Source organism: Alligator mississippiensis, chromosome 10 (genome assembly GCF_030867095.1).
Source record: "Alligator mississippiensis isolate rAllMis1 chromosome 10, rAllMis1, whole genome shotgun sequence".
In the NCBI taxonomy this organism is placed as follows: domain Eukaryota; kingdom Metazoa; phylum Chordata; order Crocodylia; family Alligatoridae; genus Alligator; species Alligator mississippiensis.
Window position 1 is genome coordinate 5,255,337 of NC_081833.1, and position 141,137 is coordinate 5,396,473.

At 53.9% G+C, this 141,137-nt stretch overlaps 1 protein-coding gene across 2 annotated transcripts; it reads left to right on the plus strand.

Moving 5' to 3' along the window:
• Window positions 1-33,346: 33,346 nt before the first annotated feature.
• FAM222A (family with sequence similarity 222 member A) lies at window positions 33,347-120,017 on the plus strand. Of its 2 annotated transcripts, none has more exons than XM_019486751.2 (3): window positions 33,347-33,438; window positions 75,489-75,686; window positions 116,806-120,017. In XM_019486751.2, exons 2-3 carry the CDS (start codon window positions 75,539-75,541, stop codon window positions 118,047-118,049), a joined length of 1,392 nt encoding a protein of 463 aa, XP_019342296.1. In that variant the 5' UTR covers window positions 33,347-33,438; window positions 75,489-75,538; the 3' UTR covers window positions 118,050-120,017. The 2 variants fall into 2 exon arrangements, with proteins under 2 accessions (XP_019342296.1, XP_019342298.1); XM_019486753.2 differs by having other exon boundaries at window positions 75,489-75,620.
• Window positions 120,018-141,137: the final 21,120 nt, after the last annotated feature.

Here is a 141,137-nt window from a genome sequence, read left to right on the forward strand (position 1 = left end):
GGCGGGGCCCGCCTCCTGAGGACAGCCGGGCCAGGGGTGCGTCTCTCGACTCGCCGTAATTGCAGCCTGTGTGCTTGCCCTGGCGGGTGATGGGGAGGAGAATTATTTATCAGGAATACACATGAGCATCTGCGGGAGCAGAGAGCAAGGGAAAGCAATCTCCATTTCAGCTGGCTACAGGGGCACGGGGAGCCTCGCCAGCGCGGGACTTTGCATGGCAGTCTTGGGAGTGAAGCTGGAATTGGCAAAATCCCATGGATTTCACCCCAGGAAAAGAGACAGTACAGAAGTTCTTGTGAAGAGCCTCATGTAGCATGTGCCGTTCCGGCTCCGCTCCCTGGGAGCTGGCTGGCCTAGTAGGAGCACTGTCCCACTTGTGTCCCCCATCTGTGGGGCTCGCAGCACATGAAGGGGTGCGGGGCTGTGAAGCAGCTAAGCGTCATGGCACATGTGGACCAAAGCTTAGAGATGTTAGAATGACTTAGACAGAGGCATCGGAGGGCAAACCTGGGCACAGAACCGGGGAGCCCGGTGTCTCAGGCTCCGTGAGACTCCATCCACAATCAAACAGAGCAGTGCTCAGTGGCATTTCCTCCTCCTGGATGTCAGGAGACAGGTACCTTCCAGGTTTGCTCTGGGTGAGGTTCTCCGAATTGGCTTTTCCTTCCGCTCCCCAAATCTGGTCTCTGAAAGTGCACGGCTGCTTTCTCCCTTGCAACACCCCAGCTGTGTTGAATCACTGGAGACCTGGCTTCCTCTACTCACCCCACCAACACCAGTGCAGCTCACCTTGGCACACAGGCCTCAGGGCCATTTTTTGTCACTTGAGACCCCCAGGTGGGCGTAGACATTGGCACAGGGGTTGTTCTAAAAGGTCTGGATAGGCAGGTCGCATGGTTGAGCTGCAGTTCATCTTCCAAAGGCGAGTTCAGGCTCCAAGTCTCTCTCCCACCCTGCGATGCACCCGCCGTGCTCTGAACAGAGGGTTTCACCCCTTTTCAGTGGCCCCAGCCCTCCCACCCTGTCCCCTAGTGATGTCCCCTAGCCTTCCTGCCCCCTATCATCGCACACAGAAGTGGCACAGACAGGAGCCGTGAACAGAAGACAAGAGATATGCTCTTTTAAAGACCCAGTTGTGGTGGAGAACAAGAGACCGTCTCATTCCCCTCATGGTGGGAAGGCCAGTGACTTGCTCACAGTGCCAGCTGGCCTAGCCGAGCAGACCAGGGAGCAGACAGGAGATGTGGCCTACCCGCTGTCTGCCGAATCCTGCATGTTGGGGCACATATAAGTCACATGCCGGGCATACACTACACAGAAGTGTCATGCAAGGCACATGCGCCATCCCTGCAGGGAGGAGAGGGAAGGAAGAGATAGGAAGTGGTCAGAGTCAGTGGCATTGCCAGTGACTCTGTGTCTGACACCTGGTCCCAAATCCAGGTCAAACCCCCTGGGATGCAGTGAGCAGGGGCCAAATCAGCCAGGCTCCACACACACCCTGGCTGGCTAGCACCGTGTCTGTCCGCTGTCCCCCAGATCCACCTCTTCCAGCTCCCCGACCCATGCTATCTCATGCTTTCTTGACATTACCCTGATGCTTTGCAAGCCACATCCTGTGTTTTCCCATCATATCTCGCCCTGGCTCTTTGAGTCTGAAGTGCGGGGAAATTGTTTGCTTGATTTCAGATGCCATGACAATTTGCTCAATTGAGCTTGCAGTCAGGCAGCGATCGCCCTCGCCCAGCAACCGTTTACATGATGTCGGGAGAGACCTATGCACACCGAGCCAAAGCCACCCATCGCAGTGGAGGCTACGCGGTGCGCAATGGGCCTCTCGCCTCCGACTGCTCCGCTGCTTGTCCCACAGCCCTCCCCTGTGCCCCTCAATTGCAGCGGGGGAAGGAGGGGTCTTTTATTCAGGCATGGGGAGTTTCACACCAAGGTTTACTCATCTTCTGTGAAAACTGGGACACGGGTAGTGTCCACGCTTGGCTTGCCTAGCTCATCTCCGCTCCCCTTCTGCTCTGTTCCTCGCACTGCTTGGTTTTCCCAGAAGGATTTAGAGCTGGGGAAAAGAGTGGAAGGATTAAGGGCATAATTCAGCATTCAGCAGATTCTTCTCCCAGCCCCAGTGAGAGCCATCCGGGGGACCAACCCAGCGAGAGGGAGCTGAATTTGGCCCCAAACATTCCCAGGCTGTTGGTGATAGTCCATGGCCTGGAGCTGTCAGCCCTTGGGGCACCATTTACCTAAGGCACCACGGAGGCAACATGGGATCAACACGTGTCCTAGGGGAGGAACAGCAAGGCTAACCAGGGGGATGGAGGCAGCGGCCTCCGGGTGGGAAATCCCTTGAACACAAGCCAAGTGCCACTTGAGCGGGCCATTGGCAGGGCACTCCGCGTCCAAGGCCCAGCTGGACTTCAGCAAGGCAAGGACCTGGGGCCAGATCTATATAGGAGCTTGAGGACTGAGGCACTGCATGGGCATTTCAAAAGCCTCTCCGTCTTTCTGAGCATCTGCAATGCGTTTAGAAACCCCGGCCGCTGCGGAGAGCCTTCTGGAGGGGGGGATTTCAGCCGGAGCGGCTGAAGCAGCACACACCGCAGGGCAAGGGCAAGCCAGGACCGGAGTGATACGAGAACCGACAACCCCAGAAGCCGCACTGAGTCACAAGGTCCGTGTCGCACGAGGCTGTGCTTTCAGGTCCCATCGAGGACTTGTTGAAGCTGATCTTTTCATGCATAATCTTGGCTGGAACCCTGGTGCCTCTCCTCTCTTCAATTCTTTATGGCACTGCATCTTTTAATAGCTTTACAGAGCCCATTTAATATGCTCAGAGACATAAAGTGCTGCCTAATCAACACATTTAGGAGAATTGCCCACATCCTGGTCTCCCTGCCATAAAACAGTGCCCACAGAAGCATCTGTAATTAATGCTTTTTTTTTTTCCTTCTAGTGAATCAATTTATAAAACACGAACTTCCTCTGTGCTGGAGCTTTTAGGCTGTTTTACTCCAGCATCCGAGGTGACTAGGCAGCACTCGTCAATTAAGCAGCTGTGTATAATGGATGCTTCAGAGTGAAAAAAAAAACACAGGCTGATTCCCAGAAATGATCAATGCATATTTTTTCTTGCAAACACACACACACACACACACACACACTTAGGGCTTTTTTTCCCTTCCTCCTTAGAGATTTAAAAGGGGCCACTAAAAAGAAAAGAAAAAGAACAGAAAAAAAAAGCTTATTACTTCTGTTGCTTTTGAAAGGTAAAAGATAAAAGTGGGTGAAAATTAGGGACGGAGCTAATTACTATAATCTGTCTAATCACCAGCTGGAAGGAGGGAGGGTGAAGAACCTGCTTTCCTTTTCACCTGTAGCAAACAGCAAAGCCTTTTCACTAAATATTTTGCCCTTCTCCTCGCACTCCCTTTCCTGGAAGTGTCACTCTGGTGGGGAAGTAGGACAAGTGCCAAAGAAACAGACCCTGAGGAAGAAATGGGGGGTTCCTGCAGTAGAAGGGGGGGCGTATGAGGCTTTCTCCTGAATCTCTGTAAATGTTTAATCCAAATGCTAAACTGATGGTGGCACTCGCTCTTGGGCTCTCTCCAAGCATGTATTCATTTTGGTACCTGCTTTTTTCTAGCACCTGTATTTCAGGGCTTCGTTTCTGTTGTAGATCCAGCCGTGTATCGGAAATAAAGGATCCGGGAGGCATTGCTCCTTTGGATAATCCTTCTGCCTCGCCCTGCTTCTGGTTAGCTTTGTCCGACGCTGTTCCTGGCTGTGCACCAGGCTGTCCCTGCCGTGAATCCCTGTGGGATATGGATGGGGTTCATGCCAGGTGATGGTGAGTGCTCATAGTGAACCTTTGGCCTGCAAGTCACTGGGCTGAGGGTATTAAACCAAGTGAGGCTTGTTTCCAACACACTCCATCATGCACCCTGTCCTAGAAAGGACCCTATACTCCCAGTTTTCATGCAGACATCTGCTTTCTATGGGCAGATAACCACTTCCTCCCTCCCCACACCCAACCCTACAGGTGCAGAACATGTCTGCACCGCCAACGCACAGGGCACCCACCTCGTGCTACATCCCAAAGCCGATATACCATGGTCAGCCTTGGCGGGGCAGTTGCAGAAGCCAATGCACACACCCAAAAGGCAGAGACAGTCATTGGCATATGCCCAGCACCACACTAAAGGCATCCAGGTGGGGGTGTAGCTGGTATTCCTGCAGGGGTGTATCTTGGAGGACAGGCATTCTTTGCATCATTGTGGGGCTTCTAACATGGTCTGGTGGTGGTCAGAAATGCCCATCAGTCCTTTGGATGCATAGTGAGTTTGTTTTCTATACTGCTCGCCACTCAGCAGTCATCATTTTTGTCCTGGCAGCTGCTTGCGACTCCCGCAATGCGGTGCGCACACACATTGGGCCCTCTCCTCAATACATGCATCTCCCTAAAGAGAAATATAAGCCCTATAGAAAAAGTTTGTGCCTCTTCCTTTTGTCTTGCAAAACTGAACTCCTTCTCCTGGGCCTGTACCACTCCCCTCATTCCTTACATGCAGGCACCTTGCCTGTGCATTGGCAAATAAAGCTCTACCTCCACACACATTGATTTCTCCATCCCCATCAGAGGCACGGAGACCTTGGAGGAGCGTGGCCAAGCCCCGCATCACAAGATGCAATCCTGAGAGCCTGACAGAACTGGCCAGATGTTTCCATCCCTCTGGATGCTTCCCCCACGCTTGCCTCCGTCAGTGAATTCCTCATCAGCGATTCCAGCCCCATCCAGTCCCCCTTGCACCTCCTCGTATGAAGCTCAATCCATCAGCCATGCAGCTGTATTAGTGTTTAAATATAAATGGCACTCTGCTGCCTATCAATATTAAATACACTTCTTCTACCTCTCCTCTCCAGAACAACGATATGTGCTGCACAGCCATTGGTTTAAGAGTCGAACTGGACTTTCGGGAAACTGAGGCTTTGCAGAAGCGCTGCCCTGCTTTGGACGACTGGAAACAGATATTTGGCTTGGGGGAAAAATAAGCTTCCCTCCCTTGTGTCTCTTTCTTCTTCCCTTTCCTTGCAAAGAACATGCCCAGGAAGACAGGCTCTTTGTTTCCTCCAACTTCTTCTGCTCCCTGCTGCTCAATCTCCACCTGGAGCTGTTCTCCTCCATTTGTAATGTCACCGTCGCTTGCTGTGAAAATGATGCTGATGTCATAAGCAGAGGCAACGTTACACGCCGCAGATGGTTTGGGGCTGTGTTTCAGGGAGAGGGGGGTGAACAGCTTGACAACAACATCTACCAAGGTGGTGGAACGGTCTCTCCCGGGAGGAGCGGTGGCTTCCTCCTTAGCTGGACCTTTTAAAATGAGCCTCAACAGATGCATGCGGGAACATCCCAAACAGCATCATCCCACTTGAGCAGGGAGCTGATCTTTTCCCACTGGCTCCCTACGATCCAGAGGGGTCGGTAACGCTACATCCGAGTCCTGTATGAGACCCATAACATCCTTCCGGCACTGTGCTCACAAATACTGTCTATGAGTGAGTCTAGATACATATGATATATGCATGCACACAAGGACTAGGGCTGGGATATCAGTGATATCATGTCAGATACGTTTCGGTACCACCAATCAAGGTGGGACACCTGCTTTGATTCCCAGCCCTGCTGGTTTGCTTCTCCCCAAGGAGGGAAGGGGGAAGTGTAAGAGGGGAGGGAGAGTTACTTTTCCCCAAGTGGGGTTGCAATACAGCAGGGAGTTGGCTACCAATGCTTGCCCGCGCAACAGCCGCAGGATGTAGGAGCAGCGTGTATTTATTCCTGTTTGTCTGACTGTCACCATAGTCTGTACCCAGCAAAGCCATGAAAGTTCCCTGAAATTTCATCAGTGATGGGACGTAGTGGTCTAACAGGTCCCTTTGCTCAGCTCGATGGCCCCTCTCTGCAGGGTTGCCTCTATGGAAGAGGACCTGGCTTTGCTCAGCTGGCTGCCGGATACCCGCAGCTGACCTAGGATGGTCAAACATGCTGCTGCTTGGAGTGATTTAAATGCTGAGGAAGGCTGCAGAGTGGGGACCTCCAGACATGCCTAAAGTCGGTCTAACAAATGCAAAATCCCAGCAGTTCACCCTCTTCCCCCTGTGCTGCCACGTGCCCCATCCTGCTCCCCGGGGCCCATTTCCTCCAAGACATCTCCTCACCGATGAACCGAGTCAGGGAGAGGAGTGTCATTTGCAAGACAGGCAGCTGCCCGGGTTCAAGCTGTGCTGCCGGGGGCAATCCTGTGGGCCATCTGGATAAATATTTAGATACACACGCAAAAAAAATTGCAGGGGACGGTTTCCCCTTGCGGAGAATATTCAGAGACGTGCCATGAGCCGCCGTGCCTGGAAACCTGCCGACTCATCAGTCTGCGCCCCCTGAGAATAGTCTAATGTCATTGAACTTGGAGGACATTAACCAGTCTTGACTGACTGATTCCTTAAAGTTCAGAGTTTGAATATTTAAAAATTAGAGGGGGGATTCTCTCATGGGTTCATGGGCTGTAAGGAAGGGCTCAGGATGCTGCCTGGGCCCCTGCTAGGGCTCCGTCCTGGGTTCCTGCCATGTCCTCTTCACGGCGTGAATACTACAGCCACTTCAGATAGGCTGAGCCTAATGTTTTCATCACCTGCAAAGGTCAAACAGAAGCAAGACGAACGGCTCTGAATCCCTCAGTTTGAACCAACCAACTCAGTGATGGTTGTAGGTCAAATCCGAACCCAAAGAGTCCTGTATTCCAGTGCCATTTGGGGAAAGTCTGCTGGATATGGATGGGCAGACTTTGATGCAACCAAAAGACATGGTGATTTTGCACCAGCTGCCTAAAATTGGGCCCAGATGCTCTTGAAAGGTTCACAAGCTTGTTGACAGACTGGATCAGAGACCCTAGGCAGCTTCCAGGTGTCTGAGGGATGTATTTTGTGGGGCTGGCGCACTTTGCCTGGACAGGCAGGTTGGCCTGGGGATAAAACTGGATTCACCAAACCCACAAAACAAATCATCTCTACCATTGTGATTCCCCCCTTCCTTGTCTGCTTCCTCCCTGCACTCCCCTTGCTGCCTCCATGTTTCTACTGCGTTCTCTCAGTTCTGCCCACACAAGATCCACTAGGGTAATTTTGAGTTGAAAAGCAAAGCGTTTCCAACCCTTAGTCTGACATTTTCCTTCAGACAAGCGAGTTCTGTTTAAAATCCCCTGGGGGCTTGTTGCAAGAGTGGAGTATTTAAAACCTAAGTAAAAATACCCTTTTCTGTGTCCTTTTCCCTTAATTATTTCTTCTGTTTCCTGTTCCTCCACCTCCGATGCCGCATCTCTGTTGGAACAAAGTGAGACAGATGTTCTGAACATGTGGCTACCGGTGTGAGTGGTTTCCCAAGCAACAGACAACCAGTAGCCAAAAGTTTCCCCCAACTTCATGGGTGGCTTTGAAGTTGGCTCGCGGAGGTGGCGGGAGGACACAGTGGGACACCCAGCAGAAGAGGTGTGGACCAGCTTCGTCTGCCAGGTCTTTAGGAGCCTGGTTGTTCCCTAGTCCTGCACTTTAGCAGATCTCTGCTGAAAAGTTCATGAGTCTCTTCTCAGGAAGATCCATTAAGGTGGACCCCACTGGGGGGCTCCATTCAGCAGTTCAACCCCACTGGAAGGGAAGGTTGACGGGACCATCTATAGGAAATCCAAGCCTCTTGGATCCCAAATCTACCCAACTTCAATGTCATTGCCAACGCCCTTGAACGGTTGCTGCTGGAGTGCTGATACCAGAGCGGAGTGACTACCGTGATAGACCAATGTACAGATTCATGAACTTACTCTGACTGCATCCCTTCCTGGCCCGTCACCCTTGAGCCATTGATGTTTACCTGGAAAAATGTTTTCTGAAAGCAAAGGTGACAGTCCTGTGGCCTGAGTTTCACAAGAGCCGAGTTATACATCTGCCCGGGCAGGTATTTAGTGAAGAGCTTGCCTGCCCACCTCTCTCAAGCAGCCCCCGGCAGCCAAGCGGCATGGCTCGAGTTTGGGCTATCTACAGTCAGCTCACAGAGCAAAGCCTCTGACGAGTGCTTCACGGGATGAATTCTAATAACTGATACATTTGGAGTCATCGTCATCCGCTCATAGCTATTCCATGGGGAGGAAGAGGGGGGGCTGATTTGTCAGCTACATTATTCATTGTAAATTATTCGTCTAGTTCTTCACACTTCCAGAGAGGCAGAGAACATGGGAGTCCAAGGGAAAAGTCGCTGGGTGCCGCCTCTCTCCTGAGAACCTATACCCTGAGAGTGACTGTATCTGGCTGCTGCTTAGCACTTGTCTCTACGGGCCCCAGCGCGCTGCAAGTCAGCGCTGTTATTCCTACTGTACAGATGGTGGGGGTGGATATGCAGGGAGTCTCTGTCTTGTTCCAGGTCATGGAGCAGATCAGTAGAAGAGCCTGGGATACAGCTCTGGGGTCCTAACTCCCAGCTCCAGGCATGCTCCTTTGGGATTTTAGTTTGGTGGGTGCAGGATGGCATAGACAAATGCAAGAAAGAAAATGGGGGCTCTTCCCTGCCTTTGTAAAGAGGAGGGCACAACTGCCCTGGGGGGAGATCTGAGCACCTCTTCTACATGGGGTTGAGCCATCTGGGGTCTGTGAGTCCTTGGCAGATCACGCCTACCACTTAGCCTCCTTTGTGCCCAGGCCCATCATCTGCTCACAGATCCCCTGGCATTCTCCTGCCTTGCCCACCCTGCGGGGCACCGAGGACCTGAAGGCTCAGGCATCCAGCTGCTCAGGCTGGCACTGAACAGGACGGAGGAAGACTGTTCCCATGTTTCTAGCCAGGGAGTGAGCAGCAAGGCCTACCTGCAGTCACCACCCCCCAGTCCAATGCCGTGTGGGGGGCTAAGGAGGCCCAGTCCCTGCTTGGAGGATCAAAGACAGGAGAGGAAATAGCAGGGACAAAGGGCAGAGGAGGTGGCGATCTGTGAGCTGGCTGTGGATTCGACACCCAGCCATTTGATAGAGAGGAGCCTCCTTTGGTCTCACAAGCCCACACCCTCCACTGCTTTGTCAGATTCCCCCACCTCGGCCCCATAAAGCAATCCAGCTCCGGCTTCCTGAGTTAGCCACAAGGCCCCACCTGGCCGGGGAAAAGCTTGCGGATGTTGGTACCCCAGGGTGAGCCCAGGTCCTGAGGGGAGAAAGCAAATAAAAAAGTGAGAAAAAGCAAATGTCCTTGGAGCTTGAATGGGAAAGGAACAAACACACCCTCCCCTTGTGCCTCCTCCTGGAGTGGGAGAGACTTCAAAGCCCATCCTCCCCACCGGACATGTAAAGGCATCATGGTGTTTGCTGGTTTATGAGAGGGATCAAAGCCTCATCATCAGAAGAACACCCATAAAATCTCAGGGCCTTGTAAAGTTAAACAGCATGTCACACAAAGCGGTATTTCCCCCATTCCCTGCTGAGATAAGGGAATCTCTCTGGACATCTGAGAGCAGCCAGATGTAAACTATCCCCTTCCTTACAGGGTCGTGCTATAAAGTGTCATTAATCATGCAGTTCACGTAATAGCTAGATCCACGTAAATATTAGCTATATGGATCTAGATACATATGCACACACACACCCCTTGAATGCCACGTGTGGTAGCAAGAGTTGTTCACAGGGAGGCCGGGCTGGGAGTAAGGTGGTCCCAGACAGATGCCCTTTGAATGCTTCTCTATGGAAGCAGCTGCAGCCCATGAATGTACGTAGGTCAATGCTTGCAGCAGGCTGCCAGTGGGTTACAGTCCATGGCCTGTGGGACCCTGGGCACTGCTGTGACTTTCGCCCCCCTTGCCACAGGGCTTGAAGCAATGGTTCTTCAGTCCAGCTCTGACTTTGTCCCTTTACCATAACCCACCATGGGTGCAGCGTAGAAAGCCATTCCCACCTCACCCATTGTGCTAGGCCCCCAGATCTTGGGGAACTAGCTTCTGCATTGCAGCCTACGGCAGAGCATTCTCCCTGGGTTAAGACAATGCAAGATGGAGCCAAGAAGGCATGCTGCACAGGACCAAGCTTGCTGGCTAGGCAGTGGGGCAGAACGGCTTCTAAAGAGACCCACACTTCTGATCTGGCTCAAGATGTGAAAACATGTTGGGCAGCGTTGAATGCCGGGACATGCTCGTGATGTCTCCCTTGATGGCATTCTGTGTCTTACCATGTCTTGCCCACAGCAAGGGAAAGTGCAGTTTAGTTCTCACCCAACTGCGCCCAGTGCATTTCAGTAACCCCACAGTATGAATCCACCGGCATTCAAGAATCACCGTATTGACTCTGCACTCAGACAGACCCATGCAGATGCCCCTTAGTCAGATGGATGCTGCACAGTCCCACCAGTGTGAGAATCATTGCCTGCCTCTGATGGATCAAGGGCAGAAAGCAGTTGTTAGGCTGGCAATTCTCAACCCAAGTGCCATGGCACCCTGGGGTGCCTTGAGATCCTTTCCAGGGTGCTGTGGGGTGCCATACAGTGTTTGCACACTGCTAGGCGCATAACCATGATTCATGAGACCAATACAGAGATTTCAAACAGGACTCCCTAGTGTAAAAGGCATTGTGCCCTGCTGAGGTCTCTCTTTGCAACAGAAAAGTCGCTCTAGTTTTTTTCCGTAGTCAAAAAATGAGTCAAAACAAAGAGCTGGCATTTTTCGTGTGGGGTTTGAGTCTAATGCCTTGGCTCTGAAAAGGTTGAGAACCGCTGCATTAGGCGATAAATGCTGAGGATAATTTAATCCTAAACAGGAAGATTCTAATGGTGTCTTGGAGGCAACGGCTAAGTGGGCCCATACTGCAGGGCACGGTGCTGGCTTCTACGTGTTAATGGATCGGCCTTGTAAAATTCAGGAAATCTTGTGTCCCAAGTGCATTCCCTCAGCCTCCGTGGTGCATTCTTCACTCGGCTTTCCCAGAAACCCTGCATGTCAAAAAGCTGGGTGAAAGGAAGCTTCGCTGTCCCTGCTGGACGTGGTGCTAATTCTGCCAATATCCGAACCTTGGCAGGCTCCTCTTCCTGGAAACCCTGCTATGCTCTTGTCTCTTGAAATCCTTCCATCAAGTGCAACATCACAGCTCAGGGGGCCGGGAAGTGAAATGAACTATCAACAAGCAAGGACGCTGATTTGCATCCTCTGAAGCTCCCCCAAAGCCAAGAAGCATACATCATGATAAATACACTGGACAATAAAAGAAATGGCACTTTATCGAGGTTCCTGGCTACTCTGTCCTAGCACAAGAAATGTGTTTGTTCCATCCCCAAGAACAAACCCCCACCCTCCCCTTGCCCCATTCAGTGCCTTGAGTGTCTTCTGCAGTGGAAACGACTCAGCTGTGCAGGGGACAAAGACAAGAAGACAGGCTGCCCTTGATATCTGGCAAGCCCCTCGTGCGGAGATGAGCCCCTGGGCATGACTGAAGCCCACACAACTGGCAACAACCCTGAGGCTGCTCTGATTTAGCATCCCAGCGCTTGGCAGGGCAGGAGAGGGAGCTGCCTACGTGACCCGGTGCATCCCGTGTTTGAGGGGCACCAATCTCTTGGAGCTGATTTCAGGCTGTCTATCACCAGGTCACACGCAGTTTAACATGGAGGTCTTAAAACCAAAGGATATGGGGGATCCTGGGGCACTTTGCCCACGGGCCTTTTGATCTCCTTCTTCTCCACCACTATGGGCAGCAACCTGGGCTCCACAGAGCTGCATTTCATCAATTTGATGCTGTGCTCATTCCCTGCGGGTGAGCTCAGCCCCCGCCGCAGCCTTTCCCCTTTGGGACTTCCCGCTGGTGCACTCACACTCCAGCGATTCCACAGGTCAGTCTCTCTCTCTCTCTCCCTCCTTTATTGTTTGCTCTAAATGAATAAACAGCTGCCAAAGAGAAAATGGCTTAAAAAATAGAAAAATCCCAGTTTAAATCAATTATCTTCCTTGCAGACAAGAGGCCTGGAAAGGCGATATTGAGAATGATGGCTCGTTTCTGTGCTCGGTAATAGGCAGAGCAAATGAAATACAGATCCAGGCTCAACCCGGAAAGGCAGGGTGGGAAAGGAGTGGGACATTTTTCAGGGGGATTGTCAGGTGAAACACTCCCTTGGATTTCTTCTTTTTTTTCCTGCCACTCTGCCAGCAGACGCTCGTGATGAGGCTTTTTATTTTCCTCCTGCAAGTCTATCGATTGCAATCTATATTCCAGGGTTCTCCGAGTTTCTCTGAGTCTTTCTGCTCAGTTCTGGATGTCAGTTATCAGTTGGCCCAAGGGGACTTTCAGTAACACTGCCAAGAGAGGTGGATTGGGGGAAGGGGAGAGCTGGGAAAGTTTCTTGGAGGGCAAGAACAAGATTTCAGTTTGTCAGGAGCTCAGTGTGCAGCGTGCCTACCGAGGGACTTTGCATTGTGTCTACCAGTAAGTCATTGCCTCCCTGGTCCAGATGCCCTCTTGTAGAGCTCAGTGTGAATCTGGGAAACCAGCAGCATGGCACAGGCACTTCATGCCAGCACTCAGGCTCGCTCAAGGTTTAGGACAGCCATGACTGCCCAAGTGGGGTGGGAATGAGCTTCTGCTCCCCGAGGAAGACTCAGCTGCAGAGGCCTTTGGGGGATTTTCAGTGATGCCTCCTGTTTCAGCCCCAGTGGAGGTTGGGAAGGCAGGATCAGGAGAGAGGAGTTCGGGATATTGCCTCACAGGGCTGGGCCTTCTGTGAGGAGGAAAGTACTTGTCCACGGGCACCCATACCCGAGAATGGAGACCATTTAGCAAAGGAGGACTCTGGGGTGGGGCAGCGGGCAGAGCTGAGTAGAAGCAAAGGAAATGCTGGTGAGATACCCTCAAACACAGGAGCAATCAACACGCACAGCAAGGAGCTTGGGACCTTGCTGGAGGATGCTGAAGGAAGGGCCACCCACCCTCATGTCCACCAGGACAGCCCTTAGTGACGACAAGAGAGAGGAGCAGAAGGCTGCTGAAGTCCCAGGTGATCCCAGGCCCATTTGGCACCGTGCTATCGCCTTCCTGCTTCTGCCCCTATTTAAGGAACGCAGCAGGGCAGCACAGAGCCTCGCAGCCCAGCAGACGCCCAGGGCTAGCTTCTGATCTCAGCTGCATTGGCAGGGAAGTTACTCTGGATCTGGTCCTCAGCCAGGCAGGGTTTGACCCACCTGCCTCAGCTACAGGGGAAGGACCCACTCCCTGCAGGGACGCGGCTTCAGCACAGGAACTGGACTGAGCAAAAGGGAGATGGAGGTGATGGATGCGGGGCACCTGGAGCTGGATGTGTTCACAGAGCCAGACACCAACCCACAGCACTGCCAGGCAGCCTAGTCCAAACAGGTTGCAAGAGTCTGTGTGTGCTTGAAACAGCCACAGGCCTGCGGTGGGGACTCGATCAGCCTCCTGTAAGGGGGGAAACTGGCAGCTATGTTGGGTTTGAGAGAAACCACCTCCCCTTCCTTGCTAGCTGCTGCTCCTGTTTCCTTGAAACAACACAGCCTCTGATCCAAGACCTGAGCCATGCCCCTGCCTGGGCAGCAGAGCTGAGCGATGCCTCCAGTCTGAGACTTGCCAAGGTGATCCAGACCCACCCCACAACCAGCAGCAAGCCTTTCTCCAGTACCTGCCTGCCTATGTTGGTTGGAAAGAGGGTGGGTAGCACAGGCAGAGGGGGCAGTAGGAAGAACAATGGAAAAGGGGATCAAATGTATTGAAATACCAGAGCTGTTTATTCTCATGATGGAGTTCCTCTTCCCTGCTACCATGCATTTTCCATGCTCTCAGGCCAATTATGCTTTCTACTCACTGCTGGTCCCAATGTGAAGCCCCACAGGTAAAGGCACTGGCTCAGAGGCACGTGCCACTTCATTGGGAAGACGGCCTGTGTTCTGTGGGCATCAGGCATCAGTGGGCATAGGCTGAGACAGAGAGGATCTGAGATCTGCCAGCACCGGGCTGGTGAATATTCACAAGAGTGGGGCTCCTGCTCCTTGACAGGCAGCCAGCTGGTCCCCGTGACCCCCAAGGTCAGTCCCCATCACTGTCAGTGGTAGGGCTCTGAAGGAATAACTATGGGGCAGGGCAGGTGGAAGGGTGTTGTTCTTCTGAGAACATCATTGTGGCTATATCCAGACCAGTGAGCAAGGCTGGACAAGGCTCCAAACCTGCCTCAGATCCTCAGACTCCTGTGGGAGCCAAAGTACTCAGGCTTGGAGCACAAGGATGAATGTCCCGTGGGAGACCCACAGCTGAGAGTCGAGCAATGTGATGCTGGTGGGGTGGGAAGGGAAACCCCAGCACTGCCCCGAGGTACCACAGGACTCCCCAGCCAGCATCACTCAGCGCGAGCCTGCAGGAGCATGGCTGGGCCTGGCAGAAGCTCAGTCACCTCGAGGATTTCCCGAGCCTGCATTATTGCATTATTATTCTGTCCCCAGGTATTTATAACTTCAAATGGGTTTTACAGGGGGGCGGGCAGGGGGATACACTGGTAATTGCAGGCCTTTCATCTCCACCGAGCTTTTAATGACTGAATTGAGACAGCGCATACTTAAAGCTGTCAAACACGGGCTGAACTCTCGCCTTGCTGCCAGCCACGGGGGCCTCCGCACACAGCGCGCCTCAGCCCTGCAAATGTCAACATCGCTCCCTGGGTGTATGGGAACAGACTGGCAGGTGAGATGATTTCCACGGCAGTATGTTAATGGAGTTCTATTGTCAGTGAGAGATCAAGACGGCGGGAGCCGCGCTCCGGAAAACACAGGGGTATTCATTCCTCTGTCTGCTCAGGGCCTCGTTCTGGTGGCTCTTCTCGCCCGCTCAAAGTGCCCCAGATTGGTCTGGGGCAGGGGAGAGTGTGCTTCTGACTATCGGATGGGTGCAGCTGGCTGGGTTTGGATAGTGCCAGCTAAATAACACCCCAGGTTTATGGGGCAGCAATGGGGTTTATGGGACAGCAGTATCTTTCAGCCCCAGGTATCTCATTGCTAGATCATGAGGAAGAGCAGGGAGGCAAGGCACAAAGCCATTCAGGATGGCAGGGGGAGTCTGTCCAGGGCATCCATTACACTGCACATGGCTGCACAAGGTCACCTGCTTAGAGAAGCAGCCAGAGGCTAGACAGAGACTAGACAGTCACCTCACTGGGGTCACCTAACCCCAGTTGTCTTCCTGCCTAGAGCAGGGGGGGCTGGACCTGATGATCTGCAAGGTCCCTTCCAGCCCCTAACAGCTATGAATCTATGAATCTAACACACTCTAAGGAGAAAGCACTAGAGGCCACAGGCACATGGTCTGCGGGCCACAAATGGGGGCCCTGCACGTATCCTTCATGCGTGTCGTCTCTCCCGTGGGAATAGGGGCACCATGCAAAAGCCTGGCTCTTATACGTAGCCATGAACCAGCAGGTTAGGGAACTTGCCATGGACTTAAGCATCACCTGGAGGGGTAACAATGCCATGGGTGCCATCAGAGCAACCCTCTCCTCTCCCTCTCTTTGCTACATGTTGCTCCGTGGACTCCTGATGGGGCCGGAGCCCTGGCAGAGAGAGGCAGCAGTTGCTGCGGGCCAGATTCTGCAGCCCTCACTTGGTCAGCGACTCCGCTGAGATCAGGACGACTGTGCGTGCTTAGCAGCATCAAGGGGGTGCAGAGCTGGGTTTGGGGATTGGCAGTAGATGTAGGGGATGCAAGGAACCACCCTGGTGGGAAAGGGGAGAGGAGAAACACCCCTCTACCCACTCATGGAAGCGGAGAATAGAGCACGAAGGAATTCAGTGTCAGTGCGTGTGCCCCATGTCAGCCTGGCAGGCTCCTCCTGCAAGACTGGCTGAAGCCACCTCAGCTGCTTCATGCACTGTCCTGGAGTCTGCTGCCAAGGGAGATCCCAGCATCCCATGGAGAACGGACTCCCTGCAAGGCTGGTCCCTGTTGTATGTCGTCAAGCTGTGCTCAGGCTGCTGCAGACCCGAATGGCTCAGCCAGGTCACGTATCGCTCCACAGCAAGGGATAATGGCAGGTAGCTCACGGCAGAGCTGGCAGGAGCCCCGTGATGGGACTATGCACCAGTGCAGGGTCACTGAAAGAACATCTGAGATTCCCTCCAGCACCTCATCTATTACAGGCTCCATCTAAAATATTGCAAACGGCAGAGGTTTTTCATCCCTTTCACTTTGTTTCCCAATTTTCCGTAATAAATTCTCCTTGATCCTGACGCCTGTAATAAACATTATTCGAAAAATTCACAGAGACCGATCAGCCATGAATCAAATCAAATCCATCTTCATCGCTGCTGCCGCCTCCTTACCCTGCTGACCTTTACTGCATTAGGGAAGCTGGCGTCTCTGCCTCTGTCTGTCCTCTGCTATACATCTGAACTTCCATAAGTGGATTTATGGCCGAAGGCCGGTATATATCATGCAGGGACACAGCCGTTCATACACTGTATACATCTTCATTAATCTTCCCACTGTGTTCTGGGTCAGCAGGAACAAATCCTTGGAAACGGACCCCAGCACTTCTAATAAGAGAACGGAGCTGTAGCTATTCGTTTCTATTATAATGAGAACATTTGCTCCATGGGTCTGGCTTGAGCCACAAAGGCCTTCCCATGTCAGTGTGAGTGTCTCCACAAGTATTTACCTTTTTGCTGCCTGAGAAAAAGCCTGAATTCCCCCTGGCTAGACATCCCCATCTTTCAGATGGTTTCTAGGGGAGAATGAAAGAGTCAAACCCAGGAAAACCAACTGACTGGGGCTAGTTTCTCATTTTCCATGAAAAAAATAGGGCTGTGAACACGTGCTGCCCTAGAACAGGGACTAAACCCCATCAGACTCCTTGGTGAGGAGACATCCAAGAAACTAGTCAGTAACTTGCAGGGTGGGCACAAAGTGCCAGTCTGCGGGTCATTTATAAGAATTTCCACTCACTCCCAAGCGATGCCCAAATAGCATCCCAGGATGTGTGGATTCTCTATGCCACGTGCCTGATCTCCTGAGTTGTCCGGTCACTTATAGGCAAGCACAGGCTGAGAACGGCACCATCGAGCAGGACTTGTCCCTGAAGCTTAGAAAGAGAAATGCCGTGCCCGTTTGGTGTCCTTATGCAAAGAACAGACAGAAAGAGCCACGCTTCTAGGAAAGGCAGCGCAGCACTCCCAGTCAGGGCCCACATCTCATGGCTGCTGTACTCCGGCATCCCAGAGCACTGTGCTGAAACCCGCCGCCCTCGGCCATCTAGTCGTAGACTCCATTCAGCAATGTGGCACTTTAATTAAAAGCGGCCGTTGCGGCGTGTGGCTGCAGAAGGAGAGCGGAGAATGGCTTGTGTGCGTACACAGGGCAAATTGACTGTGGCAGGGCTCCTGCAAGGCAAGGACGGGGCCGTGTAGAAGGGCGTTGGTACAGCTGCCTGAGTACCTCCCAGTCAAACTGCAGTTGAGTAAGTTGTCATGCCCGGAGTTGAAAGGCTTGGCATCCGTGCCAGGGAGGAAAAAATGATGACCTGCAGAGGCAGCCCATCCACCTCCAGGCTCCTCAACCTTTTCCCTGCTGCCCTAGCCTTGATGAAGTCTTCACTGTGCCCAGTTAATCAGCTCTGTCAGCTGCTTCCTGGCCCTGAAGTGGTGCTGAGCAGAGCCGCTGGCGAGAGCGCAGCCTGGCAAGGAGCAAAGACAGGCTGGTGATGGAACCAACGCCGGCCTGGTCCCGGGAGGGGTCACTGCAAAGGAGCACAAAAGAGGAGCATGAAAGGGTTTCTGCTTGTGCCCGCTGGGTTATTTCCAAATGCAACCTTGTGCTGGCTGCTGTCTGAGGTGGGACTCGAACATCGCCTTCCCAGAGGTCGTAGATCAACGGTAATGATTCTTGAAGTCTGGATGTGTTTGCCTCCGGCATTATGCCGAAAATTAATATGCACGGTGGTGGGATTCTCTTATCCGAGGCGGATGTCATTTCAGAAGCAGTTTGAGTGAGGGGAACATAAACCGAAGCTGAGCGTATCTGACACGGGAGAGGCACAGGAGACAATGCTCTTATCAGAGCAGAGACACCAACAACCGGGCCTTATACATTTTTAATACATCATTTTAAATTCTTGGCTGTCAGGAGAATTAAATGAGGTGCTTTCCCTGCTGAAAGACGAGCATCTGTGTACGAATCCCCTGGGGTCCTGGCCTACGGAGAATGGAGCATTCCCCTATGGCTTCTTGGGGCCAGTGCTCAGAGCGAGTTATAGACTGGTTTGGACTGGAGGGTCTGGTCCAGATGGGGCGAGAGCCTTGGAGCTGGACCTGCAACACCAAGTGTGGGTGGCCAGGGCTGGCTGGAGACCTCACGGGACTTTGTAGAGCCATTTTATCTTCTGTGGTGTGGACAGTTTGTGTCCTGATGGCTAGTTGGCCAACGGGCGGCTGTTTAGGAATTGCGCTGCTTGGCTGAAGCCACAGGGCCTGGTGTACTGTTCCTGCCCCAGCCCGGACAGCTGCCATGATATAAAGAGGAGCTTCATATCTCCCTGCACCTCCGGACCTGCTGTTTATAGCAATGTCCTCACACAAAGCTGCTCCCAGCCAGTCCCACCAGTGCTACGACTCCTGTATCCTCCAGCCAAGTTCTGATTCAGCAACGCACATGTTCTGGTGAGAGGGGAAGCATGGTCTGTGGGTTATAATAAGACTCAGGAGACCTGGGTTTCCTGCCCCACTCTGTCACATGCTCCTTATATGACTCTGGGTAAGGCATGTCTCTGTGTGCCTTCTGTAGAAGTGCTGGCTTGTTGCGCTGAAGTTTTGTGGGGTTATACACATTAAGAGTCATGTGGCGCTTGCATGCAATGGTAAGGGAGCCCATGCACATACCCTAGATGGACAAAGTAAGTCAGACTTAACCATTAGCTGAAGGGGCCTTGTAGACTGGGGGCCTAAGGAGATGCCCCAAGCTCACCGAGAGGATTGGAAAGAATCCGGTTGACTTCAGTGGGTCTTAGATGGGGCACAAAGTGCCTGAGAGGTGGCTGATTCCAGATGCACGGACCTTTTAGGGTCTATACCCCCAAATATTCACAGGTCACTCTATTTTGGCCTTTTGGCCTCTGTCCAGAGCTTTCGCTGCATAATATGAAGAGCAGAGGAAGAGGAGGAGAGAGGAAGAGAGAGAGAAAAGAGAGCAGGGCTAACAGAACTCTTCAGGAAAACAATTACCATCCCAATTACTTTCTCTATATGCATAGCGTGCAGTGCCTGAGCACCTCAGCACCTGGATCAGGGCTGGCTTTATGAGATTAAGATGATGGGAAAAATAAAAGCTCTTCAATACTTTAGGCATTAGCGATGCACTTGCACCAAAAACATCATAAAACCTGGAAATAGAAGTCGTATTTCCCCAGTTTATTTTCCAGAGGAGAATAGGTGGCATTTAGGATCCGTAACGACCTGTTGACTCGGGAAATAGATCATGCTGCTTTGATGCAGCTGCTTTGCTTTTTATTTTTTTATTTTTTTTATGGAGAACAATTACCAATGTCAAATGTGTTCTAGATGCTTTGAGGACAATCCCAGGGTATGGGCGCCATGTGCCATCTGCCTGAGACATAGTGAATGTCTCCTCTCCCATCAGTCCTTTTGAGCCTTTGTCCTTCTTTTGTTCCTTCCATCCAAGCTTTATAGACCGAGGTGAGTTCAGCTCCGCAACACCCATACAGCTAGGTCTGTGTGCTTGGTCCTCCCTGGACTACAGAGGAGGGAAATGGAGTGCAAAGAGAAGCAGTGATTTGCCAAAGGTCATGTAGAAAGGCTGTGGCATAGCAGTGAAGAGAGCCCAGGTGCCCTGACCAAAGCCTAACCATGACAGACGCATCTGGCTCCATATCTTTATTTATTTTATTTCTCTAATTAGAAAGACCCAACAGGAAAGGAATAAACAGCCAACAGGAGAGAATGGCACTGCAGGTGTCTGGCCTCACCTCTCCTCACAGCCCCAAACTTTCCATGATCACAAGTGGCATCACCCCAAGAGAAGAAGCGAAGCTAGGCCTATGGAAATATGGACAGCAAATGGAGAGGAATAATGTGGAGTCAGGGAGACTGGCAGGGAGAGAAGGAATGATGTGCATGGCTAGGGCTCAAGGAAACATTCAATATTCTCCTCTGCCATAGGCTCTAAGTGACCTTGGGCCGCTCACACAGTCTCTCCATGCTCTGCTTCCTGACTGTCACCTGGAGATAGTAACCCTGTCCACATATATATCTTGCCTCTTTGGGCAGTAAGCTCTTTGAGAAAGGAGCTGTCTCTGACAATCTCTGTAGTATCAGGCCCAACAGGGCCCCAGTCTCAGCTGGGGTATCAGGAGCTGCTGTCCTCCAAATAAGCAGTCCCTGCTGCAGAGACAAATGGATGGGAACGTGCTACAGCCTAAATGCAGCACATTGACTGCAGTCTGTATGACAGCGTTCATAGCATCATCCTCTGCCTTCTCTGTCGTGAAGCCAGGGTGCAATTGTTCCCAGGGGCCAGTCTCCAGGGCCTTGCCTGGTTCAAATGTCAAAACCCTCCTGGCCACCAACCTTGACAGGCGAGTCTACAGACTGTGGCATAGCAAGAAAGCCTGTAGATATGCACCCACCATCCCCCAGTGCCCTCTATGTTACTGCCCCTCAGAGCCAGCTAAAGCTTTCAGAATGAAGAGGGACAAGAAGAAACCTACTGAGAGTGTCTATGGTGCTCACCTGGCCAACTCCACGCTCCAGCCTACACACCTCGGCTGCCTTTGAACCCCCCGGGGAGGCAGGGAAGTTCTAGCACGCTAGTCGCCAGGCATGGTACTGAGACACAGCAAGACTCGGTGAATTGACCAAGGGCACACAGGAAGTCAGTGGCAGAGGAAGGAAAGGAATTGATCCCTGCTGACTGCCTGCCCTTTGGGCAGGGGGCTGGACCCGATGATCTTGAGAGGTCCCTTCCAGCCCTCGTGTCTATAAAATCTATGAATTAGGGCCCTCGGAAGTGCTCTGAGGTAACAGTTGCATCCAGACACCTTCCACTTCCCCTTTGGCAGCCCAGTGTCTCTGAGTTCAGCCAGTAGTTTGAAGTCCGCCAGTAGCCCCACACCGGGCTGAAAGAGTAAATGTGGGACCTGCGCCGTCCTGTCTACGGGGTCTTGTGGATTGTGCATCTCACACAGACCTTTTATTTTCAGCTCTCCAAAATCGGTGCCCTCTACCATCTCGGAAACTGCTACATCCTGGGAGCATGTAATTAATGCAAGGGGCCAGGCGCAGCCTTTAAGGAGGCAGCACATGCAGAAAAAGTGGACCTGGAACTTGCTGAAACAAGCAAATTACAACTATTTCCCTTTTCCAAATGTCAGCAGATTTGGAGGGGAAAAAAGCAAATAAGTTAAAGGTAAAAATCCCCCGGGAATCACTAACTCAGTCACACACCACTTCAGGGGCCTGGACTTCCGTATCAGCCCCTCCTGACGGAGCCTTCCCCATCAGGTACCTCTCTGCATGGAGAGGCTGCACTCTAATCTATGCTGACAGCATATAGTAGTGTTGCTCTATAAATACAATTAAGCAGTGTAATCAAGTCATTTTGAGGTGAAAGAAATTAATTTCAGATCAACTGGAGGGAAATAAAAAAATATCTGTGCAGTTGGGGTCAATGTAATATGGCATGAATGTGATGGGAGCGGGTTCAAAACCTGCCCGAGCCAAAGGTTAGACACTGACTGCCAGGAGACTGCAAATCCACAGTGTTAAAATGCAGAGAAAGGGCCATGTTGGAACTACCTGTTTTTTAATTTTTTAACCCATTTTTTGCTCCCTTGTAGTCCTAGCTTTCCCAGAGAACCTGTGAGGTTGGGTTTAGCCAGCACAGATGCTAGCAGTCACGTGCCCCCGTATCTGCAACATGTGAATGTTAACTTGCCTCACATGAGAGTTTTCACCAGTAACCCTGATTCTTATCAGAGTTGCCCTCATCCAGTCAGGGAATGGTGCTGATCCCAGGAAAGGGATATGGCCAGTTACAGCCACATCCCTCAACCCAGAGTAAGGGAAACCTCAGAAATCCTTCACGGATCTCAGTCTGATTGCAATGAATAAGGAGGACGTGAGGACAGCTTATCTACCCATTTTGATCTTCATGCACCTGACTGTTGTGTCTTGGCAGTTCAAATCTCCCTGTGTGATTGTGAGCAACCAAAAGCAATTGCCACCTCTATTGATTTGGGGTCTCTGGAGCTTTTGGCAAAAGAGCCTTGATTTCAGTTGTGTGATTTGAAGTTAGTTCTGGCTTATTAGTGACCTGCAGAAATACAACAGGAGAAACCACAGCAAAGATCAAACAGTAAGCCATGGACTGTATGTTTGGTCTCCCCGGCCAGCATCTATGTCCCTTCACTTAACTCCTTTAGGTCTTTTTGCTAGACTGAGCTCCTTCTAGAAACGCTGGGCTTTATAGGATGGAATGGGATCCCAGCATGCTCTGCTCTTAAAGGGCACTCCTTCCCTTGTCTTTGGGGCATCCTATTGAGAACAGCATAATAATAATTCACAAAGAGATGTGTGTGACCACTCTTTTGAAACCAAACCAAGAAAGGAGCATCTAAAACCAGAAGGGCCAAGGGTGGGTAATGAGATGAGATCCCAATAGTTTCACTGAAGAATCCCCCCACCCTGTATAGGGAAGAAGAAATGTCTGCTTCTTGGTTGACATATCACTGTTCCCCAGCTGGCTGTTTGGTGACCAACATGAAATGAGCCTGACTTGTCTTAACCCATTTTCCCCCATCACAAAAATGCACCTCACAAAAAATGCCATCAGCATCAGACTCCGTTTTCAACCTCATTAACAGGAGTTCACAAATGCTGACCTGAGGCTGCAGCTGTGCTCTGCCCCGCAAACCCTTCTGAGCTTTGTACCTCGTATTCTGCTCCCTACCGCTCACATGAGCAGCATGAGGTGTTGGAAAACACATCCTAGCACCCTCAGTTCCTTCCATCCATTGTGTTTCCTTTCAGCAGGATATAATATTGCTTAGAGAAACCATCTAATGGGCCTGTACAGGATATGAAATGGAGCCAAGTGAGATAAGACCAAATCACCTGTCATTCATCTTTATATCTCTTGTGGCATCAGGGGCTCATGACGAACAGGGGTAGCAAATCCATGGCAGGCTCATACGTGCTCTACACTCTCCTCTTCAGGATTCTTACTCCAGCTTTTGATCAAGGTTTAATTTTTTTTTTTTACAAAAGAAAGGCTAAGAGATAAAAAGCAATGGAATTCAGCTGCAGAAGAGGCAGTGGATGCTCAGAAAAGCAGAAAGGAAATGAGGACAAAACAATGCCACAATCAGAAGCGTAGAACAACGGGCTAGTCCCGTCCTTGGCAGAACTTCATTGCAGCTAATGGGAGGATTTGGGCTCCATAATACCTGCTCTTATGCAATTGGAACTGCCCCGGGGTGTGACTTAAACTGATGGGAGATGCTTGTGGCTGAAAGGGACCTCACTCCATGCATGGAGCTCTGGAGTTTGAGCATCAGGATCATTGTCCACACAATCTCCTCCAGAGCAGGGTGGAGATGGCTGCTGTAACCACAGGTCCTACTTACAACCTAGAGAGAGGAGGGGACAAGGTTAAAGGGTTCCCTGGGACACGAGGGATCACGCTAGACAAAGCACTGTGGTCTGCTCAGTCAGAAGCTGTCCTAGAAGGACTGGCAAGAGGTTGATGGAAAAGGAAACTAAATGACTGAGCGACAGTGCCTACTGTTATCTCTGGCAGGGGCATGTTACGCAGCTAATACTAAGCTTCAGCCTTCCCTGCACTGCAGCTGTAGCTGGACACGGCAGGGTGGACACATGCAGCAGGTGCAGGAGACTGGTATTTACAGTGCTGTCATCTGCACACACACATCATTGATGGACGAGAAGCCTAAAGCTTGAACAAGCATCCAGCTTCTTCCCAAGTCTCCAAAGATTCTTCTGTGGATCAAATGCCAGCTGCCGAGAATCCCCGTGCTCACTGGATTCCAGCAGGGAGGAGACAGAGCAGGGCAACACTCTCTTTGGGCATTGCGGGAATTCCTCCGTGGCTCCAGGCACGAAGGAAATCAGGAACATCCAGAAGGCTTCGACATTGATGTGTCAATAAAACTGTCATGAAAGCGCCTTTCCAAACCCCTACCGTGTTCCCATTCAGTGTGACTTCTGGGCTGAAGTCTGGGTGAGTTCTTTTGTCAACCAGCTGGGTTCCCCCATTATCTCACCTGAACATGACACATGTGCACACCCATGTATGCCTGCATGCCAACATGCCATCTTTCTCATCTGGTATGGGCACTTGCACTTGCAAGCACACGCGCGTGCGCGCGCGCACACACACACACACACACACACACACACACAAGACATTGACTCTCCTCAATATGCATGTGCATGCGGACATGCACGCCATCTGTGAGCTGCTACGATGTGTAAATAATGGAATGGACTTGTGTGAAAAGCCTGACTCATGCACCTTATTTGGCTGGCATAATATTTACTAGAAAACATAACCGTGCAGCCTTTGCTGCTGATTAAATGGTTGAAATCTGGGCTCTTCAGCTGTGTTTAGCCTGAAACATCTTTGCATTCGCAGTTTGGAAAAACTGCCTTTGCAGCACTGGGCAAGCGAGCGGAGTAGAAGCGAGAAATTCAGAAAGTTCTGAAAGGGAGAATGCCCCACAAGAGGGGTTTTCCCCCTTCTGTTGCCTGGAGTTTTGCAGCCATCTCTACATATCGCATTAACTCCCCAGGGGAGCCCAGTGACCCAGCAAGTCCTGGTAACCTGGCCTGGGATCATTTCAGCAGAGAGGCAACATGGACACCAGTTCCTAGCAAGCACTGTTTTGTGTCAGGCCGAGGAGGAGGTGCAATCTAGCAGCTAAGAGTGGAAAGCTGGGATCTGTTTCCTGCTTTGCTGTTGACTGGCTGTGTGATGGTGGATAAGTCACCAAACCTCCCAGTCCTCCAGTGTGCCCCTTCATTAATCCCCACCACCTCGCGATCACAGCCTGGCAAAGTCAGGGCCAGTTGCACCTTTACCAGTGACAACTAACATCCTGACCAGCTTGCTGCCAACGTGTGACTAACTGCACCATTTGCGTCACACCAGAACACGTTCCCCCCTTCCCCCCACCAAACAAAAGCCTTGCTTATAAAGCCCTGCCCTGCTGTGAAGGCAAACATTGGGGTTATTTGTGCTAAGTCCCAGATGGACCCGTAGATAATGTGTCTGTCTAATGGATGCCTGCCTGGGAGATAATACGGACTGCCGGTCGCCCCAGGACCTGACTGAAACGGAGATTTGTTTCAGCTGAATAACTCTTCTGAATCTATAAATAAACAGGGAAAAAATAACTACAGAGCACATGAGCTTCTGCCCTCCTAATTCGGGGATGACGGAAGGGAACTGACCCCACATTCTATCCCTAACCAAGCCGCGGGTCTAGATAGCTCCCAAAGCCCTCCTGCTCCTTGTCCCTGGACACCCCCACGGCCCAGGGAGATGGCCACGAACAGCGCGTTTGGGAATATTGCTAACAAGAGCAGGGATGGCAAAGCCAGCATGAATAAGATGGACCCTGAACCATCCTCTAGAACTTGAAGTGGACTGGAAACTTCACCTTGGGGAGTCAGCTGGAGGTTGGAAAAGTGTGAGACTTCCTGCCCCACATTTTCCACCTTCTGGTTGTCATAAGACCATGACATACAGGCTGTTTGGTGACAAGGTATGGTTGGTCATGGCAGAAGGGGTAGCCAGAAACTTTGGGAAAGACACAGGGGAAGATAGGGAAGGATGAGCCACGTGGCTCAGTTGTCAGTGTGATATAGCCGGCCCAGGGTTTGAACATCCACAGATAGCTGCAGAGCTGTCAGTGCTAGCACACAAGAGTCACATCCCAACCAAGGGCTGCCGCTGCTGCTGCTATGTAGGTTTGGGATGGCTCACTCCACTCCAAGTTTTATTAAGGCCTTTACAGTGAACTTGGGGATACGGGTGTTCATGGACAGCACTGCTGGTGCCACACCTGCCTTCTTCAGAGGCCAGAGCCCCTTCACACCTGTGGTAGGTCGTAGCGTCCTCCCGAATGGGACGTTGCATATTGCTGTCCTCCTTGTGCACAGCCAATGTCTGGGAGCTTAGGAGTGCTGTCTGGCCTGCATTGGTTGTATCCTAATCAATTTGAATGATAACGGGAAGGACTGCCCAGAAGCCTCAGTGGGACTTGTGCCAGCCTATGCTGGACATTGATTGACTCTTGAGGTGTCCCCTCCCTAGATAATTAGGTTGTGTTGGTGCACTTGAGGCATGCTGTCCCTAGAGAATTAGTTCACATTGAGACAGGGACCAGTGCACTGAACAATACACCATCTGGCCAAGAGTGAGACCTCCTCAAATCCTGAGCTTCACCACATTCAATTAAACATGACTGGTCCTTGCCTGTGCCCGACTGCAGAGACACACTCCACACTACGGTGCATAGACAGATAAGTCATCAGGGTTCTGGTCTTAACCCGACGTAATCATCTAGTGAAGATATGTGAGATACTAGCAATCCCAGTAACTTGCACCCATGGAACTGAATGGGACTGTGGTGCTGTGGCTGGTTACTGCTGAGACCTCCAAATGAAGAGCAGCGTGGGAGCAATATCTCTGCAGTTTTCTCAACCCAGGGGCTTCCATCTTTCTAGAGCATAATGGCTCAGTCCCTGCTCCTTGCTACAGTGACATAGATTGGAGATGACTAGGTGGAGTTACACAGGGCCTGCTCTGGGGTGAGTGAGCGCTGTATCTAGCCTATCCTCCGGCGAGAGCCTAGTCCCAGTAACTCGCCAGCAGTTCACCCTTCCCATGGTGCCACATCAGTTTGCAGAAGAGGCCCCTTTCCTCCTACTCCTCCTCCACACCGCACATGGGGTCATGGATGGCCTTCCCACTCCCTCTCCTCACTCTCCATTTGCTCTCTCCACAGATGCTGGCATCTCTCCTCTAGCAAGCATTTTAATGCTGAGTCCCCCACAGCCCCTCGAAGAGAAAGCAAAAAGCTTGACATATACCATCAGTGTCAAAGTCACACGCCAAAAAAAAAACCCAACCCCTGCACAACAAACCAACCCTTTGCCTTCTGTCAGCCGGCTGCTGCTGCTGGAGATTTGCTCCTTCATGTGTCTGGTAGCATCAGCGTTCAGCGAGGAGACTGGTGCTTGTGGAGTCCTCTTGTCAGGCTGGTTGGCCTGATGTGAAGCCATTTGACTTTTGGGCGCCCAGCTGCCAGCTGCATGCAGTGTCCTTTGGAAAATGCCTTGCTTCACCTCATGCCCTTTCCCCAGGCAGCTCTGAAGACTGAGAAGAGCTGAGCTTTGGACACTCACTTTCATTCTGCAGCTAGCAGGTTGCTCCAACCAATGCAGATGAAGGACTTGTAGTTGTACCTCACCTAGAGCTACCTCCAAAGACCTGCCATCCTTATCAGGTGCCTGGAAGCCCTTCCTGGCACAAGCCTCTTTTGAAAATGGTTGGAACACCTTTCCATGGTGAGTGGATGGGTTTCGGACAGCGTTTCCATTCAAGGCACAACAGGCCAATGCAGAGCCCGTCCGTCTTACTGGTGAGCACCAGTGAAGGACAAGAACCCCAAGAAGGAGGGAGAGAATACAAAGCTCTCCATTTACTCGATCTCAGGGCTGTGCTTGGGTGCGAGTCTCAGAGTCTCAGCTCCAGTTCCTAGGGCGCTGGAAGCCACCATGCTTGACCCTGATAAGTCCCATTGTGGGCAGAGAAGCAATAAACTAGTTGGGCCTAGAAAGTGGTCTCCCCCCATCCCATCTCTGCTCAGATAGGTCACTATGAGGGGTCAGGGACTGCTGGAAGATCCTATAGGAAAGCTCACCCTGCTGCCCCCACTGCCAGGTGCAACAAGAAGCCTTCAGTCACTGGGGTGGTTAAACTGGCCCCTCCGGACTAGCACTGAAGCAGGAGGGTGACAGATTCGCATCCCCGAAGTAAAAATTCTAGTAAATGCGGAGTTCCCACAACTCACAGAGACCTCGCATCCTATGGCATAAAGTTTTTCCCCACTGGCCTGTTTTCCCTCGTGGTGGGAGATTACCGTGTGTACAGTCTTTCTCAGGGGAGGTCACTAAATCCAGTTCTGATGCTGCTCAAAGCAAAAAGTGAAGGCAGGCCGGAGTTTCAGTTTTAAAACACTTTTGCTGGGTGTTTCTGGCCCTCTGGGTTGAGATGGGTTGGGATGGAGCTGCGGTTGGATCACATGGACAAAACTTCTCTGCTTTCCAGGAAACCTCAAAGGAAATGAGCTAGATTCTGGGACACGTCCCCTCAGGCAGCCTGTATCCACAGGAAACCCTACAGCAAACCATGGACGGCTGGGCTCCCGGTTGATTTATTTCTGCTATTCCAGAAGCATCAAAGGAGATTAGGACCCCTTCTGTGCTGGGCTCTGTGCAGGTGCAGAATAAGAGCAGCTCCCTGCAAAGAGCTGTGTCCCATACAAGAACTTAGCACCTGCAGAGACATGGCACATAAAGTGAAGGAAAAAGGACTGTTGCCTTTGGGGGAACCAAGACACCAGGTCTGAGGCCTAGAACGGTGGGCCAAGTCCAAGGCCAGCTGTTTCCCTGCTAAGTGGACCATCCTTCCAGCTGCAAAGCAGGGAAGCAGTGAGCTGCCATAGTTGACAGCTTCCCGGAGCGGGCCATGGCTTTGACTGAGCTCCCTCAAAGCCTCCAAAGTGCATGGCTGTAGAAGCACAAAACCCTTAATAATAACTGGTCGTCCTAGAAAGTCTTCTGTTTTATTCTTCCAAAGAAGCCCCCTTTTTCACCGGACCCGGGACAAACAGGACACTGCGGCACGCCAAACCGAGCAGTCGCTCTTTCCCTCTAAGTGGCAAAGAGGATATTAATTAAAGGGAAGGAGCCGGCAGGCTGTGATGTGAAGGCACGTTCTCTCCCAGCATGTCCTTCAGCCTTTGTTTTGTGTCTATATTGCCAATATGTGAGGATTTTGTACAGAGCAAAAAGCAGTGATCCTAAATATTGACGCTGGGACAAATCAATGCTATCTCCGTTTTCCATGCCTATGCGTTCATTGATTTTTTTTTTGTTGTTGTTACCTCTCTGTTTATGTAATGTCTGAACTTTGCACAACTGAACCGTTTAATGTGCAGAAAAGAGCCCTGTTGCCATGAAAACGGACCTCCAAATGACAGCATGAATGCTGAGATATCCCTGTTTTATTGGACCATACTGAATGTATTTTAACCTTGATAAGTCAATAACTTTTCGTACAAAAGGAGCCAAAGCTGATAGGCTTTCAGAGGCTTGAATGCATTTAAACTGGAGAGTAATGGCCTGGTTTTAATCCCCTAGAAATCTCTCTCATTCCAAGGGCCAGTCATTTTCAGAGCAGAGTGACATTTTGGTCAAAGAATTACAGCACATAGTTGTCACCATGAGAGATGAAAATGCTCAGTACTTTGGATTTCCTGCACCAGTCAAAAATAATTACGTTAAATTAAGGGAATGTTGTCATCCTAAAGATCATGGGCCAGATGCTACTCTCTGCTGAAATCCAGGGTAATTCTGATTTAGCTGCAGAATCCGGCTGCATGTATTTAAAAATTGGGGGGCCGGATTTGTAGCTTTTGCAATTGAATTGCTTCTGCTTATACCAGGTAAGGGCTGGGGCACTTTGCTATGGCTGTAGAGAGAGGGGTCATTGGGTCCAACTCGGCCACCCTGGGGTCAATCGTGCCACCTCGTCCACCGCAGGGTCCTGCTCTGGACTCGTCTCGAATGCTGCCCACAGTCAGCCCAGCTGTAGTTTAATATCTTCCCTTCAGTCCGAGGAGTCAAAGATGACCAGAGATATCACGCCTTTGGCTATAAAACCTAGAGTGCCTTTAATCATGCTAGCCTGGTCACTTTGCATTGACCTCTTGACTACCCAAAATCCATACCTTATTTATTTGACTAAAGCTAAAATCTTTGGCTTTCCTCACCAATGGCTTCCTGCCTTGTTTTGTTTTGTTTTTTATCTTTTTTGCAATTCACTCTGTTTGGATGCTGAAGCTAAATTATTCAGTTTCTCCTTGTGGTTCTCATTCATTTACAGCGTAATGTTCTGTTGGGTTGTTTCCAGCACTGTTGGGCAATAATTCGGTCCAGAAAAAAGTGTTAATTGGTTCTTTAAATCATGAAACATTTCTCTTCTGTAAAAACATTTTTATTATAAACCTAAATTTCTATGTCAAAACTGCTGGAGGGTGTCTCGGTCAAGAATAATACAGAGTTTAAAATGTTCACCTTTTTGTAGCTAGGTAATTCAAGATAGATTTCTTCTCAGCAAAAATGCTATAGCCCTTTCCAGCTCCAATGCATGACTCCAGGTAGTTAAGGCATTTTCTGAGAAGAATGAGGTTTTCTTTTTTGCACTGGATATAAAGAGCTCGTTCTTTCTTACTTTATTAATAACCTTGATTAAATTATCTTTGAACAATCTAAGCGCTGTTCGCAAATATATAATGGTTTTATTTTAATCTCTAGCCTAGATTGCAACATAAAAGGAAGATAAATAAGCAATAGAGGATTTATAAAGCTATAATGCTGTACAAAAACCTACCCCCTGTGCTTTAAAAAAAAAAAGGAATAAAAGAAAAGGGGGAAAAAAATGAAACAAATGAATATCATGAATAGCCCAGCTCAAAGAGATAATTTATTCAATATAATGTATTTTCATGGGGAGGATAATAAAGATAATATGTGTAATAATTACAGACAGGAATCACTTTCCTGAAAGCATATCTTATCTATTGTTTTAACATAATTTTTCAAACTTCAGTGTTAACTGGATAGGAACAAGTGACAGGAGACTTGCCAGAGGCGTGGAGATTTGACTCCTGACAAAAAGCACCCACAATCCCAGCTTCTTCCCACCTGTTGTTAATCCCTTGAAATATGCAGTACTGAAGTGGGCTTCTCTGGGGGGGAAAGAAAAGAGGCAGAATGACGGTGAGAACAAGCCTGCATAGTTGGAAATCTCTGACAATGCAAGAAAACGATATTCCCGGTGAAACTGAAAAATCACAGAAAATCAGAGAACACCACCTAATCTATTTAGTCCACCACCCCAAGGTACTGGTTGAGTTTGGGTGGTGGCTTAGACTGGGGAACCTTGAATGGGTCTGACTATGTTTGCATGCATCCACGTAGGAGAATAGGGAGCATGACGGCAGAAGGAATTCCCCAGTGACAAACACATGGCCATGCCCATCGGGAGCCATAATTTAAATTGTACGTCCATACTGCTAGGTTTGAAACGAACTATAAATAATGGGTGAGGAAGAAGCCTTGGACAACAACGTGAGCCACTGAATATGCACGGGTGGTCAGCAAGGAAAGCATACGGTGAGTTATAAAAATAGGAGAAACACAGGAGGTATTATAATGCTGTAAACCATGACACGTTGGCCCTTGCAATACTGCATTCAGATCCAGCCACCCTGGCTCCAAAAGGATATATGAAAAGTGCCAGAGACAGGTGACAAAGCTTAATAGAAGCCCCGAGAGATTGCTGGGCGAGGAGAGATTGGAAAGATGGGAGCGTTTAGTCCGGAGAGGAGAGAAGTGAAAGGTAACACGGCAGAGGGGCGTGTAATGATGAGGGATGGAGAGGAAATCTGATTCTCCTTCTTGCCCTGGGATAGCGCGCGGGCAGGGGCAGATTCGGGGAGGGCAGAGGGGTGCATTAGCGCACGTGCAGCCTGTTTGATGCTCGCTCCGCTCAAAATTTAAACCCAACTATCTGGCAGTGGCGGCGGCATTTCTAGTCCGGCAGCGCTGAGGGAATCAGTGGCTCGTTCTCAATTGCCTTGTAACCTCTTCATTGCACAGGTGTGAAAGACCCTCTCGTCTTCTTTTTAACGATCTCGATTCGCGCTAATCAAGCGTGCCTTTGTTCTGCAATGCTGCTGTCCGTTCGCTCCGCTTTCCGAGCCCCGCAGACCCTTTTTAACGCCTGCGGGGGAAGCTCTGTTGGCTTTTCTGCCATCTTACTGAATAATCCAGCCCGTGGCATATTAGCAACGCTTCTCATTTCTTTTTCACCGGAGAGAAAGAGGTGTTGTTTGATCGGTGATGATGCACCTCACTCTCTGCACCCCTTTTTCAAATTCCTCGATCCTCCCCTGCACGCGGGGTCCGGATCAGGCGCACGGCGAGACGTTTCCAGGCGTTCCCGTGCGAGCCCTGTGGACGAGCAGCCCCGAGGCTTGGGCGGCCATTTTGACACATGGCCGTCATAGAGGACGGTCCGGTTGTCCCCGTCCTCTCTTCACACGAGACCCGACGCCTTTACGTCCTCTATTTTTCTCTTGAAAAGACGAGACAATTTTTCTCTTCTCTTGGAGAAAAACTATAGAGGACGTAAAGGCGTCGGGTTTCGTATCAACAGAAAACCGGCCTGTCCTCTATGGTGGCCGCCCTAGCTGAGGGCCTAAATTATATCCAGCTAAAGAAGCCCCCGATGCTAAAACCGATGGATTCGCTTGAAATTTGAAGATGAATTATTTCTGCGCACATTTATGACCTCCAGATGAATAATAATTGTGGAGCCCTAAATATGTCTATTTTGGGAATGCAAACATGCAGTTTTGGCTTTTTTTTTCCCCTTTCTTCAGAGGCCCCTCATACTGTAGCTCAAGCCTCCCTCAAGAGGGGCCTAAACGTCTCCACACCCACTCCCCCTAAAAGAGTGCGGACTACAACTCCCAGCATGCCTCGCGGCGCGGGCGCCGGGCAGGCTGCGGGGGCGCCGGGCGCGGTGCACGCCGGGAGTTGTAGGCGGGGCGGGGCGGGGCGGCGGTTAACGGCCCGCCCTTTTGAATTTTGCCGCGAAAAGCGCGCGTGGCCGCCGGGCCCCGCCCCCCGCGGGACGCTCCGTGGCGTCACCGTGGTAACGCGCGGGGAGGGGGCGGGGCCGTGCCGCGTGCGGCGCCCGGCGGGGCCGGGCCGCTCAGTGTCGCGGCGGCCGCCGAGCGGAGCGGAGCGGAGCGGGAGAAGGAGGAGGAGGAGGAGGGAGGCAGCAGCAGGCGCCGCCCGGTGCATGCAGCGCGGAGGTGCATGCAGCAGCCGCAGCCCGGGCCGGCCCCGCGCGCAGCACCGCCCCCGGGGCTGGGGCTGCGGCTGCGGCGTGAGGGAGGCACCGAGCCGCCGCCGCCATGGGCAGCTGAAGCCGGCGCCGCTGCCCATGGGCTGCGCTGGATGCATCGCCTGGAGCGGAGCCGGGCCCGGGCGCACGGTAAATGGGGCTGCGGGGGCAGGGTCGGGGGGGAGCCGGCGCCTCGCCCCCCCCCAGCGCCGGGGAGCGGGGTGGGGGGCGCATCGTGAAGCCCTTTTGTGCGGGGGTCCCTTGCTCCGAAACGAGGACGGTCCCTTGGGTGGGGTTCGCTCTCCAGGGCTCGGGCTGACCTGTTGGCTTCGCCGCGCCGCCTGGGAGGAAGGCTCCGGCGCGGCGACGCATCCGTCCATCTCCTCTCCACCGCATCCAGCGCGGCGACCACCGAAGAAGGGAAACCACGGGCGGAGAAGAAGAGAGTTTGCCGCGTCTCCCCTCGCTCTCGCTTCATTTTCCTCGTTTAAGTTCATCCCTGCGTGCGGGGATCGGATCGGGGGTGTTTTTCTCCCCCTGTCCGAATCTAGGCGGAGAAATGGCAGCCGGAGCCGGGCTTTCGGTGGCGGAGAAGAGCGGGTGAAATACCGAGCGCCAGCCCCTGCGTTCGTGTGGATGTTGCCGGCAACAAAGGAGGAAGATTAAAAATATATCTGTATCCAGGGTGGTGCTTTCTCTTGAAAAGCCGCTCTCGCGCTTCTGGCGTCCCTGCGGGGCTCGGGCGCGCTTTCGAACGAGACCCCCGAATGCGATGAGGACACGTTTCCCGAAAGGCAGCCGAACGGGGAGAAAATCTTTCTTGTAACTTCGGCGCGGGGAAAGCTGCCAGCTGCTGGAGGCAGAGAGTAACGGAGTCGGCAAGAGTTAAACGCATAAAACTGCTGGGCGTTTTGCTAGTTCCCACTGTTTGAGCCGCGAGCGGACCGGGGATGAACAGAATACCTTTCTTTCCCAGCTGGTTGGGCAGGGAAGGAAAAACGAGGCATTCCTGTTGCCGGCGACGGAGAACCTGTGAAAGAGCCCCTCGATCTGGCTTTGAGGAGAGCTACCAAATTGCAACCATCGAGCTGCTAGAGGCAGGGTTTTGAAGCTGAGAATCCAGCCTGAAGGCTGCTCTCGGAGGATGTGGGCTGCTCAGCGTCCAGAGTAAAACGCGGTGGCTTGCCACTGCGTGCTGAATTCCCCGTTAACGCCAGTGAGGTTTAATCTTGTGCGCGGTGCCGAATATGCGCGGTGTCGATGGGGACTTGAGTGGGTCTCTGGCAGCTCTCAGGCCTGATGGCCTTTGGTCTCTGAGGCGGATGCCTCCTCCCTCCCTTGGTACCTTCTGTCCTGTCTTTCCCCCACGTGGAAGTGCCCTCTTGTTCGATACCGAGAGGGTTGAGCGCACATCCGTGCCCACGGTGGCCGTCTAAAACCCGCTTCTGAGGGCCGGGTGTTGCCTTCCACGGCTGGATAGCAACTGCCCCGTGCAGTGTTGGCGTTGTGCTTGGGGGGGGCGTGTGGAAATGAAATGCATATGGCTTTTCTGACATCTAGTGTGGGCTTTTTGAGTGAAAGGCTTGCTTGTCGCTGCGTGTGCAGGCTGTCTCGTTCTGACGGGAATTTGTGTTAGACCTCTCCTTCGCAAGCTGAGGGGAGTGCTTTTCCCCACACGCACATGGCTAGGAGCAGCCTGGTGCGGAAGTGCAAATGTGACATGAAGTGGCAAGCCACAGGGCAAGCGAGCAGCTCTGCAGGGCAGCGTCTCTGCCGGGGCAGGATGAATCATAATAGCACTCTGACATTTTAGAAGGACGGATTAAAAGCGCCTTTTCTCCCAGGAAGCTGTAACCCGCCAGGCGTTTCCGCGTTAAAGGTGCGACTGCCAGCCAGGCAAGATGGACCCAGCAGGTTCCTAGCAGATGTACCCGACGACTTACCAGGGAATTGAGAAATATGGAAAGGCTGTGTCTCCCGGAGGGTAGGAGGCTTTGTGTCATCCATACTCATTAAGACGAAAGGATGGCTGGGGCATTTCAGCTTGATAAGCAGCCCCCTGATGGGTGGGTCTCGAATGTTACTTTCTCGTTCAGAAGCTGTAAACCTGTAAAATGGGATTTTAAAGTGCTGGGAGTGCTCAGGTCTCTAGGAAATCCTGCGTTGCCTTTCTCTTTCCGAGGAGGCTTCTTGTCTGTGCTCCGTGTCTGTCTGAATCAAGCCAGGCTGCTTTGCTCCCATTAGTCAGAAAAGAGGAGAAGAGCTATTAAACACTTTCTTGTCTTTCTGTGACCCTGCTAGTGGAAGGGGGAGGGGGAGGAAGAAAGCTAATCCTGGGCTTTAGGAACTTGGTATTTCTTCCTGTCTGGCAGTAGAGCTTTCTTGCCGGTTTAACAGGTCAATAAATACCAGCGCAAGTTCCTTTCTCAGTTCAAGCTGTAAGAGATGTTCAATTGAAATAGGGACGATCATTAAAAATTTAAACGTCGGAGTCTCTGAATATTTATTGAGGGCCAGAGTAAAGAAAGCCCTGGAAAGATGTGATTGGTCAGTGACTTGAAATAGGAACTAATAGCCGGGTTTGAACAGCCAGGGTTTAACAGCTCACTTTCTGAGCTAGGCCCTGACCTCCTTTCTCTCTGATCTACCTGGCACAGAACAAAACCTCCCTATTAGGAAGCTGCGGCACCCAGTTTGTAGCCCCTCTGTGCACTCTGCTTTCTATGATCTTAAATACGGCGTGCTTCCTTCGCAGTTTCAAGGAGAATCTCTCTGCGCGGCTCCCAGCTGTGTGTCAGTCGGCAAATCCCCCATCTGCCATCCTTGCCCCAGTGCTTGAGTCTGATCCCGGAGAACCTGCCTTTTGCCTTGGACTGTTCTGATGAGGTAGGAATTTCTAACGGCCTGAAAGGAAAGTCCAGTAAATATAACTCTTGTGCACGGCACTGAAGTGGAAGGCCTGGGATCCAGCGTTCCCTGCTGATCCACAGCGCCGGTAGACTATGCTCCGCAACAGCAGCAGCTTCTTCCTGCCTAGCCAGCGAACTTCAACCTTGACCTGCGGGAGGTCCTTTTGAGGTCAGCAAGAGCGGAGCCTGCTCCCTGCAGATGTGTTCAGTTGTTCTGCTGCCGTGTAAAAGCCCCCTAGGCGCTGGCATTGACCGCCAGGGCTCCCGCTGCCACTCATCCATCAGCCCACGGGCAGAGAGACAGCCTGAAGAGCACTTGTAACAGCCTGTAGTGTGATAGCAGGCACCAGAGATCCAAGACTCGCCGACTTTTCTCAGCAGCTCCCCAAGGATTTCCATTTCGGTGCTCTTTGCAGCGCTGATGTGGAGGAACTTTCCGTTGCAACGCGACTGACTTCAGTAGACTTCTCACCTGGATGCGACCACCTCCTCATTCGGAGCTGGGCAGGGTGCTGGCCTGTCGCCCAGCTTCATCCTGTTTCTGGCCCTTGCCCCCTGCTGCCAGGCTGCCATGGTAGATTGTAGAGACCTGCCACTCTGGATACATGTCTGCTAGGAGCTAGTACTGGATCCAGCTGTTCATTCTGTTTTTGTTCCCCTCCCTCCAAGTTTCGGCCAGGTGTCTTTAGGAGTGTAAAACTCTGGGGCAGGGGAAGAGAGCGTGAAACACTGGAGAATCTCATCCCAGAGGTGTGGGCGTCTTACCTAGCTGCCAGGGCTGGAAAGAGAACAAAGTTTCCTGCATGAAGTGGACTGGTCTCTTCTGTGGTGTACTAAGAGACTCCACTGGAAGAACATCTAAGATAACGCACCCGCCCAGCCTCTCCCAGTGCCTGAGCTATGGCAAAGTTGACCTGCCAGCTAATGGGGGATTATTTATTATGCCCAGTGTTCATCGTTCTCTCATAGGGACAGTGCAAGGCCTCTGTCTGGCAATGACTTGCTTTCAGGCAAGTGTTGCCCCCTGGATCTGAGTGAGAAACAGGTTGCCAGAAGCATCACTAGGTGGGTAGGGCTGTTGACTGGGTAGCAGTGCACCTGGAGCTTTAATCCTGGCAGGATACGCACACGGGGAAATGCCCATCTCTTGGGCTCACGCCTGCAGAGTGTGGTTATAGCCATGCTGGGAGCCCCTTGGCTTGTGCAGAGCCGGGAGGTGGCATCCAGGCTCTCGTGTCTGCAAGCAGGCAGCCGTGACAAACCCTGGGCTTTGCACCTGCAGTAGCACCTTTTCCTTGCGGGGTCCCCTGCTCCTGACCCAGGGCTCGGTGCATGGCAGGCATCTGTGGCCGCAGCCCGGAGTGCACACATACAAAAATAAGACGTTTCTCCTTTTCTCTTCTGCCTGCGCATTTCTCAAAAAGCTAATATTCATGAAAGGTAATTCAATCAAACAGTGATTCCTATCAGCTAATGCAGCAAGGCTGGCTCAGGGTGAGAATGGGAACTGGGAACACAAAAGCCCTGTTTTATTACCTCCTGCTTGCCTGAGAATTGCTTTTCTCCCTCGAGTGAGCTGGGTAAAGCTGGCTTTATTATGTTAACCTATTTGCGTGTCAAGAGCTATTGTGCTTCTCTTTATCTGTGTTTGTATTTGCTCGATGCAGGGAATAAAAGGACGAGGCGAAAATGGATGGCTGGTCAGTGCTTTGCACTCTGGGGGCACTGATTGGTTGCTAAGTGATTTGCATCCCTGGTAATCGCTTTTATCTCGGAAGGATGTCGTGTATAATTATAAGCCTACTGACATCTTTTGAAACCTGCCTAATGGGTGTTTTTAATTTAGGTGGGGAGTAGGGGCTGTTTGGGCTGGTGTGTGGGTCTGTGGTTCTCAAAAATTGTTTTCCACCTGGGACTGAAATGATTCCCCATGAACTTGAGGTTGGAAAAGCCCTGTCCCACAGAGAAGTGGGGCAAGGTGGAATCTCACTGCCCTGCAGGCAAGTGCCTATCTCGGCTGTGTTGAATCTGCACCAGCAGTGAAGCTGCAGGGAGTTCTCTGCCCTGTGCAAGGTTGTACTCTATTCCCGTCCTCAAATGCCCTCTCTGGCGGGGCCCTGCACCGGAGCTGCTTCCTCGGGTCTCTCTCCATAAAAGCAGGCCTCAGGGTGAGAGGGTCTCCTTGAACGTGTCAGGACCCTCTGCCGCACAAGCTTCTGCCCACATCTCGTAGTGGGAGGCCAGCTGCAGAGCTATTTTGAGACCTTGCTGCTTCTCCTTGTGTCCCTGCTGTGCCCATTTTCTCTACTTCTCTCCAGCGTTGCCACCAGTACAGCTACATGGAGGAGAGTGAGCACGGGCAAGGGCAGAGAGGGCCAGGTGAAGGATGAGAGGTGTGAGCTCTTCTGTTTTGCCATTCTTTTCTGGGCCAAGCAGGAACTAAATCAGTCGGTGCAGCAAACACATTGACCCTGGAAGAACTCAGAGACACACATACCAGTGGCTGCTCAATTAGGCAGGCAGCACACTGTAACCTGAAGGAAATGGCCATGTCCCTGTGCGGTCCTCTGTGAGTTCAGTACAGAATCCTGATTTATATCACAGGCTTGTGGTTCTGTGCAGAAAAGGGACCACATCCTGCCAGCCTGGCACCAGGAGGCAAATCGGAGCCAGAGTGGCTTCAGATCCACATTGCGTGAACCACTCGTGTGGTCTCTGCTAGTTGGGTCCAGCTTGCTGTATTGACAACCCCATGCTTCTCAAATTGCCTCCTTCCCTGGGCTGGCAAGGTGGTATTGTTTTGGTCAAACTCAGATGGTTGGAGGTGCTTTTGGGGAGTCGGATCTGAAGATGGGTATTCCACCCAGGGCTCCATCCATAAGGTGGTGGGTCAAGTGATGAGTTTGAATCACCATATCTGGCTTTTCTCTGCCCTTGTGGGACTTTGTGCTGACAATGCCTAATTGCACTGCAGGGGAGTTTAAGAGGTAGATGGAGGTCTTGGATGCTGGTCAGGGGATGTCAGGCTTCTGGTGCCTTGGATGTTACTGGAGATGGCTTGAGATTGTGGCATAAAACCTCTTGCTAAATGTCTCTAAAGGGATCAGTTGTGAAGTAATGAAATGCTGCTTAGCTTCTTGCCATCGAGTTTGAGTCAAAGCTCTTGGAGATGAATCAGGCAGTTCTCAGGCACTCCAAGCCGTGTCTAGAGCCAGGTGCATGCACTTGCATCTGTTTACACAAGGCCTGCACTTAAAGGCATGCTTTACAACCATAAGGGGTTGAGCTTAATTTGAAAGGTGCAGGTGAATTATCTACCGGACTGTGCACAGAACGCAGGGCCCAGACAACGACCATGGGTTGGCTGCGCGTGTTCTGCAAGCCATGGCTGTACCATGGCATTAGGCAGTCCCTTTGCTCTGTGTGGATGGATGCATGGCCCACAGAGCCTCAGTGGACCTACCCCTCTGGCCCGTTTTGTAGAGGAGGCTGATTGATGTGAGGTCATCTCTAACAAGGCATGTGTGGTTCCTGGGCTCTAGGCTAGGTGCTAATGCTGGCTCTCTACAGGCAGAGGCTGGACATGTCCCCTCTGCACCCAGTGAGGGCATGGAGCTGTCCACAGCCTATGTCCAAGTTGAAGAAGGTGGCCTGAGCTTGCGCTGGGTCTCCTTGAGCCAGGGAATCCTTGTCACTGTGACACGGAGGGGCTGGGGGAAAGCAGGGCACCCTGTTCCTGGCAGAGCCTCTTCGTGTGCAGCAAGGTGCACACATTGCTCTTAGAAACCCCACGCATTCCCCTGAGCGGCAGCATATTTGCCCTTTGGACTGCAAGGGGGTGGGGGAATAGAGCCACAATTCCCGGAGCTGCACAAACGCGGCCTGCCGTGGGAAAGCTCCATGAACGTGGGAGTCCAGCCCCGGCCTGACAAAGCACTTCTGCAAACAATCCCCCCGCTGCCTGGAGCTTACCAGATGACCCCTCTGATCTGCAGGGACGCTGCAGCTTCATGACGAGCAGCAGACAAGGGCCGTGTTGTAATGCCATGGGCTTTGCCAGCTCGGGGGTGGTGAACTTTTACAAGGGCATTTGAGGAATGCAGTTGGCACCGAGGCCCAGGAGCTGGCTGGAGGGAGGCTAGCTCCTATCTCGATCTGCAGGGGGATGGACACACAGGCCGCGGTAGGCAGCACGCATGCGTTGGAGCAAGGTGAACGCAGGTAGGGTCTAGGGGAGAAAAGCTGGCAAATCTCGGAGGCAAACGGAGCAGGGGGGGGAGCAGTTGGATACCTCTCTCTGCCAGTACTTTCCAGATTGCTCTAAATTGCTGTGCGAGACAAGTCTCCCAGAGCAGGAGGTATTAATGTGGCTCTCTTTCCATCCCAGTTCCCCCTCCCTTTCCAGGAAGGGGGGGGAGGGTGCATCTCTCCAGCTCTTTTCAGGGTCTTGGTCCTTCTTTTTTTTTTTTTTTTTGCTAGAGAGTAGCACAAACACATCTATTTATGGCTCACTGTAAACAAACTCCCAATGAAAGAAAGTTAATGACCTGAGACTGACAAGAGCCTGCTGGGAATTTTTATAGCCCCTAGGATCCCTGGCTCTAAAGAGAAAAATGTATCGGCATTTTTAACCCCAAATGACAAGCTGCTCCCCCCACCCATTCTCCCCCAAATTCCTTCCCCTTCCAAAACCCTGGACTGCCAAGAAAACAGTTCCAGAGAAATAATTTGTGGGCACATTCAATGGTGCTGAGACACACTGCTCAGCTAAGGAGCAGCAGGGGAAGCAACCAAAAAAAGAGCCTTTTAATTGATAATAGGTGGGTCTGAATCCAACCCTGAATCAAACTGTGGCCCAGGTTTTGTATTGCATGCGGGCATTTCTGCGGGGAGCTGGGAGAGGTTGCAGGGGGCGACATCCTGGAATCAAAGAATCTTCCGAGCTTTTACCATCTGCCTGTCATAGGTCATTTTTTTATGTCATGCTTCAGGCTAGAATTAAGGCTGGTTTATCATCAGTGGTAACCAAACACTAATAAAGCCTTAATATCCTGCAGTGGAGAGATTTAGCTGTCAGAGATAAATATTCATATTGCTTTCTAATACAGCTTTAGTCCCGCAACAAGGAACCAGTGGGAAGGAAAAATTCATGTAGTGCAGGGTGGTTTTTAACATTAATAATGCTGCTAGCCGGTATATGTCACAGCTTCTACAGGGCAAGTGTGCCCGGGCACTTGGGCATCGTTGTTCTAGTGCTACATCGCTAATTGTGTGGCATAAATATCGCCATTAGTGCTCTTGAGTGGCGAGACCATTAGTATGATGCAGAGTGGTCTGGGTGTGTCTGCTCTTCTGGATAGCGCCCTGGTTAGGGCCACTTGCTGAGCTATGCTTTTGCTCTGATCCCTCTCCAGCCCTGGTAGGATTTGCTAGGGAGAGCTGGCGGTTACAGCTGACAAATGGATGGAGGCTTTAAGCCAGGGGTGGGCAAAATGTGGCCCGTGGGCCAGATGTGGCCCTCCAGGCCATTCTGTCCGGCCCACGGGGCCCCTAAAACATTTAGGAAATTAATATTTATCTGCCCCTGGCTGCCTGTCATGTGGCCCTCACTGGCTTCCCAAAACTCAGTAAGCGGCCCTCCACCCGAAATAACTGCCCATCCCTGCTTTAAGCAGTGCGAGTTAATTATTATGTGGGGAATAAGCAGTGCTTAAAGAGATGCTGTTGGCCAGCATGGGGACCAGTGTTTGAGTGTTTCAGTGCCTGTGTTTTCAGTCCCCTTCTCTTGTTTTTTTTTCCCCCCCTCTATGTTTCTATACCTACCTGACCCCACGGTGCCCAGCGTTGCTGTTTGAAAACCCATGAGAAATGGGGGAACTGGCTGTCTGGGGCCAGCGGAGCATTTGGGAAGTGGTGATGAAGGCACAAAGTGAACTTACACAGCTCTTGAGCCCTCTCCTGCTCTCTGCACTACTTGTAGCAATAGGAGGAGAAAGATGCAAGGATTTTTAATGGCCCTAAGTCAAGAACGCAGAGGCAAGAAATCATTTAAAAGTCCGATTGATTCCTCTTTGATACCGCGTTTGAATCAGTTACGTGTATTCTCAACTGGCCTCACGCTCTATCTCTGCGATGATTTACTGCCGCCTGCGGTCCCGCAGCCTTTCTTGGCTGCAGGAGTGGAATGGAGCTTGTACAGAGTGTGTGTAATAGAAATACGCTGGTAATATCTACAGGGTAGCTTTATGGTCTTGGAGAGCTCTCTCTCCTTGCATAATTCCCGTTAATGTCAGCGTGAGTTAAACGCACCAGAATAGACTCATAACGTCAGTATAATCAGAAATGGCTCTCCATTTCTGTGGGAACCGGTCTCCAGGGAGAACACGGGAAACAGGGCAAGTGTCATGGGAAGAACACCCAAATTTCCCGTACCCTTCCTGTACCCTTATAATCCAGACAGAGCTGGTTTCAGCCATGTAGCAGTTGAGCTATCTGTTAATGCAGTCTAATGGGGGAGCGGGACTGTGCCTAATATAAAAATACCAAGAAAGAAGCTGATAAAGATTGTTTTTAATGACAAACCTTATACACTGTAATGGTGTCCTGCGTTCAGTAGTGTTTTCTTCTCGGCCCCTTTCAGGGCATCTGTGCCTTTAGAGTAGCTTTTGGAAGGGGCAAGACCTCTGCGCTGGGTGAATATGGGGCTTTCCCTACTGATCCCAGACCCTGGATGGCTTTTGAGTGGCCCTTTGTGTGGTGATGTGTGAATTCAGGGCTGGGGCCCACCCTGGGCGTTCAAGGGAGCTCAGAGCAGAGCACCTGAAGGAAGAAGGTTCTTCTAGGTCTGATCCTAGAGAAAAGTAGCTTTGCTGCAGAGCACGGAGTTGGGGAGAGCTGGTGCAGAGCTGTCGGGCTTTCCCAGGTGCAAACAGAGCAGGGCTTAGTGCCGCTGACCCTGCGAGGCCTGGACCCCCTACCAAATGCCGTCCATCATGGCAGGTATCACTTTCTAGGCAAAGCAGATAAAGTGGGGTTGGGACAGCCCCCACCCTGACTTGAATAACCATGCCAGCAGGTGGGACATAGTGCCTCTTGGTCAGCAGTGGCTTTGTTGGACCTGGTGTTCATGGAGCTGGGGGCCCTGGGAGCTGCCCTTAGGGCAGCACAAAGACTGGGGGCCGTAGATGTGGGGAGGTGGCAAAGAGCGGGCTCTCAGCACTGGAATTGGGATGCAGCACCCACACCAGCTCACCCTCTTGGGGACGGGAGCTCTCACCAGGGAGTTGTACTGGATCTGGGGGGTGGGGATGCAGTGTTGTTTCCCTTTCCCAGCCTGCCTGAGTGCTGGGCCCTGCCTGGCCGAAGGTCAGAGGGTTGGTCATACACCACGTGATCCCATCGGTAACCTAATGAGCAGGTGCCTGGCACTGAGCTACTATGCCCTTCCTACCAAACAGCCCTCAAGTGCCAGTAGAGCATGCTTCCTTCTCACTTCACATGGGCTCAAGGCTCATGGCTCTTCAGCTGGACCCCTCTGCCCCAGGGTCACACCAGGATCAGGAGCACCCAACCTCCCGGCTAGAGTCCCTCCCAGCAGCACGTCCCCATCCATCTCTGCATAAGCCAGGGAACACAGATGGAAGCAGCAGTTTTTCAGCAGCCCTAATGCTCGGAGCTATGAAAGATTAAGGTTAGTGACCATTTTTTAACTCAGTAAAGGGAAAGACAAGCTGGAGTCTGCAGTCCAGAGATATAATTAGTTCGCAGCAGTGGTGCTTTCTTGATTTAGCTTCAGAGAGCAGAACAAGACAAGGATGTTATACCCAATTAGCAATAACATACAGTCTGAGCCTCAATAGGTGAGATAACAAGCCATTTTTATGGCTTTTCTTTACAGACTTTTTTTTAAAAAGGGAGGGAGGCATCAAGTCTTTATTTCTTTTCATCAGGGAACAATTATTAGTGATCTAAGAATTTCCAAAGCCAAATGATACATTTGTTAACAAAAAAACAATAAAAAGCCTAATGGCTAAAATACGGCCCTCGACCGCTTGAAGCTAGCACCAGCAGTGGCTTCAGCTTAGACCTTCCCGGTCCTACAAGAGGTGTCACTCGGGGCTGATCTCCGATCCGCTCCCCCGCAGGATGCCTGAGCTGTATTAAAGCAGCCTGACCTGCTGTTGAAGGGTTGTGCGCAGTCAGCCATCGCTGGAGGCTCCGTGCGTCGAAGGCCCGCAGGGAAAACCCTCTTCCTGTTGCACTTCTGAGATGAAGGGGTGTTGCTGGAGTGCCTTATGCTTGAGGATGTCAGCAGTGCGCTTGCAAGGCGAGGGGGCATTGAGAAAGGAGGCCCTACAATCGGACACGGCAGGCGCTCTGAGCTAGCGAGGGGCATCCTGGCAGCTGGTGAGCATGGGAGGCAATGGGAAATGTGCCAGAGGATGCGCTGCAGGAACTGTCTCAGAGTCTTAATAGCTTCCACATCTTTTTGCCTAACTGGCTACCAGCTCCTCAGGTCATTCTTTTCAGCAGCACTGGGCTTCCCTATGAACTTCAATGAGCTACTTGGCAGCGTGGAGCTTGGTGCCATGTCAAGGACTTGGCTTGGCCTCTGGTACTCAAATTGCTCACGCCTGTGGAAATGGCCTTTCCTGACACTCGCGATGGGTGGTTTTCATCAGGTGCAGGTCAAAAGCAGAGCATGTGCTTGCTTTAAGTTTTGGTGCATACATTCCCAGGCTTATCTTCTAGCCCTTCCTCTGCCTCTGCTGCCTGGTTGGTAACTGCCCACCACCACCTCTGAACACTGCGGGGAGTCCACATGTGTCTGCTTTTTCCCTTGGCAGCGCCTCTGCTGCTGCCTGTTGCCACTTGGTGCTGGTCTTCATAACTTTGGAGCCTCCAGAGCTGGGGTCCTGCCACTGAGCTGCTTTGGGGGTTTTCTAATCCACTTGAAAGCCTGGCTCTCAACCTGTATCCAGGCTTGTGTGTGCTCAGTTCCTTAGCTCCATATCCGCCAGTTTCCTCCCGTCCCAGGTGCCTCTAGGCTTTTACAACTGGAGAGTCCTCCTTGTCCTACCTGAAATGTCCCCCAAGGTACTGAGCTGCTTCCTCTCCTACATGCCCCTCCTTCAGCCCTCCCCTTGCATATGTACCTGAAACAGCTACGTGGGGCAACTCTGCAGAGATCGGGAAAGCTTGTGGCCCTTACATGCTTACTTGTCCTTGATATGTTCCTTGGTGTTTGATTTCAGCTTTGTCGCTTCCCAAGCTTCAAGTCCCTCTCTCCGCGCGAGCAGTTTTCTACAGCACTTTTGATGTGTGTTGGTAGGTGTGTGGGCACTGGCTGCCTGGGGCTAGAGAGCAGCATTGAAACTGAGCTTCTGCACAGCTGAATGTGTGGAGGGATGTCCCATGAGATCTAATAGCACTGGAGCTAGGCCAGCAGGCCTGGTGCTCCTTGTTGGAGCCAAAGAGCTGAGGTGCCTGCCCATGGGGGGGCAGAGCTGGCAGCAACTGCATGCAGTTGCAGATTTAGGGCATTGTGGGCACTGTTCTGCAGGATAGCAATGCCTGGGCAGCCCAGCCACAGCAGCATGGGCTAATTCCCCACACCCCTTTAATGGGTGCATTAGCCCACGTGGAGCTCGCTACTTGGGTATCTCTGTGCTGCTAGCAGTGACAGACTTACCTTCGTGTCCCTTTGGGTCTGAATGGCGATGAGCAGTTGTTTTCCTTTTGAAAACCCCGTGCCATGGGGGTTTTTGGGGTGGCGTGAGGTTTCTTCTCTCTCCGACTGCATGGGTAAGGGCACTTCCCATGCACCCTACATGCAGCTGGAGTCTGGGCTCTCTCCAGCGCCAGAGCAGCACAGCCTCCGCTCAGCTAACTGACAAATCGTGTCTCGCCACGTAGGAGTTTAATTGCAAACCATTTTTATGGATTGTGCTCGCATCTGTGCCACTATGTGCACAGAAGACTTGTTTCCCCCTCTTCCAGTCTCCCACCATCAAACAAATTTGCTTGGAAAGGAGCTCAGGCCAAGGCTTCCAAGCAGTGGTGTGCAGGGGCTCCCTTCTGCTTGCCTTCTCGCTGGCTTGGCGGAAAGACAGCAATCTCCATGGCAGAACATGGCTCCGCATGGCTCCGGGCCTGCTTCCCACCGTGCGTGTTTCCCCATCTCTGCGCTATTAACGTTACATTAAGCCCCGTTCGTGTTAGTCATGTGGGCAATAAGTTTTACGAGCTGATGGCCTATAAAACAAGAGCCGTGCTTGTGTGCAGTGAGTATTTCTTATCTCCTAATATAAGGATTTATGGCCTGCGAACTGGCAAACCTCCCGGTGGCGCTGGCTGGAAGGTCCCGCGGCACTGCTCCCCTCTGCTTCACGCTGCGGCTGGGAATCCTCCTGCCTGGAGGAAGACACGGTGCCTCCCAAGCTGGTCCTTCCCTGGCCAGCTGCTCTGTGCACCTCGGGACTGCGAGAAGATGGTGGGGGGCAAGGCATAACTGCTTCTTGGATCTCAGTTGCCTATCTTGGCATTGAGGAGTTCACAGTGATGCTCCTCTTTCAGGGCACTTCTCCCCATCGCTCTGCTTTCTGGGATGATGAGCCCAGTGGGGCTGGTTAGTTGGTTTCTCCAAGAGCAGCGATGCATCGCTGGGGCAATGGCAGGATAGCGTCGGTGTGCACAGAGCTCCCTTGATGCTTTTCACTCTCACCTCCTGCTGAGGCAGCTTGGGCCTACCCGGCAGACTATGCCCAGGGCCTGACTGAAGTGTGGCATGTGCCTTCCCAGCCATGGCCCTGCCAGCACCCAAAGCAGAGCCCTCCAGAACTCTTCTGTCTCCGCATGGTGTGGATTCCCATGGCAGAACCACTGGGCCCTTGTCCTAGAGTCACTGCTTTTCTCCTGGAATGCTTCCTCATTAAAAGAGCCATTTTGGAAGCCAGGTGGAGGCTCCAGTCATGGCAGGGTGGCATTGCAGCCCCTCATGCTGGAGGAGAGGTTGGAGCATAGGTCCTCAGAGGCAGGCAGAGCGTGGCTTGGTATTGCGGGGGCCTCATTCATGTGTGCCTGGTGGCTGAATGAGTCTGGGAGTGCTCAGATGACACCCTCCTCTCGCCCTGTTACTGGGACTCCTCTTGCCTCAGTTTCTCTTCAGTATTTTGAGGGCAGTCCTGCCTTTGTCCCGGTCATTGCAGGCCCTGCATCAGCCCCCAGAGATGGGAGCCCTGGGGTATTAGAGTCTACGTGGCTCGCTGATTGTGTGCACCTGGCGCGTGGCTGTTCCTAATCTGCTAATCTACCCAGCCTTTCCCTTTCAAGGGAAAGGCACCCAGGTTTTCTGTAGCTTCCCAGAGACAGTATCACTGGGTGACCTACAGCCTTGTCCCCTGCACAGTATCAGCTAGATAACCAGATGTCTGCCATCTGATAGCACTGCGTTCCCACTTTATAGTACTGATCGATGGCAATTGATTTTCCTCCTGTGTAAACCTGAACCGGTCAGGACTGTTAGATTGTTTTAGTGCTCACAGCTCTCTGCTCTCCGAGTTACAGCCTGAGCATCTTTTCTCCACAAACACGTCGTTTCTGGGGGCTTGGTGCTCTGTAATTTTATTTGTTTCATGGCAGCCGCTGCTTAGATAGAGGCCCCCAGCTCTGACTTGCTCAACAGGGCACCAGTTGCTAGTGAAAAACTGCTGAAATCTTGGCTTGGGTTTAGTTAGCCGGGCTTAATACCAGACTCCCCTCTTCAAGTGGGTACTCTGCTGGTTTTGCTCCCTTGGTTTCTCAGCCTGAGAGGTTGGTCTGGCTGTTTCCTTCCTTCTGTGCCCTTCAAGGCCCAGACAGCTGGCCCTAAGCAGGTGTTTCCCGCTCCAGCTGAAATCCAGGCCTGCTAGTTTCTATACTGGTCTCAGTTTTGTCCCGTGCAGCTGGTGGCTTCTGAAATGTTGCTCCCTGGAAGGTGCAGGTGCTTCCCGGTTTCTAGGTTGCTTGTATCAAACTCTACCATGTCAGTGGGCGCTAATGGGCATCGTGTTGGCAATGACCGATAGAGCCTAGGAGAGAGCAGTCCTGCCCTGAGTGGTGGTGACTGCTGCAGCAGCTGTGTGAGACATGGAAAAGGCCAGTTGTCTAGTGTAAACTCCACAGCTGATGCGAGATGCCTGCCGGCAGTGCATTCTCCATCCCCAGGCTTGTGTGCCAGGGAGGGGAAAGCTGCTCTGCCCAGCCAGTGTCCACCTCTGTGGTGTCTGGCCTTGATGCTAAGCTCCCTGTACCCTCACGTGGACTCAGCCAGAGGAAGGCCTTCGTCGTACTTGCCCCGAGTGTGGAGGAGAGGTAGTGAAAATGGAGTATAACATAGCTCTAAGTGCTTGTGCTAAGCTCTTGTGATCCAGTCTCAGATGGGGAGAGAGTGGGGAGGCTGTTCTGGGACACAGATAGATCCTATTGCCATTATTAGGCATCTCAGTGCCATCCTACTCCACCCACTGTTAATGCTAGATGTGGGTGGTGCTCCTCCTCCTTCCAGCTTTTAAAGGCAGGCTGGGGGCTGGGGTGCAGGTGTGTGACAAAACCAGACGTGGCCAGGGTTTCCAGAGCAGGATCCCACCTAGACACTGAGATACCTAAGAAATGGGCTCGGCTTCAGGCCTGGATTCTCCCTCATGCCACCTTCCCTTCCCTGCGCCTCTTCCAGCCCTGGAGAAGGAAACCCTGTGTCCTGTGCCAGTTGGGGACCTCCTGAGAGTGATCTTTTGGGCTCCAGCCCGGTCATCTGCAAGGACCCAACTCCTATCCCTGAGACTTCCCCCATTGGGGGTACAGCAGCATTGGTGGCGAAGAGGCCCTTACCTGCGATCGTGGGGAGATGGCAGCTCGGCCAGGAACCCGGCCCGTGGACTAGGAACACTCCACAATGATCATCAGCGCGCGTTGTAATCATTAAGACTATTAGAAGGAAATGTTGGCTCGAAGCTAATGTCAGACTCTCTGTTCTGCTTTGCAAACGCTCACAATTAATGCCAATCAGATTCGGGAATAAGCCAACTCGAAATCATGTCTGTTTCATCTCATTTGTCAGCTGTTGCCATTCTGTGTTGTACATTTTCATACAATCGCTATAAACATAAAAGGGAAACTCCGCATTCTTCCAAGGGCTCTTGTATTGTTCTGTGTTCGTTTTAATTACTTTGCATTCAGCGGCTCATCTGGCCCTCGCCAAATAGGCAAGAGAAAGTAGGTCTTTGTAAAACAAATATATAAATCTCGATAGATGCTTTATTTTCCTATTCAGTGGTTATGTTAGATTATCTACAGCAAAGGGAGAAAAGCCTGTTTAATTTTTCCTTTTGCCTGAGCTTGTTTCCCACCCCCACCCCCCACTTTGGTCTGAACTTAGGCTGTTTTTTGTGTGAAGGGGGGAGAGGGGGCAGTCCTCCTCCTCTAAGGAAAGCCAAAAAACAGAAGGGAAAGTATGGGGTGGGGGAAGCTAGAATGATTTGACCGGATGGTGGCATAATCCCTGTTACAAAAGTACACATCAATTATAAGAATTCCTACAGTAATCTTGGAAATCTATCTTTTCTGCTGCTCTAGCTCATTAAAGAACACCATTCATTTCCATCTCTCCGGGTGTGGAGGGTTTAAATCTCTGGAGCTTTGTGTTACAAAATAGACTTAGGGTGATGGGCCCTTTTTAAATATTAAAAGAAAGAGTTGATTTCTTTTTTTTTTCCTGCAGACTTGCTGCACAGACTAAGCGTAACCTAATTAGTTGAGCATGGTGGGTATGGGAGCCTCTGCAGCTATAGGAGATCACCTCTTTGAATAGCTTCCCCATCTGTCGACTGGTAAATGTATCGCTTTCCTCAATACGCGTCTTTGATTACATGCCGGGGCCCTGCCGCCTCCCCTTGCGCGGTGAAAAGAGCCATCTCCCAGAGAGAATGAGGTTTCCTAAGGCCACACTGGCAAGACCAAGAGGCTGCGTTAGTGGAGTGAGCTGATGTGAGATAGGGCTTTTGTGTTTGTGCATCTCTAGCAGGGCAGGGGAGGAGCGCGAGGGAGGGGGGCCGCACAGGGGAAAGGGACATGCGGGGGAGCCGTGCTGACCCTAAACACACAGCGCAGGGTGAAAAATGGGCTTCTCCATTCAACAGCCAGCTCTTTTGTAGATAGCTGTGTGGTTAGGCAAGGGCAAGGGGTGGGAGCCAGCTTGGGGCAACAGAGATAGTGAGAGAGAGTGGAACTGGGAAACGAAGGGGAGGCAAGGGTCAGCTTCCAGGCAGCACTTCCCGCACGGCCAGTTGGCTACCGACACAAACAGTGCAAGCGGCACAGCGAGACCTGTGCCCGAGTGAGTCGCCCAGCCAGGGTGTGGGACTCGGCAAGGTGTGCTGCACAGAACCCCAGGTGTGCTAACAGGTGAAGACAGAGCCTATGGCAGTGGTGGAGGAGGCGGGTGTCCAAAGCTTTTTGTACTCTGGGGCTGCCATCAAACCTCCAAACTTCTCAGGGGTCCTCGGGGCACCCCTGGCATCAGCCTGGCGCTCAGTGAGAATCTGGAAGGCAGGAAGAGCCAAATACAGCCCAGCAGTTAGCTACAGACCACCAGTGGCCCATGGTTGGGGAATAACTGGTGTGTGTGTGTGCACGCATGTGTAAAAGGTGTGCGCATGTGTGTGTGGCTGCAGAGGCTCTGTGCAAACATGCTAATTTGTTTTTTCTTCCCTTGCCTCTCCGGCTAATTGGTTCCATTTGAAGCCTTTGTGAAAGCAGCTGATTATAGTAATTTCAGCGGTGTGATCTATCCTGGATTCCTGTGTTAGATTCTTTCACACTTCAGACACTTGGGGCCTGTAATTACGTGAGCCAGAGCAGCTCAGCACTGCTTTGCCACGGCACTGGTGAGGACTGGGTGAGCTGTCCTCAGGCCTCTGCAGCTCCCAGGTAGTGTGGAACAGGGGAGACTGTCCAGGAGCATCTGGAAAACAAGTGTACCTTGCACTGCCTTCTCTCCATGCCCATGCTGCAGCCGCCGGCCAAGGGCACAGTCTTGCTTTCCTGTAGTCCTCAGGGACAGGACCCCTGCTCCCTACTGTAGTTAGGTTGGATGGGTGGCTGCTGGGGAGGTAAGGCAGTAAGTCCTGGAAGTCTCTTCAGATGATGTGCTCTGTGCAGAGGGGGCATCTGGCCCTTCCCAGGGTTCATGCAGCTCCTCTGAGCAGTTTAGCACACACAGCGAGCAAGTCAGGAGGTGGGGTTGGTGCTGTGTATGCAACCAGGTTGGTATCTTGCTGTAGCAAGAGTTTTCAGCAAGTCCTGCCCAGAGTCTGAGCCCTTCCTAATAGCTCTGACACACTTCTCTTCGGAGCCTCCACAGATCACGGTGCTCTCTGCAAGCTGCTTGGGGAAGGGGCACCAGGATTAGGGGAGGCCTGTCCTTGCAGAAGTGGGCTTGGGATTTCGGCTGGCCTGACTCTCCCCAGTGACGCCAGGCCCCAAGGGTCCTGCCACAGCCCGGAGAGCTCTTCCTATTGATCGCTGCTCCGTGTGCAGCCTGCCAGCGCCGGGGCGGCGCTCGGGATTGAAGCGCTGCATAATTGTGTCAGACAAGCATGATTTCTTTTCAAAGTGATGGCGGCGAGGCATTGTGAAAGGCCACCCCAGAGGCAGCCTCCCTCCCGCGCGCCACAATTGGACGCGGCTCGGCCGGTGTCAGAATTAGAGGGAAGATGCATGTGTTTAAGCATCACCTGCCCCACACGCTGGTGACGGAGCTGCTCGGATCCTGGCGTGAGCATCGCCTCAGCCCAACTCTGCCTGGCCCATCAAAGAGCCCTGCCCCTTGGTTGGCGCTAACATCTTGGCTCCACCAATTTGGATTCTTGCATTTTGCTCCCAGTCGCATGTCATGACCTTCTTTTCTCAGAGGCGTAGGCAGGGGCTGCTGCCCATACTGGTACCCTGGTCAGCCCATTGGAGCTGCTTCACGTATTTCCCACTCTCTTGGAGACATTTCCCTCCCCTGCTTTGAGGGTGACTTGTCAGTCCTAGGGACAGCAACATTTCCCTGGTGTCTGTGTGCGAGGCAGCGAGTGACGAGCCCACCTAGGACCAGTGGGAGTCATTTGACCTCACACTTAACTCCCTTCGCTGCTTGTTAAAGCCAGGAGGTGCTGCAGATCCGACCCCAAACCTGTCCACAAAAGGCCCTTCACTCCGAACAGCCACTGAAGAAGATGCCAGCTGGGAAGGGAAAGTCCTGTTTGGAGTGGTTATGTGACAGCTCCTCTCGACTCCTGGAAGCTGCTTCGAGGCAAGCTGCATGTGCAGGGAGACCTGGAGCCTAGACCCAAGGCGGGATTCCATCCCGGCAAGTGAACCAAGTGCTCTGGGCTTGGACGGGCAGGGGAGAAGCCAAACCCTGAAGTGTAGAGACCTGTGCCAAATGGTCCCTCTGCCTCAGTGTCACTGTCTCTCTCACCTTAGGACTTGTCATGGATGGTAGTTCTAAATGGAGGGTAAGAGTGAGCCAGACCTGGGCTACCTTTCAAGCTAGGGATGTAGTCTGTGACATCATTGAGCTCTAACTAGTGGTCTCATTGTCTAAACCTAAAAAACCCCCCAAATGTCCAGCTTCCCTGGAGCACATTCTCACTTCCTGCTTCACACCCAGTCTATGCTCTCCACACTTGGGTGTTTCGGCTGAGACCTGGCCACATTCAAAGCATGTCTTTTTGACTCACCTTTAACAGCACCTGTGCTCCAGTCCCATTGTGCTAGTGGGAAAAAGTCCTGTCTGCTCCACAGGCCCCTTTTAGCAGTCTTTGGCCCCTTATAGGCAAGTGAAGACTGAGTGTGGTGACACTTCTCCTCTGCCCCAGCACCATGTATCGCTGGGCTATTGCCTTTCTCCCTAGAGGTGGCTGTATTTCAGTAGGAGGGATCCTTTGGTAGGGTTCATCCTATATAAGTGCTAGGGAGGTGGTGATTACAAGAGGCACCTTTTTAAACACCAGCTGCCCATATCTAGTGAATACTCCTAATCAATGAGTTGTTAACAGGGGCTTTATCTGTAATCCTGTTTCTCATGTTCCATCAGATGCTGGTGTACTGTACCTCTTGTGAAATCACAGGGTCTCCAGGTTTTACCAGCATGCTCTGTTTCATCACAACAGCTCCACGGCTCTCTTGCTTAAATATTGAAAGAGAAGTGCCTGCCCCGGCTCCTAGGTGGCATGCCCCGTGTATGTGGTACTGGATCAGCACACAGGTTTTTACCAGCCTTCTCACTGGATATGCAAAGGAGCTGTGGGGTGGGTGGGAATGGGTGTGACGTGACAGGGATCCAATGCAAATGTCAGAGCAAACCTCTTCTACCTGCCTACGTGTTCAGAATATGTCTCATCAGTGTAATTTCCAGGCAGCATCTTTGTGGCTGCCATGGGAGCAGAGCCGGTGCCCTTCCTCCCTCCCCCTTCCCCATATGAGTGACGTGGGACAAGAGGAAATATGGGCACATTATTTTTTCCAGCCATTCTCTTGGAAGTCGGTGGTGCATTTTGCCTGTAATGAAGTAATAATTGTAGCTCATCAGTATAGCAGGGCCTAGAGGCATTGTTATTGGATTCAGCACAGTGCGTTGATTTCTCAAGTCTCAAAAGTAATGTCAACTCTATTTTTCATATTACACTTTTCTCTTAACGAATGCATGGCTGTTCCACCTTGCGGCCAACGACTTCTGACCCAGTGCCTTCCAAAGGGACCTCGCACCAAAGCAAAGGCTGATTGTGCTCTTGCATGCATGCCCCGTGGTCAGATTGGTATGGCCTATAGGGATGTTTGCCTTCCTCTGTAGTGGGGGACATGGCCCTCTTCCTGGGATCACTTGAGCAGATTATTAATAACCTTTTCCAGAAGCAGGATGTTGGCAGCTGTGGTCCCCCTGCTTTCCCTGTAGCAGGTTAGGGTGTTAGGTCTTGTGTTGTTTCAGGGCTGACAGTTTTATTAAGAGGTTAGATTGTGGATTTGTGTAGGATGGTTTGGATAGGGATAATCCTGCCTCAGGCAGGGGGTTGGACTAGATGACCTATGAAGTCCACTTAAGACTTTTCTACACAGGGGGTTATTGGAGGGCAGGTGACAGGAGGGAAGTGCCAAAAAACTCCAGTTACTTCCACAGCAAAAAGAAAGTCAGTAGAGGTCCAGCCTAAGCCTATGGTGACCCAACTATGGGTGACAGGGTGCCTGTCTTAGTGGAAACCATCAGTCACTGTACTTGTGCACCTGCATAGTGGTGGGCCTCAGCCATCTATTACAAAGAGGACAATATTTAGAGAGTACCAGACTTAAAAGGTCTTGAGGTTCCTTTAATCCAGGGCTGTCCAACTTCTGAGCAGGCGGAGCCTGCCACATGGGCTCCTTGGTACCCCCGACCCCTGCTATTGCCACCATGCAGCATGACCCCAATTCCTCCCTTCTGGCTGCTGTTGGGTGGGCAGTGGGCTCACCGGGCCCCCTATTGCCCTGCTTCAGAGACCCCGGCCACTGCAGCATCAGAAGCAATGTGGGGGGCGGCAACTGGGAATAGGGGAGCCCAGGGTCCCACATTAACTCGTTGAATCTCACTTCTACACTGGACGCAGCCCAGGGGCCACAAGTTGGACAACCTTGTTCTAATCCAACACCCAGTTCAGTCACTTGTGCCTGCTGCCAAAAAGGCGGGAAGAGATCAGCTGAATTTGTGGCAATGAGGGTTTAGGGGAAACTTCCTAACCTGCAAGGACAAGTAAACAGGCTGCCTGATGGGGAGGGTGGAGTTGCTCCCTCCAGGAGGTTAAGATGGCGCAAGGGCTCGGAGTAGATGAGCTCCTGCTGCCCTGTGACTCTGAGCCCCTGGGTTGAAGGTGTTGCTGGTAACTCAGCTCAGGAATTTCTCCCGACTTTTTCTTGAGCCTGCGTCTTGGCACCATCTCTCCTCTCTGGTTCCTCTGCCCACGGCAGCAGACATTACTAAGAGGTTGGAGACACTTGAGTTTCTAGAATCATTATTAACCTGTTAGAGAGAGCTGTTACTGCTCACAGCGAAAATAGACCTTTAATCTCTGCCCAAAATAGCTCATTTGATGGGAGGCCTTCTTTTAAAGCTGACGCACAAATTTCACCAGGCTGTCCCAGCCCCTAACCCAGTGCCTGCAAATGCTCAGTAGCACTCAGGTTGGGTTTTGGGGTGGTTGTTTTTTAATTCTATTGTTATGTACACATCTGATACCTTATTTCTTCCATCCGATCATTTGTAACAGTCACCGGGCAATTTACTCCTGTTCTCTGATTCAATTTACTCTTTGTGCTGTCACAGCCATTTTCCCATTCAGGGCTGAATTTTTTTTATTTTATTTTTTTAAGGCATCCCATCTTCTGCAGACTCATTATTTAGAAGCCAAAGATTTTTCTTGTTTTTGCTCAAAATAGACATTTCTCAAAGCAGTCCTGGGAGGGGAAGAGAGAGTGCTGTCAGGGTGCTGTCAGACAAGGCCCGAGTCAGTCGGGAAGTGATTGTTATTTGCTTGCTTGCTTCCTTGCTTCTTTTAAAAAGGAGATTTTTTGGTGTTTTAACAAAAAAAAATATGGATCAAATTCTGAGGACTTTCTCTCCAGATTCCCACAGGTTTCACTGAACCTCAGTGAAGGCCTTAGCACTGCTTGTGATCCATTTCCCTGGAGCTTTCCTGAGGTTTAAAGGGAGGGGGGAAAAAGAGGTCTATCATCTCATCTGTCAACTTTTTGCTGCTGATGCTGATCATTTTACTCTGCATCCCCTTGGGGCTGGACATGGAAATTAGAACGGTTAGCGTCACTTCTTAGCCCACCCTCCCCGCCCGTCCTGCTCCTGTTCCCTTTAATTGCAGCGGAGGCAGAAGCAGGGAATGACTAGCCACCCCGAGTGTCGATGGATTCCCACCACCCAGGCTCCGTCTGTTTGGGGACATGCACCGCTGATTAGCTGAGAGCTGGTAGAACTTTCAAACCAGCGATGGAAGCAGAAGACCCGGGCTGAGAAACGTCTGAGACTGCTCAGTCTGTTAAGCTTTGGTGGTTTTTCTGCCAGACCTCTGGCAGGGCATGGTCTAGACCAGGGTTATGTTAAATGGATGTAGCTTAGAGAGTCTGGAGCAGAAGACTTCTAGTCACCGGTCTTGAGGGTGCTGCTGCCTGGAGGAGCCGTTGCCATGTGTAGATGGTGAGCTGTAGTGCTAATGCTCTTCTGGCTCTTCTTGATTTAGGGAGGCTGTGGGTTGCTGATGTGCACCCCAGCAAGCACTTGAAGCACAGAGGCCAGGCAGAAGGTCAGCGTTTCATGCAGCTCCCTATGGATGGGAGGAGACCTGGACTACAGCAGCAGTGTGGGCTTCTGGTGCACAGGTAGCTGTGTGACCAAGCCAAGGGGCTGCAGCTGGAAGGTTTGGGCATTGGTTAAGATGTGTATGGAAAGCACCATAGACCCTCCCTGTGTTGGCCACTCACTGGTGCTCTTGGGGGTCTCTTCTCTGAGCATTGACCTGGCTTCGTAGGTTTTCCAGAGTCTTGTACTCCCAGAAGACCCCTCATGACACTGCCATGTGATACCAGGGCTTTTTCTCTCACTCAGCTTCCATGGCTGTGTCCCCTTGCATGCACAACAAAAGGGTACAGTGCAATCCCCTGCCTGTGTGGGCACAGGTCTGAGTCCCAAGACCCTGCTAAGAAACCAGCCAGGCATGGCAAGGACGGTGGCTTGAAGTGGCAGAGCGCACAGTGGTTGCTATTGCCTGTGACTTCTGCCTTGGAGAGACGCTGACTTCAGAGAAGTTTTCAAAGTCAGTCCAGCTGAGGAGCGAGGGGGGCAATGGCGAGGCCCAGCTTCGGCTTTATTGCTGTTTTAATTAAAGAACGGTTCCAGAAGGACAGCGGATAAGCCGCCAAGCCCCGCTCGCTCCTTTACTGCTGTTTTAATGGAGGAATCCTTCCAGCAGGGACCTGCTTCGGGTTTTTTTTAGGCAAGTGTTTTGCATAAAATAACATCCCCGAACTCCCTGGGTTTTATAGTTCCGAAACTCTCGGCTTTAACGGCAACCTTGGGCTGTTTGTCTTTTTATTGGCACTGTGTGAATCAGGGACAGTTAAAACATAAAGGAGAGAGGGGGTGGGAAATGGCAGCAAAATGTTACATCAATAAATAAAGGTGAGCACGGAGAAGCTGTAAAAGGGAACAGCTTTGATGTGGAACCAGGGGGCTGCTTGGGAAATATGACCTTCCCCCTGTGAAGAGGAAGGAGCCAGGTACCCCGTGAGAGAGCTGTGCCCCGAGGAGAGACACCAGCCACTCACTGGGTTCCTTCCCCTCCATCCTCCTGCCAGTGAAGTGATGCAGAGGCTGCATGCCCATATCCTTGTGTGCAGTAAGGAGCAGGGAAGAGCCATGGGCCGTGCCCCACCAGGATGGGGTGTACAGTACGTCTCGATCTGTACAAGCAGCCCGGGAGCACACGGGTGAGCAGAGGGCATCGGGGAGCTGTGGGATGGAGGGAACAGGGTCCTGCTTATTCTCCTGCATCCACCTCCATCTCCTAATGAGTTGTCCGGTGTTCAGAGCGGTGACTCGGGCTGTATTTGCCCACCCCTCAGCCCTGCCAGTGACACAGGCCCATGGCACATGGGGCACGGGCCTGACTCGTGTGTGGGAGAGAGAGAAGTTACTTGCAAAGAGGTGAAAAGGAGCTAGAAGTCCTTGCTGGGTGTGGGGGGGGTTACAGGCCACTGATGATAAACCACAGGGGAGGACAAGGAGCAATGGCCAGAAACTGTTAGAGGATGGTTTCAGGTTGGATGCAAAGAAGAACTTGCTTACGGTAAGGGTGACCAGAATCTAGAATAGACTTCCCAAGGAGGTGGTGCAGTTCCCAACCTTGGAAGTCTTCAAGAGGACACTGAACATCTGTTAGGATCATTCGATCATCTGAACATCTGTTGAACCTTGCTGGAATCATTTGATCTCAGCAGTATTCCTGCCCAGAGCAGGGGGGTTGGACTCGATGATCTTTCGAGGTCCCTTCCAGCCTTTCATTTCTGTGATTTCTATGAAGTCTGGTGCTGCCTGTGCAGAAGTGCCAGGAGCTTCACGGGCTCTCACCTGGGCCAGATGTGTGGTGTCAGCCTTGGTTAGTGACAGGGCAGTGCTGGGTTCAAGACTTTCCTCAGGGACTCCTGATGGATGTTTTCCTGTTTGCTGGAGGCCAGGAGGAGGAGGATGTGTGGATGCATGGTGTTCTTCCAGGAGTGGGAGAACAACTCGGGTGTTACCCTTTTATCTGGAAGGAAGCAGGAAGGGGGGGATATAACTGTGTCCTTGCCATACACTTGCTGCCCTTCCCAGGGACCTTCCTCTGAGTCTTATCCAGGCCTCTGATTCTCCAGTCTACCTGCCAAGCCCTTTAATGAGCAGAAAAGAATAAAAGATCCCCCATGAAAGAAGGTTAAAGCCAAAGGGGGAGCGAGAGCTGCTTCCCTTCCTGTCCCTGTCACCGCCGCCCTTTGGGGGGGATGAGGAACAGGATCAGGAAAGAACTTGCCAGCTGGCTCCCCAAAAATATTAAGAATGGGGGGGAAAAATTAAAATACAAGCAGTTAAATCTAGAGGAAGAAAATAATCCCTTTTGGCGTCATTATCCATGACAAACCCCATCCTCCAATTTTAATCAGAGGAACTGGTGTTGCTTTAAGATCCATGGGCTTTAAAGATCACAAGAAGGGTTAGAGAAAATTACCCTCGACTCTTACATGCTAATGTAATCTCTAACCAGATCTTCAGGACTGCAGCTAAAATTGCTTTTTAGATTAACATTTAATTATTAACAGGGCCCCCTGAAAGGCCTGGGGCTTGTGTGTGCGCGCAGGGGGCGGGGGAGCGGGAGCGGGCGTTTCAGAATGCATTAGACAGGCCTGATGGAGACATTTGCGAGCTGAGAGGGGAAGGTCGTTGCATGTCCGACAGTAACGCGCGCTGCTTTATTGCCGCCCTCGGCAAGGTGTCGTCAAACTTTCTTTTTTATTTTATCTTCTCTCTCCCATAATTTACCGAGGGGTGACCTTTCCCGTGTTAACTCATTCCGGGACCAAACTGTCAGCTTTGCTAATTGACTACAGTGGCCTTTTTCCACCCCCACACCTCCCTAGCAGCCCCCGCTTCCTTTCAAGGTTGAGCATAAATTGCCTGGTAACTTCCTGTACGGAGTGTGGCGCGATACAGGATGCCCTGTAAGCTGCCCAGAGCATCCCTCTGCCCCTGCCCACACATCCTGCCAGTGCCCAGTGGGGCAGCATCTGCTGGAGACCTGACAGGTCTTAAGTGCATGCCTGGGAAGTGGACCCTGGGATCTCATCCTGCCCTGATGCTTGCATGGTCAGTACCTTCGCTTCTCTGTCTCCATTTCATCCCCACTCCCGTCTGTCAAGCAGAGGTGGTGGCATCTCCCTTTGTGTCGAGGGCATGCCCACAAGGTCAGATGAGGAACAAGGGGGTCAGGCACTGATTAAGCTATGTAGCCCTCTCCTGCTTGGAGCAGCTGCTGGGTGCGAGCTATCCCCGTCCCAGCCTTTGGTTCCCCTCACCTGATCTGGACAGGCCTCTCTCTAACTGTCCTCACACTTCGCTAGCCCCTGGGACAGGTGCTGGCAAGGTGAGGCATGGATCTGTTGTCTGTCATCCCCTGTTCTGACCCCACATTACGCAGAGCAAACAAATGCAGGCCTCTGGGAAAGTTGCCCAGGTGTCCCTCTGCGGTCCTGTGTAACAGGTCTCGCAATCACCAGCTGGCATCTGCCCACCTTCATGCAAAGACCCTTGAAGGAGATCCAGCCACCAGCTGGTTCCAAAGCTTTGGCCTAATGGGAGGGGAGGCCAGGTAAGGCCCTTTAATGCCCAGCTGGCTGTGAGGTGATGCTGTCCCCCTCTTTGCTGGGGCTGTTGGAGGAAGAGGCAAGGGCGATGGGCAAAAAGTTTGGGTGTCAAGGGGATGGCTGTGGTGCCCACTGTTCTGCACACTGTGAGGTTTCTGTTGCTTGCTGGGAGCTGGGCTCATTACTGCCCTGACAAATGGGGTTTGGATGGCTCAGCCTTTTGCAATGGGAGCAGCCACCATGCCAGCAGCTGCCTCCGCTGTCGCTTTGCCACCCAGCCATACCAGCTGCCAGCTCTGCTCACCACGGGAGGGCCTGGCTCTGCCCTGCACTCGACGCAGCCTCACCTTTGCACCTACCCCAACCTGAGAGCAGAGGAAAGTCTGTGGGTCACCCAGCCTGCCACTTCTATGCCTGCTCGAGGCCCTTTGGTCTCGCTAGCATTGGCCTAGGCAGCCTCCCTAGTCTCCCCCATGGCATAGCAGAGCCTCTTGTTGGGCCCAGCAGGAATGTGCAACTACCCAGCCAATACCCACTACCCAGGGGCTGGGCTCAGCATTGACTTGTCTGCCAGACTCCTGTGAAGGCTACTTCCCTCCCAATAGGCAGGCCTTTGGCTGTCAGCCTGGCATGGGCTGGGCTGGCATGGCTAGGAGGAAGGCCTGGTTGGAACGTGGCTGAACAGCTGTGACGCGCAGTCCTCTGGTTCAAACACCTGAAGACGGCATTAATCACTAAAGACAATTAAGTGGCTTTAGCTAAGGGTTGTGGGGGTGGCATCTTCTATCAGCGTCCACCCATGAGCAATGAGGGATTGCCCGCTTCATGCCCCCTGGAGCTGCTCCCCTGTGAACTGTGATGAAAATAGAGTGGCTGGCATAACCAGCAATGAGCAAGCAGACTGAGGGGCAAGTAAGCTGCCAGCGATCACCCCCATAGCTTCTGCTGATCCAAGCAGTCTTTTAGCATGGGTCCTTTCCTCCCTGCTCCTTCCCCTTTGCGTGAAGCCAGGGCATCACAGCTCTGATTTCTTTTTGTACCCCAGTCATCCTGAAAGCGCCCAGCAGAGAGCAGAACCAGGTGGTCTACAGCCACTTGCTGCTGAGTCTCTGCTCTGTAGGGCTGGCCGTCAATCTGTGCATGGCAAAGGGAATGGGCATGTGGAAGGGGTTGCTGAGATATACCCCGGGTTGTTCAAAGTAAAACTAGCTGTACCAGAGGAGAAACTAATTGTAAAGGAGGTATTGTGCATGGGGAGTGGTACTGAACCTGGGAGAACACACAGAAAGAAAAAACAATTTAAGACTTTACCCAGCAGAGGAAGGCAACCAGGGTTGGGAATGATCCTTGCTGCTCTGCTAATATAAATTGCTATTAATCTAGGGAAGGAATTAGGTATGGCTTAAATAAACCAGAGCGGGACTCCTCTGGTATGGGACTGTTTCAGAGGATGCTGTCAAGGTATAAATAAAGCATGGGAGGGTGTGCTCGTGCATTTGGGTTTGGCTTTCTTAATTCCTTCCTCTCAGCAGAGCACGCTCGTAAAGCGGCAGAGCTCTGACTGTAACTTGCCTTTCCCTCTCCCCCACCCCTTGTTTCCCTTTCCTCCCTGGCACACCTCTCAGCTGGGCTGTGGAGCAGGCCCGCTCAGCCTCCTGTTCGAACTCCTGTGCACAGCCTTCCCATGCGTTCGCTGCCAGCTGTGCCCCACTCGGGGGCCTGAATGAGCACCCAGGTTAAGAGAGCAACTCCCTTTTGGCTTGCGATTTAGGGAACAGGAAGAACTCCTGCAAGTGAGGCTTGGGGTGGGCTGGGTAGAGCTGCCGCTGGGTCCTGCCCGTTCTGAGCTCGGTGGTGGCAGGTAGACAAGCCCCACGGGCAGGTGTGGGTACAGCTGGGTGCAGGCAGCGGCTCCTGTTCCAGCTGACATCTGTCCGAGCACTCCTGCTTCCAAGCACAGCTCCCCCGGGAAGGGGCTCTCTTGTGCTTCATCCTCCACCCTCACGGCTTTATTAGCGCCTCTGAGAGGAGGACACAAGTGGCGGATTGCAGCCGGCCCAGCCGCCCGGCTCCCTCATTCTTTTAATCACAAGAGGCCTGCTTCTCCAGTGCCTTTTATTCATTGTTCTCCCAAGGCGAGCGGCACAAACTCAATTCAGCCTTAGACTTTGAAAGTTCCCTTCCCCCCTCCCCCCATCACATTTTCTTTTATCTAAATCCTTGCCTATGAAAGCCTGTATCGACAGCTGCGCTGGCCTTATCTCGCTGAAGGGACCTTCACAGAGGCTCTTGGAGGAGATAAGACCATCTTATCAGCCTCTGATGTCAGAGAAGGTGCCAAAGCATTCTGTCATTGGGGCTTTAGACATATAGTATTTTTTTTATTAAAGTCACAAAGACCTTGGGCTTATAAATAGTCTGATTTTTTTCAGAGATAGGGCTGCAAAATTAGCAGGCTCCTGGAAAGAGAGAGAGAGGAAAAAAAAGTGCGTCTGTGGGACAGAGTTAATAAAGGAAGGGAGCAGAGCTGTCGAAGTTGGAGGGCAGCAAGCCAGACCTTGAGAGCATAACTATAGGATGCAGGCCGGTTTTCGGATGGGGAGGGATTTGGGGCTGGGCAGCAGGAGAAAGAGCCGAGCTCTCTTGGGATGCTCCAAAGAAGGGCACTTAAAGATGGTAGCCACCTGCCTCCCTTTTCCTACTCTTGTAGCAGTTCCAAAGCTGAGTGCAGTAGATCTGCTTCCAGCTCAGCCGGGTCTGCGTGTTCCCTCCTTGAGCAATGTGGAGGAAAACTGAGATGTCCTTGGTGCCCGGGACTTCTGCCACGCTGGCATCTCTAGGAGAGCCTCACTGCCCAGAAACAGCCCTTGGTGAAATGCGGAGGGGAGGGTGCTGCTGTATGGTTAGGGAAGGTGCAGCCCGTCCAGCCTAGCTCTGCGGTCCAGAGTGGGAGAGTTTGGCCTGCCAAAAGGGCCGAGCTAATTGCTCTGGGAGCTACTGCCCCCTTCCTCGCCCTCTGCTTCCTCATGTCCCCTCCCTCAGGTGCTCCAAGGGGCAGAGGGGAGGTCAGGCCAGTCCTGTGTGCCAGCTGGGGGCTGTCAAGCCTCATGATACAGTCTTGGCTGATGGATGCAGGTGTCAGGAAGGCCCATGTGCCTGCCCATCCACAGCTCTGCCCTGTTCAGCCCCGTGCAGATTGTCCAGGTAAATTTGAGGGAGGCAGATGCCTGCCCTCCTTCATGCCAACAGCAGCTGGTAGGAGCTAGGCCAAGCCCCCTGTGTCTAACCTGCATCCACTCATAGTCACAGGTCTTAAAACAGGCTCCTCCAGGCATGTCTGGCTCCCATCCCACCTACACTGCCTGTACCTAGTGCCTGCCTCCTGCACAGTCTGGGGGGCTCTGGAAAGGTGACACTGGCCCAGATACTCGATGTGCTTAATTCTTATCCTGCAGATAAAATGTGCAGCAGTTAATACCGGACAGGCAGGGCTTGAGGAACTTAGCAGACACCTGCTCCACACAGCATGCAACCTGCCTGGCCCGGTGTGAGACTAATGCCAAAGACCAGGGAAGACCCACCAGCAAGGCCCAGGTGCAGCTGTTCAGCACTTTGGCTCTGAGCTTTCCAGAGCTGCAGGGGGGCCCCAAGGCCATGGCTTTTGCTGTGTTCCCTACCGAGCATGGTGGTGGGGCTGACTGGCATTTCGCGGGGTGGTTGTTGCCTCCTTACTGCAGCTCGGTGCTCTGGAAGCTGGGGGAGCCGGCATAGCACAGAGCTGGCGTAGGAGGCCCTCTGCAGCAAACACGCTTTTCAGGAAAGGATGGACAGCTGTGTGGATGAGTTTGCACCTTCCCCTCACCCGAGCGGCCTCCCCCTCTACTAGGGCCTGGGGGTTGCATTTCAGCCCATCCATTCTGTGTCTCCCACTTACTAATGGCCATGAAGGCCGGGCTTCAGGGAGGGCCTTGGGCTAGGGCAGGTCAAGGTCCAGATGCATTAAACTTGTCGGCAACCCGCTTGCAGCCCAGCTCCTCAGGTAGCAGCATGTGGAGCCTGCAAGCACAGGGCAGGTTAGCAAAACTGCTGAGCCTCATCTTTCTTGCCGTGAAAGAGCCAGAGCAGCTTGAACTAAATCGGATCCTGCTGATTGGAATTAGTTCAAATGCAGATGGAGCTAACTAAGCTAATGTTAAGCATTTGAACAGCCCAGTGTCCAATTCCCATCAGCTGATTCAAGGGCTTTTCTGAAAAGCATTAACAGCATGCCATTGAGTGGACAGATGACTATTGTGCTGGGGGCCCATCTCCGCCCTCTCGCATACAGGGCGCATTATGTGGGCCTGGCTAACGACAAAATTATTATGCAGGGGTCTACAAATCTGCAGGATTAGTGTCCTGATGGGTCAGGATATGGCAGCCTTTCAGCTCCCCAGGCGCAGGAAATGCGGCAAGCGGGGATGGTGGCAGGGAGGCCCAGCCCCTTGCGCCTGTTGACTGCAGAGAGGCAGAAGTGCAGCAGCCATGTCTCCCGCGGTGACCATCTTGCCCATTTTCCTCAGGGTGGGCAGCCCCCACTCCCAACTTTCTAGCAGGGCCCTCAATGCTAAGGTGCACCGAGCATGGAGGTCTTAGCCAGCTTTCTTGGGCAGTCTGCTGAGTTCTTAGGGCACTTGGGAAGAGGCAGGAGGAGCCTGTCAGTGTGTCCTGCGGGTGATGTTCACTGGGGGCTTGGGCAGATCTTTGTTGGTCCATCCACACACAGTGAGTTGTACAGGCCGGTGCTGACCCAGCACCCTTTTGCTTCCTGCTTGAGACCTGGAGCTGCATGGAGACTGGCCCCTGTCCTCGCCTCGTAGGGGTTGGTCCAGCCAACAGCAGGGCTGGCACCTGCTATGTGCATACATAGACCAACCCAGAGCCAGGGGAAGGGGATGACCTGGGTCACTTCTGACCTTACTGCTTATTTGAACTGGTGATCAAGGGATGTGTATGCTTCTGCTCACTAACATCAGGCCCCACTGAATTGCACAGAAGGTGTTTGGGGAGCAGGGCATGGTCACATGTACATGCCAGCTCTCTTAAGCATGCAGGTCCAGCAGGTACCCTGGTGCTTCAGCTCTCCTTGATATGGAGACAGACAGCAGGGACAGGGTGCCACGCTCCATCGGAAACCCCGCAGCCTTCCTGTCCTGTGCTACCTTCTTTTGTGGGGCACACTTTAGAGGACACCCCATTTTCAAGAGAGCTCCTGTGGCATGGGCCTCTGTTGCCCTAGCAGGACATCTGTGAGGCACGCATACAAGGTGAGTGTAGGATAGACCCTGAGCTCTGGTGATCCCCTGTCCTTGTAGCAGAGATCTCCTCCAGCTCCAGAGAGCTTTCACCTCCTGCATCCACAGAGAGTTCTCCAAGGTGGAGCCTGGGGGACACTGCCTGTCTTGGTCCAAAATATATATATATATATTTGGGCCTAACAGCTTGCAATTCTGCTCTAGTCCTGGGCTGAAACTATTGCCACTGGTATTACTTTCTGGCAGTTCCCTTGCCATGCTGCTGACCTGCTGGGATCTGGTATCCGTTGCTGATGTGTGTGTCAGAGACACAGTTCTCCCTCTCCTCGACTCTCTCTGCATTGATGATTGGCAGCAGAGGGTGGCAAGGTCTTCTGCATACTGGTGGTGTGTGTGGTCTGAGTCGAGTCCAGTCGAGCAGTCTGGGTGATTGGCGTGTGCTTCATTCTGGCCTCTGGGCTCTAAGACCTGGAGCCTTCTGATCCTGGGGAATGCAGATAACCTTCATGTGGCATGAAGCCCTTGCAAGGGGGGCGGGATGTGCTTCTCAGAGTGAGGAGGCTCCACTGATCGTCCCAATGGCACGAGTGTGTGTCCTGGGATCAGACCTCTGGAGGATGGAGATCCAGGTGCACTCAATCACCTACAGTGCAAGTCCCAGCACAGAAGCAGCACACACAACCCGAGAGGCAGTGTGTGCCTCTGCTTTTCCCCTCCTAAACCAATCCTGCAGCTAGGCACTGAAACAACTTGCTCAAAACATGCCCCCACTGGGAAGTAGAGATGTCTCATCACCTTTGTTGCCAGAGAGGCTTAGAGACCCTTCTACATCCCCCCCCCCAAGCGCACTTGCATTTGTAGAAGAAACCCCAGGCCTGCTGTGTGCATGGGGATGAGCAGGGAGGTGGCAGGGGCCAGGTCCCCACGCCGCGTTAGTATGCACAGGCAATTGTAGCAGAAAATCTAATTTGATGATTAGCATGTCTGCCAGGGCTGGTTTATGTCAAGAGAAGCAGGCTTCTTGCCTTAAAAGAAGAGGGGGAGAGAGAGAGATAAATCCCTTTCATTTGAGCAGATGCAGTTAACTTGCCCCCTTAAGGCTGACTGCAGCAGCGCTCATCAATATGGAATTAGAGGCCATGTCTCTGATTGATGGCTCCTTGCAAACCCTGGGAGGCTGAATGCCCCAACCAGCAAGCCCACCGGGAGAGGCTTCTGCCCACTGGGTGGTGGGAGCCTTCACCGGCACTGGACCTTATGCTGTAGATGCAAGTGTGGTCAGCCAGGGAGTGCAATCAGGGCTCAGAGGAGGGGCCAGGAGACCCCCACCCCATCTGATTCCTGGCTTTGCCACAGACTCCTTGTATGGCCTTGGGCAAGTTGCTGCATCCTTCAGTGTCTGTTCCTGCCTGAGCCTTGGGGTGAGCGGCCTACCCTTCACTCGTGGCAGCAGCATGAGGACCGTGTCTACTGAGAAATCCTGCAGCTTGAGTGCAGGAGCCACATCCATGCCCACAGAGGGTGCAAAAGCTTCATGGAGAGACCTGAGGGGTATAGAGGGGCAAGAAGAGGAAATGTCGGCAGGACAATGTTAAACTGATGATCCAAAGATTGTTCTTAAGAGTGAGCTCTGCTGGCCTGGCCTTTCAGGGAGGTGATGTTGTCCCATCCCTTGTAACAGTCAGTGTTGGAATAAGTCAGGGACTTGACTGGCTGTGATATTCTAGGCATGTTCCACCTCCAGTGTCCAGGTCACCGTGAGTGGGGGTCGAGTTCAGGCTGGGGGAGAATATGGGTAGTGCTGTATGTAGGTTTGTGCTGCCACTGGACTGGCAAAGGCCGGCCTAGCTCTGAAAAGCCTTGGCTGTTTCCAGTTATCCAGGAGCAAACCAGATTGCTGGTTCCTTCCTTTCCCAAACCGATTGTCTCCTTATTAAAACAGCATTGGGACTTCACCCAGGAGGAAACAGCTCTCACCCAGCAGGTGTAGGGAGATGTCTGGGCTCGCCTGGTGGGAGGGAGCTGCGGCTGTGGGTGACTATCCATGTGAAGGTGGAAGGTGCAGGAGGAGGGAGCACTCCTGGGCTGGGAAGGGTTAAAGGGTAACAAGATGCACAGGCTTTAGGACGGAGGGGCTGGTGGAATCATTAGTGTGCCAGGGCTGAGCCTGCAGAGCCGGGAACCTCACCAGCTATTAAGCATGCCCATTAACACGGGGCACAGCTTAGCTTTGCTGTCTAAAAAATTGTATCTGCTCAGAGCCGAGAGACGCTGGGAGACTGAGGCAAAACTGTGATTGGAATTAATCGCCGCCTTCATTTAGTTTGGCATGTGGCGCTCGCATCTTCCCTGGCAGTACCACGCCAAAGCCTGCCTGGTTCCAGCTGCAGCCTTTCTCTTGCTACCACCATTGCTCCAGCTTTTCCCAGGGCAGGCCAGCGTGGAGGCTTTGGCTGGCTGTGGGGTGCTGGCAACTTCCAGCTGCCGGTGCAATTAGGGGCAGGGGGGCTTGTGGATCGGAGAGAGCTTTATTCTTTGTGATGGAGGGGGAAGCTCACAGGTTCCCAGGGTCAGCCTACTGTTGCGTCGTCCCTTGGTAAGGGCCTTAATCCAGTTGCAATGATGCCTTTGATGAGGACCAAGGGCTGTCCTTGCCAGCATTTGCTCTCAGCCTTTGTATAAGCAATAATCAGGCAACATCAATCAAGCACATGCTTCCGGACCGGTCACCTAGGCTGGAAGCAGGGAGAATGCTGCTGACTGGCAGCTAGTGACCGAGTGGAGCATGATGCCCTGACAGGATCGCTCCTGGAGTTTGGATTGTTCTTCCCTTCCTGTTGTGAACTGTGCAGTGCTGCCTTGCAGCAGGTGCTCAGTTCTACCCCAGAGGTGGCTGCATTTCACTGTGGGGGAGCGTGTTGTCTCTCTGGACAATGCTCTGGGACAGAGTAGCCTGTGTACATGTATGGCAGTATGTTTCTCTTTGTTAAAGACGGCTGTTTGTGCTCAGAGGAGGGCAGCCAGGTGCTGAGCTGCTTGGTGATGCAGGTAGAGTGTGACCACCTCCTTTCAGGGGCTGGTTCTCCTAAAGGGACGAGGTCTAACCTAGAGACTCTTCTGTCCTGGGTCTTCTCCTAACCCTGGCTCCATAGCCCTGGAGTGTGCCTGGTCAGTGCATTCAGCACCACGACCAGTGTGTCCTATAGGCTCCCTTCTTCCCCCCAGGGGAGATCTAAGGGCTCTGTCGTGCACTGCGGTTCTCACCCTGAAGCCTTGGGGCCCCTTGTTGCTGGCGAAGTGCCCTGAAGCTCAGGGTTGAGCCTTTGAACTTGACACTGCGACTAGGGTCATGCTTCCTGCCGAGACTGGGGTTGCAGGTAACGACTCAGACTCAGACGGTTGGCAGGGCACAGCGAGAGGGGCTTTCCCATGTGCAAAGCCAGTTTCACTCTGGCTCTTATGTCACACCAGTGTTTCCTGGCCCAGGGAAGGGGTGGAGGCAGGTGCAGGAGTTGGGGCGGGGGGGAAGCTGCCTTACCTCAGCAGCCTGGGGGTGAGGGAGGAGGAAGGCATCCCTGTCGACTTTGAGGTATGGGGATTAGGGGCCTTTCTGCAGGGGAAGAGGTGACAGGCTTGTGCTACTAAGCAGCCAGATGATGGCTACCTGTGTGGCATCAGCTGGGGAGACTTAGTGGAGCCTGCAGCTAGGTCAAGGTTTGCGGTTAGGTTTAGCTGCCACGCACAGCTCTGGGGGAGCACATGAGGGCAGCGGGAGGGGGGCACGCAGCTCTGAGCCACATCTCACCAGGGTAGGATGGGAGCTGGCACAAAATGCGGTTAGTATTGGTGCTCTCCCTGTGACCTTCCTCTCTGGCCCTCTTCCCCTTCTTGACAGTGCAGTGCCTATAAGGAGCCCCAGGCCCTTACCCCCTTTCCCACATGCTTGTGGTTCAGTGTCATATGTGGCTCTTCCCCAGGGAGTTGCACCCTGGTGGGATCACACTGGGACCCTTCACCTTGGATGCTCCCTCCCCGTGCAGCCTGCTAACGCTGTGCCACTTGTTAATCCTTTGTCTTAGCTTTCCAGCACCTGTAGCCATCTCTTCTTAGCCTGTTGCCTTCACAAGCTGTACCTCTGGTACTTTGAGTCTCCCCCCCTCGCCGAGACGTGCACAGAGGAAGGGCTGAGGATGTGGGTCATGCCGCCCCTGGTCAGTTGTGCTGACACTGCTAGAGCAAAGCAAAGCTCATGCAGGGGGAGTCCCCGTGTGCTGGCAGTGATAGATGCCAGTGTGTCTATGCATGTGTGTTGTGGTTTGCTGGGATGATCTCGGTACAGCGTAGCAGCTAGCTGTCGCGTCGGCGGAGACCAATCCTCTCTCTGCGGCTCTTGCTAAACTTTACGGGATGATGGGAGGGGGGGGTGTGTGCATACAAGAACTGGAACCTTGCTCCCCAGTCCCAGCGGAGAGATGTGAGCTACCTAACAGTCAAGTGCATTCAGCCTTTGAATAAGCAGCACTTCATTCTCTTTTCAAACTGTATAATTTCTGCCTGATTGTAATGGCATATTTTAAAATTACCAGAAATCAAAGCCAGAAAATGGATACCGCTGCTTTTATCGCGAGCTGCATTAACAAAGGATACGTAATGTATGAAATAAAAACACCCCCCTCTCTCTCTTTCTCTCTCCTTCCTCTCTCTCTCTATCTTTTTTTTTTTCCCTTAAGACAGTAATAGGAGAAAATTGGTTTTGAAACTGAATAAAAGTCCTTTTCAGAGAAAATCATTTCTTTCAGGGTACCTTTGCTGAAAGTAAAATAGTGAATAATGAAAGGTGGTTTACATGATTGTCTTTCATTTGGAGGGAGGCGAGGACAGATGGAATCTTGGAGCAATACAAGCCTGGAATAATTGCGTGGTAACAAGGCGCTTGTTGTGAAATTAGTATCTTAAGAAAGTAGTGAAAAAGCCTTCTACTCATGAATACTTCATTATTAGGAGAAAACAGCACAATTTGGATTCTCCAGACACCTGTTCAGTATTAAATAACCAACCCCCCCCCTTCCCTCCCCTCCCCTCCCCTCCCGGGCCCTGGAAAGTGTATCATGTGTATGGAACTTTTCAGGCTGAGCAGCTTTGGGGAAGGATACAGTCGAAGTTGGCTCCAGGCTTTTGGCGGTGGTGGTGTAGGCACTTGGATGCTGTCCTGGCAGCTTGTGCTGAGCGGCCCCGGATCATCCGCCATCGGACGCCTCCAGAGCGCACAGAGGAACAGGAACGCTGCTGTTGCCTCTCTGCTCCTTTCTAGTAGTGGATGGGTGTGCTGAAGGATGCTTCTGCTGTGAGAACGTGCCTTTCCTCCACCGTCCCCAGTAAGCTCCAGGGTCTATTTCCTCTCATCTCTGTTGGGTTCGGCAGTAATTCCCCACTGCCGTGGTTGTCCGGGCATCACTCCAAGCCAGGAGGCCGGGGTGCCTGGGCCTGCCTTTCAGAGGGTGTGATGGGGGAGCCAAGCTGTCACATGCACCCAGTCTGGAAACCAAGGAGCCAGTGCCAGGTTCCTCTTCCCACCTGTAGGACTTCCCATTCTGCATCTCTGCGGTTCCAGAGGAAAGGCAGGATTTGCCTTGGGCCAGGGTGCATTAGAAGCTAAGCACGCCTTGCTTCAGTACACGACTCCTTCCTTTCTCTCCCTGCCTCATTGCTGGGGGGACGGGGCCAGCTCTAGAGGGCAAATATGGCTGGCACGTGTCTCTGAGAACCAGCTCTCCGCTCCCCGCCAGCCCCCTCAGCATCTGCCCTCTGCTTGGATGTCATAGAAGTGACACCAAGGCTGCTTAAGCATTCCTGCCTCCCCAGCACCCAGGCAGAGGCGAGAGCATGGAAAACTCTCCCACGAGGGGAGCGGCAGGGAGCGAGCAATGCGCGCACGTCCAGAGTCATTTGTCAGCACGGGGACTCAAGCAAACGATTTCCAAGAACGTCTGTCCATTGCACTCAGGCAAACCAAGCTATCTCTGTAATCTCTCCGACACCCCCGTCCGCCCTGGGCACGGCCTGACCAGCCGCAATGGGGCGAGTGTCCTTCAGGGAGGGAGGAGGGGGTTTCCTGGAACAAGGATGGAGGTGCCTGAAGGAAAGGGGCCCTAAGCCCCTTCCCAGCCAAGAAGATGTTGTGCCTCGGCCAGTGGCTTTGCCCTTTGCACCCAGCTGGCCAGAGGGCTCCCTCTGTCAGAGACTGACCAGGCCTCGCAGCTGGCATGGGAACCATGACCCAGGGACGTTCTACTGGCATAGACATAGGGGCTGGGGGCTGTTTCCTGCCTTGGTACAATCCATTGCCAGTCAGAGCGCCATGCTGCAGAGTTTGCACTTGTCTGGGGAGGGTCTTGAGCGGACGGCAGGGGGATAAAGCAGGCTGCAGCTTTATTTTCAGCCATCTCTGGCACTCCTGATCTCGGTTGCATTAGGAGCAGTGTCCTGCAGGCTCAAGGCTCATTTCCAACCCCTTGAGTCACCCAAGCCTGCCTGGAAGAAGCCGGTTTGGTAGGCAGGGGGCTCTGCTGTGAGCAGATGTGTCCTGCAGGCCACATGTCTGTGGAGCGAGGTGGATGCAGGAACCTGGCATAATACCAATGGATTGGCTTGAGGTGGTCTTGTCACAGATACGTTGTGATGTGCGTTGTCCTGTCAGTACATGCCCGTGTGTGCATGTTCACAGGCAGGCATAGCAAGGTGTGCACCATGCGTGTTGTGCAGTGTAGGCATGCAACGGTGATGTATTCTGTGAGTCTGCTTTGTTTGCTGCTCAGCTGAATCCCAGAACAGAAGATGAAATAATGGCAACCAGTGCTAGGAGAATGAGAGCAACCCCCCGACCTGCCCTAATTTGCTCCTGCCTGTTCTGTCAGGGAGAAGAGATTTGCCACTTGCTAGACTTGTTTTATCCCCTTGCTCTCAGGCAGCTGAGTGGATCGGGTTGTGCCTGGAATACTTTACCGAGCTTTGCTCTGGCCTGCTTCTGACTTCCTCCCAGACAGCCAAACGCAGCAGTGGATGCAGGCAGCTGAGCTAAATCCTGAAGTGGATAAGTGTCACAAAGCTTTAGTAATACCCCTGCCTCCAAAGGAGCGGTCCCCTTGCTCTATGTCCAGCCAAACACTGTGACAGGGGGCGAAAGACAACTTCACTCTGCCCCCTTGGATGACACAAGGTAAATGTTTCACAGCCAGTAAGAGTCACAGCATTGGTATCACACACTGCATATCCCTGTGTGTGCCCATGCAGGCATATAACTATGGGCCTATATGTGTGCCGCTTACTCAGAAGTGACTTTTCAATTTGGAGAGTCTTCAGATACCAGTCCTGACTTCCCACAGGGGCTGGGGTGCCCACAGCCTCACATACCAGCCCAGTGTCTGCAGCCAGGGCCCCAGATCTCAAATCATGAAGGGCCAGGTAATGACACTGAGCTGCCCCAGTTGGCACCAATGAACTCTGCCCTCCAGAAGTCAAGTTATGCTGTGTCTGGGAGCAGAGCGGGTCGGATTCTGCTTGTGTTCAGTGCTTTCCTAGCCCCGAGTTGCCTTTAAAACACTCGCCAGCCCACCTGCCAGTGCAGTGGTCTGGTTTGTACAGTGCTAGGAAATGCTGGCCTAGAGAGCTGTGGAGAAGAGCAAAGTGCAGGGTGCTAGGTGCTCTATCTGCCCCGCAGGTTGCTGGTCAGCTTTGCAGGGCACTGCCAGCACGGTGGCTGGCATGCTTTGGGGGCTGTAGGAATGACACTGCTAAGCAGTGACCTGGGAGAGTGAGCCAGTGCTGGTCCAGTCTCTGCAGTGCCGTGCAGGGAGACCCAGCTCTGTTCTTTGCTCTGTGTGTGCGTGCGAGCACACACGTCATTTGCAAAATAATCCCATGCCTGTAAAGGTGCCTGGTTCCCCATCCCCATACCTCCACCTGCCTTTGATCTGCAAGTGGCCCTTGTTGTCCCTCAGGAAGTCCTCCCTGGGTGTGGGGCATGCCAGACCAGGTAGGAAGCACCCACTCTCTGTGTGGACAGCAAAGGTAGGGCAGGTTTCCTTTTCCACAACAAAGCACTGGGGGTGCACTGCATTTACAGTGAGGTCTAACAGGCAGTGCGCTTTCAACCAAAGGACATCACGGGTCAGCACTTCTGACTCTGAGGGCAGAGGCTCTAGCCGACTTCCTTCTGCTTCCGGTCAAGCTTCTCTTCTCCTTGTTTGTGAGGGACGTATCATTTCGAGAGCCGCTCGAGGCAGCGAGGCTACATCAGGAGGAACGAGCTATAATTCACATCGCACATTGGGGCTCCCAAAGGATATACAGTTAGCAGCCAATGCACACGTGAATATTTGAGCCAACTTTGGCCTGATCCTTTTGGCTGTTGTCAGCTCCGTTTGGAGACCAGCTTGAGATCTGGTGACAGGCCTCAGGTTGCAGGTGGCTTTTTTGCTCCGTCCTTTGCCAGCCTTCTCTTGAAACAGGGGGTTTGGTCTCTGCTGGGATCTTGCTGGTTGGCTTGTGGGGGAGGGACCATGGTGCCAGTGATGTATGGTGAGGAATCGGTTTCCATCATACCGACAAGCAGTCGAGCTTTCTGTCTCCTGGCGTCCGACATTGGCATCTGCATGCTGTGACAGCAGGACAGGCTGTTTTCCCAGAGGTGGAATATGAGCTGAAACCACCTTTTTGAATAGCCGTAGCTGAGACTCACTCCTGCAAGATATTGGTTGGGCTGGGGGCAGGCCAGTACAGCTACTATTGCTGTGAATGTAACCCCCCTCCCTACCTCATTGCTCAGATCTCAGATTTGCAAGATCTTTGAGGCAGGAACTGTCTTTCTCTGTGGGTGGGCAGTGCATGATGTGGTGCTACCGTGATATAAGTCATGGGTGGCCAACCTGTCGCCCAGGCAGCCTCTGTGTGCGATATGCAGTGGACTGGGGAGGGGACAGGTCAGGAAGCATGGTGGCAGTTCAGGGGGGGAGCAGAAAGCAGAGCAGCAGATCAGGTGGGGTTACAGCACAGGCCATAAGCGGAGCAGCAGATAGGGCGGAAAAAGGGGATCAGAGTGCCCCTCAGGGAGGTCTTGGGGCTAATCTGTGGCATGCCTGACAAAAAAGTTGCCAAATACTGGCAGCATCACTGTCTGACGTGGTGTGGTCTCAGCCAGCTTCTGCTTGGAGGTCGCTGTGCTGAGTGAATGAGATGGGAAGCTGGGGGCTGAGTGGTTGCATGAGGGGTGAGGGCACGAGCTCAAGCACAGAGAGCCTGTGTCGTGGTCAGGGTTTGTCCTGTAGGCATTTCTCACACCAGGCACTTGTTCTGCACTTGTCCTAAGCCCGCATGCTGTCGGAAGGGGCTCTGACCAGGTCTTGGCCAGGTCCCAAGGCTAGGGCTATGCCTTTGCTTTAAAACCTAGGCAGGTGTTTGCCTCCTGACAGCTAATGTAAGAGGAACAGCCTGGACGTAAAGCCTAGTGGAGACAAAGCATGGATAATTCTTACCTAGACACAGCGAGGGCAGGTCAGTTTTAAACCCCGCACCCCGGGGGATTAGCTCCACAGCTGTCATGGTCAGCGCTCCAGAGCCTAATCTCCAACAGGGCTTGACACCCAGAGAATTACCTTGTGTTACCTGGCTCAGTGCAAAAGCCTGTACCTATTGGGCAGTGAAGCTCAGCACTGCTGTAACAAGGAGGTCTCCTAGGGAATGTCACTGTGACCAAACCACTGCAGCTTTCCCAGGCGGGACAGTCAGGAGACAGACCCTCAACTGTCTTGCACTACCCAGCGGAGTGCCTCTGCTGTCAGACTAGCTGCAAAATGGGGGCATTCTCCATGGAAAGCAGCTGGAAGGCCCAAGCAGTTGTGGCTTTCAAATGTTTGGGTGAAAATTTGTTCAGGGTGTATGTCTGTGGCACAGGCTCTTTCTGAGCAAAAGGGTATGGTCTTGCGATGTGTGGCTGCCCTTGCTGCTACCACTTGCTCACTGATGCTTTCCCTCCCTGTGTGTTCTGCAGCGTGAGGCTCGGCCGTGGTGACCCCAGCAGCGCACTCAAACGCTTGGACCATGTTGGCCTGTCTGCAGCGAACCCAGAACCCCCCGGCGCAGCACCTGGCATGCCCCAGCAAGACCCTGGAGCCACGGAAGTGTAAGTGCCCCAGGCCCTGCAGGGTGGCACGCAGCCAATGGGCACGGTATTCTATCCCCCACCACGGTGAGGAGACAGGACGCCTGGACTCTTCTCCCCACTTCCTTCCAGGGCATGGAGGTTGTTGCTAGCCTTTTAACCTCTCTTCTCTCTGTGAGGAGGGTGCGAACTCTGCTCGGGAGCTTTTCCTGGGAGCGACCTTGTCCACACGGCATATTGTATGATGCGTCTTCCAGCCAGGCTTGTTCCTCTGCCTCTGTAGATCTCTCATCATGGGAGATGGACAGCTGTCTGGTCCAGCTCCCCCCTCTCCCTACCTCCCTGATCAGGAGCCTTTTCTGGCTTGCTTCTTTTTTTTGGTGCTTCTTGTCTTATTGAAAAAGACATTTATTTAACTGATAATTAAAAAGAGCAGGAGAAGCAGGAGGCGGGAGTGGAAAGAGGAGGAGACAAGATAAGCAAATTAAATTGGGTTCTTTGGTTGATAAGTCGAACTTCTGAAAATTTGGCACGGATGTCTACAAAGTGCTAGGGCAGACAATACTCCAGTCACCTGCTCTGAAGCCTCCTAAAATATCTCTAACCCATCCTCCCTCCCCCACCGATAATTACTTTTCCGGTTCTGCTGTAGCTCCACTGTTCCTGATGAGCTGGCCTTTCAGATAAGCTGTAAACTAGTTACATTAAAATGGGTTCCAAAAGGTCATTCCAGTAAAGCACCTGTCTCTACCAGCCTTTGTCTCTCAATCCAAACCATGATTAAATGTATATTTAATGAGCCTGCTTTAGGCAGGCAGGTTTGACCTCTCAGGCTGGGAAAGACACATTAAGATTCTCAAGTGATGAATGTGTGTTTTAAAGAGGGGAGTGGATATTTTTCCGCTGGTCTCAGTTGGATTTTTAAACATTCTGAACTGAAGACAAATCAGCGGCCAAGGCACTGCTCGTTGGCATGTGACAGCCCTGCAGCATTTGGTTAATGGTCTGTATTTTCCAGGAGATGTGTGGTTTCTTCCCCCCCCCCCCCCCCCCCCCCCCCCCCGCCAACCTGTGCCACCTGGCGCCTTCAAAAGAAACTGGCTTTCAGCAGTAAATTCTGGATGATGCAGAGTATGGGTGACTGCCACACCATGCTGTGCTGTTCTCCTCTGGCTTGTACCTTTCTAAGGAGGGCAAAGTGGCCTCTGAATAGACAGAAGGCTTCTCCAGAAGATAGAGGGACACCCAGATGATGGTGCCCAGACCCCGGGTGAGATGTGAGCTTGCGATACCACCCATCTTCCATGATGATTTGGTGAGAAGCTAATGCTTGAGCCAACCTGTTTTGGGGGCTGTTGCCCCACAGCTTTTGGGTGAAGACAGGAATGGGTTCAGGAGGCTGCAGGGGCTTGAGAGTGGGGGGGTCACAGTGGTCTTTGGGGGCTGTGACATGTCCAGTTGGGGGTCAGCGTACCACCTGCATGGAGTGTGTTTGTGTGCGTTCTGTGCTTAATCACCGCATCCAGTGTCACTCAGGGCTCCTCCTTATTAGCGCCGACAAAGAAACAGAGGGTCACTGTTGTAAAATGATTCCTAATCAGTCATGCCTGAATCGTGAGCTGCATGTCTGCCAGGCCAGTTGGGGCGTGGGAGCCTGGTGCAGGAGGATGCGCTGTAGAGGGCTTCGGAGGGGGCAGCCGTGGAAGTCTGTATGGTGACGGGCAGCTGCCGGCCGGGTTTGATTGGCAGCAGGACTGGCTGCAAGCAGGCACGCATGCGTGGGGGCAGGGTTTATGGGGGGAGCTCTCTGCCCCTGCCTAGTGCTACAAGAAACATAGTCCAGCAAAGTCCCGAGGCAGAAACCAGGGAATGCTACAGGGCACTGCATATCAGGGAGCCCTTTTGCCCTGGAGTGTCGGGTGCCCCCCAGTGTGTGTGGGGGCAGCCAGGTTGTCTGAAAGTCTGCAGCTCAGATATCTGTGTGGTCTATCCTGAGGGGGCCAGTGGGATAACATGGCCATCTTGGAAACTATTAGGTGCCGACAGGAAGGCCTAGGGGATGGGCAGGCAGCCACAAGGGTGTTATTGTCCTGCTTCTCAGCTGACTGATGCAGCTGTCCTGCCTGATGCCTGCAGGTACTGAACAATTGTGAAATGTCAAGACAGACCCCAGGCTGCCACACCTCCGCCGTGCTGCCACAAAAGACTGATGCGGCCTGGGGCAGGCAGGCCCTCATCGCTCTGTTTTGTTTGCAGACTAGTAGGCTGGGTAAAGATACTGGAGAGAGCCTCACCAGAGAGTCGTCCTCTAGGAAAAGAGCTCCCGCGCACATGTGGGTGTCCTGCTCTGCTCCCTCCGCTTGCTTCGGGCCCTGGTCACTGGTAGTCAGCCTCCAGAGTCCAGGCTCCGTGCCCACCCTAGCATCTCTGCTAAGATGGACAAGCAAGGCCCAGCAGCCCTAGGACCCTACAGGATCCATCCAGTAGGGAATGGCTGCGATGGAGAACTGCTGCAAACGAATGGATTTAGCAGGCTGGATAAGAGCAGGGCCATCCTTGCTCCCCTGGGTAGCTGTGGTTCGGCTTTAATTATTGCTAGCACATCCTAATGGGCTAATGAGCAGCTGGGAGAAGATGGATCAGGAGCAAGGGAACCCTGGCTCCTGATCTGGACACTGCCAAATGGTCAGGAGTGATGGCCAGTGCTGGTGAAGTGCAGATGGGTGGGAATGCTCTGAAGGGCAGCAGGTGAAGTCTCTGCTATTTCCCACTGCAAGTCCCTGGTCTGCTGGGTTCTGCCTCATGGCTCAGAGCGCTCCGTTAGCGAGAGGTCTGGCTTAGATCCTCTGGCTTTCTGCTCCAGCCTGAGCAGCATGCGCTGAGCACTCAACTGGTTTGGGGAGAGCTGTTTTGCACTCTCTGAATGATTGCATGCTCTCTCCCAAACTGATGCCCCACAATGCACTTGGCGCCTGCCTCTGCCAGCCAGCCAGGTCCCCTTAATCAAAGTTCAGCTGACCGTCTGTTTCCGCTCATTACAGGGGAAATGCAGCATGTCTCTCCCTTTCTCTTTGCCTCCTGGTACTTCAGATCAAATTGCAGGTGACATTCAGGGCCACGCATCTGTTTTTGAATATCATTTTCCCTCTATTATTTATTACACCTGCGATAATCGGGGAGGGGAGACGCTGATAAGCTCTTCTAAGGAGGAGGGAAGGTGAACCTGGGCTTCTGCTGCCTTTTCCCCATATAGGGCAGGGGCTGGGGCTGGAGCCTCCTGCCTCTTTCTAAATGCCTGCTTAGGTAATCGAAAAAGATAGCATTCTCTTAAAACTAGACACAATTTAGAAGTGCCTCTGATTACTTAATTTGCTCCTGAGTATCTCAGTAATTATCTTTATGGGTCTGATTTCTGTCCTCTGGCATTGTTTCTGTCGATATTAAATGAGTCTGGCTCTCTGCACGGCGGCCGTCTGGCCCGGCACCACTGTGAAATCCTATTATCCTGCCTGCTCCCCTGATTAATTTTTGTATTAATTTCACGTAAAAGGTGAGCTGACTCCTTTCCCCGCCTGGGCTGGGAGCGGCAGGCTTTGCTGGAGGCTTTGGACCCTGTGCCCTGCCCTCCTGGCTCTGCCCCTGCCCGGGCCACTGGCCTCCCTCTCTTCTGCTAATTAATTACTTGTGCCGCTTTCCCGGCGCCTTCAGAAAGTGATTTTTGCACACGTGCTCCAGGGCGGCTAAGCTGGAGAGGAGCATGGGAGCAAGAGGCCCTTATAGCCAGGCTGTGATGGGGCCACTCTGAACAGCTGTGCTTCAGGGTGCCAGGTTTGGATGATACCCGCAATAACACTCAAGGGTAGCCAGCAAGAGGGGCTTGGGCTGTCTGGTGGCTATGGCATGGTTCCTGGTGTGAGCCCAGCATCCAGGTGAGGTGAAGCTCCCTCCTTGCCTTTCTCTGCAGGAAGCGCTTGCCTGCCACAGCCGCTTTAATGTAGGTTCCCCCCACTCCCTTACTGCTGGGGGTGCTAACCCAAGATTCACCCAGCTCTGGTGGACACACAGGCTTGGGTCTGGTGCTTGTGGCTGTTGGCCACGGTTGGGGGTGGAAGAGGGAGCCACATTCCAGCAAGGCCTCTACCCCTTCCCTCTGCTGGTGCCCCAAGAGCTCCCTTAGCCACGGGGCTGGAGCAGGGCAGCTTCCCCACACTGACTGGCAACAACTGAGCCATTATAGCCCCAGCAGGGTTGTTCTGGTGATGGCATTGCCCACTGGTCAGGAAGGGGGCTCAGGTCAGCCATGTTGCCAGCTGCAGCCTAGCCATGGAGGCTTGGGGTGGCTGAAGCAAAAGGCTTTGTGTCCCACTGCCATGGGGGTTTCTCAGAGGATAGTCCCATCATTGCAAGGGGCTGGAGTTTCTAGTACCTTGTGGATGGTTGGAGAAGAGCAGCAACCCTCCTGTGTGGTGCTCCCTGAGACGAGAACAGGCAAGGAGCCCCTGCTCTGAAGCTGTACCCCCCCTCGGGGCAGCACAGGACTGTGAGTGGCCATGTCTGGCCGCCTGCAGCTCAGCTGGCACCTCTCATTTGTGGCTCCGTGGCCTTTTGCAACTGGTCTCCCACATCTGCTCCTTTACCCTCCACCACATCCAGAGATGTTGAGTTGTGGTGTCACCATGTCTTGTTCCCCCAAGAACCACACGCTGCTTTTCCAGACTCCCCCTCATAGCTGCATCTTCCTCTTTTCCAAAGGGAGAACAATTATTCCACTGACCTCCTGCCTGCTGCTGCTTCATATGCATGCCTCAGCAGACCATAAAGTGGCTTGACGGAGAGGCCCTGCCTGTCTGCCCACTCAAAAACCCTGGCCCCTGAGCCTTGTGCATCGGTAGCATGTCTGTGCTCCCTAGGCATTACGAGGTCCCTGCATTATGGTTAGTTCTTCCCTTATGTCCTGCTCCCTGCTTCCCACGTGCCACCTCAGTGTGGATTTGGAAACATGGCCTAGCCCACGCCTGACTAGCTGTTCACAGCAGACCCACCTCCCCTCTCTGTGCTTCTGGACATAGCGGATTGTCTTCTAAATGGGGTCTCCACCGGGCAGGAGACTAGGTGGCTGTGAGGGGCCTGGCGCAGCAGAGTCCGGCAGGGTGGAGAGGAGGTGGCTCTTTTTGCAGCTCCCCCATTACTCGGATTATGCAGTAATGCTTCCAAGCCAGGCCCAGCACGTTCTGGGGCTTCCTATGGCCCCGTGGGACTCCCATTCACGTTGCAGCTGCAGGCATCGTCCTTCAGCTAGACCTTATACCCATAATAGCTCTCCAAGCTAGCGTGCGAGGCTGCCGCCCACCTCTCCCCACCGGGCCACTTTTTCCAGCGCTAAGTGTGTTGCATGTCACATTTATCACGCAGCTGGACCAGAGCGCCGGCAGCCTGGCTTTCAGCTTCCCTTCCCAGCACACATCAGGAGGGGCAGGGCCGGCACTTTCCGAGGGAAGAAGAGCCTTCCTGGCACCCTGTGGGGTGCGGAGTGGTGTGGGGAAGAGGACGATTCCAGCCCCCGGTGGCAGCACTGCCATGAAGCAACTACACCATCCTTCCTCTGCTCCCAGGCCTGCTGGCTTCCGTCCCTGGCCATCTCTCACCAAGGAGCAGGAAGTGCTGCAAAAGGAGGCATCCTCAGAAAATATCACATCCAATTAACTTCAGCAGGCCGCAGTCCCCTTTGATTTTACTCTCTGTGTATTACAGGAATTCTGAGCTTTATTTAAATTATAAATCAAATAATACCACTCTCAGCTTGGCCAAATCCTTCACTCGCTCTCTCCCCGCCACCCCCCCTCTCCGCAGTAATGTAGCAATGGCTTATATTTAATTAAATGTCACTTTATATGTGCCTTCCTTTAGATTCTGTTGCATCTGCCGCTCGACCAGGGTTGTTAGTGCCCAGGCGGTGGGGCGTGCAGGAAGCACACATCTGTAATTGGTCGGGATCAATACCTAGCTCGCAGTTATGGAGAGCTTCCTGTGCAACGCTTTCTCTCACCTTCCATGAGGGAAAAACCATAATAATTAAAAATAGATTCTCACCGCAGGGAGGAGCGGGGCTTGATAGGGGCCTGTGAAATGGTCCTGGAGCCTACGACGTCTTTGTAGCCAGTTGAATGCCAGCCTGGGTCAATACGGAGGGTGGATTGTTGCCATCGCATCAGGGTTTCGTGACTGGCATGGAAAGAGTTTGCAGCCTGGGTCCATTGCTTCACCAAAGGATTGTCAAAACTGGCCAACAAGTGGAGAGGCTCCCACAGCCTGCTTGAGGCTGCCTGGAGCAGTTCTGGGAGAGGCAGGAGGCCAGTTCCAAACTGGAGTTAGACGGGACGTTGGGCCTGGCCCCTCTGCTTTGTCAAATAGTATCTTGTTTTTTGGGGGTCAGCAGGGATAAGGATTTCAGTCATGCATGTTACCTGACAAGTGATGGTGGTACCCCTGCAGCAGCACCACTAGGACCTCGCTGGGGACCCTCTGCTGGCCCCCACTCTAGTTCCCGCATTTCAGTGTGGTAGGACAGGATAGCGACGAGTGCAAACGGGGAGCCGCATTTTATGAGAAAGAAATCCTCCTCTACAGAGCCCTCCTGCCTCCTACCCGGAGGTGGCTCTTGATTTGTTGCATTGATTTACTTGTGCCTTTTTATGGTTCCTGAGGATTTGCGGCCTGCAGGAATCGCTCGGACACTCGTTTCCATTAGAGGAGTGGTGGCTGTAAAAGTAATTAGTTAAGCAATATGTTTGACAAGGCAGAATTTAAGGCTGTCTCTCTCCAAGCACCCACACAGGAGAGAGATCAGCCTGAGGAAGGGACAGCTTAAGGCATCAAACTACAAGGGGTCTCCTGGCCCATCGAGTCCAATCCTCTGTTTTTTCAGACAAGTATCTTCCCAAAAGGGTCTTCAAAAGTGTCCATTCAGACCCCTCCTGCAGCTCACAGCTGCAAAGCGCCAATAGAAAATGCCCTACAAGGCCCCACAAAAGCTACAGCCATCCCACTGTTATCAGCAAGGGGTCTGAGGACCATGGGGCTGTATTATCAGAGGTATTTGGGTGTGTGAAGATGCAGGAAACCGTAACGTTTTCAAATCCCTTTTGAAAAGTCAGCACCTGCTAACTAGCAGAACGGAGAGAGACTGAAACCTGGGCAGTGCAATTACACAGCCAAGCAAAACTCATGGAAGTGCCACGTCTTTACCAGTTACTGCCCCAGGTCCTGAGATTTTTTGTTCCACTTGGCAACAGGCAAGCGCCTTTCAGTCCGTGGACTTGGTGCTGTGTCCAGAGGGCCTGCTCTGGATGACTCCACTGTCAGAAGAAAATTCAAGCCCTGAGCTTTGGAGAGCAACAGGGGAGCTTGTCCTCAGTAGCGTGAAGAGCTGAGGTCTTTCCACCCCTGTTCAAAGCTGCAGGTGCTGGAGCAGCTTGACCCCTCATGGGATCAGGTCCTCAAGGAGGAACTGATTCCTTTTCTTCCCCACAAGTGCCAAGTGAGCATGCCCTCGTGATCCGCAGTATGCACAGGCTGGATGAGCTGTGCGTGTACACAGCTCTTAATCCAAGGACATATCTCCCTGCCCTGCACCTGCCCTCCTGGAGATGCGAGCTGAGTGCCCCTCTGCCCTGGCACCCCTCTCTTGCAGCCAGTTCCAGCACTTTGGCAGGCCGCTCTTATGGTTCCCCATGTGTCCTGCAGGTCCTTTTTCTACTGCATGCCATAGGCACGTTACATGCTGCTTGCGGCTACCCCTACGGGAGATCTGGCTGAGGTTTCACTCCTGGGCTGTAGGTCTTCTTGATTACAGCATGTTTCCACGCACAACTTATCCTCTGACTGTGTATTTCCAAGTCTTGCCAGTCTGTAGTTTACAACTAATCCATCTGTGGGTGGATCGCAGGGCCCATTTGGGCTGTGCTCGTGTATAATTAATCTCTCTTGATTTATACACTCACGGCAAAGAGGGCGAGCTGTTCTCCCTTGCTCCAGGCGCTCCCCAGCACTTGCTGGAATTCCTGCTTAGAAAAAAAGAAAAGAGCATCCAGTTAATCCTCCTCGACTGGTCATTAACATGGAGAGAAGAACGCAGCTGCCTAAGGTCTAGATCAGATCCTGCCCCTTCCCGCCCAGACCCTTGCAGCTTGGGTAAATTCCTGGGCTCTGCAGACTGAGTCCCACTGCTCTGAGAGGGTCACCCCTGCTGTGACAGGGGAGCAAGGCCTAAAGGGCAGCACCGGGGCTGCCGAGAGGCAGAGCTGACTGGGCTGTAAGGTGATTCAGATGGCTCCCAGCTCTGGAAGGATGCAGCAGGCCACCCAGGACCTTGGGGTCTTCGCAAGGCTTGGGCTCTAGGCTGCTGAGGTCTTCCAAGGTAGAAAGGTGTTGCATTTGTGCAAACTGTGCCCCGAATCCTTGGACCCATATCCGCTGCTGCTGTGAAAAACCCCTGTCTGAGGATTGCATTACCCCCCACGCAGCTTATGTTGTGTTGTTTGCCAGCCATGGTGGTGCCAGGCAGGGGAGCATCGGGACCTCCCTGCTCAAGAGATGTACTGTAGCCCCACTGAGCTACCTGACCAGGCTCAAGAGAACAGGTGAAGGGCCACAGCAGCTGCTTTCTCGAGGTGGTTGGTGTGGGGTGATGATCAGGATGGATGTCCTGTCATGGGACCTGCCAGCCAGGGACATCACGCCTGACGTGCCTGAGCTGGTGTGGTGAAAAGGGCCTGTTGGCAAGGCTGAGCAAGTACAGTAAAAGCTGTGTTAACCGGCACTTTATTAGCCGGAAAACTCTATTAACTGGCATCCGAGTGATGTGGCAAAAGCGAAACTGGAAGTACCGCTTCCGGGGGACTTCCTGTTTCACCGCCATGAGCTGAGTTTTTCTTCACCACTGTTTTGGCCCATGGCCCAGGGCAAAGCAACCTGCGCAGGAAAATGCAGCCTGCACGGGGGCCCCCTCCCTGTTCCCTGGCACACTGATGCCGGGGAGCACACCAGACAGTGCACATTTGATTAACTGGAATATTCGATTAACCGGCATCCCCCTCACACAGAGCTTTTACTGTAGTGTGGTGTATCACGGTGATGACTGTGGGGGGCCTGTGGCAGCCCTGTTGGCTGAGGGGGGCCTGTGGCAGCCCCGTTCCCAAGATAAGCCTTATCCTATGAGCAACTTCTGTCCCAGTCCTCGGTTAGCCCTGGTCTCTCGCTCTCCCCGACACGAGAGCCTGAGTCCGATCAGCTAGTCAATGTGTTTGCAACAGCCCCTGCAATGATCTCCCTGCAGCTGCTCAGGGAAAGTCGGCCGCCACAGTGCATCACGTGGACTGCCCATATCTCTTGCTCCATCTGTCCGTTTTGGCCATGCTTCACCTTTAGCCATGGTGCACTAAGGGCTAATCCCCCTTCCAAGGGGACAGGGACGTTTGCACAGAGATTCCCAGCCAGGAACAGCAGAGAAGAGCTCCAGCCACAAGCATGTCAGGGTAGGGGGCCTCAGTTTCGGCGCGCTGGATGCAGCCACTGCTCACCGCTCTCCCCGGGGCTCCGCCAGGCCCCAGCCCAAGGTGGGTGAATCCGTACCGTTCTGCATACACAGCAGCAGCTGGGACAGGCAGGCGTTGGTCCCACCCTTCCCTGAAGCCACTTTGTTTCACAGCTGATTTTTTTGTTGTTGTTGTTTGCTCTCAGCTGTTGACGTCCTCCTGCCCGCTCTTCTTTCCTCTGATGACTGGCACTGGGGTTGGGTGCTGTGGCACGGGGGGCGAGAGCCAACATGCTGAGTGCTGTAGGCCGAGAGATAGCGCCAGTGTCGATAAGATGGTGAAGGAATCTCAGGGCATGCCTGTTCCTTGACAGCGTTCTTTGTGCTGTTACCAGAGGATTTGGGTTACTTATGAGGTTGAGGTTTTCTGCTGGCCTCCTGAAGCCTTGAGCTCAGAGTTTGAAGCCACTTCTAAAGTCTCTGTTGCTCCTGCCCATGGGATAAAGCAGATATCTCCCAGCACTTGGCCATGGGCACAAAGGTGTCAGCCAGCCTGGACAGAGGCACATCTATGTTCAGAGCTGACATGGGGAACTTCGAGTGGGTTTTTTTTAGCAAGCGTTGGCTTACAAAAGGTGTCGGGAGAAGGAATTAAAGAACCTATTTCTGCCAGGATTTGTTCCACTAGTGCTTTTCTCTATCAGCTTATTTGTGGGGGCTGCGAGAGCGGAAGGCTCATCTGGTAATTCCCAGTTGCACTATTACAGCAGGGAAGTCTGAGATGCGCGTTTCGCTGGTCAGAAAGGTCATTTTTGTCGGCAGCAGCTGGGACTGTGCACTACAAATTAGGTACACGTTACGGGGTGGGGGGGAGCATATTTCCCTATTTCTGTTCTGTCTTCCCCCACCCCCGTGCTGCATAAAATACAGCCTTGACAAGGTCCACATGGAGAAGTGCAGCAAGAATAACTGGCTTGCACTGAAGTTACAGGGCCTTTTCTGGGGGGTCATTATTGTGCCTATTGAAATTCCCCCCCCCCCCCCCCCCCTTTTGCTAGTAAATATTTCTGATTAATACACTGCTGTCTAAAAATAAAGATCGATCGTGGAAAGTATGGATTGGCCGGATGGGCCCTTTGGCTGGGTAGGACATGAGTTGTGTTCAGATCCAGGGATCCCATGCAGGTATGACACTGTCTGCATAGAGAAGGGAATGTAAGTTGCTAATTAATAAAGAATCAACCAATTTGGAGAGCTCCCTATGTACTTATTTCCAGGAAAATGATGTAGGACCCTGTGCACGTTACCAAGGGCAGAATTTGGGTAGGTAGGGAGCAAGAAACATGTCTTGCAGTGAGAGCCATAGCTCTTGTTCACAGCTTTCACGGCATTTATCCTGGCTGTGTTTTACTTTTTTTCTCTTTTCAATTTAAAAGACTGCTGACATTCTCTCCTGGCATCCCAGGAGAACCGCTGCTCACATCGCAGCTCGGTCACCCCGCCTCCCTGTCTGGAGTGGAGACCGGACATCAGCTGCAATTGCAACTTGTATTTTGGTGCAGTGAAATCCCCGGGGGCTCTTATTTCAGCTCCACCAAGTAGGTGGTTAGATGACAGAGCTGAGAGCCAGGGGTTGGGTAGGGGGACACTCTTTGTGGACCTGGCCAATTTATTTACCTCCCCACCCCACCCCTGGGGAGGGGAGGTAAACTGTCCTACCTCAGTTTCCCCATCTATAAAACAAGGATGAGATAAGAAACCTGTGCCCATTCCTGGCACGAGACTTGTGTGAGTTAATTAGCAGGACGTACCGTGCATGTTAAGTGCTCTGGCTGGCAGGTTCGTGGCCAGCAGACTCCAACGTGTGCGCTCCCGGAGGCAGGGGGAGAGGTACCAAATAAGCAAGTCGCTCTAAGGAGCCACCAAGAAGCCTTCAAAGTACGATGCTCTGTGTCCTTGATTTGAGCCGAGCGCATCAAAGGTTTTTTCTGGAAAAAACCCACCTGTTCCCAGCACATCAAGGGCTGTGCTGAGCTCTGGTTTTTCCCCCTTCCCTCCCTGCTCTTTTTTTCCTTTTTCTTAGCAGGTGCTTTTTCGAAAGATGAGATAACAAGTGCCGTGTGTTTACCAAAGCCTGCCAAGGAACAAAGGGGGCTGACGCTCTCACATCAAACACCGCCTGGCACAGTAAACACCATTTTAGCATGATTGGATTTCACGCCCCGGTCCGCTAGCTAGCACCCACTCCCCTTTCTCAGTGCGCAGCCCCCTTTCTGCGGCTGGGGGCCTGAACGCCCTTAATCCCATCAGACTCACCGTGGGGATGAGGGAAAGGCTTTGCTGTGCCCCCATCCTGAAGGATGCTGTGCCATGGCTGTCTGGAGGAGGGTGTGAGAAATGGGTTTTCCAAGGGGTGCTTCCTCATGCGCTGCTCCAAGTGTGTTATTAAAATGCTAATGAGCACCAGTGTCATGGGCTCTGCTGAAGGAGCCTGGCCGGCTATTAACCCTCCAGAATGATTACAGATTCCCCTGAAGAATCAGGCCAGCCAAAAGGTGCCTCTGCAGGATGTGCTTTTCCCCGTGCGCTGGCCAAGATTAAGCCCTGACTTGTTATTCAGCTGGGGTCGGCTATGGGTTGGACGAGTCCCAGCAGAGAGAGTTTGCTCTCAGCCTGCCCTTGGGTTAAGGTGCATATGGACTCTGTGCACCAGAGTGCATCAGCCTCTGATCTGCCAGCTTCCCCATCACACTTACCATTGAACCCTTGGCTTTAAGAGAGGGACCTGGAGAGAGGATACTGGTCAAAGGATGGAGGGATTGAATTAGTTCCTGTGTGACACTGCTGCCTCACTTGCTGTGCTGAGTTACTACAGCATTGCCATTTCTAGACGTTCAGGAGGTAGAGCCCAAAGAACGAGACTCTGAAAAGCAAGGTCAGAGCTCTTTTCATTTCCTTTGGGGCTTTGAACCTTTAGGCATCATCTTTTCAGCTTCCAGGATCAGTGTTACGCAGCTGAAAACAATTACAAGCCAAATCAACTGGAAGAGAGAAATTTGCCAGAAAACTGTGAATGAACATTAGGAATTGTTTAAGAACCTTTTACTAGCTCCCGGGGAAGGCACGATGCAGAGAAATTTTAATTTGAAGGTAGGAATGGTAGAAAATTGATAGGGGAACCAAAGGGATGCACAGAGAACTCTGTCCAGTGGTGTGAAGGACAATAAGGATTAGATTTTTAGGTGTACCAGAAACAAAAGGACTCATACCAATGATATTGTCCATTTTTAGATGGAAGTGGTATAACTATCGATAATACAGAAGATGGAGGTGTTCAACAAGTGCTTTTATATCTGAGAGAGAGACAAATAATTCATATCATACACTAACCAAATACTTCCTGTACCAGCAGTAAGGAAGGAGATTGTTAAACAATTGCTTCTAACCTTAACTAGCACATCTGGATAATTTGCCTCCAAGGGCTTTAAAAGAGCTGGACCAGAAGCATTCTAGGGGCTTTCTGAAAGAAATAGAGGAAGCTCGTGTTCTGTCACTGTTTTAAAAAGCTATGAGCCTGGTGCCTATGGACATTTAATCCCAGGAAAAAAAAATGAAATAGTCGAAAAGTGACTTAATAACTAGGTAAAAGAAGATAATATAATGAATGCCACACAACATGAGAGTCTAGAAAATACAGCTAGTCAAATTAACCTGCTTTTTCCCTAAGATGACAAGTTTGGTTAATAAAAGTACTAGCAGTGGTATAATACATTTCTGTGAGTTGTTTAATTTTGTACCATACAACATTTAAATGAAGAAGCTAAAATAATAAAAGCCAACGTGTGTTAAACATATTAAAACCAGGCCAGCTGGCTGGTCTCAAAGTGTAACTATAAACAGGGAATCCTAACCAAGCAGGAATGTCTCTAGTGAGATGCTACAGGGATCAGACCTTGGCCTAATACAGTTAAATGATTTTCTCATTGACCTGGAAGAAGACATAAAATCCCGATTAATAATATTTGCAGGCGACACAGAGACTGGGGAAATGGCCACTAATCAAGAGGAGAAGTTGCTAATACAGAGCAAACTGGGTTTGCGTGATTGATTGCTCCCAGTTTCCTAGTATGTTGTTCGGCATAGCCAAAAGTTAGACCCTGAATAAGGATGAAGCCATGCCAATATTGTTGGACATTTCCTTGGGAAGCAGCGACTCTGAAAAGGACCTCGGGGTTGTGGTAGATAGTTATTTGAATGGTGCTGTCGGTGCAACAGCATGGGCAAAAGAGCCAACGGGTTCCTTGACTATATCAACAGGAGATTGTTGAGTAGGAGCGTGGAGGTTGGGTTGCCTCTATGATTGACACAGGTGCTGTGTCCACATGGTATCCGTGCTCCAAGAGGGATGTCGTTAGACTGAAGAAGATTCAAAGAAGAGCAACAAGAAGGGTCAAGGGTTGGGAAACATCTGCTAGTAGGACACCCCAGGAGCTACACCTGCTTAGCTTTCCAAGTTCAAGGGGGAACCTGACCACAGTTTTCAAGTACCCTCATAGAGGACAGAATTGCAATAACTTAGGGCTGTTCTGTGCAGCCAGCCAAGGCGTAACAAGATCCAGTGGCTAGCTGTTGAAGCTAAATACATTCAGGCTAGAAACTAGGTACACAACTTTAGCTGCAAGCAAAGTATTTATTGCAACTGTGGATCTTTCAGCACTGCAGTTTTTAAGTCAAGGTGGGATGGCTTTTTCTGAACTACAGGCTCTAGATAGATGTCCAGGTTGAACTGGAAGCAGGAGTTTGTTTGGGGAAGTCCTTTGAGCTGTGTTACCCAAAAGGTGAAAATAGACCATCAAGATCCCTTCGTATAAACCTCCCACAGTGAAGCTTTTCGCCACAACTGGCAGAGTTTGCTTATTTTAAAAAATGGGAGCCAGGATCCCTAGTCACAGGACTTCAGGTGATGGAGCTTGGGGAACACTAGATTGGCAGGTCCTGCACAGCAGGAGTTGTACCTCAAGTGGTGGGCTATGAACCTGTTTCCACTGGGAGCAATACGGGATCCTGGTCCAGGATGCTGCCTTGGTGTACGTGTGAGAGGAGGAGGAGGAAGGCATAGCGTGTTTCTCCAGCTTCCTTCATTACTCAGCATCTCCTCCTCTACCTTCGGTTGCATGATTCACCGGCTGGGTTGCCACCAGTTCTTTCCAAGGAGAGTCGAGGCCTCTCACCACGGGCCATAGGGAGTGTGGCTGTCGGCAGGTCGGGCACCGTCAGTTCAGCTGAACCTAGGAGCTTAGTGTGTGTTCCCTTCTTAGCCCCAAGGCTGCCGCAGTGTTTGCTCTCACCCCTGCCCGTGGAAACCCTTGTATCAGTGATAAAACCATTTAATTGCGTACAGGATAAAAACACATTTAATGGCTTCTCATTACACAATTCTACTTATTCCAAGGGCATTTTCATTAAAGAAGCTGCAGCAAAGCTGCTGCTTTTGTACACACCCATAAAATATCATTTTAATTTCATGAGGGGTTACACATGAGTGAAATAAGATTAATTCTTTCATTTTCAGCCCCTGGAAGGGATCGGTTAATGCTGCTTCTATATATTTATATACACGCTGTAAAGAGGAGCTCAATTAACTGCCTTGCCCAAAATGTGCTGTTGACGTGCACTTTCTGTGCCAGGAAATGCTGCAGACACACTTTTTGATGGGTCACATGTGCTGGTGTGAGATGAATGGATAACAGAGGCCTGCACAGCATGTCAGGCTGGGCTCTTAGGTTGAGGCGTGTCAGGGCCCCAAACCACCTGAGTCCCATTTGCGCAACCCTTCCAGCTTGGCGAGGAGTTGTCTTTGGGATCCGGCTTTCCCCCTCAGGCTCCGGTTTAATTCATTACTCATCTAGAGCCCAGTCTTCTGACTTTGAACCCTAGACTCAAGCAAACTGCTTATATAGGAAAGAAATGCAGCTATTTAGTGTTAAGCCTGAGGTTAGGGCCTCCCACAGCTTTGGGGGGGTGGATAGCAATGGAAGTAGCGCTCTCTTCCCACCCCCGTGTCAGTTCACATAGCTCGTGGGTCTCAACGGCAGGCAATACTTAACATGCTTGTTAACGCTGGGCCTGCGGGACTGGGGCTGTAAGGCACAAGTGCCATTGCCTCTCCAGCTGTGCCATGGGACCCGGACAGACTCCCTTGTATGCCCCAGGTCTTTCCTCCTGGCATCTGTCAGGAGGCAGCAGGCTTGCAGGAGCTTCTGCTTTAGCTGCGTGGGGTTAGTCGGGCAGACGGGCTGCTGGGGGGTGAGTCTGACCCCTAGGGAGAGGTGGAGAGGGATTACAGTATTTTCTCCTGTCCTTGTTCCCCCTTCCCCCTTTGTAGCCTGCCAACCCAGCCTGGTACCCTCTCTTTCTTCTGGCAGTGCTCCCTCACCGTGGACAGGGAAACTGCAGGGGTGCCTGTTCTCTGCCAGCAGCCCCTCTCTGTGCACACTGTAAGCTCCCTTCATAGCACCACTGGGGCTGCTTCATGTAACTCCCAGTGTAGAGCAGGTTGGGGAGTGCCCCTGCCAAGCTGGGCATCTCGGTAGTGGGCTCCTGACCCAGCCAGCCTGGGCCGTGCCTGCAGGGAGCACACAAGAGTGGGTCCATAAACTCTCTGGTTTTGCATGGTGGTTTAATGAGGTGCCTGCCTTCCTTTGTCTCCCCTCTGCTGTAAAATGGCCTGTTATCCCTGCCTGCCTGTCCCTGGCTCTCCAGTTGCCGGCTCCCTGGCACCCTTCCTCACGCACTTCCCTGAGTAGCAAGAAACGGGGCCCATCGAGGCCCCGAGGCAGCTTTGCATAGTCCCATGAAGTGACGGGGGGCAAGGAGGGTGGGGAACGTTCAGATGAAACCCTGGCCCTGCCGCTGTTCATTGACCCAGCTCCTCTTGGCTTGGCGCTAAGATTTCACTGTACATGGGGAACATGTAGCCCAGAGAAGCAGCTGCATTCTCCCTGCCTCCCTCTTCCTTCCTTGCTTTTCCTCTTGTCTTTACTTTTTGGCCTGTTCTCTTCTCTGCTCCTCTGGGCCCTGCCCCAGGGCACCTCGCACATGCCCTAGCTCTGCCTTGGTGGACCGCTGGCAGGCCGGGCCGACGGGAAAGGGATGGATGGGGATCGGAGAGTCTGAGCTAGTGGTGCCCATGGCGGATGGTTGTGTACACAAAGACACGCGTGCACGTCTGCGTGCTGCGTAACAATGATGGCTGGGAGTGAACACCTAGGGCCAGCAAGTGCCCAGGCCGGGGAATTCCTGCTGTCAGCGCCAGGGTAACGTGGGGGTCCCACAGGCGCACAGTGCAGCCATCCCTGCTCGCTGGCTGCACAGGAGCCGGCTGCGAGGAGACGTGTCCGTGTTTGGCAGGAGTGTGTGGCTTCGCGCTCTGGCTGTGCCCTGCAGGGCTCTGTGCTTTCAGACGGCTGGACCAGGTGAAACCAGGCGAGAGTGACAGTTTTAAAAGGCCGTTTCGGCATTGGAGCCTTTTTAGTCATCCAAATCCTCAGCTGCTGCCTCTTACCCCTAACCTGGCGCCGGCCTGCCCGGGTGAGGGAAGCAGGGCGGGAGCGTTCAGCTTCTGGCTGGTCTCGTCTCTCTGATGCTCCCTGATGCCAGGGCAGAAGGGGATCACGCATCTCAGTGTTAGTTCAGGCTTGTCTCGTTCCTGCTCCCCCCTCCCCAAGTTTCAGCCATTCCTCGTTACCTGGCACTTGGCCCAGATGTGGGCACTGGGGCTCCCTGAAGGAACCTCCTCGATTCCCATGGTAGGAATTACCCTTTTGCCCCATTGGCGTCTGCCCCTGCAGCATGTGCTCCCCTCCCCACCCCCTGATTCCCTGCCCCTCAGCCTGGTCCTAGCTCCTGCAGTTTTGCTCTGCAGAGCTCTCTTTCTCAATTATTTTGGTTTCTGGGCGCTTGCTACTGACAGCCATGGCAGGCCCTGGTGAGGGCAGGAACCCGAACCAGAGCTGGGTTTCCAGGCACATTTAGCCAGGTCCATCTTTTCCAAAAAAGAAAAGGACTGCCTCCTAATTGAAGCTGTCAGAGAAGGTGCCTGCCAGTTCCCTGCGAGGGGGCAACCTGTCATTTGGCTCCTGTGCAACCTGCCTTGCTCCGTTCCCTCCGCACATGCAGTAACTCCCCAGGTAACGCCGTGGCAGCCACGCTGACCAGCGGAGAGCCATCAGCATGAAAAGCAAATTCCTCAGGATGAATCCAGTATTAATTTGAGATCATTCCAGAGCGTGTCTCTTAAACAGCAGAACAGAGGGGCTGGAAGTGCCCGAGGCAAGCCGCAGGGCCCTTCGCTTCAGCTCATCCACCCTCCGCCAGGGAGCTTCTCCCGGCTTCGTGACAGCAGCCCCAGCCTCCGGCTTGCTCCAGTGGACCTCAGGGGGGTGGAGACGCTGAGAGGGGTTGCTGCCGTCTTTTCTTCTTCAGGATTCGAGAGCTGGGGGAAGGCATGGGATGGTGGCTCTCTGCTGAGGGCCCAGCACAGGCAACAGCAGCACCAGCTTCCTCTGCACGCTGGGGTGATCGACCCGAGTGCACCACATCCCAGCACTGCGGGGACCCTCTCGAGGGAGGAGAGGGGAAGCAGCACTTCAGGCCTGCCCGGCAGTAGGGGAGAAGGTGTCATGCTGAGGCCTGCAGCTTGTTCCATCACAGCCATCAGTGCACTCGTGTTTTGGGCCTTGATGATCCCAAGGGTGTTCCACCCCAGAGCCCACCCATGCCCTGGCTACCTGGGGCACGAACTACTCACTGGCTGGTCCCAGGGGCTTCTGGGCATGAGAGGTGTTTCAACCAAATGTTCGCTTCCTTTTAAAGAAAAAAGGGGACGAGGGCCACTAAGCTGGCTGGAGAGGTTTGGGGGAGCACTGCAGAGAGGTGCAGGTCAGGGCTAGGTTTAGGGTTAGTGTTCATGGACCACGAGTGCTGGCATAAATCAAGAGCCGCTCCGTGGAAGTGGACAAGGTCGTGCTCTGAGGAGGACAGCACCGTGCAGCTCTAGTCCAGCCCTCGTCCACTGTCTGGATCTGGCACTTGGGCAGGATCAATGGTGCCAGGCACCCACGCTGGCAACTCACTCCTCAGCCTGGAACCCACGTCCGTCTCGGTGCGCCGGCCCCTCCGGGCACACCATGCAGTTAATTTTTCTGACTCTCCAAGCAAGCGCCAGCCCCCTCGCAGCACTGGGCACTTTGTTCTCCACCGGGGCAGCCTAACGAGTTTTGACAACATTTGCTGGTGCACCAGTCACGACTCATCACGCCGTCTCTCCCATTTGTGCTGAGCCCAGGCATTTGCAGCAGTGTGGGGGGAAGAGCAGCCCTCCCTGCTCCCCAACCTTGGACCCGGCCCTGCTGTGGCTTTCAGCTCCTCTTTGTTTGAAGTCAAACTGCCGGGAGAGGGGGGGTGTTTCAGGGGGAGAAAGGACCAGGGCCTGGCAAATGTGAGAGGGTGTAAGCTTCTCCTAGCACAGATCTATACCTCTACCTGCCAGCATGGTTTGGACAGCACTTGCACTTCCAAGAACCCCACAGAGGAAGATGGAGAGACTGGAGAAAACAGCTGACGGCCCAGGTCATCTGAGCCCAAAGTCCAGGTGTCTTGGATCACAGGAAGGTGATGCACAAGTGATCCCCTCACACCAGAGCGCAAAACTACGGTGCCTGTGACTGTAAAATGTAGTGACAGCCCTGAGTACTGGGATGTTCCAGCCATTGCTTAACACCCAGGTGGACTGTACCTTTATCGTGCATGTGTGTTTGTACAGTGTAGCATCATTAGCTAGCATTGTAACTGCATGCATGAGTTCAGATTGCATAAAACAGGCTGCAAAAGGAACCACGCTCTTGCTACTGAGGTCTGGAGGTGTGACTGGGTACTGCACACTCCTGTCTATATACAGAGCCGCAGGCATGCACGTGAGACCTCGACATAGAGAATCCCAGCACAGTGCACAGAAGTAGCATCTATTTCTTTATAATTCAGGTTGGTATTTTGAGAGCTCTTGAAGAGCCAAGGTTCGAGCCTTAGTGTGCTAGGGGCTGCGCAGAGACATACGTGACGGTCTCTGCCCTAGAAGGCTTGTAGTCTCATTGTGTACATCGTGACACAGTGGTGCTGTAATGGTCACTGCTTGCCAGCACATCTTAGCCACGCATTTCTATTGAAGCAAAGCGAGTATCATATCAAATTGTGTGCATGCGCATGCATATATGTCAGTGCGTGCATGTGCGTCTTCACACCAAGTTAAAGCTTACCTGCGCGATAAATTTTCCATTTGCCTAATTTTTTCTGGAGACAGTGCCTGGGCAGAGCACATGCCATTCAGAAAGGGCAGTTCAGACGCTTGTGTAACTCCCTACTTGTGTTGATTTTCTGTCCTCTCCCTGAGATATGAGAACCCCAAACGAATTCTTCAACCCCTGTGCCTGGTCTGTGTGAATTCTGCCCATTCAGTTGGGATCAGTGAAAGGCTGACTGCTGTCAGCTGATGCAGCATGAACTTTGAGTAGTACGTATGGAATATTCCCCGTAATTAAAAACCATCCTTTAATACACTTAAAGTGAATATGCTGGGAGGGAAGTGTGATCCTGCTGGCTGTGTTTAGGCTTGGGCCCAATAGCCCGCTACTTGCTTCCTAGCCGAGTAATGACTTTAATGTGCAATATTCAAAATGGAAATAAAACAGCAGCATGTAGCGATTGTTACGGGGAAGCTGCATTGTCTGGTGTTGGCGAGCGCGAGAGCCTGGCAGTCTGGACTCCTAGGATCTGTTCCCACACTGCCAGGGACTCGGCGTGTACTCCAGGAGTGAGCTCCTGGCCCCTTTGAAAGCAATGGGAGATTCGCCGCAGACTTCAAAGGCCAGGATTTCATCCTAAGTCTCTTAACCTCCGTCGCACACACCAGCTGCCCCTAATTAGCAGCAAGCGCGACCTGCATTTGAGCAAAATGTTTAGTCTCCTGGGAGCCATCTCTCCAAATTTCTGTGCTAAGCCACTGCGTCACAAGGAAGTTTAAAGGTCTCTTGGCTCTTTTTTCTTCTCCAAATATCCCTAGTCACTAATTTCATGTGCAGATGGGTCTGCCCCAAACCTCAATTTCCTCCTCTCTCTACTGCTGAACTAGAACACGGAGCGTCATGAGACGTTAACAAATGCCTGCTGAACCCTTTGAGACCCCCTGAGGATCCTGTTAATTATTACTGCTACTACTTGGCTGATGAGGGTGATGATTAATCACAGCCTCCTAAAAAGAAAGCCCAGAACCATCCGTTTAAACGAGCGTTATTTGGGTTAAGAAGCCAAACGCCCCCACCATCTTTATTCAGCCCCCGTCTGCCTAGCCATGATGGGCCAGTCTTCAGTAAAACTCTGTGGACCGCAAAACGGGATCTCAGCAGGGCGAGGACCTCTACATCTGCAGCATGGGTCTTTCCCACTGGAGCTAATGGGGCAGCCAGTAGCCGCAGTGGGCTGCTGTCTCGTAGGCCAAAGCCAGAAGCAGGAACGTTTTGGGGGTTCCCAGGTGTAGGCTCCCCATGTCGTGCTGCCATGGGTTTTCATCCACATCTCAGGGCCCTGCTCTACAGTATGAAGGCGCCGGCATCTCAGCAGACCAATACCTTCCCTGTTCATCCTCTGCAACTCTCCTTTGCTGAAATTTTCCAGCCCAAGACCTACAAGCGGGCAGGGGAAACTTCAGCTCAAACAGCCCGAAGTTGGGCCAAGCGCCACGCCACTGAAAACCAGGTTTAATAAAGGGATATGTCAGGCAGCCTGGCCTCGCAGTGTCACTGTCGAGACCCCCTGCGGTCACCATGCTGTAATTTTATGACACTTTTTTTTTGTGAAGGGTGTAGGCAGCCCCCTGTCGCGCAGTAGACTCTCCTGCCCTGGAGGACACGCCGTCCCAGCCATCTGGAACGTCTCGGGAAACCGGGAACACGGATGGCATCGGCCGAGCGGCGTGGGGCTGAGCGGGGGAGATGGCTGCACTGCGTTTCCTCGAGGATAAACAGCTCTTTGCTTGCAAGGCCACGGAGGGAATGGGCTCCCCTGCCTCCCTCCCCGCCCCGCAATGTTTATTTTTCATTTACTCTCCGTAAGCGGCGCTGTGCGCGGCACCTCCGCTGCGCGCTCCCTGCTAATACCTCGGCGAGGAGACAAATAGGAAGTGACACGTGTGTGTGTAGAATGGTATTTGTGGTGACGCTTTGACTGCAGATAATAAAGTGCTCGCCCTGAGGTGATCCAATTCAGCAAACGCCTCTCGCTGCTTCACGGGAGAGAATCGAGGGAGGTGGGGAAAAGGCCTGGCTGAAATGACATGTCAGCCTAAAAAGAGACTGCGTTCATGGAGGAATACGTTGGGGTGGGAAAGCTGCAGCTCTGCTCTTTGTGCTTCGTCATGAATTTTGTTGTCTTAGCACATGAAGGATGCTTTGTTTGCGCCGCACAAGATTTTCCACCTCGGTCTGTTCGGGGGGATTTCTCCGGCGGCGATTTGAACCAGGAGCCAGTGTGCATGTGCATGCGGGGGGGGGTCCCCGCACCGACCTGCTCCGAGAGGAAGGATGCTTTTGTCGGGCGCAGTTTTGTTGAGGAGGAGGATGTGAATGTGTGCCCCCGCTACAGGGGCTACGGCAGATGCCTCTTTCTTTTACCTCCGCGATCTGAAAGTCGGGAGCCGCCACTCAGTTGCAGTAGCTGGTGGTACGCCTAGCAAGTGGGGTGCGGAGGGCCTTGTCCTTGCCAGGGAGGATGCTTCTGTGAATGCAGGTGATTTCTAACCGGCTCCACGGGCCTCTCGGCTTTGCAAAGTCGACTTTTGTTCCTTCCACACTGTTTTGCTGAGTTTCCCCCTTCGAGGGCTCAGGGACGGGGTCCGTGTTACAGGATGCCAGCTCCACATTGCAGTGGCAGCGGCTGCAATTTCACAAATAGTGTCTCGCTGTCCTAGTACTTTGTATTAGATTTACTTTTTACCCCCACATCATCCCACGTAGGTACAACCCACCCCCCCCAACCCAGTAATACTTGATTTACAAATTGATATGAACAGAGGAAAGCTCAGGAATGGGTATAAAATGCAGACACAGGCAGAAAGATAGCGGGCAGGCTGCCTGCTAAGCTATCCAGGCACGAGCGGCAGTAATGATTAAACCATTGTATACATTGCAGCCTGGTTTATCAAGTGACTTATCCCGCACTTGTGGCCTACGCTCCACCCAGCCCGGTGACACCGTCACCATAGTAACTAATGTACTTCAAAGGGGTGGAAAAGACTAAAACTGGCAGACAAATGAACCTGTGCGCCATCAAACAAGCAGTGCGTGCGTGGCGGGGCTGGCCAGGTTTGGAGCTGCAGGCAGCTGGCTGCTGGGACGTGAGGGTTTCTAGCCTTAGCTGTGGTGTCCGATAGCAGAGTGATGGGAGCACATTGCTTTTCCTCTCCGTGTCTCAGTTTCCTCAGCTGTGAAATGGATCCAGCGGTGCTGGCTGCTTCTGTGTAATCCATGAGGCTGGAAGGAGGTCCATCAATGTGTGGTGTTTACTAGCATCAGATTGCTGCGCCTTTCCCCAGAGGGAACGGAGGCTTCTCGTGTCTCTATCACTCCTCTCTGATGGCTGTGACCATCTGAAGCTTGGGACTTCGGAGTCACCTTGGATGCGGGTGCGTCTGTTGCAAGGGGAAATGCAGCTAGCGCACCTCTCTGCAGGTTCGTACCAGCTGCCTGAATTCCCAGTTCTGCTAAGCAGGGGCCATGGCTGAGATTGGCAAAGCCCCCGGCGCAGCCTGGAGACGCCGGTCTGCTCAGTTTTCCTGGGAATCAGCTGCTTGTATCTATGGGCGGCTTCAACCCTCTCTCTCCAAGTCTGCAGCCTGTAAAGTTTTCAGAGCTCCGTGGCTGCTACGGAGGACAAATGGCACGTGCTCCACCCCAGCTCACCCCCACGCACTCCTGACTGTCTGAGGCCCAGTGACATTTTTGCTGCCTTCTGTTGGAGCCGTGTCTGCTCAGCACTTCTGGAAATCAGGTCACTGAGGTCTCGTCTAGGCTAGAAAAGCCACACGGCCGTGTCTGGGGTAGGACCCAGGGTCAGCATTGGCAGGATCTGAATTGTCATCTGAAAAGCTTCCCCGTTGCCACAGGTGGCCAAGAGAGGCCTCCCAGGTACCTGCTTTGCTGTGCGGTCTGCCTGAGTCTGCCAGCAGAGCTCGGCACCTTTGCTCAGGCAGCAGCGCGGTGCTGTTAGCCAGGTTGTGATCAGGAGCCGGATATCACCTGTGCCTCTTGAGGCTGGTGCTCTGTGTCCATGGGCACAGATCCTGAGCGCCTCATCCTAGCTGCAGCTACTTGACCCTCTGGCTAGCAGTGAAGCAGGTGAGTCAGGTTGGTTTCTCTCCACTATGGCTGATCGCTTCTCCAAACAGTGGAGCTGGGGAGACAGGAGACCCAGACAAGGAGATTGGGGTAACAGGACTGTCTCCACTCAGCAGCCCAGCATGAGCTGGAGGTTTGATGACTTCTCCAGGGAGGAGACCCAGCATCCACCCTTCTCTGGCAGGTGGACTGCCCCCGGGCACTTGCTCCCTGGACCGCATGGGGCTGCCCCTTCTCACTTAGCAACTGGCTTCCACCTCACAGGTTCGGATTCGAATGCTCCCACGCCCCGATGCCGACCTTCACACAGATGGGTCTGCATTCAGAAACGCTTGGGGTTGGTCCTCTGGTCCCCCCCACCCCATGATGCCCCTAACAACGCAATGGGACGTGCACAGAGACAGGGACATCGCCTTGGGTTCATGCTGCAGATGGGAGAGATAGTTGCCAGGCAATGGGAGCCTGCTTGGGATATCAGATGGCGGCTCCCACGGAAGCGGGCGGGTGGGCAGTAGGGTTACTGTTACTTTTTAATCACCATCATCGGCATCCTGATCACAGCCATATCGATCCTCTGCTGCTTCTGAGCACCACTGCTTACAGACCTGTCTCCAGCCCCGGCCCTTGGAGTGCTCTCTCCCTCCCACAAATTAAAACCCCCTTAATTACTGCCCGCTTGCCCCTGCACCTTGCCAAGGCCCCATACCATCCCACTGAGGGATTTAGCAAAGCACTAGACCAGACTCTAGGACCAGGACTGCTTCACTGTCATGGCAGAAAGCAGAGGAGAGACTGCATCACGGTGCTTCTCGGACTTACCCCTTCCTCTGATGCCAGCCTGGGATTTGTGCACCCTTCCCAACCAGAGCAGCAGAAGCTCCAGGACAAAACAGCCCACGGTGGAAGGGCATGTGGAGATAAGCCAACCCTTCTGGGCTCATCGCCTCCCCCAATGCAAGGCTTGGAAAAGCCCTCGTGGATTTTAAAGGGTACCCGATCACTGAGAGACCACCCCAGCTGGGTGCCCAGTGCTGGGCTCCAGCCCATCTCTGCTGGTGCCAGCCACTTTCCCAGCTTCTGAACAAGCAGCAGTGTTCGTTTCAGTTTGTGTTTCTCCTTTATGGCTGGAGGCAGCCTGCCGGCCTCAGACCATAGGTTGGTTCAGTAGCCAGTTGACCCTGGAGCCTAGTGATGACACCATTGTTAACTAATTTCCTATAGATCATTTCAAACAAACAGGCCAGGGTTCTGGACAGGGGGGTGAAGCTTGGCATGGTAGCCAGGAGCCAAGTACAACCCTACCGGCTAGCCCTGTCCCTGAACTGTTTCTGATCAGCCCGCGGGCTCTGGCAGTTTTTCAGCCCGCTTTCCAGACCTGGGTGGGATGGATTTAACACCTGGACTTTAAGATCTCCGAGTACATTTTGGGGGGGTGAGTGTGCCTGCTAGGCGTGGGAGTTGGATGAATCCAGCTCACAGAAGATGCTGTGACTGTGGGAACCCAGACACGCACCACGACCCCGTAGAAATCGGTGCCAGTTCTGGAGACCTGGAAAACAAGCTGGAGTGAAGCCCAGTTGGCCCAGCCTTGGTCAGGACAGCACCTGGGCTGGGTGCTCCAGCTTATCAACAGGCTGCTTCAAGAAGACAGAGCAGAAGCCAGGAAGGTATGGGACGAGCTTTGGCCAGCCTGGAGTGCCAGCAGTTTTTCCAAAGACACCTTCCGCTCACCCCCTGGAGTCCAAGCCGCTGGCAGATGCAAAGCACACACACTCACTTCTCCCAGTGAAGCAAGGACATCTGCATCTTTCCAGCGCTCTGCGCTTGCTTTGTTGGCCCCTCCGCGGCCTTACCATTCACCTGGGGCATCGTTGGCTCAAAGTCTGTTCCAACACCGCACCTCCTGGGGCCAACACTGTTTGGGGCATGCGGCTGGTTCATGGTTGGTAAAAACCCTTGGGATGGAAAAATCACTGATGGTAAAAAGCAGTGGGGCTTTCTCCAGGTGGTGGAAGATTTTGGAATGGAGACGGGGGTGACTGCTGGGAGATCTCTTCCTTCATGGGAAAAGGCTTTTATTGAAGAGCAGTGTTGGGCAGCCTCTCCTGAAGACAGTCAGACTGGGTTCTCCTGACCTCCTCTGGGACTTGACTCCAGATCTGCATCCCTTCAGATAGAAATCTTTGTGCCCTGCCTCCTGTATGCCTCATTCTGGGCATGGTCTCAGACAAGCAGAGCTCCACACGCCTTGTGCTTTGTGTTGGGCTCGTTACTTTCCCCTCTATACGTATACATGCAGGGAGCTGGTCTGGCCCCAGGGCTTGGGCAGCGTATAGCTGCACACCTTGCCACCCACAGCATCATAAAGATTTTCCCCTAAGTAAACTAAAACACACCTGACGTGCGGCTTGTCCCAGGGATGTCTGCCCAGAACCTGCCTGCTGTCTGCTGGAAGTCCCAGGTATCTCCAGGTTCAAGCTTCCCTGTGGGATGTATGCAGAATATACAGTCACCTGCTGCCCTGGTGCTAGAAAGCTGAATGAATTGGCTGTTCTCTGGGGTTCCCTTGCGGCTCCAGGCCCATCTAGCCTTGAGGATGGTGATGTGGGCCCCAAAAGGGACATTTCCCAGCAGCTCAGGGAAGTCACCTCTCTGAGCTGTGGGGTGCAGACAGAAGAACGAGGCCTTTGATTTCCAACTGCAATGTATGCGCACGTGTAGGAAGGATTTCCCATGCCCATGTTTCCTTTGTAGGGATCCTGACTTCCTTTCTTGTGATTTTGCTCTAAGCAATGCTGTTAATCGCATGCTTTAGTGGAGCCCGCGGGCCCTCCCAGACCCCTCAGTGCCTTCTGGCCCATCCCAGGCTCATCCCAGATAGGATTTTGGCCCTCGGAGCCTGGCTGAAAAGGGACCTCTGAACATAAGGCTTTCTCCAGGGAGAGCCAGAGTCAAAAGAAACTCCTCCAAAGGAAAGAAAGCCAGGTTTGGGAGGCAAGACAGAGACAAAGTCCCTGCTGTGTTGATGCCTCAGAGGCACTTTCTGATTGAGCTGATGTGTAGATGAACTGCTCCACAGCAAAGTCCCAGCCACAGTACGCAGCCCTTCACTGCAAGCATTAGCTCCTGGGTCATGGCATGGCGTGGGCAGAGCCCCCTTGTTGACGGTTTCCTCCCTTTGTCTTAAAGCAGTTAATCACAGAACAGCGCGGGAGCCCACAAGTCCCTGCCAGAGCCACCTCTGCCCGGCTCGGGGGTGAGCGGGCAGAGCCCCGTGGTGCCGGCTGGGCTGTCTGTGCCTTCTTGTGCAGGCAGGAACGGAAACAGCCCTCCAAGGCTTGCGGCTTGTCACCGGCTTTCTATATATCATCGCCAGCAAGCGCTGAGCCTCTCCGGCTGGCAAGGCTCAGGCCTTTTGCAGCCCGAAAATTAAAGTCATAAATTGACCGCACATTCATTCTCCTTGGTATGCCTGGGGTCCGCGAGATGCCCCCTCTCGGTGCCAGGGTCAGGCACCACTGAGACCGAGCCTGGAGCAGGTCCCGAGCCTGCCACAGAGCTGGCTGGGCCCGCGCTGCCTTTTCCCTTCATTACTAATGCGGTTTTGATCCTGTAACTGTTTTAAATAAGCAGAGACTGATTGTCAGAGTCCAGATGCTGCTGTTCCTTTCCTGTCACTAAGCTCCTTGGGTGTTGAATTGTTTGACTGACTGACAGCTGAGCAGCCTAGACAGGTCTATTATTTCTATTGAGGCCCAGGCCCTGTGGGCCTGCGATTTAGGTCTCCATTATTAACCCTGCCTTGTTCTCCACTTTGTAACTGCTTTACCGCATTTAAAAGTGTACAGTTAAAATCAGGGTTAATTAGGGGCCTAGCAGCTGGGCTTTTCCAGGGTCTATTGTGCCTCTGAACACAACCGGAACTGTTTCTGCAGCGCGGCCGGGTTTAATTGGTAACTGTTGTGAGTTTGTGCGGGCTGACTCCTGCATAATACAAGCTCAGGTATTGTCAGCTTTCCAATTAGCGGCATTTTCTTCTTCCCCCTTCAATGAGGATGTTGTTGTTTATCTCATTTTGGCCAGGGGCTTTTTATTTATTGATTTACCTGGTTTTTTGTTTCCCCCCCAGCCATACTTTCCACGCACCGTGTTATTACAGACCTTGCCGACCAAAGTACCTCTCCTCTGCGAGCATGTGTTTCATTCGGCTTCTCGCACTGGACACATTCGTTATTCACTGGTTCACTCGTGCACAAGGTTCGCATGATGGAGGAGGCTTTCCTCCACACTTGCACCGTTTTTTCTCTCCAGTTTTAACAAAGTAAAAGCCCCCAGCTCGAGCCGCCGGGAGGGTGATGCTTTGCTACTGCTGTTTGCCTCGCAACAGTGCCAACAGGCCAAGATCTGTTGGTGCAAGGCGCTGTACGAACGCACAGGGAGGAAACCATCCCTAGGCCAAAGAGTCTTAAATAGGCCTCATTCAGCCAGAGGGTGGGCACTGGGTTGTTATCTGTGACTTTTGATCATTACTGGATTGAATATAGGTTTGGGAGGCTTTTGTGTCACGTGAACCATCTGGGGCTGTGTGTAAGGCTTTGCTAATCAGGGTCCTGCGTTTGTGGAGCAGTGTACAGATGCGTTCCCCATCCCCAGATGGACCGAACAGTCATATTCCTGCTGCCCTCTCCCTTCAGCATCTTTGCACTGCACAGGGTGCTTGCACTGCTTTAGCTCTAACCCTGCTGCAAGACTGCCCTGGCTTTCTGCGTGAAGAGCTGTCCCTGCATTTCCAGAGTCGGCAGCTGCTGGGCAGAATAAACTGCACCTGAGTTTCTCTCGCCAGTGGCTACCAAATGTTTCCTTGTCATCAGAGCCAGACATTTTGAAATGGCTGCATGGCTCTCAGCGGAGAAGCGTCAACATGCCCCCAATCCATAAACCAAGATTTATTCTCGACTGCAATATTCTCGGGTCTGGATTTAAATCTGTGTCTTGAACCGAGTTTGGTGGCCAATTTGCTAAAGTAAAAAGTTGTTTAGCTGGAGGCATAATCTTATAAGCCTGTGCTTCCATTATAATGGCTTCTCATTTCTGCCGAGCTTTCCAATAATGCTTTGAGCAGAAGCTTGGAGTAATATAAAAAGCCATCGGATTATTACTGCGGGCGATGCATTTTCCATTTACAGTAATAAAATACCGAAGAAACAAAACAATTTAAAATTCCAATAAAATTCAAAACAAATCTTTGGCTGCTGAGCAGATTCAATTATTTAGCTGTTATTGAGTGCAGCCTGGAAAAATAGAACAGGTCAGGGGAAGGGGGATGGGGATCCCAAGCCAATTGTTCATCACTGTTATCCAGTAAAAGGCAAGCAAGGGGAGAGAGCACACCGAAAGCCAGCCCGAGTGACATCCCCATGGAAGGATTCCAACTCAGTCCTGGGTCGGGGTCCAGCAAAGAGCATCGACCCTGAATTGAGCGCTTCGCCGTGTCCCATGAGAGGTGCACAGGCCTCAGTGCAGGAGGGGAGCACAAGGAAAGTCCTGATGCCTTGCTGGTGGCCGCAGGGTGCTGGTCACCCCGAACAGGGAGACAGGAGTGCAGACCTGGCTCCTGCCAGGTGCCATGCTGGTGCCCCCAGGGTGCTGGTCACCCCAAGCCAGGAGACGGGGGTGTAGACTCAGCCCTGTCCTGCAGCAGCCCCCTCTGCCAACTCTCCTCCCTGCTAACTCAGTCCTCTTGATGCCTCCTCAGATGCAGACCCATGACCTTACCCCAGCCGTGCCCTCCCTCCTTGTTCTGGCAGCGGTCATGGTGCCTGGTGCCCTTGTTCCTCCAGCCTCGCCTGACTGCCCTGTCCCACCCCACTCCCCATGAGCAGAGGATCCTGGGTGCCTTGAGCCGAGTGCTGGTTGCGTTTGATGCACTTGCACCACTGGGGGACCAGGGCAAAGCTGTCTGATGCATTTTCGCTGCATCACATGAGGCAGGATTTGAACCCAGAGCCTCTGGTCCTGGAAGGTGGGGCATTGACTCGTTGGTGTAGAAGGGCTGTTACCAGGCTGTTCAAAATCCTCTGGGATGTGTAGGGTTGGGGTCCCATTTCTCCCCCAGTGCCCTCTAGTGGGTTACCGAGAAACTGTGCATGAGTGCCAGAGCAGTGCCTCGGTGGAGAAGAGGGGGTTGAAGGTCACGTGCAACCACTGATAGCATGCTCGCTATGGGGCAGTGCCAAAGCAGGGAGAAGGTTCAAGGTCACGTGCAAGTGCTGGTAGCATATGATGGCAAGGGGGTTGTGCCCAAGGCAGTGAGTTATCCCAGGAAAAAGCTTTGTGCAGAGAGGGTAGTGCTGGATTGTGGAGCTCACAGCAGTCCCAGCATCACCTCTGCCCACATGCCAGCACTGGCATTGGTAACACCAGACCCCAACAAGCGTTGTCCCAGCCTCGCTCAAAGCTCAGTGGGTTAAACTCCCTGCAAATCCAGTGGTCATGGAAGTACGGAGCCCGGCCTGGCTGTAGCTCTCCCCACTGATGTTGGCGAGGGCTGCTCCAGACGGATGTGGGTGTAGCTGGGTCCAGCCCTTCCACGTGGTGTTCCCCGGCAGATTAACCTTTGCCGCGGAGCGCTCTCCCGGGCCAGCCCCGTAGCACAGTCTCGGCAGTAGCCTGCTCTGTGAGCGTGGAGACAAGGGGTAGCGGCTCTGACAGCTGGAGTCGAAGAGGAGGGGAGGGACTGCCGGCGACCGGCTGAGTGTCAGGCGAGCTGTCTGTGCATGACGGGTGACGGCGGTGATTCGGGAGAGTTTGCATCTCACAGTAATTACAGCCCGTTAGAAAGCAGTAATTACTCAGGAAAGGGGGAGCTGCGTACCAGTGGAGCGCGAGAGCATGCCAGGAACCTCTTGGAAATTGGTAGCTCTGTAATTTTCCCAGTGGGGGTTCAGTGCGTCACCCTGATATGTGACAACACACGGAATTTGTGACTTGTCATATCTAACCCAGCTGGTGTGTGTGGAAGGAGACGGGCTGGGGCTTTTTCCTCCTGCCTTGAGCAAGCTCCCAAGGAAGCCGTTACGGGCCCTCCTGGATGCCTTCCTGATTGACCCACTGTGGCTCCCTTCTCGTGCCTTGTACCTTTGTGAAAGTTGATCACGGCACCTGTCATGGCTGGGGGCAGGGCCTGGCTGCAGAGAGGAATCAGTGCCATGCTGGTACTGGGAGCGTGCTGTCATCCCTCTCATGCACGCACCTCTATGGACTGTTGGAAATAAGCAGCTTAAGGATGTTTGTGCCCTTTCCTGGCTCTTCTTGGGACCCTCCACCCAGCTGGTGACACTGCAGCCATTCCCAGCTCCAGCCTGGATTTACAGCCTGTCAGGGAACCCCTAGAAGTGCTGGGGAGAGCTCAGCCCTATGTCTCCCCAAGTCAGATGTATGGAGACTGACCATGCTCATGTGGTCCTTTCTGTGGGCTCCTCCGTATCCTCCCAAGCCCGGGTCCATTGCTGGTCCTCAAGCAAAGCCATGGAGTGACACCAGGCAGGAGAGCTGAGTGCCACCCCCAACATGGGCCAGCCAGCACCCAAATATTACATGAGAGCTGCCACATCTTATTTTGCTCCCAGCAATTGCGGTGCCCTCGCTGTACATTTTTTCCGGGAGAGACTGTAGGCTGGCCTGTAGAGGAAGATACATGGCACAGCAACGTGGCTAACATTCAACCACCATCATTACACTGTGTTACTGCTCCTGTGATTATCCTTGTTTTGGAGTACAGTCCTGGTATCGCCAGAGCGCTGTCATACTGTTCCTGTGGTTGTATTAATAAATGTCCCCAAGAACCTCGCATTAGGGCAGACTTCTGAAGGGAACTTCTGCCAGCTGCCCCGTTCCTCTCGGAGACCATGAAGGTAGCTCACGGAGATCTCCAAACCCTGTCTGGGCTCTGGTCTCCTGAGAGCTCTGTCTGGGGTTTGAGACTGTGGGCAGACTTCTGTTTTTTGTTCCTCCTGTTTTGAACGAGCAGATCCTGTCCTCCCCAGAATCCGTTCCACCGAACATGGGTGCAGAGCTGTGCTTGTGATGTCAACCTCGTGAAATGGGCCTAGACATTGAGAAGCAAGGAATATGGGGCACCCATGACCTGTGGCTGGCTCCGTGTCTGCTCAGTTCCCTCCGGCACTGCAGTGGAAGCCACCCTTGTCCCCCTTCCCTGCCTCAGATGATGGAAGGTGTTTTTTCCTGGGAGCAGAACATTTTTTTTTTCTCCCTTGCTCCACGGAATGGGTTCATTAGGGATTCTGCAAGTGTCACCAGCTAATTAGTGTCATGTTAATTGAGTATTCACGATGCTGCCACCTCCAAGGACAGCGGTGCCGGCATGAAGGGGAATGCAGATGTGTGTCTTTCATTCTGCCCGGCTGCTAGGAGGATTAAAGCAACTGCAGAACGCACCGTGCAGCTTGGCAAGGGGTTTTGGCCACCTGAAGGAGCACCCGATTCCAGCCAGGCCATTGCAAAGATATGTTCGGCCTGGATGCCAGCCCCTGCTGGCACCACCTGCATGCTTGTTAGGAGGAAGGCATTATTTGCCCATCCCTAGAATGAGCCAAGATCCAGAGAGGTGCATTTGCAGAAATGGGGACCTTCATCGCCACGCTTCCTCCATGGCATCCCTCTACCCCAATGGGAGCACAACAGAGTGATTTTTTGGCCTGTCCTTTGGAAACAATCCCTGTGCCCATAAGTGGAGCCCACAATGGGGCCTCGTGAGGAAGTGCCTCTGGACACAGGGGACACATCCAGCAGAGCACCTCCTCCAAGCTGCAGTCAGCCTGCACTCCTTGTCTTCATGCTGGATATCGTGCTTGCCATCGCAGCTTCTCCTTAGCCCGGCAGGGCTTCTGTGGATTGTCTTGTGCCCAGCATTTCCCTGTGTGAGGGGCTGGCTTTATCATGGATGCCCTGAGGCCAGGCCCTGTGCTCAGCCCTGGGACATGGGAGGCTGAAGGGGAGTCAGGACCCATGAGGAGTGTCCCACAACTGGAACTCTGAGCCAAGCCCAGCTCATCCAGCCTGCCAGGTCTGTTCTGTCCCTGGTAGAAATCAGGGCACAGCTCCTGGGGTCCAGCCAGGCACAGCCCCTGCCTGAGGAAATGAATGCCCGAGACAGGATGGAAGTCAGACGTGTCCCTGCTAGAGAGTGAAGCTGCAGGCCTGGGTCAGAGGGAAAGGGCAGTTGTTGGGGGTGTGCAGGAGGAGGTGTGGAGCAGGTGTGTGTTCAGTTCTCGCTATAACCTGCTAGAGATCATGGAGAGGCCCCAAAGCCTCGTGCCTCAGGGCACTGTCAGAGCCAGCCGGCCCCTGGGAGCCAGGCAAGGGAAGTCTCTCCTGGCAAGTTCCAGGAGCTGCAGCCGGGGATCAGCTCCCTCGGCTTCCTGCTTTGTGTAACGGGGATTTCATTCAGGATAATCCCTCGCGCACGGGGACCTGAGTCAGCAGCTGGGAGAGCGCAGTGTCTGGCCTATCTGGGCCCTGCCGGTGAGGGGGGAAAGATCCCCCCCTTGCCTTGCCATGCCATCCCTGCGGCTCAGGCTGCCTCGGCACCGCTCCTGCCCCGCTTTCCCTGGGCAGCCTCCGCACCTCGATGGGGCTGTCCTGCACCTCACTCCAGCAGCTTTGGCTTCCCCAGCCCAACAGAGCAGGGGCAGGCTGCCATTTGCTCTGGCAAAGCTGTCGTTCCCTAGGGTGAGGACAGCCGGCCTGTTCAGCAGCCCACCGCCTGCCCCAGCCGGGGGCACACACAGGCTCTGCCCTGGGCAGACGCAAGCCCCCTTTGTTGCAAGCGGCATGGCCTTTCCCCTCCCCTGTTTCAGTGTCACACAAGCTGGTGTGTGGGGTTTTTCACCAGAGGGAGGATGCCTCGCTGTCCTGGCTCACCTCCCATGGACAGCGACATCTTTTTGCCTAACCCTGTTCTCCGAACATCTTTTTTTCCTGCAACTTAAAAAAAAAAATTCAGCCTGAAGGAGTCACTAGCATGAGACATGTCAGCCCAAAGCATGAAAATGTGATAGGGTTTTATAGCCAAAGAGGAATTGTTTAATTGGGACTTGTTGGGTGACCGTGATGATCATCATATATGGAATAGATAGTGTAGGTACATGCAGGTCTGTGGTCTCCTTTCTTGCTCTAGCCCTCGAGACCCAAGCTCATTTCAAACTCAGGGTGTTTGTAAGAAGACGGCCTCTTCCATTATCGACTGGTTTCTCTCTGCCATCCCCTCCCCTTGTTTGCGGAGGCAGCTCTGTTTTACTCCGTGGTTTCTCGCCCAGAGGCTCCAGGCCCTTGCATCCGTATGTGAAATGTAGATGGTTGGACAAAGCCTTGGCATGGATGCGGCGTGATCCTCGGACCTGTGCCAAGCACAGACGTGAGGTCTCGTGAAGGCAGGACGGGAGGGAGGCCTCAGCTCTGTGCATGTCTTCAGTGCAGAGTGAATTCTTTCTCCCTTTTGTTTTTTTTAAGAGGTCTCTGCCTTGGGAGGGGTGTGCCGGGCCGGACGCTTTGCTGCACATTCAGACACAGCAGGCCAGTCTCCCGAGCCAGGATGCCAGCAGAGGGGAAGGTTAGAGCAGGGTCACTGAGGCACACTGGAGCTCTTACGCCGTGTGACCAAGCCCCCCACAGTTACAGCAACCTCCAGCCTGCTGAGATCCACCACCCGGAGGGAGCTTGGCCCCACCGCAGCATGGCTGGTGTTCCTGGGGCCATAGGAGCGGCAGGAGAGCAGGCTGGGCGTGCCTCCATGGACGTCTTACAGCTGCCCCTGCCCAGGGTCGGCTGTAAGGCAGCTGCAGCTCCTGAGCGCACCTCTCCCTCAAGCCTCCCAGCAGCAACATTAAATCCTGCTCAAAGGGCTTGATTTTAATTGGCTTAATATACTCGTTAATAACAACGTCTATTTAAGACACCTGTAAAAAGCCTATAACATTAACTTAATGGGAGAAATGGCTGGCGAACTCTCTTCAATTCTGCCTTTTAAATTAGTGAATGAAGGGCTTAATGGGAAGGACAGATAAAAGGCAAGGATATCGGCTGCCCCAACATGTGCATGTGTATACTACCTCCCCTTAAGGCCCCCTTTTGCCCTGACCGTCTTGTACCCATTCACAGTGGGGAAGGAGAATACCTGAAACTAAAACTCAAACAGGAGGCTCCTCCCGGAGCCGGCTCCAAGATGGCAGGTCATCTTGGTGCCACGTGTGGATTGACCGAGTGTCTTGTGGCAGAGATAATTGAGGACTCACAGCCTCCAACTGCCTGCACACCCCTCCGCTCCTGGTGCAAGCGTGGAGGGAAATCCCTGGGCAGCACCTATAAGGTAGGACCATTGCGCACTGCACCGTCAGCTTCAGGAGCAGGAAGGCTCCTTTTATGTTCAGGCCTGGTAGCTGCTAAGTCAGGGGTGCCCCAGCAAAGGGCAGCAGGGCTCAGCAGTCCATGCTTGCAGGGCATGCTCTCCTGGCTGACAGCCTGTATGACCACTGGGCATCGCCAGGGCTGCCCAGGGGGAAATGAGGCCACGCTTCAGCCCTGTCAGCCAGTGTAACATGGTGCCTGGGGCTGGCCCTGCACCCATCTGTGGTAACTAGAGTGATCTCAATGTGGAGCAGATCCAGGCTGGAGGCCGGAGTCTCTGCGAAGCTGCCCCTCCGTATCATCAGTCCAGATGGCCGCACCTTGGTGACCACCTGGATCCCACTGCCATGATGTTAGGTCCCTATGGTAGGAAACTTTCCAGCAGGAAGAGTCTGGGCTTGCCAGGGTGGGCAGTTGTGCTGGCATGGGAAGTTCGCCAAGGGCAAGAGTGATGCTTGCAGGTGCTTGGAGCTGGCTGGAGGCTGGCGTCTAACACTTGCTCTCATCCCAGGAAGCTCTGGAAGCAGCTCCACCAGCAAAACCACACCTGAGCCAATGCACCTGGGTGTGCTCGGCCTCCCCCAACACCACTGGCCTCCATGTCCCAATGAATGTAACCCTAGGGGGTGGCTTTCAGTCCCACAAGACACTAATTGTGCGTCATTTCCACCTGGCAAGGGAGCTGGTTAACCGTAGAAGTTCAGCTTGCTTCGAACAGTGCTCTAATTAGCTAAAAAATGAAAGGGGATATTTCATACAGCGGCAAACGGCTCACAATTAACTTTGGGTTGTGCACAATGAGTTTATTCAGTAATTACTGTTCTCATGCCGGCTTGGAGCGGGCAGCTGGGATGCTGGTGCAGCATGTGCGTGTATGTGCGAGACTTGTAATTTGTCGTGGCTCGCTGGAACGATTCCTCTCCGTTCTTTCGCCTTCTTGGGTCTCTTGCTATGTCTCCTCACACCCATTCACATCTTGTCAGGCCCTCACAGGCCGCCTCTTGCACAAAGCTGGAAAGTTCAATACACAGCTTGATCGCCTAGCTATCTGGGATGCTCTTCTACGTCCCTAGGACATGCAAGGCACTGGCTGGCAGTCAGGACAGAAGGGATTTGGAGGCACCCTGGTAGCCAGGACTCATCCTTTCTGGATGGCCTCGATGCCTCCCGGACCTGTAGGGAGGATCCAGCTGTAACGGCTTTGACGTATGACTGTAGCAGCTGCTCTTCTCACCACAACAGCTCCCTGCTTCACTGCCCAGCATCAATTGCCCGGCTGAGGTGGGATCACGATCCTGAGAGCCGTAGGTCACTGCCAACATCCTGCTCCCTGCACTGTGGTGAGAGGGGATGCTCCTCTTTCCTCCATGCCTTGATTGCACAGGCAGGCTTGCCACAGAGGGGGCCTGTTTTCTGTCCCTCCGTGTTGTCCTCCAGGTGCTGCAAGCGGTACGGGCATCCCACATCTCCTTCCCACACCTGCTATGGGAGCCCCACAGTTACAAAAGCAGCCCATCCTTTTCGGGACCAGCTCCATGGAGATACTTGGCAGTGGTGTGGAAAGATGGGCCCATCTTCATAAAGAACGTGTGAAATGCTTATACGATGTCTTTTTCCATCCCATTACTTTGACTGGAATTGAGAGCGTGCAATTGCATTTGGAGCCCCGCGCGCGCCTCCCTCGGCCTCGGCAGGACGGCGGAGCACCAGGGCACGCTCTCTGCTCGCTATTGGTGCAGCAAAGGGGAGAGATTACGGTGCCGCACAGAGACCAGGTTTTGTTTCCAGCGCGCCATCATTACAGGCTGGCGTGCTCGGCAGAAAAGGGCCCCCCGCGGCTCTGTGAAGAAAGATTTCTCAGCATGCCGGGGAAAGAGGTTTCTGTGAAACCGTGGTGCTGGAAATGCCTCCATTACCGCAGATGGCTTTGCTGCTGCCTCACAACAGGTCCAGGCCTATTTCACATGTAGGGTTTTTTGGTTTTTTCAGGAAGATTGTAATAGAATCGCTGGCTCTGCATTTACAGGGGAAGCTGCGACCTGGAGCAGGAGCACAGCCCACTGCTCGGGGAAGGGGGACGAGTGCTGCTCAACACAGACGGCGTACCTGGGGTCATTGAAACGCCAGGGCCCAATCCCGTCCAGTGCTGAGCTCCCTGCCTGCCCCAGTCCAGGGACCCTCTGATCAAGCAGGAAGCAGCCGGGTGCTTGGTGATGCCAGGGCAGTGCCAGCTGGACCCATCCACAATCCCAGCCTGGGTTCTCCTTCAAACTTTATGCGTCTGCCAACACCTGCTAGCTGGCATTCTTCTGGGAGCAGCCTCCCTTGGTTCCCTTGGCAGGGTTGTGTCCGTGACTTTCTGGAGCAGTGTCCGGCCTGTCTCCCACTAGAGGAGAGCAGAAGCCAATCCCCCTCTGATCCAGCCCCTCTGGACCCTGGGGGCCACAGGGCTGGAAGCAAGGACAGCAGTCACTAATGGGCAGTGTGGCTTTCTATTCTGCCCGCAGCCTGCGGAAAGCCCTGGGTGCCATGTGCTGCTGTGCGATGGCAGGCTTGCCCAGGCATCTGCATCTGCTTCAGAGCACCAAAACTCGCAACCAGCAGGGTTTATCGTGGTGATCTGGTGTGGGGGTAATGCAGGACATGCGGCCCTTGCAGACCCCTGGCTGGGCTAATCCAGGTGCGCGGGGGCAGGCCCCTTTGGGCTCGCGGTGCCTGGAGCGACACCTGTGTGACCCGTCCATCTCTCACCAGTCACAGCCGTGTAAGCTGAGCTCTGCAGCAGGCGAATCTCATGAATTTGAGAAAGCAGGGAAGGGAGAGACGATGTCTTATGGCCTCTCGAAGGCAAGGTGCAGCCCGACCGCCAGCAGCTCTTGTGCCTCCATTCGCTCCGTCCGAGGCCCTTTGCTGTACCGTATCCAGAGGGGTGATGGAGAGGAGTAGGCTGCCGTAACTCATACTCTATGTGTGTGTGTGTGTGTGTGTGTGTGTGTGTGTCAGAGTGAGTGTGCGCACACACGCACGTAGAGATTTTAAACACCTAATTTATTCCATCTATTAGATAGATTTTGTAGATTTAATCATTTTCACAGTTGGTGGCTCATTGGATACTCAAGATAAACTCCAAATGAAAGGATAATGTGTACGACAAATGAGTTTTCACACCAGAATGGCAGAAACTGGCTTGGGAAAGAGTTTGAGAGGAACAAAAATATATACATATATAATTTTTTTTCGGCGGTGGCTTTTGCTGACTCTAGTAGGTTACCACAGTTAATTTCACCAGTTTTGTTCATCTGTAAAATTGCATAAAAGTGACATTTTTGTGCTCATTATAGGAACTGCTGATTTATAGCTGGTAAATGGAATGCTTTTCCATTTTTGGTGAGGCACTCGTAGCGGCTCAAAGCACCCATGAAATTGCTTGTATAATGTAGTTTAAATCCAATCTCAGAGAAAGATTCCCCCGTTGGGTAAAGTGACATTTCCATTCTCCACACTGAGTTTATTTTAGGCCACTTAGAAGTGACTTTAGAAGAGAAAGGGGGCAGGTTTGTACTGTGACCTCATTTCTGCCGAGATCAGGTACAAAGAGCACTCGATGGAAATGACTTGCAAGAGGGCTCCGGCTCCCTGAAGCCTGCTGCTGTGCATAGGGTTTGCACAAGTTTCTTTCTGTTTTCCCCCCCTTCTCCCTTCAAATAGGCCCAGAAAAACTTTCAAATGAGCAGCCTAAAATTGTCCACGAAGAACAGACGATTGACTGTGAAATGATCAGGCAGCAAGATAAGCAGAGGCGAGAGCAGTGGGCGACAGGCAGCGCATTTCGGAAAAACTGAATAGCACCTAAGTAGCCAGACACAGCCGGGTCACCGGGGACTGGAGTGGGAGGGATGAGTGTAAGTGTCTGCAGTTAACATGCAGGGATGGAAATAGCTGCATCTCTGGTGCTGCAGTGCCAGGCATGTCCTTCCCATCTCGGGCATCACTAGTGTCAGGGCTGGCTGGTGGCTAAAATAGAGGCGCTCCCTCAACACAAGTTATTTGCTGCCCCCACTTTCCCTCACCACTTCTGCACCCCTCTCGCCCGGTCCCAGCTTCCGGGGGAACTGAACTCCAGCCCTCCACAGCTGAGGCTAAAGGCAACAGGAGCCACGGTCACTGGCTCCAGAGCCTGGTGTGGTCAGACAAGGGCCTTCTGAGCCGTGGAGAAGAGGTGGGAGAGTGCAGCCAAGCCTCAGGCTGTGGGGATCCTGGACCATTTGTTTCCTCCCTCTCTGGCCTGGACAAGGACAGCTTCATGCCCCTTCTCCCAAACACCCAGTGCCCAGCAGCCGCCAATGTGCTCCAGAGGAACACACATTTCTGCGCCCAGGGTGCACATCTGGGTGCGCACCCTGGTGCACCCAAGGCACACATCTCTATGCACGCACCGTGGGGAAAGGCAGGTCAGCCTTCCGGGCTGTGGGGAATGTCCACGTCCAGTCGGGCTTCTCTCCAGAGCCGCCAGCTCCCAAGGCGCTTCTAGAAAACCAAGTCCGGCTGGGCCAGCTGTGCCCAAGAGCCTGTCAGGATGGGAACGCAAACAGCTTAATGACCAAAATCATCTATCTCCCCCCTGGTTTACAAGCATAACTGGGAGATCACTGATCTCAGGGGGGTAGAAATGGCTCTGCTAAGTTTGCTGGTTTAAATGTCCCTTTTCCCATGTGGATCAGTCTCTCCCATGGCATGGAGGAGAAGGGGAAGGCTGCCGGGCTGGGGCCGGACCATCCAGGCACCACAGCCCTCCGCCTTTGCGCCCAGCTCCCTGTAGCAGGGCGTGCAGACAGGCCTTCCAACCTGTTCACGCTTGCAGGGTGCCCCGTGTCATAGTGGGCGCTAGTGCGAGCAGCTGGAGATAACTTTCAGGAGAGCAGGGCTGGGAGGGAAGGTTTGTAGAGATGCAGCTGGGTGTCATGCTGGGGATGGCGTGTGTGTGTGTCTCACTTGTAAAGCAAGTGTAGAGCACGTATATGGCTGTCTGCAGAGGGTTGTTGGGGGCGTATGTTGTCCAGGCAGCCTGTGTGTATGGCATCACACATGCATGTGCAGAGGCTCATATGCTGGTGCCCCATCGAGCAGCCGGGCCAGTTGGATGCTTTGCAGAGTATCCTTTGCCCCTCCCTGACAGTCTGTAAGGAAGGGGTTCCTGCTCTGGCAGCAGAGCCAACCAGCTCCAGGGCACAGGGGATGGCTCCAGCTCCATGCAGCGCAATCATCTCTGTATTTCACTTGGCACATTTCATCCTGGAAGTGAATAAGTGGCGCACGGGCAAGCAGTGGCTCTGCAGGGATGGGGCTGGGAGCTGGGAGCCCTGCACCTGCCCTATTCAACTTCGGACCCCCATGTGCCAGGGCAGCAGCACACCGGGCAGGCTGCTGGTCCCGAGAGTTGGCACAGGGGATGGGGTGAGGGGATGACAGCAAGGGCCTGCCCGGTGCTACCTCCATGCCCTTGTCTCCAACCCAGGGAGGCTCTGGCGGCTCAGCTTACCCTGGGTGCAGGCCACACTGCCACGTGGAGGCTGCAGATGAGTCTGACCTTCTGGTCCCCGACCTTCCAGCCACGAGTCACTCCCGACCCAGGCTGGCAGAAGAACCCGGGAGTCCTGGTTTCTAGTTCTTTTCTCTCACCCTGGGGTACAACCCAAGCTGCCCCCCGCCACTTGTGCAGGAGACCCCCTGTGTCGCAGCATCCACTTGTTCGCGGGGTGTGTATGACGTGGGAGCATAACACTCTGCTTTTGCTTGTGTCTCCTAGGTGAAACAGCAGTCTCCATGCATTCCCCACGCTACCCCAGCCCGGCTGAACTGGACGCCTATGCACAGAAGGTGGCTAACAACCCCTTAACCATCAAGATCTTTCCCACCAACATCAGGGTCCCGCAGCACAAGCACCTTAACCGGACAGTCAATGGGTACGACACCACGGGGCAGCGCTACAGCCCGTACCCCGTGCACGCCGGTGGCTACCAGGGCCTCCTGGCCATCGTGAAGGCCTCCAGCAAAAGCGTGGTGAAGAACGTGGAGGGCAAGCGGACTAAGATGTCCCCCGCGCAGGTGGGTGTCGCCCCCTACCCAGTGTCAAGCACTTTAGCTGCAGGCCCCGCCTGCGCCGGGCAGTTGAATTACCACGGGGCCCAGAAGCAGATCGAGGCTCCAGTACCCCCGAATGTGACTGTGGCGACGTCTGTGATCCCGCTTGCGGGCCGGAGTCTGACGCTGCCACAGTCCAACCTGCCCTCGATCCAGAGCATCATCTACCAGATCAATCAGCAGTGCCAGGCCCAGGGCTCCCAGCAGGCCTGCCAAGGCGTGGTGGTGACCAACCCCAGCCCGGCCAAGCACGGTGCCACCGCCAGCTTCGCCACTATGGCAACAGCCGGCGCCGCCGTGGCCTACGCCGGCGCCCTCCTGCCAGATTGCCGCAAGGGGGCCGACCTGGCCATCGGGTCGAACCCAGCCCTAGCCATGGGCCCCAAAGCGGCCGTCTACCCAGACGGCATGGATTACCTGCTGTGGCAGCAGAAGCAGCAGCAGCTCCGCATGTACAGCGGGGGCAGTGGCGGGGGGGGTGCCGTCAGCAAGTCTCCGGAGACATGTGTGGGGGTGTCACGGCCCTACAGCCTGACAGGGGCAGCGGAGAAGGTGAGCTCGTCCCCGTTGAACTGCGTGGGGATGCACGGCAACTTCTCGGTGGGGCAGTACTTTGCGCCCCCCTGGAACAGCATCCTGGTCACCCCCAACAGCGACTGTTACAACCCCCCCGAGCTTGCCAACGGGCACCGCGAGCTCGCCGTGCACCCCTCAGACGGGCTGCCCAGCAAGACCCTCTGCAATACCTCCATCCTCAGCAGCAGCCTCCAGTCGCTGGAGTATCTCATCAACGACATCCACCCGCCCTGCATCAAGGAGCAGATGCTGGGCAAGGGCTATGAGACGGTGTCTGTCCCCAGACTCTTGGACCATCAGCACGCCCACATCCGCCTGCCCGTCTACAGATAAGAGACTGCCGCTGCTTTCCAAACACAGGGCGCTGGTGGGAACGGGACTGACAGCCACTCTCCTCTCCAGCACCGCCAGGGGATGTGATGGAGCGAAGGCGAGGGAGGGGGGGTGGGCTTGGCTTGACGCGAGGGAAGGCCCAGGTGGGTCCCCCCCCACCAGAGACGCTGGAATGCACTGGGGCCGTCGAACTGGACATGCCCAAGACCCGCCGCAAGGCCGAGGAGGACGGACCGCTTGCTTACATAGCTCAGAAATCGTTTTCTTTCCACGAATGTGAACAGGGAATTGCTACACGTTGCTGCTATCCAGGGAGAGAAGGCTTCACTCTGTATGTGTGTGTGAGTGTGCGTGTGTGTGCGTATGTGTGCACGTGTGTGTGTGCGCGTGCCAGCCAGAGTAGCATGGTGGGAGAGAGCCTCGAATCTGGTCCTACACTGAGGTCCGATGAGAGTTTTAGAGAGAGAGAGAGAGAGAGATGGTCCCAGCCCTCCCCTGCCCCCGGTAACTCCATGCAGCTTGGTCACAACCAGAAAGAGCTAATTTTGCCTAATTCCTAGTCGAAGTCCGTAACTTGCACTGCTTTGAGTAAAGCTACCGATCTGGGGACAGTCTGGAGGCTATTTAAGTAAAGAGGAAAAAAAACACTTGAAAACTTGAACAGATTATTTTTGAGTTGAAGATACTGTACATTTTCTGTGTTGGCTGCTACAGGAAGAGTCTCCTCCTCCCCTTCCCTCACCCCGCCCTGCCCCAGCCCGCGCCGCTTGGGCCTAGTCCGTTACTTTAACGAGCCCCTGAGTTTTTGATGCTTTTCTAACCGGACCCATTCCCTCGCCCGGTTGTCGGCACCGCAGCCGGAGAGCGGCGCCAAGCTATGGAGCCGGGGAGCAGGCTCTACGTTTAAGGATATTTTACCCTCCTCATTCTTCTTGCAGGTTTTCCAAATATGCCCATACGCCCAGCCCAACCCCGCCCCGGGTAGAGAGACAGCCTGAGAGGACAAAAGCGAGAGGAACAGAGGGCAGGCAAATTACCTACAACAGATCCCACACTTGGACCCTGCCTCCCTTTTGTAAAATGCCCAGGCCCCCATCCCCACCCCACCGAAGGAAAGAAGCTGGGGGTCCCCTCCCTTCCTCACCGTCAAGCCCACTTGTCCCCGGCTGCTCATCCCTTTCTCTCGAATCCGGCTGCGCACAAATGTAGACCCAGCTGAGCACACGAGAAGCAATTTCGGTTTGATCACCCCGAGACGAATGCAGAGCCATTGCGGGGCGCGGGGGCACTCAGAGGGGGTGTCCCCCGTGTCCACTGCCTCTCCTGCCCCCTCCCAGCCAGACCCAGTAACAGGAACGTTTCTCAATGCCGAGATTTCCAAGATCTTGCTTTCTTTTTCTTTTTTTTACTGTCAACGATACCTTTGTTCTGTTTTAGAGACAACTTGCAGGTGAAGCGTTGTAGACTCCCATTTAACGATGCATCTAGCCATTGTACCAGGTTGTAATTTGCATACTTTATGTTCTTTTTTTTAAAGAAAAAAAGCAGTTCCAAAACGTTCATTATGGTCTGTTACGTGGTACATGTAATTATGTGTTTAATAGGATTTATTCATTTATAAAAGGAAAAAAAAACCGGCAGTTCTGCATTACCAGAAAACACCAAGTTTTTTCGATGTTTCAAAGGAAAAAAAAAGCTACCCCCAAGAAAACCCAACATGATTGTGCTCAGAAAAGAGGTACTGTATCCTTAAAAGGCCTGTTCAAGCACTAAGTGCATTTACAAATCTCTGAGAATGTTTTTTTTATACTAAAATTGACCATTATATTCTACTGTGAAAAGTGCTGTCTGCACTAGATTGTTTTAAAAATGAGAGAAAACAACAAAAAAAAAAAAAAAAGAGAGAAAACCCGCAAGCTGTGTGTCCGGATGTTGTTTTTCCCAAAGTAAAACCAGGCTATCATTGGATGTGTGTGTGGCTTTTGTTGGGTTGCTGTGGCCTCTTCTGGATCATCCCATCCCATCCGCCGGGGCAGAGAAGGGCTGGGGTGCCAGGGTCATCTCTGTGGTACCAAATGTAATTGCATTTGGAGTTTGGGGGGTCCCCAGATTCGTGGGGTGGGGCAGGTCTGGTGCGTTGGAAGTCGGCAGTCTTGGTTACATCGCTACCTAGAAATGCGAGAGCAGGTGGGGACGTCTCACAGGTGCAACAGCGCACACCACCCAAGGCCACTGAGCAAATACACCTGTCCTAGGGTCTTGGCATGGCTGTGTCCTAAAACCCGGAGATTGCTGGTGGCTTCCGACCAGGCCCGGTCAGCCAGGGGAGCCCTGCTGTCCCAAAGGGAGGGAGAGGAAGGGGGTCTTCACTGCTGTTGCTGGCACCTGGGGTCCTTGTACCCATCCATCTGTGCCACTGGGCAGTTCGGTCCCCCTCCCCGGTGCAAGCGTGCCAGGGTTCCCAGGTGATCGGATTAGCACATCCTTCATTCCAGGCCCCGTTGGCACCACACTGGTGTTACCGACGGCATCTGCATGATCTAAAAACCCAGGGAGAAGGAGAGGGTCCTCTGTCACCAGGTGCTTGGGGCCAAATTGTCCTCTTGGGTCAGCACCACCGGTCTCTTCCTCGGTGTCCCTGGACTGTGGAAGGCGCCAGCCCTCACCTCCTCTCCTGGCGCTGAGCAGAGCAGAGCGTACTCTCTCCCTCTCACGTGCACTCTCGCTCTCATTTTCTTTATTGGAATTTGCAGGCCAAGATGTATCTTGCTCATAAGCGCCATCCCCCCGCAGGATTCCAAATTAGATGCGGTGCCACCTGGATAACGATCAATCATTTATACTTGCCCTAGGAATTCCCCTGTAACTTAGAAATAAAAGCTGTCAGCCGGGATGGCGGAGCCAGGAACTGCGGCTTTCAGAAGAAAAAGGAGAAGAGAGGAACAAAGACACGGGGCGAGGACGTGCCGGCAGAGTGACAGTGGTAAGGTACGGCTGGCTGTCAGCGCGGACACCCTCCAGACGGATGGGGTGGCCCGGGTTTGGATGGAGGAGCAGGGAAGGCTGGAGGTGGTTCCAGGCTTATTTGCAAACCCTAGCCGTTGTGTGACTGGTGCCGGGAAAGGGAGGATGTCCCTCTACCTTGCTACCTTAATGCCTGAGAGGTCCTCAAGGAGGGGTGGATGGACATGGCGAGCCACCTCCATCTTGGGTCTAAGGAAAGCCTATAAATGCCCAGCCAATGCACCAGCTCCGGCATTTGTTCCTCCCTTCTGCTATCACCTCACTCAGTCCCTCAGCTCTATCGAAGGGTCTCAAAAAGCATTGTCCCACGGGGGTGGTTTCTGCTCCACCGTTTGATGGGAGCTGCCCACCCCGTACCCATGCTGCGCAGGTCCTCCCAGCAGGAGCAGGGTTGGCACAGGGCTGTTAGACGGCACCCACCCCCCGAGGCAGGATTGCAGCCCCCGCACAGCACCTGGCGCAGGGTGAGCCGAGGGAAGGGCGGCGTGTGGGACGATGGTTGCCAGTGCCAGTCTGAAATAGAAATCTCCCTGGGGATTACATGTGGGTCCCTGGACAGCATCCAAGCATGGAGGCACTGAGACATCCTCGCTCACGACGGATCTGCCTGTGGCACGGCCAGTTCCCTCCTCGCCAGTCTACATGCCAGGGGCCTGCTTTGTGCCGGAGCATGGCCAGGCCCCTCACCCCTGCCCCTGGGGGAGCCCTGGGGTCGGGGTGCACCTGCCTCGCACCTTGCTCAGAGATGGATGCCACCAGCCAAAGTCCCGGGGGCTTCCCCAGAACTTGAGGCCCAACGCCCGGGGCTGTTGGTAAATGCTCCGGGGATGGGAGGAGGCATTTTGTTGTCTGCGAGGAGAAGGCAGGCTCCCCTCTTTCTATTGATGAATCCTCTCGCTCGGCTGCCTCCCCGCTCTGCTCCCAATGCTGCTAATCCAGAATATATTCCACCCATGGTGACCCTATCAACTCAAGCCATGGCAGCAGATTTCTGGCCCAAACAATGAGCCGCTTGCATTAGGATAATAGTATTAAATCCCAAATAGATTTCAACTCTGGGTTCCTATCACTCAGCCTCTTGTCTCCCTCAGCTGCGGCGACGCTGCGACATATGGTGTTCCATTATCTGAGCCTCCGGCCTAGCAGAAAAAGGCTTTAATGCTTAAACAAACAGCGAGGCGGCCTTCGGAGCCCGTGTGTGTTCATCTGAGGATAAAATTCGAGCGCAAATCGGGGAGGAATGTGTTTTTGCTTTCTCACCCCGTGGCGCGCGGCCCCGCGGAAAGAAAAAGGCCGCTTTGTTCCTCCTCCCTCCAGATGATAGGGAAGAAATAGCCTAATAAAAATGCTGATGGTGCTGAACGGCTGGATGTTTATGCATCGCGCCCGGCTTCCGTTCGAGGGCAGCGTTTCGGCAGCAAGGCCAAGGAAGGATTTGTTTGCCGTTCGGCGCAATCCAGGCGATCCTGGAAAAATACGGGCCAGCTCCTTGTTTCGCTTCGCGTGGCCGCTGGTTTTTTGTTACACGAACGAGGTCTGGCCTCGCCAAGAGAGAGGCCGAGGCCCGCCGGCTGTGCAGGATGGGCTCACGAAGCGGGGAGAAGGGGTGCGTGCGTCTCGTTGGCATCGGGAGCCAGGGGTGATCCCCGGCGCTCTGAGCTCAGGCCCCGGCTTTGCTCGGAGCGGGGCGCGTTTGTCTCGTTCTGCAGCCTGCGCCTCGGTTTGCTCCTCCCCGGTGCACGCAGCCCGTGTGCTGAACGTGCACCTCCGTGCGGGACGCAGGAGCGCCGGGCAGGGGGGAAGCAAACCGCTGGACTTGGCGGCGGATTCCCTCTGCCGGTGGAGAGTTGTTTTGTGAAGGTAGTCCTCAGAGACGCAGAGGCAGGGGTCCGGGAAAGCACCCGAGTATAACCTGCCGGGGGCCGGGCAGGGATTTCAGTCTCACCTCGGCCCCTCCTTATCGCTCCTTGTCACTGCGGGCCGGGGTCTCCGACAACACAGAGCCCCGCCGGGTGCGCACAGTGACCCCGCACGCTGAGAGCACCGGGTGGCTGGGAACAAGGCCCGAGGCGACGTTCAGCTCCTGCTCTGGGCTTGGCTGTGGTCGAGGAGGACCTCTTGTTCAGTCGCACTCCAGGAATAGGCTGGTTCGGGGATTTTTTCTTTCCGAAGGCAACTGATAGCTCGGAGGAGCCAGCCTGGCCACTCCGTTCCTCCGAGTCTGTGTGAGCTGCTCCCTGCAGCCGCATGCCCTTGCCACGTGCTGTTCACGGGAGCGGCTGGTCCTGGAGGGGAGAGGTGGCTGTGGCAGGCAGCCGGCTCCTGCTCGCCCGCTGGTGGCTGGGAGGGGGCAGAGGGGCTTCTCCCTCCCATTTTTCACTGCTGGGTTTCGACTGCCGTGGTGCCCTCTGCTGCGACGTGCAGCCTTGCGAAGCTGCCTTCACCCACCCAAGGCTCAGATAGCCTTGGCCTCGGCCTCAGGCCCAGCCCCTTGGCTTGGCACCTGGGAGCTGCCTCGAGTTCACCTGCAGACCCGTCCAGGGTCTGCCCGGCCAGCGGCTACGCGAATGGGGCCAAAGTGACACCCTCACAGGTGGCAAGGGGAGAGAGCTGGCAGTTCCTCAGCATAGTGGGAGCAAAGGCAACATCCCCTTCAAGGGGTGAGAGCCCCTCCGAGTCCACAGACAAGGGGTCCCATGGCCTCTCCAGCCAGGTTGGACCCTCCTCCCGGCTGGCGTATGCATTCAATGCTGAGACAAGGCATCTCCTTTTCGTGGCTTTGCTATGTTGCATGTGTTTAAGAGCCCAGGCTTGAAGCCCCACACGCTTTTCCTTCCAGGCCTGACCCTGGGTGGCGTTGAAGGAGGCTGCATTCATTGCAGAGGCTGGTCGGTTTTGTTTGAATTGTCCTGGCTTTCGTCCGGGTGCCGACTCCTCCAGGCCGTGCCCGCGGTCGCACCTTGCCCGCCATCTCCCGGTGCCTCCAAAGAGAGCAGGCGGCCTGCGGTGGCTGCTGTCGCCAGGCCTGGAGCAGCATGAACCGTGCTGGCTCGTCGCTCTCCGGACCAACATCTCTTTCTTCTCAAGTTGCTTGACACGGAGCACGTCGAGGTGATGCATTTTGCACCCCCGGTCTCCCGCTCTGCTCCTCGGCTGCCGTGATCCTTTCTTCTCCCCGAGGTGAGAGGCAGGGCCAGGGTGTGTTGCCCGTGTCTCTCACCTGCTTCCTCCGGCTGCAGCGACACCCCACATTGCCAGGGAGCATCTCCAGAGACTGAACGCAGAATTTCTTGGGTTAAAGCCCTTTAAAGGAGACAGCCGGCGAGACCAGCATCGTGTGTACAAAGCTGCCTGTATTACTAACTCTTTCCACAATCGATTCATTCATTCCTCTCCGAGCTCGGACAGGGGGGAACAAGCCCGGCCCATTTAATTATTATTGATTCATTATTTTCATGACAGCAAGTGCCTGAAAGCAGCAGGGCTCTTTTGTGTTAGGCGCTGTACAACTTCCAGCTTCACCGGCTGCAGGGATGAGTTTGCCTTTCCAACAGCGCAGGAAGACCCCGGCATGATGGAAGACCCGCTCCTTTCTCCGGGGTCTGCTGTAGCCCCCATTGCTCCCAGCAGCGCCGTCGCATTTGTCTTACGGGGTCCCTTGCAAACAACATGCTTCTCCCAATATTTATGGCATGCCAGGAAGGAGACTCTCCGTCACAGGCGGTGTAAGTGGCATGACAGCCAATCAAGGGAACAAAGAGAAACTGGGACAAAAGGAAAATTTCGCAGAGGTTAATGCTAGTTCGGGAGAGGGAGGGGGGCAGAGAAGGGAACGAAATCGCCTGCCTGGCACGTTCAAATTAAGTTGTCTGGGGGGAAATATTTGCTTAGATCTTTGCGATTAAAAAGATGCCACGCTCAAAGAGACGTGACAGTGCAGCGCGGTGGTGCCTTACAGCAGGGCACCGGCTCCCGTCAGGCTGTTGGTTGGCACCGGACGTCTCGCTGCGGGCAGGAGTGTCTGGTCCACTGCAGCCCCGGGGGCATCGCCAGGGATGGGTTCAGAGTCTCACTGAGAAACGCGTGGGCTAGAAGAGCGAGGCTGCCCAGACACCAGTGCTGCCCTGGGGTGGCCTCTCTCTGGGGAGCCCGGGCATGTAACATCATCTTCCAGGTGGCAAAACTGAGGCACAGAGGGCAGGAAGTGACCACGGGCACACGATGAGACGGTGCTAGGATCATGACTCCCCTGCTCCCTGCTGGAGTCCCTGCAGGTACCCATTTAAAACCAGCAGCAACCAGTCCCTGTCAGGGCCAAGTCTCCGCAGCTGCCGTGAGGACCGCTCGGTGCTGCTCTGGGCACCTTGCTGAGCTCGTTAGCTGGGCTGGGGTGGAGCAAGCTCCCTGTGAGCCAGCTCCCCTAACGGGCTGCAGAGCCGTAATGAAGCACAGCCAGGCAGCGGTGCGTCCTGGAAGCCAGTCTCCCCCAGAAGCTGGCCAGCCCTGGTCACGGCTCTTGCTGCTGCCCCACAAGAGCCCCCATCTCTGGTCCTCGGCCCCCAGCCACGGGCCTGGACTGTCCACGGCCTGGTTTCAACGCGAGGCATCACAGAGCGAGTACCGCGTGCAAACCTTGTTGTCACTGAGCCGTAACAGAGATGGTTCAAAATGTCCCAGAAGGTTAAAAATACTCTAATCAAACCCGAATGAGCAATGTGGCCTTATCAGCTGGCCAGCGAGCTTGAGGCCAGAGCCGCCCTTCACCTCATCTACCCTGCACGGTCAGAAAACAATTTTCTAGGAGTCCTCTGAAATATTATAGCCAGGTGACACCTGATTTACTGTTAATCTCATAAGAACAGTGTCTGACCCTGGCTGCCTCGCTCCTTTTCTTGGGTCTCGTTTCTGAAGGACATGCCAGGGAGAGGTGGACCTGGGAGTAATGAATACAATTGAAAGAGGCAAATTGGCGATCCATGTATGATAAAGCTGTCCACTGACCCCATAAATCCAGCCGGGGCTTTATTTCATCTCTCAGAGAGAACTGAGTGACTTAAGAAACCAGAGGCACCCTAACTTATAGCAGCATGGGTGAAGGAAAGGCCTCGCAGCATGAGATACGAAGATAAAGCGAAGGCAGATGCAGCCGCCGGCATCCGCTGGGGTTTGTCCGTCGTGCACGGCATCGTAGGGAGCTGGAGTGGCCAGGCCGTGCCTGCATCGAGGCTGGTCAAAGATACGTAACCAGCCGGGCTGAGATGTTGGCACGGCCTGCAAAGAGGAGCGAGGGGGGAGACGATCGTGGTGGCTCAAAAACCTCCCTCCCACGGTCACTAAAAACCAGGGGTTCATTCTTCTCTCCCAAACACGCTCAGGTTTTCCCCAAGGACAGTGACTGCAAGAAGGTCCAGGCTGCTGAGCTGCTGCTGACACCTGATGCAGGGTGACGTCCTGGGGTGGGATGTGACTGGGGAGCTGGAGGGCACCAGAGATGTGGGGCCAAGCCCCGCTCTCCTTGCTCAGATGCTTCTCCAGCCCTCGTTTATCAGCTCCACCGCTCCTCTCCAACACCTTGCTGTGTTCCCAGAAGAGGGAACAGCCCACTCCCTGGGCTCACCCGCTCCGGGATGGAGCTAGAAGAGAATCAGCAGAGGAAGCTGCGTCCCCTGCCCAGGCAGAGGGGAGGAGAAGGACGGCTGAAAGTCTGCACTAGTGCAGGTAAGAGCAGTCACTGAAACAGAGCTGGGGTTGGGTGCTATGGGTGACTCTCCATGTCTGGTTCAAAGTATCGTGATGCAATGGCCGGTGACCAGCGAGGCGGGGAGAAGGGAAGGTCAGCTGGCAGCCTGGTGGGTGGTAGTGCCACGAAGGGAGCAAACGTGTGCGTCTTGGAGAAGGAAGCTGGGCTTCGTGGAGGGGCAGCTGGCTGGTGTGTTTGACCTGTCCCTGCTGGCCCAGGGCTGTTGTTCGGAGTCATAGCATCATAGAAAATGAGGGTGGAAGGGACCTCGGGAGGTCACATCTAGTCCAACCCCTGCTCCGAGCAGGGCCAGCCCCAACTACATCATCCCAGCCAAGGCTTTGTTTAGCTGGGCCTTAAAAACCTCCCAGGATGGAGAGTCCACCACCTCTCTGGGTAACCTGTCCCAGTGCTTCACCACCCTCCTAGTGAGAAAGTATTTCCCAATATCCAACCTCAACTTCTCTTGCTGCAACATGAGCCCAGTGCTGCTTGTCCTCTCGTCTGCCCCCACAGCCCCCAGCCTGCAAGAGGCTCTCAGAAACCTTTGTTTCTTTTTTTTCTTTGAATGCAATCCAAATTGCAGGGGTAAATCCAGAGGTGCTGTCCCCGCCCCTGCCCCTCCAGCGCCACAGGGGCCAAAATGGCTCTCAGAAAAAGGGAGAGCGCTTCAGCTAGCCCCCACCCCTCCTGGCGCACACGGCTAGGAGGAGCCCGACAGACCTGCCGTGCCAGGCCGCTTCCCAGGAGGATGCCTGGGGGTCAAGAGCTCCCAGACAACATCCTCAGAGCCTGGAGCAGAGGCTGTGACCCTGGATGCCTGTGGGGGCTTCTCGGGCTGACTGAGGCCAGGAAAGGTCGCACTTGGGAGCAGGGAGCATGGTGCAGTGACACCGTCAGCCCGTGCCCTGGCAGGCAATGCAACCTGGCTGCAGCTTCCCCTGCAACTCGCCCTCCCCGAGCAGAGCCTGCCCCAAATGCACGCGGAGGCACACGCTGGGCTTTCGTGCCCAAGCCCACTCCCCGAGCAGCCCACAGCTCCAGATCCTGGTGCTTCGCTCCAGCTGCAGAGGCGCGGGTTATCTGCTATTGAGGTGGCCAGGGCAGGCAGCTGCCAGCCAGGGTGTCACTTGCCTCCATGGTGAATGAATGCACGGGGCTACTGGAGGTGCAGGGTGGCAGCCGTGCACCTCCCGGGCATGCCCGCGCGCAGGGAGCATGCATTGCCGGCTGACAGGCAGCAATTCCCCAAGAGTGTGCATCTTTCAAAGCTCTCAAGGAACGAGGCCGATAGAATTACAGAGCGCTCGTGGCCGCCGGACGCCCCGGACGTGCCTGGGATCTGGATCGAGACCCCAGAGCATCCCGGCTCTTCCCCACACTGTTAACAGCATGTGCTGCCACGGCACCTCCATGCTCCGAGGTGCGAGCCCGCGAGGTCTGAAATGAGCTGCGTGTTATTCCAACCTGCCGTCTATTGACTCGGGGAGCAACCGCCCGGGCCTCCCAGGGCTCGTCCTCGCGGCGGGGCGGACAGGCTCCCCGATTCCCAGCTTAGAGGCTGGCAGGACCCAGTCCGGCACAGACGGTGCCAGCCAGAGAAACGTCTCTTTTCAGGGATTATCTTATTAACACTGAGTTTGCTGTGACAGGTATTGGGGACGGAGAGAGAGGAAAGGAGGGAGATCAGTGAGAGGGAGGGAGGGAGGGAGGGCGGAAGAGAGAGAAGAGCCCGTAAATTATTTGAGAGGAGCCGCCGGATCAAAAGGCTGCCGGATAATTAGCAGGGTTCTGTGGTCCTTGTGAAGGCACAGTATTAATCAAGGACGTTAAATTAATAACTAGCCCATCCCCGCAGCCTGTATCACCACCTGCCGCATGATACTCGATGGTTACAGGCAGGCAGAGGGAGGGCAGGGGTGCCACACGTCGCTAGGGACCCCTCCCATAGCACGGCCTGGTCACGTCTGTGGCCTGGGCTCAGGACGCTCCCGGGTCCTTGTCCCGACTCTGCACCTTGCCGGCTGCTGGGCTGTGGTTGCATCTTCTACTCTCTGCAAAATGGGGGGATGGCACTGACCCGCAAGGTCTTGCTGAGGGCACCCGTGGCTAGGCAAACCAGCCTAGGAAGCTCGGGACCACCGATCCAGTCTCCGACTGGCCAAACCCAGCTGCCTTGGGGAAGGCAACGGAGTCAGCGAGAAGCAGGTGCAAACAGCCCCTGGCATCACGGCCAAGGGGCACGAGCTCCCGTCCGTGCCACAGCCCCACTCTGCTGGGGAGTAACAGGGCCAGGATGAAGCCACCCCCTGTGCCAGCTGGACTTTTGGGGGCCAACACATCTAGGGGCCACTGGGCAGGAAGCAGGTGGCATGAGCCCACGGTGCGGAGTGGCTTGGCCCCGTGACCTCTCCCCCCGCATGTCCTCAGCTATGGCTCTGCACAAATCGGAGCGAGCTGCCCACAGCCCTGGGCTCAGCAGCACTTTCTGGCTTCCTCGCATGACAGAAAATCTCGTTAGTGGCATTAGAGGGGATGCAGGCAGGAGCCCCAGCGCCAGGCGGGCGTTGCTGACTCCTCTGAGCTCGGGCATGGCTGCTGTCCTACTTCGCGGCGGCAGGGCCGGGGGCATGCTGTGAGCGGTCAGCTCCAGCTAAGGCTGGGGATTATCGACCGTGCTCGAGTCCAGCAAAGCAGCTTACCTTTCCGAGGAGGTGGAGGGGGACGTGCCTAGCTCCAGGCGCGGAGAGGGATGGCTGCTCTCCCCTGGCACTTGGCAATGCTTTAAATGCCAGGGCACCAGTGCCTAGCTCCAACCTGCCTCTGACAGTGCCCCTGAAGGACCAGCTGCCCTGGCCTGGCCTGGGAGCCACCCCTCTGGGTCCTTTCCAGGATGCTTCCCTCCCTTGGAGGGTGGCAGGGGCTGCGGGCTCTGGCTGGGTGGCCTGAAGGTGCCTTGACCGTGCCACACTGGCTGGGCGTGCGCAGGCAGCACGTTGGTGTCAGGAGCGCTTGCCATGCGTGCAGCAAGGGGCAACCAGGAGACTGGCAGCCTGAGGTGAGAGGCTGTGAGCACGACAGCCCTGCAGCCTGACTCCTGCCCTCGATGAAATGCCGTGACGCCCCTCCATTACGTATAACCTAAGTCCCTCGGAGAGCTCCCAGGCCCAGCTCTCGACCTAGCGTTTCATCTCGGAGGCTGGCATGCGTGAATCTGCCCTCTGAAGTAGGGAGCCCAGCTCCAGTGCGGGCACCGGCCGTCTCCCCAGAGGCTCCCAAGCTGCTCTTTAGGATCGCGGTGGCGTGCAAAGCTCGGCGTCCTGAGTCTCTCATCGAAGCCCCCTGAATTGGGAAATGCAACAGTGCCCCATTTCTCTGCCTGTCCCTGCTGCATCGGGTGAGCTCCTAAGCCAGCACGGGGACGCTAGCACGGTTATGGGATGCTGCTCCATGTGGATCTGCCCTGGGATCAGGGCCGGCAGGAGATACAGTCCCCAGGCAGGAGAGCGTGAACAGGAGCAGTAACGTGGGCACACGCAGCCCAGTACCGTGGGCTCCTCACAAAGCCTCTGGTTGGGCCAGGGCTGCAAACACTGGAATTGGCTCCTTCCCCGAGCCCTGGCAGGAGGCAGCGGCTCCTCCTGGAGTTGACTTCGCTCCCGTGGAGAAAAGGAGCCTGGCAGGGAGCTTCCCCTGCTCCATCCAAGTGCTGGCCTGCATGCATCCCAGGGGGTCAGCAAGCCCCACTCCTGCCAGCAACAAGGCTTGTCTCCTTCCCAGAAGATGTGGCCGTGGCGACCCTCCCCGAGGTACCAGGACTTGCTCTCCCCAGCCCTGAGCAGGGCACGTGGCACGTGGCTGCCCTCTGCTCGGGGAAAGGACCATCACGGGCAGCGTCGCCTCTTGAAGACGCAGCTTCCACTGGCATCGACACTGCCCTTCGGTGCAGGGGCCTGGCAGTGCCGTCGCAGCTGTGTCCCCAGCCGTGCCCCAGCGTGAGAGGCCCTTTGGGAGCCGGAGAGCAGCTGAGGACATAAAGCAAATGCAGATGGTGACACGCCTCGAGTGGCTTCCAGAGCCGGATGGGGCTGGGGCCAGCAGAGCCGGGGTTAAAGTGCTGCCTGGGTTATCCGAGGGGAACCCAGCGGGAGCTCTGCGCTGTCCCCAGGTTCCCCTCCGAAGAGGAATTCATTGGAGATGCCTCTATCATATTTGCCACGTTGCTATAAATCAGGGGCCGGCGGCTGTAAGGAACAGCTCGATTCATCTTGCAGGTCTAGAAGTCATTACATTTCATTACGAGGTGCGCGGGGTTTTTATTATTTAGCAGTTTAATTCTCCCCTCAGATGTAGCCGTCTTGGAGAAGGGTTTTGCCGTTCAGGGGAAGATTTCAAATGTATAATGCAAAATAAATGTGTTCCTCTTTAGCAGGGGCCTGCCTTTATCAAGTATTCATTTGACACGAGCTCCGGCGGGGAGCTGAGCCGCGGCAGGAGAAGTCAGTCAATACCCAGAAGGAAGGCAGACGGCTCGGCCAGGACGCAGGGCTGGGTCCCGAAGAGAGGACTCGCGCCACCCAACGCCGGGGTGCTCCCGGAGTAGGGGCAGCATCTGTGCATTTGCACCTCTTACCGCCGCAGCGCAGTGGTGTGGGCACGCGGCGAAGCATGGAGTGACTGCCTGGCTCCTTTGGCCGTCTTTGCCCCGGTCCTTCCCCAGCGGCTGTCCTCCAAAGTGCTCCTGAAATGTCACTTCGCCCACCTCTGGCAGGCAGCTCGCACCCCAGATGCTGGGGAGGGTTACGATGGGAAGGACGCAGGCACGGACAGGAGGCAGGTGTTCAGGCTGCGTCTGCAAAGGCAGGGTCCTGGCATCCACACCTGTTCTCAGCACCAGCAAGAGGCCAGAAGCAGGTCTGGCTTCTCGTCCAAGCAGTGCATCCTCCCAGAGCACCGGCAAGGCCCTCCAAAAAATTAAAAAGCCCACCCCCCTGGGCCTCTATCCACCCCCGAGCTTCCACGGGAGGTCTCTCATCCAATGCTGAACCGTTCCTCCCTGCTTAGCACGTGAGCTCCCCGCTGGAGACGGCGCATTATAACTCTCCCCAGTAACGAGACGGTGCGGCGAAGGAGTGATGTCATCCCATAGGTAATGTCGCGCTCGTCTAGCGGCACCCCGACGGGCTGCGCTACAGGACGAGGCCTCTGCACGACGCGCGGTTTAATAACACGTCAGCGGGCAAATAATGGCATTTCTGGCCTGCAAATATCTTTCTATTAAAATCATCATCATCATCATCATCATTTTAGGGAAGGAGCATACAGGGCTGATATTAAACGTGGAGGCTGCCTTTGGTCTGGGAGCGCGAGAGGAGAGGCGACAGGCAATATAAATTGTGTTGCTGGAAAAAAAAGGGCTTTCAAAAAAAAAAAAAAAACCCCATCTCTCATTTTGATTGATATTAGCTTCACAAATTAAGCTTTAAATTTATCTAAAAATAAATTTGCTGCTGCACTCTGCATTCCCGATGACAAGCGCTTTTCTCCTCCTTTGTTGCATCCTGGCGGCTTTGTCATCCTCGCAAGTGCTTCAGAGCAAGGGCGGCTGGTGAAGGCGTCGGGAGGGGGCGGGTGGGCCGAGCCGAGCCTCACCTGAGACGTTCTGGCCTAAAAGGTGGGGAGCCTGCTGGGACCTGCCTCGGAAACCTTCTCTCTCGTTCCCAAGGCTGCAGCTGAAAGGGGGGGGGATGGAGGGGGGATAAAAACACCCACAGCAGAGTGTTGTGACATTCCTGTGCTCTTACGGAGTCGTCCCAGTGCTCCTGTTTAGAGGTAGTACAGGTCAGGTGCGGGGAGGTGAGGGGTCTTGACCAAGGTCACCTAGCAAGTCGGTGGCAGAGCCAGGAGTGAAACCCGGGGGCCCAGACCCGCAGCTCTGAGCGCTAGAGACCGTTCCCTCCTAACGGCCGCGGGGAGAGGCTGGTTGCTGGCAGGGCCCCCCGATCCTCGTGGTCCTTGATTCAGCTCTGACATCTTCCACCTCTGCCTTGCGTCAGGTGGGTGCCGCCTGGGCTCTGAGACGGACCAGGAGGGCCTGACCCGCTCCTGGCCGCGGGGGCCTCCTCTTGCCTCCGCCGTGCGCCTATTGACTTGTTTTTCGTTCTCGGCTCTGTGTCCGTCACGGTGGACCTCGGAGGTCAATGTGCTTTGGAGCTGACCTTAAGAGACATCGATATGTATTTATTACCCAAGCGGTGTTAACTGCGATGCCCCATTTACAGCTAATGCGCGGTTCAGGATTCATTTGCAAACTATTGACTGCCGGCTGAAATACGGCGCGGGGCCGGGCCAAGTGGCCTCGCCGTGCTGCTGCCTTGCAGAGGCACGAGACCGTCGCTCCTCTCTCTTGGTAGCTGGCATGTGGGGAGCTCAAGGGAGCACTCCCCATGCAGCACGGCTGCGGGCGGGCACAGCCTCTCATCGCTGGGTCTGGTGGTGGTAGGTGCTTTGAGTGATCATCTGCATTGCATGTACGTCCTAGCTTCCCCTTAACTCTGCCCCTTGTCCGGCTCAGAGAAGACAGCTGCTGTCTCGTTGGCAGCTCTTAACCCAGGCTTGTTGGGCAAATGGCATCTGGAGAAAGAATCCAGTTTATTGGCATTTGAGACCCCCTCTCACCTTCCCAGGTCCAAGCCTGGGCCTCTGTATCGCTGTAAAGAGCATCCAGGTGTATTAAATACATCTAGCACCACCATTCGATACCCGGGTGCCTCAACGAGAACCCGGCAAGTCCTGCAGTCTGTAAAAGCTGAGGCATCTCTCTGCTTGGGCTTTTCCAGCATCTTGAGCTGGCCCACAGCCAGGTCTTTCCTGCTAATCCATGGAGCCGACAGTCCCCGGGGTGCCCGTCTCCACAACGCCTGTAGAGCATCTGTGCTGCAGCGGGTGCAGGGGGAGAGGTAGCATCTACTCCCAGTGTCCCCCTGAACCATTTTTTAAAATGACTCGAGCATGTTCTCTCTGCTTTGGGGCATTAACATCTGCACGGGAGGGGGGGAAAAAAATGGTTTATTTCCCATTTAGCTGGAAAATCCCATTTTTTGAGCTGTAGCTGGAGGCACCCAACAGCCGCAGCCTGAGTGCCCGTGCAGGGAGGATCTGCAGCATCAGTGCATCAGATGGCAGGGGAAATTCTCAGCGCAGGGCTGTCTGTCAATGCAGGGAGAGACAAAAAGAGGCCTTTCCATGTCAACACCTGGGCCCTGGGGTTGTTCACCCCTGGGGCAAGAAGGGGAGGTCCTGGCCGGTGAGCGGATGGAGAATGTCGGGCCTCTCGAGGGTTTTCTGCCCCTGGATTCTGGTCAGAGCCTGATTTCAAACCAGCTGAAAACAAAGTTGATCATCCTCAAATATCATCTTGCATGAAATATGTAGCCAGCTTGTCTCCTCATTTGATTATGCAGCCTGAGCTGAGAAGCTGAAACCTCAGCCTTTCCTAAGTAGTGATAATGAAACTTATTCATTCCTTCACCCTGGGGAAATACTTAAACCACAATATGAAAGATATATGTAAATCACATTTAAACGGAGACAGTGCCGTTAAAGCTAAAGGCGAGTAATCAAGTTTGAAGATGAAGTGTCCCCTTTTCTGCAACATAATTTGCTTAGTGGGTTGGGTGCACGGCTTTCTTTGCTGCCGCGCCAGTGATCTGCCAGGGTCAGACATCTTTGGGGCTACGAGGCACTCGGCTGCAAAAGGGCCTGGCTGGAAGCTGAGACTTTGCAGGCAGCTCTCCCGGGGAGAGGGAGCACGAGCGCAGGAAAACGGCAGCGAGGTGTCATAGCTAAGACATATGTAAGGTGGAACAAGGGGATTGATTTAAGGGCGCTGCATTGTCATTGATTCTCTAGGCTTCTTGCCATAAAAGGAGTCGGGAGAGGAGTCTCACAGGAATAGGTCTTTTTCTTTCTGCCTTTATTTAACTTGCAAAATAGGTCTGAGCCGGTGAGGGCAGACCCTTGGTGGGCCAGGGGCCGGAAGGGCAGCGGGCGATGTCCAGCTCAGCTAAGTGACTGAATGATATCGGCTTCCAGCGTACCAGAGTATGCCCCAGGGCTGTGGGACACAGGAAATGCAGGGCTAGGAGGGAGCGGGGTTTCTGCAGTATTATTTGGCATCTCTCAGGGCTAACCCGCCCTTTCTTGCATGCCCAGGTCTCTCTTTGCAGCCCGCTGCTATAGAGCAAGAGAGAGGGCCACTTCTTTCCATGCCGCTCTGGCTTGCAGGTGACCGTCAAAGACCATCTCAGCACTGCGGTCAGCCCGGGGAAGCAGGTCATCAGAGCCAGCTCTTGGACGAGGTGAGCCCAGGGCTTTCTGGTCCTGCGTGCCACAGGTCTGGGAGCTCCCGGGGCAGGTCCAGCATCTGTGTCTGTGTGCGTGTGTCTGAGCTGTGCCCGGACACTGCTAAGCTCCCGCACGCTCTTGAAGACGTCGTGCCGCTTGAGAAGCCGGCACCCCGTTTCCCACATGAGACGTCGGGCCCCCCCTGGGGTCCTGGAGACCCCGGCCTCAGTCTGCAGGAGTGAAAATGGGCAAGAGCTGCAGCATGTAGCGCAGGCTCAGCACCCGAGCGCGCCACCCGCCCCTTGTTTCCAATCACTATAAATTAAGTTTATCGTGGCATAATTACGGCAGGTCGTCGCTGCCTTAAACGCTGCCGCTGCTCTCCCCCTCCTTGCCTCGTGCCTCGCCGCGCGGCAGCTCCCTCCCCACCCCTGCACCTGCCAACAATCAGCACATCGCGCTGGCATCCTGCTCCCGGCAGGCCGGGAGGAGTGCGGCTGGAGCTGGGGCTGATGGATGGGTGGTTTGCTGGTTTCCCAGGTGCTTGAGGTGCGGCAGCGCAGGACAGAGGCGAATCCAGTGCAGGGGCTGGGAGGCCCAGGTGAGTGGCTCATCCGCAGAAGGGGAACGGGCCACCTTGGCTGCGCTGGGAGGAAGGGGATGCAGGTTGGGATGTACCTGGAGGGCCGGGAGGCGGAGAAGGAAGCATGGTTCCTTCTGGTTCCTGATGTCCTGAAGCATGCTAGACGCTCAGTAGCAGCCTGGCAGGGGAATGCCTCCAGCGATCTCTCCACCTGCTGCTGAAATGCAGCCACCTCTGGGGGGGAACACAGCAGCGCTACACCAGGCAGGTCAGAGCTGAAAGCAGGTGAGTGAGGAAGAGAGGGAGGTGCGTGCCCAAGAGACATGCCCTGGTCTCTGCTGCTCTTGCGCCGCGGCACACCAGGGCCGTCTACTTTTGGGAGCTTTGTGGCTGTGGCCGGCGGGGCTGGGTCTTGGGGGCCCTTTGGGACGAATCCTTGTTACAGGGGAGCCTGCAGCTGCACAGGGCTGGGCTCGGTGACTCCGGACAGCCTGCCAGCCCCACGAGGGCGGACTCGTGCGCAGAGCGACCTGGGTCACCCTGTCCCACGCGTGCAGGCTCCACCGGCTGCGTTTCAAAGCTATAACGAGACTCTTGGCTTAAAGCATCACTTCGTCTGCAGCACCTCTGCACAGGGCAGGGTTGGAAACCCACCCTCCAGCCGCAGGCACAGGCTTCTCTCACCTGGGCTCGAGGGGACTCTGTGCTTGCTGGAGGCAGCGTGGGGCCTTTGACACACGTGCCCAGGTGTTATTCTGAGTGCGTGCAGTGGAGGGCAGCTGGGCATCTGCCTGAGCCAGCTCCTGGCCAAGCTCCAGGGCAGCAATGGAGCAGCTCTCGAGGTGCACAGAATAAACCACGGATGGAGAAGCTGTCCATTCCCCTCCCGCCGAGCCGGGAGCCCCTTCCAGCACCGGTGCCCAGCCCTCCCTCCATGTCCCCACCACGCTGCGCCACCCTGGCCGTGCCACGGCCCCGCTCCCGGAGCAGCCAGGGCCCGCGACCTTCTCGCGCGCCTGCTCCCTGGCTCTCACTGCTGACAAACTCTCCCTTTAATCTCATGGCGCCTTTCTCAGGTTAGGGCCTGCGCCTCGTCGAACGCGCCTTTGATCTGCGCTTAGGCAGCCTCTCCTCCTCCGTGCGGTTTCCTCTCGAGTCTTCTGCATCGGGCTCTCGTCTCTACCATCCCCCTTCGCTGCCTTCTTCCGTCTCCTTTGAGTCGAACCGCAAAAACCTCGCAGCACCCCGGCTCTTCTCTAGGCCTCGGGCCCAGGAATGGAAAGGCTTTTTGGAGGACCTCTGAAATCCCTGGGTGGCTAGGGATCATTTCTGACACTTAGGGAGAGGGGCAAAATCCGGCAACAGCGGCAATTTAGCCTGCTAAACCGACCTGCCCGATTAGTCCAGTTTCACCTGCGTGAAATAACGGGGTTTGGGAGCAGGAGTGGTGTTTTCCAAAGAAAAGACAAGGCTTCTTTGGGTGCTGGGTGGGGGCAAAATTGAGAATTTAGTTTTTGCAACTGCCTTTGATTAACGGGGCCGGGGGGGGGGAGAAAAATTTGCATTCTCCTTAAAACAATAATAACCGCTAATAATAACGGGAGCGGCAATAATGAACCGTTCGCAGACATAAGAGGTAATTGTTCAATTAAGATCTTAGTGAAGTCAGAAAAACAAAAGACAGCTCATCAAAAGAGACAGCCCCAGAAACTCCGAGACTAATTACTTCCCACTTGTACTTTAAACTCTGGGAGGGGGGAAATATTCTTCCTGTCAAATCTGACACAGAATGGCTGCTTTGTCATTACGTACCCCCAAATGCTGCTCGGGGAAGGCTGGGGGGGGGAGACTGACGGGGGCTGGGGAGACAGCCCTGGCTGCCACGGATCAAGAGCCCTGCTCGAGCGAGCCGAGCGGGCCGGAGGGCTGGCGTGGGTCAGGCAGGCTGGTTTCCACAGTCACGTGCTGCGCTCGCTTGCTGCCCCTGGTCCCCGAGCCCTCGTCAGCCACGCAGTGCCAGCACGATCCAGGTCCAGGTTTGGAGGCCCCGGGCACTGCAGTAATAGGCTCAACTCATCCAAACTGCCTCCGTCAGGGGGGGATGCCAATTTGCCCGGGGGTCATCCCATGGAAGCGCCTGCCGGTGAAATCCGGCGCTCCCGACTCCGCACCAGGGGCAAGACCCAGGTCCGAGAGCTGCATACTATCCTGGTCCTGACAGAGGGAGCTCAGGGCCTGCGATGGGTCGGGACCCCCCAGCCCCAACATGGTGATGGGCTGGTCGGTGGTTCAATCCAGAGCACGGGCCATTGGCAGTATGGACAGACCGCTGAGGAGCCCCAGTCTGAATGGAGAGCTCCCGTCCCTGCCGCTTGCATCCCTCCGTGGCAAACTCAGGCTGGTTTCTGGAGCCCTTTGCTGGGCTTCGCTCCACCGCGGAGACGCAGCTTTCCAGCCCCGAGGAAGAACAAAGGCTTTGGCAGGGGATGTCGGCAGAGACCAACCCAGCATCACTGAGCCCCTCGGAGCCAAACACCCCCTTCATCTCTGTTTGTCCCGAGCGCCAGGACCAGCGGCACTGGCAGGGCTCGCTGCTCCTGCCGGCATGAAGGTGAAGCAGGACACCAGGGTACATCAAGGTCTGCGAGCACCTAACACCCGTGGGTAGCAATAGTGACCTGAATGCCTGCGATCCTCCAAGTGCATGCTTGCAGCCTCCCTCGCAGCAAAGGAGAACTGGCATTAGAGGCAGTGTTCGAGGAGTATTAAAGGGAGCCGGGGAGGGGAGGACAAGCCTGGTGAGAGGGTGACTTCTGGAGACCTTCAGGAGAGCAGGGAGCCTGCTGGGTTTTCCCTTGGCAGGCGCTAGTGCCTTTGGTCCTGACGAGGATCCCTGCGCAGCTTGTTTCTTGTCAATGTTGGTAAAGGGGGATCCCGGGTGGGCGCAGAGGGGCAGGTATCACTCCAAGCTCAAATGCAACGAGGAGAAGCGTCACCCGCTCCTCCTGACCTCACTGTATCTCTGCTTTCTCTTCTGTAAACCAGAGACAGCAACCAAAAAAGACGCCAGCCACCCTGGCCAGGGCAGGAAGGTCTTGGCCCGGAGACAGGGCTGAAACCCACACTGCCCTACAGGCTGCAACTTTGTCTTGGGGGAAGGACCTTGTAAAGCAAAAGCCAGCGAGCATCAGAGCCAGGCTACCTGGACGGAGAGGAGCCATGGGTATGACGCGGAGAGGACCTCGTGGGTGGGCTAGAAGAGCCCTAGAAGCCAGGCCCGGAGGGGTGGGCTGGACTCCTGCTTACTTCTTGTGCCACTGAGTTGGACCCCTCCCGGCCTGGCGGGGGGAAGGCCACAGCTCCTGGGAGACTGGCGAAGGTTTGTTCGCTTGGCATCCGACCCGTCGCCCCACGAGAAGGCCAGGAGGTTTTTCTCTGAGGCCCTTACCTGTCTTTTTGGCTGCGGTTGCAGTTTTCCTGGCAGCGTGCATTGCAGAGACTGCCCGGGTGTTTCAAGGACACACGCACACCTGTTAGATGGAACCGCTCCAGCCTCCAGGGCTGGGTGGGAAGCAGCTATTCATCACACAGCTCCCCTCTGCTCTGGCATCAGGCACCGCCAGCCAGGGGCCGTCGCACACGGCTGATCGCCCAAGGGGATCCGCGCGCCCCTGGGGTTTACATTTTAAAGTGTTCGTAAAAGATTCAGGGCTCTCCACGTGGGCATCAGCCTGGCCTCTCTCACTGGCCTTATGCCCTCTCTATCAGGGCCCCTCTGCCCTCCCTTCTCCTTGGCACTAGCTCATCTCATCTTGTCGCTAATTAGGCTGTACGCTGGTTAGGCTTGGGACACCTTTTCCTCTCTGGAGCTCTGCTGCAAGGTAGTTGCGAAGCCAAGAGCTACAGAGGACACTGAACCGTTGCCTGGTGTCATTTGGAGAGCCAAGGCAGTCTCCGTGCCCGGTGAGTGCCCGAGCTAACTCCATGCTCTTGGCGTCTCTGCAGACTCCCTCTGCTGCCTGCTGGCTAGAGGAGATTTAATTAGCAGGAACATCGCTGCAAAGCCTGGGAGCTGTGCAGCCAAATGGTCCGCACAAAGCTGGCGCTTCGGCGGGAGAGAGGAAGAGACAGAGAGTGTGACCTCCTCTCCCATCGCACGGGAATGCAGGCCGGGCAAAGATGGTAGCACGTGGCAATAAAAATACCATGAGCTGCTCTGGAGATGCAGCTGAAAGCCCGTCCTCCAGAAGCATTTATCAGCCACGTCAGCGCCCTCATTTGGAAATACGACAGGAGGCGAGCGACCTTGGGGTCTGGAAGCAGGGTCGCCTGGAGGGGCAGCTGCGCGGGTACCAGAATTGGGTACCAGCCCCGAGACATGGCACCAGTCAACCCACGGCAAAGCCCAGCTCTGAACCAGCGCCGGGGAGGCTAAGAGGTGGCAGGGACACGCTGGGAACGTTTACCCCAAAAGCTCACGTCTCTCGGCTAGTTCGTGTCCAACAGGCGCCTGTGACGTGCATGATTTATGCTGCCTCCCATCCCCGCACGCCCGCCCGCCTGTCACGCGGGCGCGTGACAAAATGCTGTTCCGACCCCGTCCGTAATTGAGTTTCCCCGGCGCTGGTAGGTGCAGCCGGCAAGCTTTGTTTAGGAGTATTTATTGCGCTGCGATCATCCACCAGAGCCTGATTTCCCATCCCAGAGTCATTACTCCCCTCGGGTGCTTTTCCCCTTGTCCCTACTGGCACGTCTGTTGCTGGCAAGCCCCAGACTCCCTCCCTGCCCGCCAGGGAAGGGCTTCACCAGGGAACGTGGTGCCTGCTCCCAACACCCGTGGAAGACAAGGTGCCTGTGCCGACCTCCTGGGTGCAGCGACAGAGAAATTCATCCCCAGGCTGCTCCGGGCCATCGTGCCCCTCTCTACTCCACTCACGCTGCTGCCCGGGCAATTGGGACAAGCCTGCCACAGATAAACGGGCAGCAAAAGAAAGGGCAGAGTAGCCGAGAGGCCTGGGGAACCGGCGGCCCGAGCAGATGTGGCGTGTCGGAGCCGTCGTGCCAGGCAGACCCTCGGCGGGCCGCCCCTTTACCCACGGTGTAATTACGGCAGCGCGAGGGGCCGTGTGTCAGCCCGAGCCCACGCCGCGCTCCCGCACGGCGTGATTGGCGCTGTCAGAAAGATCTAGGCTCGCGATCCATAACCGTCACTCCGGCGGAGACATCTCCGCTCCGTTCCACAAAGTAAGTAACAAGTTGCCATGCCAACAGCTGAAGCAAGACAGGCCAGGGAGATGCAGTGGGCCTTAATAACATCGCACGGCGCCCGCTGCGAGACGGCGGGGTTGATTACTGCAAGGAGCCTGGGTAGGGGTGAGGGGCTCCGAAGGGTCAC

Excerpts from the sequence above, each read along its gene's own strand:
- FAM222A (XM_019486751.2), top strand. The coding sequence starts at position 75,539 with ATGTTGGCCTGTCTGCAGCGAACCCAGAACCCCCCGGCGCAGCACCTG. Across the intron at positions 75,687-116,805 it reads GTATTCTATCCCCCACCACG|GTGAAACAGCAGTCTCCATG; the intron begins GTGAGGAGACAG and ends TGTGTCTCCTAG.